Here is a 144,179-nt window from a genome sequence, read left to right on the forward strand (position 1 = left end):
ACAATAACAAATCTTAGGTACATGGCTCAAAGAATTTTTATAAATAGAACCTATCCATGTAATCATCAGCAGTGTTTGATAGGTTCAATCATTTAGCATTCTTGTCAACACTTGAGATTGTTAATCATTTTGATTGAGCCATTTTGATAGGTATGTAATTGTATAGAACTGTGGTTTTAATGGGCATTTATCTAGTAACTAATTATTTTGAATATCTTTTCACTTGCTTATTAGCCATGTGAATAAACTATTTTGTGAAGTACCCTTTCATGTCTTTTGCCCATTTCTCCATTTCTGTAACTTTCTTATTTATTTCTAGGTTTTCTTAATACATTCAGGATAGGAATCTCTTGTCATATAAATATATTGCAGATATCTTTTCCTATTCTGTTTTGACTTTTGATATGTGGTGTCTTTTTATAAAAAGTTCTTAATTCAATGATTTTTTTTCATAAAAGTGATCCTTTTCTTCATGATTAATGCTTTCTGTATTCTGTTTAAGAAATTTTGCCCATGCCAAGGTCATAAGGTATTCTCCTATGTTTTATTATTTTACCTTTTCTGTTTAGTTAACATATTAATAAGGTCAGGTGTGGGGGCTCACACCTGTAATCCCAGCAGTTTGGGAGGCCAAGACAGGAGGACTGCTTGAGACCAGGAGTTCAAGAACAACTTGGGCAACATAGCAATATGATGTTTCTACAGAAAGTAATTAAAAATTAGCCGGGCATGGTGGTGCATGCCTGTAGTCCCAGCTACTCAAGAGGCTGAGACAGGAGGATCCCTTGAGTTTAGGAGTTCAAGAGATCTGATTGCGCCACTGCAGTGGCGCATACACATATGTGTGTATATATGTATTATATAATACATGTTTATATAAATAAGTTTGAATAATTTAAATTACTAAATATAAATTCTAATTTTAAAATTTATTACTATTTAAATAATAAACATTATCTATCTATATATAAACTATTTCCTCTAAACTTTCATTTTGGAATTCCTAATTTACACTGGAATTGATCTTCATTTAGATTATGAGGTAGGGGTCCAGGTTCATTTTCCCCCTAACTATTCAGTTGATGAAGTTCTTTTCCACACTTCATTGCAATGCTATTTTTGTTGTAAACCAAAATTTATATGCCTATGAATATATTTCTGGACTCTCTATTGTATTCCATTAGCCCATTTCTAATCTAAGAACCTTGATCCCAGTTTGCTTCCACAGTCTACAACTTGACCTTTTGTGATTGGTTGTATCCACTGAAGTTATGAATTATTTATATTTTAGGTAATTGAGTATACAATTTCTTTTAGGAGGTAGGTAGATATGTCTCCTAGGTAGCAAACATTTTTCCATTTGACAGTCTGTTGTGTAACATTATGGACTAGTGTTTTTTTTTCTTTTAATTTTAATTTTTCATTCTGGGGTATGTGTGCAGGATGTGCAGGTTTGTTACATAGGTAAATGTGTGCCATGGCGGTTTGCTGCACTTATGAACCCATCACCTAGGTATTAAACCCAGTATGCATTAACTATTTTTCCTAATGCTCTCTATTCCTCCAACCTACCCCCCAACAGGCCCCAGTGAGTGTTGCTCCCCTTCCTGTGTCCACGTGTTCTCATTGTTCAGCTCCCACTTGTGTGTGAGAACATGCGGTGTTTGGTTTTCTGTTCCTACATTAGTTTGCTGAGGATAATGACTTCTAGCTTCATGCATGTCCCTGCAAAGGACATGATCTCATTCTTCTTTATGGATCCATAGTATTCCATTGTTCATATGTGCCACATTTTCTTCGTCTAGCCTATCATTTATGAGCATTTGGGTTGATTCCATGTCTTTGCTATTGAGAATAGTGCTGCAATGAGCATATGCATACATATATCTTTGGTTTTTAAAGACTCAGTTTGCTCCAGTTGAGCATACTGTTTTATGTATATATTTTTATTTTAATTAATTTTTTTGAGACAGTCTTACTCTGTGGAGTGCAGTGATGTTATCTTGGCTCACTACAACCTCTGCTTCCTGGGTTCAAGCGAGTCTCCTGCTTTAGCCTCCCATGTAAAAGTAGGTGAGAGTACAAGCACATGCCACCACACCTGGCTACTTTTTATATTTTTGGTAGAGATAGGGTTTTGCCATGTTGGCCACGATAGTCTCAAACTCCTGGCCTCAAGTGGTCCACCCACCTCGGTCTCCCAAAGTGCTGGAATTACAGGCATGAACCACTGACCCCGGCCTGAGTATACATTTTTTTTTAATTCAAATATGCAATCCAACAAAACCTGGAAATGGGAATTCCTTTAAAATGGCTTATTTGTTCTTTTTAACACCAATAGAAGTTATATTTGGTAGTTTCTTTCATATATGGGGATAAAATTCTCCAACCATATCTTGAATTTTCACACTCCACCTGTGGAATTTGGTCCTCTCCAAAAAGATGTCCATTCTTTACATTGCAATTAATTTAAATGATCAAAATATGAACACTGGGTAAAAATGTTATTTAACATTAAGATCAAGGGAGAACAGCTAGCAAATTGAATGGCAAAGTAGAAACATTAGGACTTTTATTAAATGCAGTGTTTCAATATCAAAGATATGGCATCAACCTAGGTACCCATTAATGGCAAACTGGATAAAGAAAATGTGGTATATTATACCATGAAATACCATGTAACCATTAAAAAAAGATATCAGGTTCTTTGCAGCATACATGGATGTAGTTGGAGGCCATTACTCTAGGCAAATTAACTAAAGAACAGAAAACCAAATACCACATGTTCTCACTTAAAAGAGGGAGCTAAATAAACGTTGAATACACATAGATATGAAGATGGGAACAATAGACACTGACAACTAGACAGGGGAGGGAGGGAGGAAGGTGTGGACTGAAAAACACCTATTGGATACTATGCTTACTAGGGGGTGATCATTAGTGCCCCAAATCTCAGTGTCACACAATATACCCATATAGCAAACCTGCACATGTACCCTTTAATCGATAATAAAAGTTGAAATTATAAACATAAAAATAAATGCAGTGTTTTTCTTTAGTTCTAAATTTACTTTTATTTTTTCCTTGTTCTAACATTAGTGTTATAAAATCATTTTTCTCTTCCTGTTTGAGCAACAAGCTTTGCCTTTATATCATGCATAACATTTTTATTAGCTTTATCATATCATAGAATGCTATATATTACCTACCAAATCATATGTTTAAGTTCAAATACAATCAAGAGTTTTTAAAAATGCAACTACTTACAGAAAAGTTGTAAGAATAAGACAAATAATTCTGATATTAGATTTCATCCAGACACCTTAAGTTTGCCCATTGTCTCAATAATTGGCTATATAGCTGAAGGATCCACTGTAACATGAGTTACATCCAGTTGTCTTACTTTTATCCAGTTTTTTTCTTTCATGGCTTTTTGTTTCTAGTCTTTGTCAACTTGGAACAGTTATTTGGTATTTTTTTGACCACCATGTTTTTGACATTTTTGAAGATTAAACATCAGGTATTTTAACTGCTCCTCAATTTGGATAGGTTCAAATTGATTAAACCCAGGTTAAGTATTTTGAGCCTGAATAACACAGAAGTGATGCTTTGGTTTTCTTATTGTATTGTATCTGGTGGCACATGTCAGTTTGCCCCATTACCGTAAGGTTTTATGTTGATCATTTAATTAAAGTGGAGTCAAGAGATTGAGTACATTAATGTATATTGAAAAAAATAAGATAATATTCTGAGGATAGTAGGAACCAGTTTTCTTATAGTTGGAGAAACAAAGTAAAAATATGGAAGAAAGGAAAGTTAGAAAAAACTCTTAGGTGTTAAATTGGATCTAGAGTCATTTCTGTGAACTCTTAGTTTTCAGTTAGTTAATTACAAATATTAAGATGCACATATGTGTTTACATATGTATATGTGAATATATTTAAATATACCCACAAATATATTTTAACTTTGTCCACTGAGAGGGAGAGGCCCTGGGAGCACTAACACCTTAAGCAGTGAAGAAACTTGATTTTGAAATACCACTGGCCACTAAAAGGAACCAAGATTTCTTGGGAAAATAGCTAATTTTAAAGCTAGGGCAGAAAAGAGTAAGATGAGTTTGAAATATCTTGATCAACCAGAAAGTGTGGAGATTCTGAAAACATGAGGATTTTTCAAAAGGACACAAGAGGAAGCCTTAAAAAACTCCTACATGCCAAATCTGAAATATTTGGAGCATGAAAATAAACAATTATAGAAAGAATGTAACTTCTTGGATAAAATAGAAATCTTTGAGTTACCGTGTGATATGGTTAGGCTTTGTGTCTCCACCCAAATCTCATCTTGAATTGTAATTCCCATAATCCTTAATTGTCAAGGGAGAGATCAGGTGGAGGTAATTGAATCATGAGGGTGGTTCCTCCCCCCCCCCCCCCCCCCCCGCCGCCCGCTGTTCTCGTTATAGTGAGTGAGTTCTCACGAGATCTGATAGTTTTATAAGGCTCTTTCCCCCGCCTCGCTTGGCACTTCCCCTTCCTGCCACCTTGTGAACGAGGTGTCTGCTTCCCCTTCACTTTCTGCCATGATTATGTCTCCTGAGGCCTCCCAAGCCATGCTGAACTGTGAGTTAATTAAACCTCTTTCATTTATAAGTTACCCAGGCTCAGATATTTCTTTATAGCAGCATGAGAACAGACTAATACAGTAAATTGGTACCAGGAGTGGGACTGTACCCTGCAAAGCCACAGGGGCAGAGCTGCTAAAGACCACGGAAGCCCACCTCTTGCATCAGCATGACCTGGATGTGAGACATGGGGTCAAAGGAGATTATTTTGGAGCTTTAAGATTTGACTGCCCCATTGGATTTCAGACTTGCATGGGGTGTGCAGCCTCTTCATTTTGGCCAATTTCTTCCGTTTGGAATGGGTGTATTTACCCAATGCCTATATCCCCATTGTATCTAGGGAGTAACTAACTTGCTTTTGATTTTACAGGCTCATAGGTGGAAGGGACTTGCCTTGTTTCAGATGCGACTTTGCACTTAGACTTTTAGGTTAATGCTGGAATAAATTAAGGTTTTGGGGGACTGTTGTGAAGGCACGATTGGCTCTGAAATGTGAAAGGGACATGAGATTTGGGAGCGGCCAGGGGAGGAATAATATTGTTAGGCTTTGTGTCTCCACCCAAACATCATCTTGAATTGTAATCACCATAATCCCCATGTTTCAAGGGAGAGACCAGGTGGAGTTAATTGAATCATGGGGACACTTTTCCCTCTGCTGTTCTTGGGATAATGAGTGAGTTCTCATGAGATCCAATGTTTTTTTAAGGGGTTCTTCCCCCTTTGCTGGGCACTACTTCCTGCTGCCTTGTGAAAAAAGTGCCTTGCTTCCCTTTTTCCTTCTGCCAAGATCGTAAGCTTCCTGAGGCCTCCTCAGCCATGCTGAACTGTGAGTCAATTAAACCTCTTTACTTTATAAATTACCTAGTCTCAGCCATGCTGAACTGTGAGTCAATTAAACCTCTTTACTTTATAAATTACCTAGTCTCAGCTATGCTGAACTGTGAGTCAATTAAACCTCTTTCCTTTGTAAATTACCTAGCCTCAGGTATTACTTTATAGCAGCATGAGAACAGACTAATGCACCGCTGGTAAAATTTAATAAACAAATCAAGAAAGGAAAAAGAGTTTCTTACAGTAGACTGTTAACTAACTAATAGATATGGAAGGTGTTGTAGGATTAGAAAGTCACCATTTGGCAGCCATCATTATAATAAGTAGTTCAGGCAAGAAACATAAAGAGAGGCTAAAACCAATGGGAGCAAATAGAATGAGGAATGGAATTTTACATAGTCTCAAAGTACCTATTCACAAAATAATTATAAGGGAAAACAGTTTCTTTGAAATATGGAAAGCTTGCTCTCATTATGCTCAAAATATTTTCTTTTGCTAAATCCACATGAATGTGGTCCATCTCCTACTCCAACCAGGACCCCAAGGGGTTGGATGGCCACCAGAACTTCTTTCCATCTCATTTAGACATCCTTCTTATGCGGATATTGACTGCCATTGGGTTGTCTTGTCCCTCTTTGATGCCTCTTTTTTATATTTGTAAATATATAAAAACCACCCTTTATTAAGGTGGGTCCAGTTCTCTATTTCTTTGTTCAAACATACCAGGATCATAGCCTCAAATCAAGAGACTAAAGTATCATATAAAAGGAAAAATATTTTTCAACACCTTTAATATTTAAAGGTCTTTGTTCTGTCTATCTCATTTGAGCATATCCATTATCTGTGGATCAGTAAAGACATATTTTCTGAAATAAACCATACCTGAACTTCAGTAACTTAAACTACAATCGTATTTATAATAGCATTTCAGTTTGTTTTATAGGCATTTTGATTTATAATATATAGAAACTTCAAATAATTCTTAGAATTGTTAAAACACGTAGCATTTAAGTTATTTTAACACTTGAGCCTAAAAAGCCAAACACATTTTACCAGGTCCAGCACATTTATTTTTTAAATAAAAGTTTTTTTTTTAAAAAACGGAATTTATTTTTGTATCTTTATCAAACACATAAACAAACTGTGGTATATTCATACAATATAATATTACTTACCAAGAAGAAATGGACTATTGGCCGGGCAGAGTGTTTCATGCTTGTAATCCCAGCAGTTTGGTAGGCCAAGGTGAGTGGATTACCTGAGGTCGGGAGTTCGAGACCAGCCTGGCCAACCTGGCAAAACCCCGTCTCTACTAAAAATACAAAATTTAGACAGGCGTGGTGGTGGGCACCTGTAATCTCAGCTACTTGGGAGGCTGAGGCAGGAGAATTGCTTGAACCCAGGAGGCAGAGGTTGCCGTGAGCCAAGATGGTACCACTGCACTGCAGCCTGGGCGACAAGAGCAAAACTCCATCTCAAAAAAGAAAGAAAAAAAAGGCTATTGAGTCATTTTTAAAAGATATGAAAGTACCTTAAATAAATATTACTAAGCCGGTATTAAATAAAATGCAAAGTATGTAAATAAATATACAAAGCCAATATGAAAAGGCTACATATCTTAAATGATTCCAATTATGTGATATTCTAGAAAAGACAAAACCATAGAAACAGAACTGATCAGTGATCAGAACTGATTCAGAGATTTGATGAAAATAGGAATGGTTGAATGGGTGAAAAGGGATTTTTTTATGGCAGTAAAATTAATCTGTATGATATGAAATGGTAGATACAAGGCATTACACATTTGTCAAAACTAATGGAACTGCAGAACAAAGAATGAATTTGGATGCAGCAAATTAAAAAAAAACAACATTTAGGAGGTTGGGAGATCAAGGTATAGAATGCAGAAAGTGTCTAAAGAATCTAACTGTATTACAAATGTATGACACATCCTTACTGAAAGGGATTGGGAGTAAGGTGTTGACCTGAGTATTTATAGAAATAAGTGGAGTCTACAAGACTAAAGGAAAGAGACTGAACTTAAGCACTACACTCTGGTAAATAGAATTACTTCTTTTGAGGGTCTGGATTAACAATTTTGATTTTGCTATGCAGGTATACTGGAATGGAGCAATTAAGTAAATGGATGGCAGATGGTGCAAGAACTGGTTTCTTTCTGTTAGGGTGGGAATCTGCAGATAAGCAAGAGGAGGAAGCTAGAATAACCTATGGGGTAATGGATTAGAATTGAAGACATTAGCATAAACTCATATCTAATATAGCTTCATAAAGATATAAATGGTTACATTAAAAAATTTATAGCTATATTTGTATACACAGATTAATACAGACACATGTTTCTTGCTCTGTCAGCTGAGAAGGTTTATAGGAAACCACATACCAGTATCACTGAGTATGCCTAGAGCCCAGGTCTTGGTTTCTAGTGTCATTCTCCAACAAAAGTAATGAAGGCTTTTTGGAGAAATGTCTTTCATTCTAAAACCAGGTTAGGAAATACACAAGAGGAGCCTGGAGTATCTTGCCTTCCTTTCTCTTCCTTTCTCTTCCTTCCCTGCATTGTTTTTTAAATGTTTAAACACATAAAATATTTGTTATATAATGAGAAAAGAACAAAGTTACAATAACAGCAATTTCAAGTTAGATACTTAGGTTTCACTTTTAGATTTCAAACTTACCACTTCCTTGTCTAGGTCTCTGAAACTTTTGGATCTACCTTCAACAAGCCACTGAGAACCATAACATTGAGAATCACAACATTGTATGTTTTCACTGGAGAATTAAATATGGAATTACTGGTACTCCAATCCTGATCATGAGTCTACATAAGATAAATTATATTTACAGAAGACTGTATGAGGAATATGTAGATCATCCCATGCTCTAGTCAGTCATGACAAATATATAACACTTGTGCTACTATTTTCCCTGTCCTGTCCTGTGATTGTGACAGACATGAATAATTGAGTACAGCTCTTTTTCTAGGGTAAGAAAGTGATCAGAGTTGGCCCTGGAGATGAAACCTCATTACCATTCCTTTTCTAGCAACTGAGTTATTTTCTTGAGTCAAGCTACACCATCAGAAAGCTGTCTTATATTAATACTTATCCAAACTGGTATCTTACCCTTTTTAGTGCCTCAAACTAGATTCTGATCAGGCATGTTATAATAAGTTCATATAAGTTTTAGTGCAAAAAAAAAAATTGAAATCCATGCATAGTTTTTTCATAATATGTATTTCCCATAAACTTTTTGAAGTACTCTTGTATACATATGTATATACACACACACAAATACCCCATATTTTCTTTATCTTTTAAAATTTATGGACATAGATCGATTCAATAGCTTGACTATGGTGTATAATGCAGCAATAAACATGGGAGTACAGATATATCTTTGACATGCTGACTTTATCCCATTGGGATATATACCCAGACATGGGATTGATGAATCGTGTGGTAGTTCTATTTCTAATGTTTTGAGGAAACTTCATTTTGCTTTCCATAATGGCTGTATCAATTTACATTCTCACCAACAGTTTACAAGGGTTCCCTTTTCTCCACATTCTTACCAAAGTTTATTATCTTTCTGCTTTTTGATAATAGCTATCCTAAGAGATGTGAAGTGATACCTCATTGTGATTTTGATTTGCATTTCCCTGATTATCAGTGATGCTGAGGAGCTTTGCATATATCTTTTGGCCATTTGTATGTCTTTTGAGACATGTCTTATTTAGGTCTTTTGCTCACTTTGTAATTGGGTTATTTATTTACTTGCTACTATAGTGTCCTTGTCCAATCTTGCTATCAGGGTAATGCTGGCCTCATAAAATGAGTTTGGAAGTGTTCCTTCCTCTTCAGTTGTTTGGGAGAGTTTGGGAAAGATGAGTATTTGTCATTCTTTAAATGTTAGGTAAAATTGATCAGTAAAGCTATCAGGTCCTGGGCTTTTTTTGAGAAAGGAGAAAGTTTTTGATTAATGATTCAGTCACCTCACTCATTATTGGTTTGTTCAGATTTTCTATTCTTTAATGATTCTGTCTAGGCAGTGTATTTATGGGAATTTATTTCTTCTAGGTTATTCAGTTTGCTGACATATAATTGTTCAGAGTAGTCTTTTATGATCATTTGTATTTCTGTGGTATCAGTTGTAATGTCTTTTTATTCACTCATCCATTTAGCCACTCTATCTTTTAATTGAAAAAATCTAATTACACATAAATGTAACAATGATAATAAACCAATTTAAGAATAAAAAAATAATGAAAATCAATGAAAGCAAAACGTGTTCTTTAAAAAGGTCAATCATATCATCTAAATTCTATGCAGATTAACCAAGAAACAAAGAGAAGCAACTAAATTTAATATAAGTAAGGAAAGAAAGAACATCACTACAGCCACCATAAATATTAAAATGATGCTAAGAGAATCCTGAAAGTAAAAATGATGGCAGTGACAGGCCTTCTGAAGTGGCTGCTGCCAGCACGCCAGCTGCAACAGGGAGGAGTGGGGTGCAGGTGGCAGGAACGGCTGTGTGAGCAGCAGCAGAGACGGGTCCCCTCTGCCCCCTGGTCCCTGAGGCAGCTGACTGCGCTACCCCCACCCTCCCACAGCTGGGCAGGACCCAATCCCAGGCCTGGAACCTCTGCCACAGCCTCCATCTCACTCCCCACCGCATCCCAGGAACCCACAAGCACCTGCCCGAAGGTGCCAAGTTCCTGTGCCTCGGGAAGAGGCTCTGTGTGGTGTCTCTGGAGAATGTGTCCCCAGGATCTGCCCTGCATCGAGGTGATCGTCGAGTCTGACACTCCTGACAGCTGGGCCCAGGGTCCGTGATCCACTCCCAGAGGCATCCACCCCTGGGCAATGCCATATGCAGGGTGACAGGGAGCCCTGGGCCTCCCCTGAGCACTGGGCACTGGGGCCACAGGAAGAACTCATGGCGATGTCACCCCTGCCCTGGATGCCGGCCCTGGGCCTAGCCAAGGACCTGGAGCCCCTGCCCCAGGCTGCGAGTAGATGAACAAGGAAGCTCTCCGGGACCACCATGACAAGGACCCCCAGAGTTTCCACAACCTGGGGAAGGGCAGCTCCATACAGGACTGTGGGTCTTGGGGACAGTGGCCCAGGGAGCTCCTCCAGGGAGGACAAAGCAGGTGTGGACATAACTTGGACAGCACATCAATGGCTTCATCATCCATGGAGCAGGAGAGCAGCAGTGGGGCTTGGTGACACTGCTGGAGTAAGCTTGGATGTCCTCAGCCTCTGATGGCCAGTGGGGCAGCCTGGGAGGTTGCTCCCTAATAAGCCCAGCTGCCAGTCAAGCAGGGCTTCATCATGGTTGCACCTAACTGCACGCAGCCACCAATAATGGCAGACAGTAGCTCTGCCCTCCCGGGTACAACTGCAACCACCGAAGCCATGGCTGTGGACCTGGGCATCTCTGCACTTTTGGGGACCTGGGAACCCCCTCCACCCCTGCAGGCCTGAAAGTGCCTGCTCGAGTTGTCTGGCCTCTCCCCATTCCCGGCACCTGCTCCGAGTGTGGAGCAAAGTTGAGGCCAAGCCCGGGTGCTGTTGCAATCTGGCGTGGGTGTACACATGCTCTGGGCAGCACTGACATGCCAGCCCCTTGCAACCTCAGCCCCCTCCAGCAAGCACTGGGAGGAGGCTGAGAGCAGCTTGGCAGCTGGTCTGTAGGTACCCCTTTGCGTGAACAGCCTAGGTACCATGAACAGCAGCAATAGGCAGACAAGCTCCTAGATGGAAAGGGGTGGGTCCCCAGTGAAGACCCACCCTAAAGCCTGGGAAGGCCTGAAGCCCAGGGACCAGGCTGCAAGTCCCATGGACCAGAATGGGAACCTGTGGTGCTTTTTCTGGGCCCACCTATGGCCACCCACAGACCAATCAGCATGCATTTCCTCTCCTCTGAGGCCCACTAAAGCCCAGGACTCAGCTAGACTTAAGGAGACAATGGGACAACCAGCCTCAGAGACAAGCTAGCACCCCAGGGTCTCCTCTCTGCTGAGAGCTGAACACTTGTCAGGTCACCCTGTCTTTAGATAGGAGCTGCCCCTGTCAGTTTCCTCTTGAGCTGTTCCATTGCTCAATAAATTTCCCCTTTGTCTTGCTCACCCTCTACTTGTCTGCACACCTCATTCTTCTTGGATGCAGGACAGGGACTTGGGAATGGTGAGGCTAAAAAAGCTGTAACACAAACAGAGCTGAAACATGCCCCTTGCTCGCCACATTGAGGGTGACAAGAAGGAGAGGCGAGAGATGGAGAGAGGAGCTGCTGCCCTTTGGGGAGCCCAGACCTAGGACCTCCCCTAGGCAGGAGTGTGACACTCTTTTTAGTGCTCTGTGGTTCTGGGCACCACCGCATTTCCCGCTGTCAGACATGGAAGCTACTTATGGTATACCTGGTCCAGCTGCAGTTTTGCAGGGAGCCAGAGCCTATTCCAGTGCCTGAAGCTGCCCGCCCCACTGCAGCTGGCATGCCTGGCTGTGCGCAGTGGCCAGACCACATACTCACTCACACACCAACTGGCTCGTCCTTTGCAGGTGTGGGATCCAGGCCAGTAGCATGAACCGAGTGCAGCCTACTAGGCTGAGTCAGTGGAATGAGCCCAGCAGGCCAGGCAAAGCGTGGGCAAAGGCGCCACTGACCACAGAGGTTTCCAGCTGGCAAAGCGACACCCCAGGGATTCTGTGAGAAAAATATATACTAATAAATTGATATAATTAAGTGAAACAAATTAGTTTCTTGAAGGATACAACCTACCAACATTTATTCAAGAGGAAACAGAATATCTGAATAGTTTTTTAAATCTATTAAGGAAATTAAACTTGTAGTAAAAATTTTCTTACAAGAAAAACTTTAGGTCTTGATGATTTCAGTTAAATTCCATCAAATATTTAAGGAATAAATAATATCAGTTTTTCTCAATTCCTTCCAGAAGAGTTTTGCATCTTCTTTAAATGTTCTATTTGATATAAAATAATTGTACATATTTTTGGGGTATGTAGTGATATTTTGGTACATATCTAGTGATCAGATTGGGGTAATTAGATATTCATCATCTCAAATATTTATCATTTCTTTACGTTGGGATTCCATTCTAAGTATATTTAACATACTTGATAGCTAGAGGGACTTACTATTGCTATTTTATTAAAATTTTCTTACTGTTTTTAGCTTCTTTTCCTCTGTTGCTATCTTCTTTGTGTTTTGATTGTTTTTTGCAGTGATATGCTTTGATTCATTTCCCTTTACCTTTTGTATATCTACTAAAGGATTTTTTGTTTTTGTTTTTTTGGTTAGCACGAGGTTTTAATAAAACATCTCATAGTTATAACAGTGTGTTTTAATTTTATAACTTATCTTTGGTTGCACAGAAAAACTATACACTTTTATTTCTCTTTTCATGTTATTGATATCACAATTTACATAGTTTCATATTATATATTTATTTACAAATTATTATACCTATAATTATTCTTAATACTTGCATCTTTTAATTTTATACTGGAGATAAAAGTGATATGTGTACTATCTTTAAAGTATTATAGGATTCCAAATTTAAGTAAATTCTTACCTTTATAGTGAGTTATAAGCTTGTATACATTTTCATCATGCTAGTTAGTATCCTTTCATTTCAACTTGAACTTTTAAAAAATCCTTTTGGTATGGAAGGTCTAGTGGTGATGAACTCCCTTAGCTTTTGTTTGTCTAAGAAACTCTATCTCTCATTTCTGAAGGATAGCTGTGTGGGGTATAGTATTCTTGGGTGCCATTTTTTTTTAAGTACTTTGAATATATAATCCCATTGTCTCCTAACTGCAAAGTTTCTACTGAGAAATATGTATATGTATAATGAGATTCCCTTCTATGTGACAAGTTGTTTTTCTCTGCTACTTTTAGAATGCTTTATTTTTGACTATTGATAATTTAATTATAGTGTGTTTCAGTGAAGATACCTTTATGTTTAATCTATTTGTTGTTCTTTGGGCTGCATAGATCTGAATATTCATTTCCCTCAGCAGATTTGGGAAATTTTCTTTTCTTTTCTTTCTTTCTTTTTCTTTTTCTTTTTTTCTTTTCTTTTCTTTTCCTTTTTCTATTCTTTTTTCTTTTCTTTTCTATCATTTTTTGAGATGGAGTTTTGCTCTTGTTGCCCAGGCTGGAGCACAATGGCATGATCTTGGCTCACCGCAACCTCCATCTCCCAGGTTCAAGCAATTCTCCTGCCTCAACCTCCTGAGTAGCTGGGATTACAGGCATGCACCACCATGCCCGGCTAATTTAGTAATTTTAGTAGAGATGGGGTTTCTCCATGTTGGTCAGGCTGGTCTTGAACCCCTGACCTCCTATGTTTTTGTCCTTTTCTCTGTTTCTGCTCCTGTTATGATGTCCATAAAGCATATATTAGTTTGCTAGATGATGTCCATATGTCTCATTGACTTTACCTCTTTTTTCACTTTGTTCCTCTGACTGGGTAATTTCAAGTGACCTGTCTTCGAAGTTAGTCTTTTTTTTTTTTCTTCTGCTTGATCAAGTCTTCTGTTCCCTTGGTAATGTCATGTTTCTTTGATTATTTGAGATTATTGTGACTTTGTATTGACGTCTTTGGATTTGAAGAAGTAGGCACCTTTTTTAGATTTTACACAGTGGTTTAGGCAGGAAAGCTCTTCACTAGAAAACTCTCCAAAGATTACAGGTAGGACGGCTGGCAGGAACCATGGGTGGGCTTGCTGCTAGATTTCTTAGGTAGACTGGCCTGGTGACTTGGCCAGCAGGGGGGCAAGCATGGTTCTTGGGTCACCAAGAGCCAGCCCTCACACCTGAACACATGAGTGTGCCTGGAGCCTGGGTCTACTTGAGCAGGCCTGGAGCTTACAGACATAGAATCTGGGACTGTAGGAACTGACCTCATCCTAGGATACTCACTGTGTCTGAGTCCTCAGAGGCCAGGCTGAAGCCATGGGGACCAGCCTGGAGCTTGGTGCTACAGGTATGGACTTTGAGACTGGAATCAGGGTGGCTGGTCTGGCACTGGGGTGAGTCTGGAGCCTGTGCTCGAGAGGCCAGCCTGGAGTATGGGCCCATAGGGGTTGGCCTGGTGTAAGGACTCACTGGATTAGGCCCGGTTCAGGGGTCAAAAGCAAAGTTGAGTGCTCACTTTACTTTTCCCTTACTCTATGTGAAGGGTATCTCTTTCCATGCTGTACAGGTCTGGGGAGGGGTGATCTGGATAATGTGAAACCCTCTTTCTACCCTCTTCGATGTATCTTTTCTTGTTTCTGTGCTCTAACCAGGTACTGTAATCTGTCACCTGAATTTCCTAGCTCTTGTAGAGATATTTTTGTGCATGGATAGTCATTCAAATTAAAGTTTCTGTGAGAGAATGAGCATTGGAACCCCCTATTCTATTATCTTGCTGAGGTCACTCTGCCAATAATATTTCTCTTTTAACCTTGAATTCCAGTGAGCTCTGAGACAAATTTTAATTTCAACTTTTTCAGTTGTGTTTTCCTTATTTGTTTCTTTAGTTTTACCTCTCATTGTTTCATAAAATATGAGACATCCATGGTTTGAATTTCATACTATTATTTTTTCTAGTTTTCTACTAATATTTTTCATGATTATACCTTTTCTAATTTTATTTTATTGCTGTTTAATATTTATGAAATAAGTAGTGTGTAAATATTTTTTTCATAAAACATCTGAATTACATATTTTCATTCCTTATTAAAAATTTCAAATATATATAATTACTTGGATTTGACTTAAAAATTGGATACCTTGTTGTTTAGATATTTCTTGGGCACACTTTTAGTAAGCTGATATTTATGATGTAGTTGAAAGAGTATTTGACAAGGATTTAGAAGATTTCTACTTTTTTATTGTTATGTTTAACCTGAGATTATTGATTTCGTGTCTCTAGGACTCATTTTTTTGTCAGAGTAAGGGAAAATATATAACCTCTCTGCTATAAAAATTTATTGTTTTAGATATTTGCTTTTATTTTTAGCAAATTGCCTTTAGTGAATTTCAAAAAATGTAAGCAAAATTAATCACCAACTAAAGAATAAAATGCAAATATCTCCATGTTAAAAATTCATTTTATAATTTGTTGGGAAAGAAAATTCTTAGAGAAGGTCTTGCCAGAAAAAAGAAACACCAAATTTCATTTGGGTATTTGGCTAACATTTTATTTTAATACTTTTTGAGGGATACGTCATAATAGTTGAAATTTCCATGACTTCATATGCTACTAGCCATCACTAAAGTTATTAGAAGCTTGAATCCAAAGATGTTTCCAGTGGAACTTTTTCTACTAGAATTGTAACCAGACTGAGAATTTAAAGTGAAAGACAGTAATATGTATAGTCAGAGTCTTAAAAGACTCTATTCTGACTTTTCCTTTCCTCTTCCCCATTTGGAGCTCCCAATGACCTATAAGTAAAGGCTGATTTACAAGATTAAAACAGTATAAGCAGATTTTATTCCAATTTGCCAAAGTGTTTGTGCCAAGTAGATGATAGCAGTCTACCCCTAAAATTTTCAATGTGATCTTTGAATAAACTATTATGTTGGTAAATTTTACTGCTTATTTATTGCCATACAATATATACAAATGACTTTTCTACTTTAACAGGCCTTAACTTCTATGAGTAATCAGAAACATGACAATAAAAACTAGAAATATTCAGCATTTTTAATTACTCTTCTCATACATTCAAATAACTACTATATTATACAAGTAAACCATTGATAATACCTACTAGGAAGGGCAGGAATATAATTGGAAGTTATGGTGGCTGAAAATGAAGATCTGTCTTATTTTAAGTTATGAGTTTTAAAATCATAATTTGATTCCAAATGTTTGGTTCTTTGCAAATGGCCTGAGACTTCAATGGGGTTGTATATAACATTCATTGTATGAATGAACACATTATCAAGATAGCCATTGATATTGTTTTCTTGCTTATTCATTAAGAAGTTTACCACAATAAATACTTCCAAGACCGGTTTTTTTTTTTTTTTTTTTTTCCCACATAAAATGCACTGGAATGACTTTCTTCTGGGCTAATTGTTATATAATATTACATGGGACAGACTGAATTCCAGGAAAACTGTTAGTTTTTATTATATGAATTTTTCTTCTAGACATCTACAGTGCAAGGGGCATTTTGACTAATAATTGAAGAATGTAGAAATCGAATTGAACTTTAAAGTGTTTGTTTTTTAATGGGCTAATCCTTGACTAGATGCAGCCGGCTTTCTATTTTTCCATAGACATAAGCTATATGTTTATTTGGACTCCAAACATCTTTCAAAGTATAGGTCTTTCAAAGTTAACACTTGATAACTTCCATGCCAATAAATCACAACCATAAGGTGCACGTTTCCAGATTTCACTCTACATGTGGTTAGACACAAATATAAATGCATTCTAATTTAAAATGCCTGTGTGGAAATGCATTTCTCAATATTGAAAAGGCAAAGATAAGCATCTTTTCCAAAAAAAAATCAAAACCCAAAAAACCTGGCTTTAAACTTACTTAAAATGTATATATGAGCACAGAAAATATTTCTAATACACTTACATTTTTTTTCATTTTGAAATCATAGATTAACAGGAGATTGAAAAGAAAATGTACAGGAATATACTGTGTACACTTCACCCAGTCTTCCTCAATGGTAACATCTTATATGTATATATGTACATGCATGTATCTGTATATGTTAATATGGTTTGGCTGTGTACCTACCCAAATCTCATCTTGGCTTGTAGTTCCCATTAATTCCTACGTGTCATGGGAGGGACCCAGTGGGAGGTAATTGAATCATGGGGAGGGGGTCTTTCCCATGCTGTTCTCATGATAGTGAATAAGTCTCATGAGATCTGATGGTTTTATGAAGGGGAGTTCCCCTACACAAACGCTCTCTTGCCTGCCACTGTGTAGGACGTGATATTTGCTCCTCTTTCACCTTGTGTCACGGTTGTGAGGCCTCCCCAGCCACGTGAAACTGTAAGTCTATTAAACCTCTTTCCTTTATAAATTCTCCAGTCTCAAGTATGTCTTTATTAGCAGTGTGAGAACAGACTAATATAGTAAATTGTTAGCAGTAGAGTGGTGTGCTGCTGTAAAGATACCTGAAAATGTGGAAATGGCATTGGAAGTAAGTGACAGGTAGAGGTTGGAAGAGTTTGGAGGGCTCAGAAGAAGACAGGCAAATGTGGGAAAGTGGAACTTCCTAGAGACTTGTTGAATGACTTTGACCAAAGTGCTGATAGTGATATGGACAATAAGTTCCAGGTTGAGATGGTCTCAGATGGAGAGGAAAAAGTTTTTAGAAACTGGTGTAAAGGTCACTCTTGATATACAAAGAGACTGGTGGCATTTTGCCCCTGCCCTAGAGATCTGCGGAATTTTGAATTTGAGAGAGATGATTTCGGGCATTTGGTGGAAGAAATTTCTAAACAAAGTGTTCAAGAGGAAGCAGAGCATAAAAGTTTGGAAAATTTGCATCCTGGCAATGCAATAGAAAAGAAAAACCCATATTTGAGGAGAACTTCAAGCCTGCTGCAGAAATTTGCAAGGTAACCAGGAGCCCAATGTTAATCACCAAGACAATGGGGAAAATGTCTACAAGGCATGTGAGAATCCTTCAGAGCAGCCCCTCCCATCATAGGCCCAAAGGCCTAGGAAGAAAAAATGGTTTCATGCACTGGGTCCAGTCTCCCCCTGCTCTGTGAAGCCTGGGGACTTGGTGCCCTGCGTCCCAGCCACCCTAGCCATGGCTAAAAGGGACCATGGTACAGCTCAGGCCATGACTTCAGGTTGTACGAGCCCCGAGCCTTGGCAGCTTCCATGTGGTGTTGAGCCTGTGCGTGCACAGAAGTCAAGAATTGAGGTTTGGGAGCACCTTCCTAGATTTTAGAGGATGTAAGGAAATGCCTAGATGTCCAGGCAGAAGTTTCCTGCAGGGGCAGGGCCCTCATGGAGAACCTCTGCTAGGATAGTGTGGAAGGGAAATAGAGTGTGTGAGTCCCCACTGGAGCACTTCTAGTGGAACCGTGAGAAGAGGGTCACTGTCCTCCAGACACCAGAATAGTAGATCCACCTACAGCTTGTACAGTGTACCTGGAAAAACCACAGACACTCAATGCTAGCCCATGAAAGTAGCCAGGAATGGAGCTATACCCTGTAAAGCCACAGGTGCAGAGCTGCCCGAGACCATGGGAACCCTCCTCTTGCAACGTGACCTGGATGTGAGACATGGAGTCAAAGAAGATCATTTTGGAGCTTTAAGATTTGACTGCCCTGCTGGATTTCAGACTTGTAGGGGCCTGTAGCCCTTTCATCTTGGCCAATTTATCTCATTTGGAACTTGTATATTTACTCAATACCTGAACCCCCATTGTATGTAGGAAGTAACTAACATGCTTTTGACTTTACAGGCTCATAGGTAGAAGGGACTTGCCTTGTCTCAGATGATACTTTGGACTGAGAACTTTTACTGTGGAAATGAGTTAAGACATTGGGAGACTGTTGGGAAGGCATGACTGGTTTTGAAATGTGAGGACATGAGATTTGGGAGGGGCCAGGGCTGAATGATATGGTTTGGCTGTGTCCTCACCCAAATCTCATCTTGAATTGTAGCTCCCATTAATTCCCACATGTGGTGGGACGGACCTGGTGGGAGGTAATTAAATCACAGGGGCAGGTCTTTCCTGTGCCGTTCTTGTGATAGTGAATAAATATCATAAGATCTGATGGTTTTATAAAGGGAGTTCCCCTAAACAAACTCTCTCTTGCCTGCTGCCATGTAGGATGTAACTTTGCTCCTCCTTCACCTTCCACCATGATTGTGAGGCCTCCTTAGCCATGTGAAACTGTGAGTCAGTTAAACCTCTTTCCTTTAAAAATTATCCAGTTTCGACTATGTCTTTATTAGCAGAGTGAGAACAGACTGATGTATATGTATACATCAATATATCAATATATTATGTTGTATCATAGAATTGCCAATATTCAAATATAGTTTTGACCTATAAGCTGGCAATTTCTTCTGAGTAAACATATCATCTCTTATGTATATCAAAGTATGTTTAAATCATATTAGCATGCTAAGTGTTTGAACCATTTAGAAAACTGGGAAAGTGTTGAAAGTATAAGTAAAAATTAAAGGAAGTATTGGGAATGATTTGATAACAGCCCAAAAGAGTGAATGATTCAAGAGATCTGACAATAAATATAATATCGGGCAGAACTTTTATCTGATCATCAGTGTCTGTGAAATTCCAGGTTTTATTTTTAAAGGAGGCATTCTTATGTGAGTCTCTATTTTTGAAATTTCTTGTTATTCCTCAATCAGAAGCTACTTATCTGTGCAAGTTCCCTAAAAGAATATTTACTGACTCTTTCTTTTACTTTCCTAAGGTCTACAGAGTATATTCACAAAACTAAACATTTCAACAAACACATTAGATAATAGTTTATTAGTATTGATTACTGTAGGCAGAGAAAAATAGTTCCTTTGCAATATCTTAGAAAAGACAAAGAATCTAAAATATTCAACACAACAGTGCAATTAGCGCCTTACTTGGTCTCCTATGATTTGTAGCTGCTTTAACAGTTAAATCCTCAAAGGTCACATCTGGTTACAGGAAGAAGAGTCTATGTTTCAGAGTATCAGGTTCTCATCAGGGTTTCATTACATGGGATGTAGGCACAGCTCCCCCCAGTGCAAGTAGAGATGTTTGTTCTTTAGAATTTAAAATTGGAAAAGGATATTCCAACTTGGCTGCATCCTAGAATAAAGGAATTATTAAGACAAAACCAGCTAATGGCATCCAGAAAAAAGAATGAACAGACATTGGGAGCATTGAAAGAGATGGGGATTTTGAGGAGTGTCTGTATGTATAGAGTAGGAACACCACAGATTTTCTATTGAAATTAGTCAAATGTTTCCAATTTAATTTACTTTTATGATTTCCAACCCCTCTGCCCCACCCCACCAACCAGATAGGGCTTGAGCTGGATATAGAGATGATTCACAATTTCAAGTCTTACTAACCCAAAGAATGACTTTAATAACTCTGAAGGCTGGGAAGGATGGGAACTCTGGCTTCCATCTGCTCTACTGACAGTTCATTGGGCTTGTCCATGGAACATTGATCTCAGTATCTCTGGGGAAGGCTGAGAAACACAGTTTCCTATTTACAGTTATGTCCATGGCTGGTCATCTGGCGTGGCAGAACCATCCGGCTGCCTGTCCTCTGGGACTCAGCACAACACTGATCTATTCTCACCCATAGTTTATGTTGCTTGCCTGTTCAGCTTGTGCCAACCCAAGCAAGACCTAGTGTTTCTCAGTGACCTTGGTAGCCAAACTGAACAATCACACCAGGCAGGTAAGTTTGCTCTAAATGTCCACTAATATAACAGTTATTTATCTTTTCACTTTTCTGGAGATTTCTAGTGATACTTGGAAAAACTTGAGAAGCAAGAGATTGGTTAGAGAGTGGAGAAAACAAGTGATTTGTAAGTAGCATAAACACTGATAAAACACTGATATTCAGTGCTCAGCCAGGGATTTTTGGGTTTTTTACATCTTCCCTTTTCCCACCGAAAGCTATTTGAATGCCTGCGTATTTGAGATAGATTATTTAAAAAGAATGCCATTCTGCTCTCCTCGTTTCATTATTCAAGGAAGTCATTACGAGAGAAAATAACGTAATACAAACTTAGTATTTAATTTCACTGGGACAGTCAACATGATAATAATTCTGATGCTAGAGATTTCCTAATAAGAACATGGTAGATTGGTTTTAGACTTGATAATTAAAGATGAGTTTAGAAAACAGACTAGCAGTGATTGACCACAAGCAGTGATTATGGCTATTGTGGAATGACCTTGAGCTGACCATGAGTCACACAGTATACCAGTTCTGATTAAAGCATATGCTTCTCTTCTTCATGCTCACATTGGAAGATCTCCTTCCCTAACATATGGTGATGTTGATGACCTTCTTTATAAAATTCATGACACTCTTTTGGTTTGTCTCTTCTATGTTATGGCTCCTTTTCATTATTCAGCTGTTCCTTCTCTGCTGGACCCTCTGGTATACAGGCTTCATTCAGGTGCTTATCTCACTCTGATTTTGGCAGTCTCCCTGAGACATTTCAGGTTCAAATTATTTTCATAATTAATATGAATCTTGACCAATCTTGCTAGCTCTAAATCTGCATCTCTAGAGGATCTCTATTTTTTTCTTTTCTTTCCTAGTGACTTGTCCCAGACCTTAATAATTTTGACTAGGAGTCTTAGACTGATCCACACATAAAACATTCTTATTCTCTCTATGGCCATCTGTCTTGGAGATAAGGAGAAGAAGCAGGTAGCAAACTCTGAATGAGAACTCTATACAAATAATGTTGATTATTTCTTTTTTCCAGGAGATAACGAAGTGAACTCTGAAGGATTTGATTTATAATACGTTATTTTTTTTAACACATGAATTAGAGTTAATTGATTAATAAGACCTAGGTAAATGATTTGTGGAACTTTGTCTTCCAGAGTTGTATAAAGCAAATAACCAACTTTTGCAAGTAGAATTTTAGGGAAAGGAGACAATCAATGATTCTGATATTAGCTGCCTTGGGGTAATGATGAGAAACATGCCTCAAAAAAAAGTCACCTACGTTGCATTTACTATAAGCATATACATCCTGAGTATTAGAAAGACGACTGAGAATTCTTCCCAAAGACTGGGAGTGAAAGAACAGGGTACTGGTAATTGATGTGTTTTAAAAATGCATCCAGTTCCTGTAAATTCTAATATATTTCTACATATAGATGTGTTACCTTGCTGAAATATGGGATCATTCCCCTCAAAAGCTTTGGCCTTCCTTGGAATATAAATAACAGAAAAAATTTAATCAGTGCTCTCTACAATTGTCCTTTCCCATTTTTCTATCATTTTCTGGGGCACCTTCTCTTCACTTGTCAGTTACATATTCTAAATAGCAGCAATTTTGTCTCTCTGTTGTTTCTTCACTACTCTGTATACTCATTTGTCTTTGGGTTTTTGCTCCAATTATTTTCTCACTTGGAATACCCTTCTTCCCACTTTGAAAGCATAGATAAAGATCTACCTCTACTCAAAACTTTTCAATAAAAAAAATTTCACTTCTTTATATTTTCATAATATGTTGTTTTTAATCATTGTTATATCACAAATTATGATACTCCTTATGTTAACATTTTTGTTTCTGAATCTTATTATAGTAATATTCCCTGTCATGCAGTCACTCAACAAATGTTTCTAAATAAAATTGAACTCATTTAAGTTATATTAAGCTAGATCTCATCATTAGGTCTTGGTGAGTGAACCATCATCAAAATCATAATCTTTATATTAACTACTATAGAATTAAAGCCCAAGATTTTAAAATGGAATATCAAGATCAACTTTCTTGAGTGGCTTCTATCAGGAATTATTTAAGTCATAAATTTTATTAAGTTGGGATCTATGCCAAGGATGTTAATATTGTGCTAGTTGAATAAGAAATGATCTATACTCTCCAGGAGCTCTATAAGGAAATAGACACCTAAGTAAGACATTAAAATTAAAGGTGATATGGATAATGTGAACAGGGTCAAAGGACTCAGGACCAACTATGCGTGGCGGATCAGGAAAGACTTCAGAGAGCTTTTGAAAGGTCAGTAGGAGCTTTCCAGTTTGAGACAGATCATAGAGTATTAATATAATCTCAAATTTCAATTTAAAATTTGTCTAATTATGGAACTGCTGTGCTGGTGATCGTTCTAGGGATTTATTTGAATGAATTTTTAATGTATGTGTGTGTGAGAGAAAGTGTGTATGTGTGTCTGTGTGCGCATGCACGCATGTGTGAAGCTCAAAAGGAAGGGAATCTCGAGTACTGTGAGGAAGTGCCAAATATAGAGATGAGGGGAAATGGTAATCTGTCTCATCTTAAACTTCTGCACTAATTTAAAGTCTGGAGGGAGAAGAGTTAACCAGAACCTTCATTTCCTTATATGTGGGAAAAAAATAGAACCAGAATCTAGAGGCATGGTGTTCATGAGGGAAGTTTCGAGATTCTAGGAATAAATCTGTTAACTTAAAGATGAGATTACAAGGCATAAACAGAGTGGAGAAGAGAATCATTTTCTCCTAACCCCTGAACCATTAACTTCATTTCACACTAAAATATATTCCTGGCATCATGGTGACATTTACTGACTGCTAACTGAGGGTGGAAAGTGACTTTACCTAAAACATGAATGGGAGGTGGCGTAACCCTAACTCTGAGCACCTATGAGAGTGAGAATGCCAAGAAAGATTTAGGTTAGTCTTGGAGGGAACTGGAAAGTGCCTCTGATAAGCCACTGATATTAAACCATTTCTGTACTTTTAGCATCATTTGTACCCCAAACATGAGGAGACCCAGAAAAATTCTGATTGTCACACGAGGTGCTTGAGAGGGAGAAGAGAGTGAAAAGAGTATCTTCTAGAAATTTCCATCTGAGGTAATCTTTTACTTCCTCAGAGTGTGAATGAAGTCATGCTGTATACCTAGAAATACTGCAATCTATATGCATTAGAAATGTCTTAGTAGGAACAGAAGATGTTTTTTCTATGAGTTCTCCAGAATAGCAGGAGGATTTAGGAGACTGGTCTTGTGAACTGGGAAGCGAGACAATTACTGGTTGTGTGGCTTTGGGCAAATTGCTTAAATTCTGGGTCTAAGTTTCTTCATTTGTAAAATAGAATACTGAACTTGCACAGTTATTGTGAAGATCAGGTATATTTAAAGTACCTGACAAAGTAGGCACTGGTTATATGACAGTGTTCAATCAATAGATAATTGTGCTATTACCCTTAATATGTATTATTTAAATTTGCGTTTTAGCCGTCTCCTTTGTCATTCAATTCAGTGAGTGCTAGAGTTATATTCCATAGGATAGATTTAAGCTATGGAAAATTTTATCTTTTTAATAGATATGGATTTAAATAAGTTATTTCTTATTGATAGTATGTATCTCATTAGGAATAACATTTTTGTAGCATTGTGCTTTACACATAGCACTTTTAGCTTCATATGGCATAATCTTTGATAAACAGCATTTTACTTTATGTGCTAACTGTAAGCATATCTTGCTGAGAAATTCTACACTTTTTTTTTGTTGTTTTTTCCTCCTCCCTGTACTTTTTTTTTTTTTTTTTTTTTGCCTAATACGAACTTCTTCGGATAAGGGGTCTGAATGCAATTTGGCTATTACTGCAATTTGACTATTACTGCAGTAACAGATATTAGAGTGTCACAGATGTGTTGCTACTAATGAATTCTGATTTATGTCAAAATCAGAGCACTCCAGGAAAAGAATGATGGCTCAATTTATGTCTATAATGATAGAAATCAAGCAGTGTTTCCTACTTGCTAGTGTATGTGTGTAACCATTGATTCAATATGGAAAATCTTAGACTTGTAAAATTAAGAAGACATAGCTTGTTTTGAATATCCTGATAAACTCAACAAATCCCTTTCCTTTAAAAACCTCTACATGAATAAGTGAGTGATATCTTACAGTCTTAAGTATGTCCATTCAAAATTTCCTCTAGGTGGTGATACTAAGGATATTAATATTTGGTTTCCATCCAGTGAGAAGATTAAAATTGATAAAATCATTGTAAAGGCATATGTTTTACAGAGACCATAAAATTAAAGTTGATGTGGAGTTTGAGTCAAAGGAAAAAAATGCACTTGTGATGCAAGCATGAGAGTTGGTCAAAAATAAGGAAAAAAGTATTGCCCTTAAAACTTTTGTGAAAAATATACAATTCCAAATAATATATGGAGCTGTTGATGTCACGTGCCTTTTGTATGTCTTCTCCAGTGTTCTATTTTACAGAGCTCACAAGTTATCTTAACTTTAATAAATTATACTTGAAAGATCAAGTATGAGAAAGAACTGAGTCAACAAAATATAGCAATAGTATTGCTTCCTGTATCTTGGCAATGAGATAAGTCCTGAAGTGACTGCCTGTGAGAATGTATTGTTTTTTGTTTGTTTGTTTAAAAAAAAAACATACAGATGGTCTTACCATATTCAGAAATGTTGGTAGCATTAAGTTTTAGTTTTAGACACTCATTGCTGAGAATAATTATCCCTTTGGGTAAATATTTTCTATCCTTAAATAGTTGATCTTCATTTCAAATCCAGGTAAACTAACATACCTATTGGATTTGATTCAGATCTATAATTCGTTTCTGTCCTTCCCATCCATAAGAGTGAGTAGATTAAATTAATATTGTTCCCCATCCCAAACAGCATTAGGGCACTGATTTGTAAATATCATCAGAGTGAGATTTTATGATTTGCAAGAAATGTCAAAATAGGATTTTCAAAGACCCCTAGTGTCAGGTAGGACAAGAGCAAGACAAAATTATTGTTGAAAATTTGTTTCTACCTTGTGTTATATCGTATACCAAAATAATTCATAAAAAGTTGAAAATGATGTTTGGTTATCCTGAATTGACGGCATGATGCAGAATTTACTTCCTGATTCCTCAAAATAATTTTTAAATGTTTTACTTTAAAAAAAGTTTGACTTACAGAAAAGTTGCAACAACAGTATATAATTCCTGTACATCATTCAGTTTTTCCTAATGTAACATCTTGAATAGTCTGATGATCAAAATTAAGAAATTAACATTGGCGTACTATTACTGACTAAAACTACAGACTTTATTCAGATTTTGTCAGTTTTCTCAAAACATTATGATTCTTTTTCCTTTCTTCTAGTATCCAATTCAGGATTACATCCATGGCAGGTCACATAGGCAGGTGACTTTCTTGGTCCCCTGCAATATATGACAGTTTCTCAGCCTTTTCTTGCCTTGTGTGACTTTGACACTTTTGAAAAGTACTGGTCAGCTCTTTAGTAGAATAACCCTTGATTTATATTGTCTGATTTCTTTCTCATAATTAAGGTTATGCATGTTTCACAAGGATACCACAGAAATGATGCACCCTTCTCATTTATAACATCAGGAGATACGTGATATTGATATATCTTATCAGAGTGCTCTTAGGGTGGTGTCTGCTGGATTTTCCACTATAGAGTTATTGCTTTCCTCTTTGTAATAAATAGGTATCCCAGGGGAGATTATTGGAGGCTATGTAAATATTCTATTTCTCCTCAAACTTTATGCACAAATTTTAGTATCTATTGGTGGATCGGGTTTGCGACAGTTATTATTGTGATTGTCTAATGGTGATTTTTCTATTTCCTGCATTCTTTCTCTGCTTATAACTTGAAGTTATTTTTATAAAAAGAACTTCCCCTTCTTCCTTATTTATTTTTAATTCACCTACGTGTGAGCTCATAAATATTAATTTCCTTGTATAAGCTATAAAGCAATACCATCAATATTCATTTTATTACTCATTTTGTCCTCACTTTGGCCATGTGGAACTCTTTCACAGTAGTGCTTGTGCCCTCCAACATGCTTCATCTTTTTTGAGCACTTCCTTACATTGTGACACTGCAAAATGCTCCAAACCAGGAGCTTTGGCTTCCCTTGGCCACACTGAAAGAAGAAAAGTTGCCTTGGTCCACACACAGAATACACTAAAGATAGCTGAAGAGCTTAAAAAAAAAATGCAAAAAACCTCAATGGTTTAAGAAAGTTTACAAATTTGTGTTGGGCCATATTCAAAGCTGCCCTGGGCCATGTCTGGCCTGCTGGCCACAGGCTGGACAAGTTTGCTCTAAATTCATTTTAATTTTCTCTATCTCAGACCTCTCAAAACCACTTTACCAAGAAGTCATGGTTTCTTTTGTTGAAAAATAACATTTAGAAACTAAGTTCTGGGTCTAGGTGTGCTCACTGCTACTGGGTGCCATTACTTCTTGACCCTTTCAATAAACAGAGCTAGAAAATATGTGTATAATGACTTGTACATATACATACATATATTTTATTTCTGTATTTATCTGCATACATATATTTAAAAATGAGTTCATACTGATACTTTGAATTCCAGTTTATTACAGTAAGTTTCAGGATTGCCTTTTCTTCATTATTTGTAACTTCTTTCTCTAACATTGAGAAATCTGGCTCTTCTTTTTTATGTTATATTTACCTATTTGATCAACTTTAGTACACACATAAATTAGTTCCAGATTGCCTGACCCATTAATGTGTAATAAACAATTTTTCTAACTAGATTATAGTGTTTGAGTAGAGTACTTTTTATCATTAGCCTCATAATATTCAGCCAAAATACATTTTTCCAAAGTAACTTAGGTTAATTTTTCCTTTCAAATTCCTTATGATTGTGTTATTCATTTGTAATATAGTTGGCTTATTCATGTAGCTTTTTTCCATTTTGGGGTTCCCCTGCATTCTAATTGACTTTTAAAAATTTATATACTAATTCTTTGTGATATGTACAAGGCTTTGAAAGGGTTTGAAAAATGTATAGAGCCATTTATCCACCATTATAGTCATGATAAGTTTTGTTATCTTCAAAATGCCCTCATGCTCCCTCATTGTAAAATATTCTTTCTACTAACTTGTATCCTTGACACTGATTTTTACTCTTATAATTTTGCCCTTTATGACATCATATAAATGAAATAATACAATATGTACACTTTCAGGTATGTCTTCTTTCACTTAGTAAAACATATTTAAGATTCATATATGTGTGAGTCAATAGTTTGTTTCTCTTTATTGTTGAGCGGTGTCCTATGTATGAATGTACCATGATTTGATTATCAATTCATGTGAAGAACATCTGGGTTGTTTCTGGAATTTGGCAATTATGAATAAATTTTCTGTGAAGATTCACAGATAGGGATTTTGTGAACATTAGTTTTTGTTTGTTGGGGGGAAAATATCTAGCAGTGTTATCATTGGATCATATGGTAAGTACATGTTTAACTTAAGAAACTGCCAAACTGTTTTCCCATGCAAAGGTTGATATCACTTTGCATTTCCACAAGTAATATATGTTCTATGCCTTCACTAGTACTTAGGAGCACCATCATCCTCATTACAGACAAGGGACTGGAAATTAGATTTATTAAAAATCTTGCCCGAGATCACAAATACAGTGTCAGGACTGAAACTGAACTCAAGCCCAGTGGGTTCTAAATTCAGTTATTTTTCCACTTCATCTTTTCATAAGAACAATTCTTGTTCACTTTTATTTATAGACATCAGGTTCTTTAAGTTTATTTTCCAAAGAATATTTGTTTTTGTTATTTCAGCCAATCATTGTGAATGACTCTTGAGAGGTAGGTAGGATTGTTATTAATAATTGTTTTTCCGTATGAGAAAGATGAGTTCTGAAGGAGTCAGTCAAGAAATATTCTATGCGTTTTAGTGACGGCTAGAACTAACAGTGGCCATTTTCTTCTAGGGCACAAACCACATAGAAGACAAAATATTCTGGCTTTTTATAAACAAAATAAAAATGTTAGATGCTTTTTCTTCTTCTTGGAAAAGGTAGCTATCTTTTCCTCTGAAAAATAGAAAGTCCATAAAAATGAATATCTCTGAAGTATTAATAGAAGTAGTGGCGGTGCGGAAGGTTGGGAAAATACAATGAGAGTCAACAATAATCTAAGAATCTTATGTGCACATTCTTAGAGCTCCTGCTCTAGGAACTTTAGACAAAACTGGAAGAAGTTCAAATGGTTTGGCCTGCCTCCCCCCACCTCTTTTTTAAAATTCCTTTTTCTGGGATACTCTGGCCAAAGACTAACAAGCAGTGAAATGGCAAAAGGCAGGCAGCAGGCAGAAAAAGTAGAAGCAAATGGCTGGGGTAAAACACAAACTGTATGATTAGGCTCTGAATAATCAGGAATTGGATTGGAGCTTGTTATACATATTTCATGGTCATAATTTGATATTTGCAACAAAAAGAGAAAGAATCATCTTTACAAAAGCCAAAAAACAAAAAACAAAAGCTAGGTTGACTTGGGGATGTCTCTCTCTCTTTCTCACTCAAAATATTAACAATTTACCTTGCTGATCCTCTCCATGTGATCTAGTTAGTTGCACTTAGCACATTGGAGGGAAATAAAGAGTGATTCACATTATCATTTTAATGGTGCATGGATTCTTTCATTATGTAGTTGGTTCACATACATCAACATTTTAAATTTTGGACATTCTAAAATACATTTGGCAAACTGTTAAGGAGAAAACCGTCTGTGAGCCTGTAGGAACTAAAACCTGGTACATGTCTGAACAAATGCAGAAGCCCCATTTTTTCTGTTCAGTTTTATAAGTTATGTAGCTTTGTGTGACCTTTTTAAAAATATTCAAGTGGTTTTGAAATATCATTAAAAAATGATCAGTGGTAATTGTCTTAACAATAGTGGTCACATGAAAAAAAGATACTGTTAAGTGGAACTCTTTCTTAACCCCGATGTGATTTTTAAAGGCCCTTTGAAAAAAAACAAGACACTTGAAAGTTACTTATTAAAGACCAAATGAAAACACAACTTGCAAAGAGGCTTTTAATTTCATAATGATTCAGATTTTCGAGCATAAAATAAGACCTAAGACCAGCTCTTAATTATTATAGATTGATTCTGCAGTTTCTGTGTAATTCAGTCTCCTTACTTTGGCTAGGAGGGCAGGAATAGGTGGAGAAACTGAAATAAATCAGCTTTCTTATATTTTATCATCAGCAGTAAGAAGTCTGGTGTGATATAAAGTTTTGGAATTATCTATACCATTTGACCTGTTACTATGGATAATTAAAGACACACCATGATTGAAAAGGGGGGTAAAAACCCTAATGTATTAAATAACAACTGTGCCAGATATTATGTGAGGCCCTTTATATATATTACATCCTTAGTCTCCAAAGCAATCCTGTATATTATTTATGATTATCTTCTTTTGCATAGGTTGAAACTAATGGTCAGATAGTTGAAATCACTTACCAAGTCAGATGGGTAGCAAGTAGGAAGGCTAAGATTCAAATGGGTCTGGCTCTCCTTACAATCCATACTCTTTCCATGGAATTGGTTACTTGTACCATGACTGTTCTGTGATGTAATCTATAAAAATTAAAATGATTAAATGATTTTGCAGAGAAAAGGTAAGAGTTGGCTCTAGGCTAATTTGGATTCTACACAGTGAGAAGCAATGGCTACCTTCTTTAAGGATCCTTATATTAAGATGCATCAGAAAATGCATTCCATACCAAAAACCTTGCTGTTTTACAATTTGTATGGAAAAACTACGGAGATTCTATGGTATTGCAAGTCAGTACACATTTTCTGTACAACAATCTGGAAAAAAATGTTTATACCCCTTAGACCCAGTAAATGTAGGTGGTAATTTTTAAGGATCGTCAAAAATTAAAGTACAAGGATATTCATTTCAGTACTATTTATAATAGTGTAAAATTGTAAACCATGCAAATGCTCCGTAGTTAAAAAAGTAAAGAAATTATAAAATCACACATATTTTGATGTATTATGCAGTCATTAAAAATAAGTTTCAAAGAGTATTTAGTAACAAGGACAAAATTCTAACAATGTGATGTTTAGATGCCCTATAAATATGTATTGAATAAATAAATAAAATACTGAATTCAAAATAATGTATAAAGAATTAACATTTTCCAAATAAGAGATCATGAAGAAATATTATGTTTTACTTTTCCTAAAGGTAAACTTTTTTTAAAGTAGAGCATATACAGTGTACAAATCATTAGTAATTCTGAATTCTTACAGCTAAATGAATTTTTACAAAGGGAACACCCTGTGTGACCACATATTTAAGAAACGGAACTCCATCTGCAGCCCCAGAAGCCACCTATTCCACACCCTGTCATTATTCCTCACTCCCAAATGTAGCCATTGTGTGACTTCTAACATTCTAGATTATGGCTATGATACTCTATATTATTGTTAGATTTTTCTAAACCACTGGATTATGCTTGTATTTGAATTTTATATAAATGATTCATTTATTAGGTATTCTTTTATGTCTAGCCAATTTTGCTCAAATTTTGTCTATGAAATTCATACATATATAGCAGTATTTTGTTAATTATTGAAGCTGCTTTACTATTATCTTGTATAGTTTTCTAAACATACTCTTGATAGATATTTATCTATTTCTTGTTTTTGGCAAATAGGCAATTAATGCTGTACTACATGCCTTTTTAGTGAACATATATATGCATTTCTAACATACCTGTGAATGAGCCTGTTGGGTTATGTGATGTGCATATATCTGACTTTAGTAGATGCTACCAGTTTTCCAAAGTAGTTGTACCCATAGACGGTGCCATCTGCAGAGTTTGAGAGCTCCACTTGTTTCACATCTTTATCATCACTTTGAATTATCATGGTTTTCTAATTCCAGCCATTCAAAGGGTGTATAGTGGTATTTTATAATAACAAAGTTGTTTTCATATGTTTCTTGGTCATCTTGATCTTTTGATTTGTGAAGTGTCTGTTGAAACTACTTGCCTATTTTTCTATTTTTTTTCCTCTTTTTTATTTTCATATAGGAGTTACTTATACATCCTGAATTGAGTTCCTTTGTTAGGTATGTGTATTTCAGATTTCTTCTAGAGTATAGCTTGCATTTTTATTCTTTTAATGACATTTTTGATACAAAGATGTTCTTAATTTTGATGCAGTTTTATTTATCCATCTTTTCCAACTGTAACTTGGGCTTTTTGTATCCTATGTAGAAAGAAACATTAAACTGTATTACCTTATAGAGGCTTTCTTGTTTATCTTTCACAGTAGGTATATACATCAAGGTTCGTGTTTTATACATTTTCACTTTTGACCTAGTACCAATAATTGAAAGATCATCCCTTTTTGCTATACTGTTGTATATAAGCTATATGATCTTTTCCATTAATCAAGTAATTGTATGTGTATGGGATATTTATAGACTTGTTCTGATATCTGTATTTTCTTTTACTAGTCCACACATATGTTCTTACTGAATGTCTATAATCAATCTTGCTCACAGGAAGTATCAAGCTTTTATATTTGTTCTTCTACATTGCCTTATCATTTATGGTCCTTTATATTTCTACCAAAACATTATATCACAAACTGATTTTAAGTCTTCTAAAAAATTCTTTCATCAATGTTTTGTGGAATAATTAATATGTATTAGGTAGGTTTTGGTGCAATTTTAATTTATAGCATTTTAAAACTTCCATTTTTAAACTGATATTTCCAGTATATTAAACATAGATTTTGTGTATCCTATATTCAGCTCCCTTGCTGAATTGCTGATTTTTAAAGTAATAGTTTTAAAATTAATACTGAGACTGATTAATACTGATAATCATTAATGACTTATGAACAATTGATATATTAGTTTACTGCTAAATAAATTTAAATTAGTTTTTTTATTTTTATATATAACCATGTTTTTAATGAATAATAGCAGTTTTATGATATTTTCCCCAATTTTATATGTTTATATGTTTTTACCTTATTACCATGATTAGAAAGTACAGAATACATTGCTGTTAACTCTATCACCATGCTGTACTTATTCATCCTGTCTAACTGAAACTTTGTACCTTTTGGCCAACACCCCTTAGTCTCTGGCAATTACAATTCTACTCTGTAAATCTGTGAGTTCAACTTTTTTCAGAGTTCACATATAAGTAAGGATCATGCAGTATTTCTTCCTGTGGTTGACTCAGTTCACTTAGTGTTATGTTTTTGAGTTTCATCCATATTATTGCAAATGACAGGATTTTCTTCTTTTTTAAAAGCTGAATAATTCTATTGCATACATAAATACCACATTTTCTTCATTCATCTGTTGGACATAGGTTGATTCTATATCTTGGCTATAGCGATAATGCAGCAATAAACATGGTAGTTCACGTATCTTTTCACGATACTAATTTTAATTCCTTTGGATATACATTCAGAAGTGTGGTAGTCCTATTTTAATTTTTTATTATACTTTAAGTTCTGGAGTAGATGTGCAGAATGTGCACGTTTGTTACATAGGTATACATGTGCCATGGTGGTTTGCTGCACACATCAACCCATCATCTACATTAGGTATTTCTCCTAATGCTATTCCTCCCCTACCCTGCAAACCCCTGACAGGCCCTGGTGTGTGATGTTCCCCTTCCTGTGTCCATGTGTTCTTATTGTTCAACTCCCACTTATGAGTAAGAACATGTGGTATTTGGTTTTCTGTTCTTGTGTTAGTTACTGAAAATGATGGTTTCCAGATCCATCCATGTCCCTGCAAAGGACATTAACTCGTCATTTTTTATGACTGCATAGTATTCCATGGTGTATATGTGCCACATTTTCTGAATCCAGTCTCTCATTGATGGGCATTTGGGTTGGTTCTAAGTCTTTGCTATTGTGTACATGCTGCAATAAACATACATGTGCATGTGTCCTTATAGTAGAATGATTTATAAACCTTTGGGTATATACCCAGTAATGGGATTGCTGGGTCAAATGGTATTTCTGGTTCTAGATCCTTGAGGAATTGCTACGCTGTCTTCCACAATGGTTCAACTAATTTATACTCCTACCAACAGTGTAAAAGCATTCCAGTTTCTCCACAGTCTCTCCAGCATCTGTTGTTTCCTGACTTTTTAATGATTGCCATTCTGACTGGTGTGAGATGGTACCTGATTATGGTTTTGACCAGTGATAGTGAGCATTTTTTCATGGCTGTTGGCTGCATAAATGTCGTCTTTTGAAAAGTTCCTGTTCATATCCTTTGCCCACTTTTTGATGGGGTTGTTTTTTTTTCTTGTAAATTTGTTTAAGTTCTTTGTAGATCTGGATATTAGCCCTTTGTCAGATGGATAGATTGCAATAATTTTCTCCCATTCTGTAGGTTGCCTGTTCACTCTGATGATAGTTTCTTTTGCTGTGCAGAAGCTGTTTAGTTTAATTAGATCCCATTTGTTAATTTTGGCTTTTGTTGCCATTGCTTTTAGTGTTTTAGTCATGAAGTCTTTGCCCATGCCTATGTCCTGAATGGTATTGCCTAGGTTTTCTTCTAGGGTTTTAATGGTTTTAGGTGTTACATTTAAGTCTTTAACCTATCTTGAGTTAATTTTTGTATAAGGTGTAAGGAAGGGGACCAATTTCAGTTTTCTGCATATGGCTAGCCAGTTTTCCCAACACCATTTATTAAATAGGGAATCCTTTCCCCATTGCTTGTTTTGGTCAGGTTTGTCAAAGATCAGATGCTTGTAGATGTGTGGCATTATTTCTGAGGCCTCTGTTCTGTTCATGGTCTATATATCTGTTTTGGTACTAGCACCATGCTGTTTTGGTTACTGTAGCTTTGTAGTATAGTTTGAAGTCAGGTAGCATGATGCCTCCAGCTTTGTTCTTTTTGCTTAGGATTGTCTTGGCTATGCAGGCTCATTTTTGGTTCCATATGAAATTTAAAGAAGTTTTTTTCTAATTCTGTGAAGAAAATCAATGGTAGTTTGATGGGGATAGCATTGAATCTATAAATTACTTTGGGCAGTATGGCCATTTTCATGATATTGATTCTTCCTATCCATGAGCATGGAATGATTCTCCATTTGTTTGTGTCCTCTCTTATTTCCTTGAGCAGTAGTTTGTAGTTCTCCTTGAAGAGGTACTTCACATCCCTTGTAAGTTGTATTCCTAGGTATTTTATTCTCTTTATAGCAATTGTGAATGGGAGTTCACTCATGATTTGGTTCTGTTTGTCTATTATTGGTGTATAGGAATGCTTGTTATTTTTGCACATTGATTTTGTTTCCTGAGACTTTGCTGAAGTTGCTTATCCACCTAAGGAGATTTTTGGCTGAGACAATGGGGTTTTCTAAATATAGAATCATGTCATCTGCAAACAGAGACAATTTGACTTCCTCTCTTCCTATTTGAATACTCTTTCTTTCTCTTGCCTGATTGCCCTGGCCAGAACTTCCAATACTATGTTGAATAGGAGTGGTGAGAGAGGGCATCTTTGTTTTTGTGACGGTTTTCAAAGGGAATGCTTCCAGTTTTTGCCCATTCAGTATAATATTGGCTGTGGGTTTGTCATAAATAGCTCTTATTATTTTGAGGTACGTTGCATCAATACCTAGTTTATTGAGACTTTAGCATGACGCTGTGTTGAATTTTGTTGAAGGCCTTTTCTACATCTATTGAGATAATTGTGTGATTTTTGTCATTGGTTCTGTTTGTGATGGATTACATTTATTGATTTGCATATGTTGAACCAGACTTACATCCCAGGGATGAAGCCGACTGAAATGTGGATAAGCTTTTTGATGTGCTGCTGAATTTGGTTTGCCAGTATTTTATTGAGAATTTTTGCATTGATGTTAATCAGGAATATTGGCCTGATATTCTTTTGTTGTTGTCTCTGCCAGGTTTTGGTATCAGGATGATGCTGGCCTCATAAAATGACTTGGGGGGATTCCCTCTTTTTCTATTGTTTGAAATAGTTTCAGAAAAAATGGTACCAACTCCTCTTTGTCCCTCTGGTAGAATTTGGCTGTGAATCCTTCTTGTCCTGCGCTTTTTTTGGTTAGTAGGCTATTAATTACTGCCTCAGTTTCAGAACTTGTTATTGTACTATTCTATTCAAGGATTCCACTTCTTCCTGGTTTAGACTTGGGAGAATGTATGTGTCCAGGAATTCATCCATGTCTTCTAGATTTTCTAGTTTATTTGTGTAGAGGTGTTTATATTATTCTTTGATGGTACTTTGTATTTCTGTGGGATCAGTAGTGATAGCCCCTTTATCATTTTTTATTGCATTTATTTGATTCTTCTCTCTTTATTAGTCTAGATAGTGGTCTATCTATTTTGTTGATCTTTTCAAAAAACCAGCTTCTGGATTCATTGGTTTTTTTTATTTTTGAAGGGATTTTTTATGTCTATATCTCCTTCAGTTCTGCTCTGATCTTAGTTATTTCTTGTTTTCTGCTAACTTTTTAATTTGTTTGCTCTTGCTTCTCTAGTTCTTTTAATTGTGATGTTACAGTATTGATTATAGGATCTTTCCTGCTTTCTCTTGTGGGCATTTAGTGCTATAAATTTTCCACTAAACACTGCTTTAGCTTTGTCCCAGAGATTCTGGTACGTTGTGTCTTTGTTCTCATTGGTTTCAAAGAACTTAATTATTTTTGCCTTAATTTTGTTATTTACCCAGTAGTCATTCAGGAGCAGGTTGTTCAGTTTCCATGTAGTTGTGAGGTTTTGCATGAGTGTCTTAATCCTGAGTTCTAATTTGATGGCACTGTGGTCTGAGAGACTGTTAGGATTTCCGTCCTTTTGCATTTTCTAAGGAGTGTTTTACTTCTAATTATGTGGTCAATTTTAGAATAAGTGCGATGTGGTGCTAAGAAGAATGTATATTCTGTTGATTTGGGGTGGAGAGTCGTGTAGATGTCTATTAGGTCTGCTTGGTTCAGAGCTGAATTCATGCCCTGAATACCCTTGTTAATTTTCTGTCTTGCTGATCTGCCTAATATTGAAAGTGGGATGTTAAAGTCTCCTACTATTATTGTGTGGGAGTCTAAGTCTCCTTGTAGGTCTCTTAAGAACTTGCTTTATGAATCTTTGTGCTCCTGTATTGGGTGCATGTATATTTAGGATAGTTAGTTCTTCTTCTTGCATCAATCCCTTTACTATTATGTAATGCCCTTCTTTGTCTCTTTTGATCTTTGTTGATTTAAAGTCTATTTCATCAGAGACTAAGATTGCAACCCCTGCTTTTTATTTTTGGCTTTCCATTTTCTTGGAAAATATTCCTCCATCCCTTTATTTTGAGCCTACGTGTGTCTTTGCATGTTAGATGGGTCTCCTGAATACAGCACATTGATGCATCTTGACTCTTTATCCAATTTGCCACTCTGTGTCTTTTAATTGGGGCATTTAGCCCATTTACATTTAAGTTTAATATTGTCATGTGTGAATTTGATCCTGTCATTATGATGCTAGCTGGTTATTTTACCCATTAGTTGATGCAGTTTCTTCAGAGTGTCAATGGTCTTTATGATTTGTTACAGTTTTGCAGTGGCTGGTACCGGTTGTTCCTTTCCAAGTTCAGTGCTTCCTTCAGGAGCTCCTGTAATGCAGGTCTGGTGGTGACAAAATCTCTCAGCATTTGTTGTCTGTAAAGGATTTTATTTCTCCTTTGCTTATGAAGCTTAGTTTGGCTGGATATAAAATTTTGGTTTGAAAATTCTTTAAGAATGTTGAATATTGGCCCCCACTCTCTTCTGGCTTGTAGGCTTTCTGCAGAGAGATCTGCTGTTAGTCTGATGGGCTTCCCTTTGTGGATAACCCAACCTTTCTCTCTGTCTGCCCTTAATATTTTTTCCTTTATTTCAACCTTGGTGAATCTGATGATTATGTATCTTGGGGTTGCTCTTCTTGAGGAGTATCTTTGTGGTGTTCTCTGTATCTTCTGAATTTGAATGTTGGCCTGCCTTGCTAGGTTGGAGAAATTCTCCTTGATAATATCCTGAAGAGTGTTTTCCAACTTGGTTCCATTCTCCCCATCACTTTCAGGTACACCAATCAAACACAGGTTTGGTCTTTTTACGTAGTCTTTTCCTTGGAGGCTTTGTTTGTTTCTTTTCATTCTTTTTTTCCCTCTAATTTAGTCTTCACACTTTATTTCTTTAAGTTGATCTCCAATCCCTGATATCCTTTCTATCCTATCTATCAATAGCTTGATAGATTCAGCTGTTGATATTTGTGTATGCTTCACGAAGTTCTCATGTTGTGTTTTTCAGCTCCATCAGGTCGTTTATGTTCTTCTCTAAACTGGTTATTCTAGTTAGCAATTCCTGGAACCTTTTTTCAAGGTTCTTAGTTTCCTTGCATTGGGTTAGAACATGCTCTTTTAGCTCGGATGAGTTTGTTATTATCCACCTTCTGAAGCCTACTTCTATCAGTTCATCAGTCTCATTGTCCATCCAGTTTTGTTCCCTTGCTTACAAGGAGTTGTGATCCTTTGGAGAAGAAGAGGCATTCTGGTTTTTGGAATTTTCAGCCTTTTTCCACTGTTTTTTCCCCATCTTCATGGATTTATCTACCTTTGATGTTGGTGACCTTCCGATGGGGTTTTTGTGTCTGGATGTCTTTTTTGTTGATGTTGCTATTCCTTTCTGTTTGTTCATTTTCCTTCTAACAGGCCCCTCTGCTGCAGGTCTGCAAGAGTTTACTGGAGGTCCACTCCAGACCCTGTTTGCCCGGGTATCACCAGTGGAGGCTGCATAACAGCAAAGATTGCTCCCTGTTCCTTCCTCTGGAAGCTTTGTCCCAGAGGGGCACCCGCCAGGTGCCAGCCAGAGCTCTCCTGTATGAGGTGTCTCCCAGTCAAGAGACATGGGGGTCAGGGACCTACTTGAGGAGGCAGTCTGACCATTAGCAGAGTTCGAACGCTGTGCTGAGAGATCTACTGCTCTCTTCAGATCTGTCAAGCAGGGATGTGTAAGTCTGCTGAAGCTGCACCCACAGCCACCCCTTCCTCCAGGTGCTCTGTCCCAGAGAGATGGAGATTTTATCTATAAGCCCCTGACTGGGGCTGCTGCCTGTTTTTCAGAGATGGCCTGCACAGATAGGAGGAATCTAGAAAGGCAGTCTGGCTACAGCAGCTTTGCTGAGCTGCAGAGGGCTCCGCCCGGTTGGAACTTCCTGGCAGCTTTGTTTAAACTGTGAGGGGAAAAACTGCCTACTGAATCCTCAGTGATGGTGGATGCCCCATCCCCACCAAGCTTGAGCATCCCAGGTTGACTTCAGACCACTGTGCTGGCAGCGAGAATTTCAAGCCAGTGGATCTTAACTTGCTGGGCTCCATGTGGGTAGGATCCGCTGAGCTAGGTCACTTGCTCCCTGGCTTCAGCCCCCTTTCCAGGGGAGTGAACAGGTCTGTCTTGCTGTGTTCCAGGCACCCCTGGGGTATGAGAAAAAGAAAAACTCCTGCAACTAGCTCAGTGTCTGCCCAAATGGTAGCCCAGTTTTGTGCTTGAAACCCAGGGTCTTGGTGGCATAGGCACCAGAGGGAATCTCCTGGTCTGTGAATTGCAAAGACTGTGGGAAAAGCATAGAATCTGGGCTGTAGTGCACTGTTCCTCACAGCAGAATCCCTCACGGCTTCCCTTGGCTAGGGGAGGGATTTCCCTGACCCCTTGCACTTACTGAGTGAGGCGACGCCCCACCCTGCTTTGGCTCACCCTTTGTGGGCTGTTCCCACTGTCTAACCAGTCCTAATGAGATGAGCCAGGTACCTCAGTTGGAAATGCAGTAATAAATTGCCTTTTGTGTTGATCTTGTTGGGAGCTGCAGACCAGAGCTGTTCCTGTTCAGCCATCTTGCGAGCCTCCAAAAACCTTATTTTAATTTTTTGAGGAACTTTCATACTATTTTCCTTAATAGCTGTATCAGTTTACTTTCTTATCAACAGTGTACAAGGTTTCCCTTTACTCCACATCTTTGCCACCACTTATATTTTATATTTTTGATAACAGCTATTCTAACAAGTGTGAGGTGACATCTCATTGTGGTTTTGATTTGAATTTCCCCAATGATTAGTGATGCTAAGTATTTTTTTACATGGCTATTGGCCGTTTGCATGACTTCTTTTGAAAAATGTCTATTCAAGTCCTTTGCCCATTTTTAGATCAGGTTACCTGTTTGTTTGCTATTGAGTTGTTTGAATTCTTTATATATTTTGTATATTAACCTCTTATGATATGGAAGGTTTGCAATTATTTTTTCCCATTCCATAGGTTGTCTTTTTACTCCATTATTTCCTCTGCTTTGCAGAAGCCTTTTAGTTTGGTGTAATGCCATTTGTCTATTTGTGCTTTTGTTGTGTATGCTTCGGGGATCCAAAAAGTAATTTTGCAGATCAACGTCAAGAAGTCTTTATCTTTTGTTTTCTTCTAGTAGTTTTATTTTTTCAAACCTTATGTTTAAATCTTTATTTTGAGTTGATTTTTGTATGTGGTTTAAGGGTGCAATTTTTTTTTCTACTATATGTAGATACCCAGTTTTCTTAGCATTATTTGTTGAAGAGACTGTCCTTTTTTCATTGTATGATCTTGACACCTCTATTGAAATCAATTGATATAAATGCATGGGATTTGTTTCTGGGTTCTCTATTATTTTCAATCATTTGTTTTTATGGCATTACCATATAGTGTTGATTACTATAGCTTTGTAATATGGTTTGAAATCAGAAAGTGTGGTTCCTTCAACTTTGTACTTTTTGCTCAAGATTGCATTGACTATTCAGTGTATTTTGTGGTTCTATCTGTATTTTAGTATTTTTTTTTTCTATTTCTGTAAAAAATGCCATTGGAATTTTGGTAGGAATTACATTAAATCTGCAGATTGCTTTGAATAGTATGGGCATTTTTAACACTATAAACTTGTTTGAGTCTTCCAATCCCTAAACAATAGTATATCTTTCTATTTATTTGTGTTTTATTAAATTTCTGTTGTCAATGTTTTATAATTTATATGTCCACTATATAGGTTTTTCACTTCCTAGGTTAAGTTTATTCCTACATATTTTACTTTTTGATGCTATTATAAATGAGATGTTTGTCTGGATTCTTTTTTGGATAATTTGTTTTTAGTTTTTGGAAATACTACTAATTTTTGTATGTTGATTTTGTATCTTTCAGTTTTACTTACATTATTAGTAGTAATGGTTTTTTCGTGGTCTTTAAAGTTTTCTGTATAAATATATATATGTATATCCATATTTAAAAAAATCATCAATAAACACAGGTAATTTAACTTCTTTTATGACTTGGATGCCTTTAATTTCTTTTTTCTTGCTTAATTGTTTTGGCTAGGACTTCCACTACTATGTTGTATAGAAATGGCAAGAGTAGTCATTCTTATTTTGTTCCTGATCTTAGGGTAAAAGCTTCAACTTTTCACTGTTAAGTATGATGTTAGCTGTGGGCTCATAATACACAGCCTTCATTGTGTTAAGGTACAGTCCTTCTATACTTAATTGGAGGAGTTTTTTTTTTTTAAATCATAAAATGATGTTAAATTTTGTCAAATGTTTTTTCTTCATTCATGGAGAGGATAATATGTTTTTTGTCCTTCCTTCTGGTAATTTGGTATACTGTATTTATTGATTTGCATATGTTTGAAGCTTCTTGCATCCCAGGGGTGAATTTCAGTTGATTATGGTATATAATCCTTTTAATGTGCTCTTGAATTCAGTTTTCTGATTTTTTGTTGAGGATTTTTACATCTATGTTAATCAGAAACATTGGCCTGTCATTTCTTTTTCTTACAGTGTCCTTGTCTAGTTTTGATATTGGGGTAATGCTAGCCTCATAAAATAAGTTTGGAAGTATTCTCTCTTTAATTTTTTCGGAGGAATTTAAGAAGGATTGGTGTTCTTTAAATGTTTGGTAAATTTCTATTATGAAGACAACAGGTTCTGAGATGTTCTTTGACAGGAGAAGTTTTATTACTGATTAGGCTCCTTGCTTGTTATTGGTTTGTTCATATATTCTGTTTCTTCAGGATTCATTCTGAGTAGATTTGATCTGTTTAGGAATTTGTTCTTCTAAGTTATCCCAATTGTTGGCATATAATTGTTCATAGTAGTTTCTTATGATCCTTTGTAATTCTGTGGCATTAGTTACAATGTCTCCTCTTTTACTTTTGATTCTATTTATTTTAGTCTTCTCTCTTTTTTAATTAATCTAGCTAAAGGTTTGCCAATTTTGATTATCTTTTTTTAAAAAAGGCAAGTCTTGATTAACTCTATTGTTTTATTGCTATTTCACACGTGTGCTCTAATCTTTGTTATTTTTGTTATCCTTCTCTCTATTAACTTTGTTCTTATTTTATCCTTCTTTTTCTAGTTCCTTGAGGTGTAATGTTAGGTCACTTATTTGAGATTTCTTCTTTTTTTAATGTAACCATTTATTGCTATAAACTTTCTTCTTAGAACTGCTTTTACTGCATCCCATAAGTTTTGATATGTTGTGTTTCCATTTGCATATGTCTAAAGAGTTTTTTTCATTTCCCTTTTGATGTCTGTGACCCACTGGTTCTTCAGGAGCACATTGTTTAATTTCCACATATTTGTAAATTTTCCGATTTTACTTCTATCAATTTCTAGTTTTATTTCTTGGTTGTCAGAAAAGGTGCTTGATATGATTGCAATCTTCTTAAATTTCTTATGACTTGTTTTGTGGCCTAAAATATCTATCCTGGAGAATGTCCCATGTGCACTTGAGAAAAATACATATTCTGTTGTATTTGGACAAAATGTTCTGTATATTTATTATATGTTGATTTGCTCTAAAGTGCGGTTCAAGTCCAGTGTTTCCTTATTGACTAGGTATTCTATTTATTGTTAAAAGTAGGATATTAAAGTCCTCTATCATTATATTGCTGTCTATTTCTCCCTTCAGATCTGTTGATATTTACTTTAAGTAGTCTGATGTTGGATGCATGTATATATGTATACACACACATGCACACAGACACATAATTGTTATATTCTCTTAACGAATTGGCACTTTTATCATTATATAATAATTACCTTTTTGTCCCTTCTGATGGTTTTCTAATTAAAGTCTATTTTGTTTGATATATCCCTACTCTCTTTTGTTAATTATTAATAAGGAATATTTTTCTCATACCTTCACTTTCAGTCTATATGCATTTTTAAAGATAAAGTGAATATCTTGTTGGCAGCATATAGTTGAATCCTGTTTTTTAAAATCCATTAAGCCATTTACATTTAAAGTTATTGATAGGTAAAAATTTACTATTGCCATTTTATTTTCTGGCTGTTTTGTAATTTTTAGTAGTCTTATTTTTAACTTTTTGTTAATAATTTTCATTGAGATATAAATATGATTTTTTATCTTTATATTGTTAAAAGGGTGAATTAGACAGGTAGATTGTTTTAAATGGGCTTTATTTTTTCAGACTATTTTTAGGTTCACAGCAAAATTAAGCAGAAGATACAGAAACTTTCTCTACACACTTAGCCTTACCACACCCACATCCTCCCTCCTTATCAAAATCTCCTGCCAGAATGGTACATTTATTATACTTGATGAACCTCTATTGACAAAACATTATCACCCAGAGTTCATAATTTATATTAGTTTTCACTCTTGATGTTATATATTCTTTGGGTTTGAGTAAATATATAATGGGATGTATCTGTCATTATAATATTATGCAGTGTGGTTTCACTGCCTTAAAAGTCCTCTGTGCTCTTTCTATCCCTCTCTCAAACCCTTGGCAACCACTGATATTTTACATTTCCCTACTTTTGCCTTTTTCACTATGTCATATAATTGAAATCATACAATAGGTGGCCTTTTTATGTTTGCTTCTTTCACTTAATAATATGAATTAAGATTCCTTTTTATCTTTTCATGGTATAATAGCTCATTTTTTAACAGTAAATAATATTTTATTGTGTTGTTTACTACAGTTCATTTATTCATTTATTTCCCGAAGGACATCTTAGTTGCTTCCAAATTTTGGCAATTATGAGTAAAGCTGCTATAAATATGTGTGTTTAAGTTTTTGTGTAGACGTGAGTTTTCAGTTCCTTTGGATAAATACCAAAGATCATAATTGTTGGATTGTATGGTAATATTATGTTTAGTTTTGTAAGAAAGCACCAAATTGTCTTCCAAAGTGATTATACATTTTGAAATCTTACTAGCAATGAATAAGTTTTTGCTTTTCTACATCTTCATCAGCAGTTGGTGCTGTCAGTATTTTCACCATGCTAATAGGTACATAGGGTGCTCTCATTTTCATTTGATTTTGAATTTCCCTGATTAAATATGATATGGAACATTTTGGTTTGCCATCTCTATATCTTCTTTAGTGAGATGTCTGTTAAAGTCTTTGGCCCATTTTTAAATTAAGCTAATTGTGATCTTATTATTAAATTTTAAAAAGTATTTGTATATATTTACAACAGTCCTTTAATATATTAATATCCTTTAATCCTTTAATGTGATATTTAATCCTTTAAGATGATATTTTCTTATAATAAGAAAATACTTGCCTTTTGCAGATATTTTCTTCCAATCTGTGGCTTGTCTTTTCATTCTCTAGACAGTGTCTTTCACAAAATAGGACTTTTTAATTGTAATGAAATTCAGCTTATCAATTTATTTTCCCAGATTGTGCCTTTGGTATTGCAAGTAAAAAGTTATGACCAAATCCATGGTCATCTAGATTTTCTTCTATGTTATTTTCTAAGATCTTTTATAGTTTTTCATTTTATGTTTAGTTCTGTGAGTCATTTTTGGTTAATTTTTGTACAGGTGTAAAGTTTGTGTCTAAATTTATGTATTTTGCATGTTGATGTGTGTGTAAGCACCATTCGTTGTTTTAGCATTGTTTGTTGAAAATATATTTTCTTCATTGCGTTGCCTTTGCTCCTTTGTCAAAAATCAATTGACTATATTTACGTGGGCCTATTTCTGGGCTCTCTTTTGTTTTAGCCTATTTATCTCCTTTTTTTTTTACTAATACCACACTGTCTTGATAGTATATTAAGTCAAGTAGTGTCAGTTTTCCAATTTTGCTCTTCCCTTTCACTATTCTTTAATTACTGTGGGTCTTTTGCCTTTCCATAGAAACTTCAGAGTAAGTTAGTTGATAGTCACAAAATAACTTGCCAGTATTTTGACTGGGATTGCATTGCATCTGTTGACCAAGTTAGTAGAACTGACATTTTGACAGTGTTGAGTCTTCCTATCCATGAACATGGAATATCTCTCCATTTATTTTGGTTCTTTTTAATTTCTTTTTATCAGAGTTTAGTCATTTCTCTCATATAAATCTTGTCCATATTTTGTTGGATTTATACCTAGATATTTCATTTCTGGGGGTGCTAATATAAATAAATGGTACTGTATTTTAATTTCAAATTTCACTTGTTAATTTCTAGTACCAAGAAAGGCAGTTGACTTTTGTATATTAACCATACATCCTGCAACCCTCTTATTAATGTTTATTATTTCCAGGACATATTTTTGTCAATTTTTTTCAAATTTTCTACACAGAAGATCATATCACCTTCAAATAAAGGCAGTTTGCTTTCTTTCAATTTGCATACCTTTCACTTCCTTTTCTTATTGCTATAGCGAGGACTTCCCAGTACGATGTTGAAAAGTGGTAAGAAGGTACGTCTTTGCCTTTATCCTGATATTAGAGGAAAGCTTCATATTTCTTACCATGTTTGCTGTAGGGGTATTTGTTTTTGTATAGATATTCTTTCCCTAGCTGAGTAAATTTCCCTTTATTTCTAATTTACTGAGAGGTTTTTTTTTTTTTTTTCATTTAAGTAATGAATAGGTTTCCATTTTGTCAAATGCTTTCTCTGCATCTATTGTTATAATCATGTTTTTTTCTTATTCAGTTGATATGATAGATACATTGCTGTGTTTTGAATGTATCCTAAAAGTGCATGCATTAAAACTTTAGTCCCTAAATTCATGTGTTGATTGGAGGTGGGGACCTTGGGGAGCAATTAGGATTAGATAAGTTAATCAGGGTGGAGTTCTCATGATAGGATTGGTGGCTTTATAAAAAGAGGAAGAGAGACCTAAGCCAACATGCATAATCTTGCCCTCTTGCCATGTGATGGCCTTCACTATGTAATGACACAGCAAGAAGGCCTTCACTAGGTGCCAGCACCATGCTCTTAAGACTTCCCAGCCTCTAGAACTATCAGCTAAATTAATTTCTTTTACTTATTAGTTATCCAGCTTGTGGTATTCTGTTATAGCAGTGCAGAAAAACTAAGACATAGCAATTGATTTCCAAATGTTGAACCAGTCTTGCATACATGGGATAAATGACACTTGGTCATACTGTGTAATTATTTTTATACATTTTTCCAATTCAATTTACTTTTTTGGGCAGATTTTTGCTTCTGTGTTCATGAGAGATTTTGGTCCGTCGTTTCCTTTCCTTGTAGTTTTTTGGTCTAGTTTCAATTTGGGGAATTCTAGCCTTATAAAATGAGTTAGGAAGTACTCCCTGTGCTTCTATATTTTGAAAGAGATTGTAGAGAACTGGTATAAGTTCTTCCTGAAATGTTTGGTAGAATTCAACTGTGAACTTTTATGGAGCTAGTGCTTCACTGTTTTTTTTTTTTGTTTTTTTTTTTTTCTTTTTTTTTTGAGACAGGGTCTCACTCTGTCACCTAGGCCGGAGTGCAGTGACATGATCTGAGCTCACTCCAACCTCTGCCTCCTGGGCTCAGGCAATCCTCCCACCTCAGCCCCTCACAGTAACTGTGACTACAGGTGTGCATCACAAATGCCTGGCTAATTTTCGTATTTTTTTGTAGAGATGGGGTTTCGCCATGTTGCCACGCCTGGTCTTGAATTCCTGAGCTCAAACCATCTGCCCTCTTTGGCCTCCTAAAGTTCACTGGTGGATTTTTAAAGTTAAATTAACTGTACATTCCTGCGGGGGAGATGTCTTTGTGATATATTATACCTTTTAATGTATAGCTAAATTTTATTTGATGGTATTTTGTTTAAAGTTGCTCTCAATATTTATGATAGTTAGGCTTTAACTATCCTTTCTATACTTGATTCTAGAGAAAAGGCCAAGAAGTGACTACTTTTCCTTTTTTATAATAGTTTCATCATGTTTTGGTTTCAGAATTAAGCTATGCTCAAACTGGAGCTCAAGCTCCAGTACAAATTTTCCTTTGTACTGGAAGGCTTGGTGTAAGACTGATATTGTTTCTTTCTTAGTAATTTAAAAGACTTAAGTGATGAAGCAATCCATGATGACTTATTTGTGGGGAGGGTTTTAAAAACATATTCAAATTCCTTAATAGATTTAGGAATAGAGAAATTTGCTGTTTCTTCTTGTGTGCATTTTTAAGATTTGTTTTTTGTGTGTGCCATTTTGCCTTTCACCTAAAATTTCAAATGTATTAGAAAATTGTGATCATAATCCCCTATATATTTTTAATGTATATAAAATCAATGTAATGATATATTTTATTTGTTCCCAATATTTAAAAAAATACCTTAGGTTTGCCATAATATATATTTTTTTAAGTCAGACTTTGGCTTTTGTATTTATTCTTATTCCTGTGCTACATGTTACTACAAACATGTTGGCTTAAAACAGCACACATTTATTTTCCTACAGTTCTGTAAGCCAAAAATCCAAAACCAGTTTCACTGGGCTGAAAATTATGGTATCGGCAGGATCATATTCCCTCCGGTGGTTATGTGGAATAATAAATTTTCTTGCCTATTCCAACATCCAGAATTATGTTCCTTGATTTTGTTGGCTTGTGGTCCCTTCCTCTGTCTTCTCAGTCAAAAGCATGGTACCTTGCTTCCTTTGTCATATTGTCTTCTGTCTCTGTAGTCCGTATTTTTTTACTTCAATCTTATAAGACACTTGTGATTATATTTAGGGCCCACCAGATAATCTAGTATATTCTTCCATTCCCCAAATACTTAATTTAGTCATATATGTAAAATTCCTTTTGCCATATATCATTCAAACTACAAGAATTACAGTATCTTGGGAGCCATTATCCAGCCTACCACAACCTTGATTTTTTTCACCGTGTATTTGTTGTACAAGTTATTAATTTCTGCAGTTATTTTTTAATTTTTATATTCTTTGATTTTGCTCTTTGTGTTACTTTTTATAGATAAATAATTGATTTTTAGGCTTTTTGTTTTCTAATATGTGCATGCATGCATGGTTTTAAGGTTCATCTGGTACAGTTTTAGCTGTATCCCACAAAATTTATTAGATGGCATATTCATTATATCTAAAATGTATTTTACACTTATATGAAGTAAAATAAATAAAATATATTTAATTTTGGTAATTTTAAAAATCATTATTTAGAAGAGTTTTCATAGTTTCCAAATATCTGGGAATATTTCTAGTTATCTTTTTGCTATTGATTTGCACGTAATTATCCTTAAGTGAAAATATAACTTTAATCCTTGATTAGCTAGCTTTTATAAAGCAGTTTAATGAGCCATTATATTAATATTATCAAATATTTCATTGGCACTTGAAAATAACTTATCTTTTGGTATATCTATTGTATATGTTCATATTGCCGGAAAATCATCATATGATTTAGTTCTATCAGTTACTGAGAAAAGTGTAGTAAAGTCTCCTACAATGACTCTAGATTTTTGCACTTGTTATTTTTGCCCTGTCTATTTTTGCTTTATATATTTTGAAACTATGTTATTGGCTAGATACAAATTTAGTATTGTTATAAATTCTTGATGTAGTAACATTTTTCATTGTAAAATGTCCTTTATCAATGCTTATGTTTTAAACTCTATTTTCATAATATAGATCTACCAGCTTTATTTTAATAAGTATTCACAGGGACATCTTTTTATATCTTCTTATATCACTGCTATGTCTTCATTACCCTCAACTTTTCATATTTAAAGAAATTTATGGTTTGCCTCTTGTAAACATCTTATAATTAGTTTTTTTTTTTAATCCACTGTGAAAATCTTTCATAAGAAAAAGGGGACGCTTTTTCCCCCTTCCTTGGAATAATTTATGTAGTGTTGTCATTCTTTCTAAATGGTTAATTAGATTCTTAGGTAAAAAAAATCCAGACTTTGATTTGTTTGGTAAAAAGCTGTTTAATTACTTATTTAATTTATTTAAAGATCATTATGACTTCTAAGGTTTCCTCTCTTTTCATAGGTAAGTTTTAGTAGTGATGATTTTACAGACATAGGTTCGTAGGACATGGACCTGTAGGGCTTATGGTTATTTAGAATTATGTTTAATTTCTAAACATTTAGATGTTGAGTTCTAACTTAATTCCACAATGGTCAAAGATAATATACTTTATTATTTCAGTTTTTCGAAGTGTGTTGAAACTTTCTTTATGGCCCAGGATATGTTTTCTGTATTAGAAGATCTCTCATACATTTGAAAAAATGAATATTCTGTAGTAATTGCATACAATTTTCTATGTGTATTCAGATAATTCAGCAACCATGTTGCTCAAATATTCCACATCTGTTCTTCCTTCTGGGATCATTTGCCTCCAGTTTGATGAAATTCCTTTTGTCTTTCTTGTAGAGTGGGTGCACTGACCATAAATTTTGCTGATGATATCTTTATTTCATTTTCATTTTTAAAAGATACATTTGCTGGGTATAGAAATTTATGTTGGCGTTTCATTTTCCAAGTCACTTCATTGTCTTCTGACTTTTATGACTAATGATGAGAAGTCAACTCTTATTTTTATTGTTAACTCCTAAACAACAACAGTTGGCCCTTACTCATACTCTGGCTGCTTTTAGAGTTAATTTTGGCTTTGAGCAGCTTGAGTATGATATGTCTTGGTGTCATTTTCCTTCTGTTTATTCTATTTGTGGTTCACTGAGGTTCTTGAATATGTAAGTTGATGTCGTTAACTACATCTTTAATCATATGAAGAAAATTCTGATTTTTAACCATTATTTCTTAAGTATTATCACATTACCTCCTATTTATCTGGGACTTCAAAAGATGTGCATGTCTACAATGTCTCATATCCCTCTTACATTTCTGCTTTGGTTTCTTTTTTTCTTTATATATTCAACTTAAATAAGGTTTTCAATAACCAGTCTTCTAGTTTACTTATCCTATTTTATGATATACCTAGTCTTCTGTTAAATATATCCACTGAGTTCTTAATTTGTAATATTATATTTTGTATTTCTACCATGTAAATTCCATTTTTATAGATTGTAATGCTCTAATAAAACATACCATTATCTATCTTTTCCTCAATTTACTGTCATATTAGTTATAATTACTTTCAAAACCTTGTTTGCTAACTTCAATAACTGAAGCATCTCAGGATAAGCACCTCATTTATTTTTTATTATCAATTATTTACTCCTGTTTCCTTGCATGTGTAGCAATTTTTAATTGTATTTTTGATAATGTGAACGATATTTTGTATAGAATCTCAAGGATTTTATCACTCACTGATGAGAGTTCAGTTTTGTTCTAGGCAATAATTGCATTTCAGGTGGATAATCTAGATTATCATGTGGAGGCTTGATTTTAGGCTTTAATAGGGTGTGTCTATTTTGATATTGCCCTTAATCCTGTGGTATGGGCCTTACTCCTAGGGCATGGTGTTTCTAGGATCTCAAAAAAATTTCCTAGGTATTCACCAAAGATATTTTTCTTAGGCTGGGGTTGATCTCCAACATCAATCCCATTTTGTGCAATATATGAAATTCCTGTTTCAATCTAAGCCCCTCAATAACAATTTCTGCTAGAATTCCTGAAATCTTGTCCTATGTATGTGCAGGTTCATACTTACCCAAAGGCTTTAATGATACCACTACATTAATATTTTTCGCTCCTCGTCTGATGCTTTCTTCTGTCTAATTTCCTGATTTCCAAATCTCAGCCTCCTTAACAGCTCTGTTTCCTCTGCCTCGTGGACTTGTACTTCCATTTAGAGCAGAGTAGAAAATATGCCCAGGAAGAAAACAAGGGTAAATGTGAGGCTTAATTTGGCACTTCCCTTTTCTCAAGGATTGTAGTCATGTGATCTCTGCTGCCAGTGCCTCAAAATGTTTTTTGTTGTTGTTGTTGTTGTTTTTAAATTTTATCATTGTCTGTGGCAAAAGCTTATTTGTTTCAAATGTCCTTTGGGTCTTTGGTAAGATTCATCTTTTCATTCCCCCTTAATATTACTTTATTATACATTATCTCTTTTTCCTGATCATTTATAACAGAAGACTATCAATTTCTTATTCAAATAAAGAAGTTTGCCTTTGTTAATCTTTTCACTATTTAGTATTATCTTCACTATTTTCTTCCTTCAGCTCTTTGTTTTGTTTCTCCTTCTCTTCTTGGTATGGATGATAATCTTAATTTTAGCTTTTTAATTTTACTAATATGCACATCAAAAAATATAAATATTCCTCGAGGTTTTGCTTTAGCTACATCACTCAAATTTTTCTAGGTAGTGTTTTTTAATAGTCAGTTGAAAATATTATCTATTCTTAGAAGTACTTTAGATGTAAATATTTCTTAATTTAGAAATACATGTAATATTCTGCCTTGTTGATTTCTAGTGCAATTACAATTGATTTAGAGACAAAGTACTCTATGATAATAAACATTTCAAATTTTTCTGATTTGTCAGTACATATGAGTATATGGTCAAATTTATAAGTCTTTGTGTCCTCAAAAAGAATGTGTAGTCTCTAATTCTATCTGTGTCCAATAAGTCAAATTTACTAATTGTGTTCTTTAAATTCTAGGTTGACAATTGCTTTATATTAGCATTTTAAATACATAATTTTATTATCTTTTAGCTTCCATTTTTAATATTAAGAAAACTTTTGTTAGTCTTATTCTCTGACTTTAAAGAAGCTTCCTTTTGAATCTCCAATTAGCTATGTATGTATACATATATTGTACCTTTCCAGGGTTCTTCTAAATATTTGCTTTCTATTATGTTTTCTTTTTCCTTGTCTTTTAATGCTTCATTATGGGTAGTTTCTTCTGATTTTTGTTTCATTTCTAATTTCTTTAGGTGCATGTAATTGGTTCCTAAGTCTGTCTATTAAGTTCTTAATTTGGTCCTTAAATTTTGTCTTTCTAATTTTCTAGAAATTTTGCTTGACTCTTTATCAGACCTGATATTATGTAATATATTTACCACTTCATTTCTGAATTTTTCAAATGTAGCTTTTGTCTTCTTTAACAAAATGAGTTCTACAGTGTTAATTTTTATAGTGTCTAATAATCACAGCACCTGGATTTTCTGTAGGTCTGTAAATATTGCCTGTCTTATTTTTTCTGTGAGTTTTTTTCTTTTAGTCTTAACCTTTACATTTGGTATATTGGATATGTATTTAAAACATTACTTTAAAAAATATTTTAAGGCTTAGGATAGTGCTATTTTAGTTTATCTAGAACTTTTGTTTCCTTTTGCCTGGCACCTGGGGAAAGACAGCAATCTCTGATTTTCCTTATCCATATTCATTGTTTGAAAATTCCTGGGCCAATCAGAAGACTAAAAGTTAGGCTGCAGCTTCTGTGAAAACCAGTTTACTTCTGGTTCACTTTACTCAAAAAATGCAGCTCCTTACAATCTCAACCCAAAATAGCATTGGTGTATCTGGGTTTCCACCTTAGCTGGGTTCAGGACTCGCAACTTCTAAGACAAACCAAATCTTATTTAGTTTTACCTCTCACCACTTTTTTCAAGTAGACAAATGACTTTATGGCTAAAAGCTATTCTCTCTGGATAGGTGATAGTTTTTAAACCCAGCTTGGTAATGCCTTATTCTTTTGTTAGCTATCTAAAACTTTTAAGAAGATTGAAAGTATTTTAACTCATTGTAACTCATTATATTGTACTTTATATGATTGCTTCAAAGGATTTACTCTGCCACTAATAGAAACAAAAGTTCATCCACTTTAGTTCCCTGTAGATATCCATTTGACCCAATATAACTTTTTGAAAGGACCAGCTTCTGCCTGCTGATCTGCAGTAACACTCTTCTCATAAATCGAGCATCTACACATTGAATGTTTCTGGACCCTCTAACCTGTTTCATTGGACTATTCTGTCTTACACCAATGCCACAATGTTAATAATTCTGTACTTATAATAATAAATTCCTAGCAAAGCCCTCTTTGTTTATTCATTGTTTTTCAATATACATCTTAGGATTGTCTTACTTTCATAAAAATGCTGCTGGGTAGCTGGTTGGATTATTGAATCTATATATTTGAGAACCAACTTTTTAAAATGTTGAATACAATCAATGAACTTGTTATATCCTTCCATATATTTGTGCACTCCAATTTTCCTTCATAACATTTCTTATTTGGCAATGCAGAAGATCTGCAAGGCTTTTATTAGTTTAATTCTGGATATTTAAAGATTTTTATACTACTGCACATATTTTTTTTAAAAACTTCGTTTTTCAAATTTTTGTTGCTTTTACATAGGTATGTAACTGATGTTTTAAAAAATATTGACCATGAAGCCACCAAGCTTGTATACGTGGTTAGTTAATTAATTAACTAGAGTTGAGGTTTGTTCTGTCACCCAGGCTAGAGTGCAGCAGAATGATCATAGTTAACTGCATCCTTGAACTCTTGGGTTCAAGTGATCCTCCCACCTCAGCCTCCTGACTAACTAGAACTACAGGGCTACCACTCCTGGCTAATATTTATTCATTTATTTATTTTCAAAGACAAGGTCTCACTATTTTGCCCTGGCTAGTCTTGAATTCCTGACCTCTTAGGCAGTCCTCCCACCTCAGCTTTCCAAAGAGCTGGGATTACAGAAGTGAACCACCATGCCTGGCCAACTTATTTATTAATTCAATTAAAGTACCCGTGAATTCTTTTGAATTTTCTTCATATGCAATCATCATCTGAAAATATGAAAGTTTATTTCTTCCTGAACAGTCTTTAAGCCTTTCATTTATTTTTTCTTGTCTTCTTATAATGGGTACGTTGTTGGATAGAAGTGGTAACAGCATGCATTTTTATTTCATTCCCAATAACAGGAATACTTGTGGTATTTCACCATTAAGTATAATGTTTACTGGAGATGTGCTACAGCCTTTATCAGAATAAGGAGGTCTCCTTCTCTTGCAAATGTGCTAGGACTATTTATTATGATTGAATTTTCTCAGATATTTCTCTATATCTCTATAGATGATAATACATATTATTTGGATTATGTTTGAATATTATAAACTTTTCCCCCAGAATAAACCAACTTTGTTGTAATACATTATCTTATGTACACATTGCTTATTTTTTTGTTTCAAATTATTACATCTATGTTCATGAGTGAGATTGATACATAATTTTTCTTTCTGCTAATGCCCTTGTCAGGTTATTGCCTTAATGTTTTTATAAAAATATTTGAGAAATTGTTATTTTTCTTTTCTCTTGATGCATTTTCTCTAACAGTAGATTTTAAGCATCTGTTTTCTTTTTGTGGTTTATTAGCAAGTTTTATTTCTCTAGAAATTTTTAATTTAATCCAAATATGTATAATATTTAAATAAATATTTTAATCTAAATATTTAAATTTATTTGTAAATGTCTGCAAACTTGTTCTTTTTTTTTTTTGAGATGCTGTCTCGCTCTGTTGCCTAGGCGGAGTGCAGTGTGAGATCTTGGCTCACCTCAGCCTCCACCTCCCGGGTTCTCCTACCTCAGTCTCTCGAGTAGCTGGGACCACAGGCACATGCCACTATGCCCGGCTAATTTTTGTATTTTTAGTAGAGTTGGGGTTTCACTATTTTGGCCAGGCTGGTCTTGAACTCCTGGTCTCAAAGTGCTGGGATTACAGGCATGAGCCACCATGCCCAGCCTCAAACATTTTGTATATATGGCCAGGATAGTTAAAAGAATTTAGGCTTTGTGGTTACACAGTCCTTCTCATATCTATTCATGAATGAAGGTATGGATAATATGTGAATGAAGGGTGCCTGTGTTCCAATAAAACATAATTTATAGACATTGAAATTTAAATTTCAAATAATTTTCACATAACATATTATTTTTACTTTTTTCAACCATTAAAAATATGTAAACCATTCTTAGCTCATGGATATATAAAAACAAACAGTGGATATGGACAGCAGACCATAGTTTAATAACCTGTGGCATACAATTGTTCAATACTCTCTTGTGATTTTTCTGAGGTATACAGAATCATTAAGAATGTTCACATATTTATTAATATTGGCTATTTTCTTTTTAAAACTAATTAAGAAAATTAGTCTTGCCAGAGTCTTGCCAATTTTAAACTGTTTTTAAAGAACCAAATTTTGACTTTGTTCTCCTGAATTTTTTTTTCCTAGTTCACTAATTTGTTCTTAGTTATTTTCTCTAGATTTAATTTGCTGTTCTTTCACTTTTTTTTAGAAGTATGCTTGAACATTGATTTCAGCTTTTCTTCTAATTTTTCATTTAAGGTTACAAGTTATTTCTCTAATAATTCTACCTTTAGTATTATTTTCATTATTGTTAAAAATATATTCTAATTTTCATTTGATTTCAAATTCGATACATGAATTATTTAGCACTGTATTTATTAATTTATATTCACTTGTGTACCTATACAGATAGATTTTCTTTTTATCTTTTTAGTATTAATAGGTTAATTCCATTTTAGTTAGATCACATATTCTATATGATTAAATTCTTTGAATTTGGTTGCATTTTTATTTACAGTTGGGAATATTTCCAGTTTTAACAATCATCTTATGCAGTCTTCTACAATATGTCGATTTGCTCAAATTTATTAATTTTGTTATTCAGATCTATTTTTTTAAGGATTTTCATTTCAACTTGATTAATCATTGATTAAGTTGTATTTCTTGGATTCTCCCATTTTTGTTGTGAGCTTCTTTGTTTCCTTTTTGGAAATGTCAGTTTTCCCTTTATATATTGTAAGTCTATATTTTAGATAAATAAATAAATTTTAAATCGAACCTTTCATTGTTATGAAAGGACTTTCTTAATCTCTATTACTGCCTCTGGTCTTAAAATGTATTTTAATTGATGTTAATATACCTACACTAGGTTTCCTTATTGTTTACATGAGATATGTTTCCTATTCTTTTACTTCAAAATATATATTCTATATTTGTAGTATTACTCTTAATAGAAAGCAAATATATTGAATTTTACTTTTTGTATTTAATGTGACAATATGTTTATATTTCATGTAATATGGGATTTCTTGAGTTTAAATTAACTAGTTGTTTTTATTTTTTCTGCATTATGTTTCCTATGTTTCTTTCCCTGTCTTCTTCCCTTCTTTTCTGTTTGTTGTTTGTTATTTTTTAAAAATTCCCCTCTATTAGCTTCTTAGCGTCATCTTTTACTAACTGCACTATAGAACAACATATGATTTTTCTTCTGAATTCACAATTGTATTTAATTGTACATATAGTTTTAACTTAACTATATATTACTATTCCATTCAGACAATATTCAGTTGGAATTATATTTGCCCTATCAATTGCTCTGAACGCATTATTGATTATCTGGGTCTCACTTGTTATCTTTTTTTCCTTGACTGTAGAAATCCTTTAAAATTTTCTTAAGTATGAATTCACTGTTAAATTCTTTGAATTTTTTAAAAACTAAAACCCTATAGTTTGCTTATATTTTAAATGGATATAGAATCCTAGGTTGGTAGTTGTTTTCCATCAGCATTCTCAAGGTGCCATATTATTTGATTTTTCTTGCTTACATACTTTTTATTTAATAGCTGTCAGACTTATTGCTGCTTCCTTGCATGTAATTTGCCTTTTTTCTTCAGCTACTTTTAAATATATTTCTTGTTTTGGTTTTCATAAGTTCTAAAATAAATGTACAAAGGTGTTTTACCTATATTTATTCTTATTGGAATGTAGTGTTTTACCCATATCTGTTTCTTGTAATATTGTATCAATTTTTGAAGAATTTCAGTCATTTTCTCATGAAATACTTATTCTGACACTCTCTTTTTCTGGAACTCAGACACTTTCTTCATGTCTAATTATCTCATGTTCTTTTTTTGTGTTTTCTATCCTTCTATGTCTTTATAATTTAGTTTTAATATTATCTTCTAATTTATCTTTCAGTTTAGAGTCCTTTCAGCTTTATCTAAATTGTTAAGTCTGTTTGAGTTCTTGTTTTCAAGTTGTGCTTTTTGATTCTCGAATTTTCAGTTGGTTCTTTTTTATACTTATAGATTACCAATTTTCTGCTAACATTATCAATACTGTTTTTTACTTCTTAGGATGTATTAATTACAGTTTTTTGGTTTTTTTTTAATTCAACATCTCTTAGGTCCACTACATAGATCTTCTTTAGGACTCTTGTATGGTTTGTTTATTCTCTAAGGTTTTTTTTGTTTGTTTTGAGACAGAGTCTCACCCTGTCACCCACGCTGGTGATCTTGGTTCACTGCATCCTCTGCCTCCTGAGTTCAAGCTATTCTCCTGCCTCAGCCTCCCAAGTAGCTGGGACCACAGGCATGCACCACCACGCCTGACTAATTTTTTGTATTTTTAGTGGAGACAGGGATGTACCATGTTGGCCAGGCTGGTCTTGAACTCCTGACCTTAAGTGATCACCCACACTGGACTCTCAGAGTGCTGGGATTATGGGCATAAGCCACTATACTCAGCTTATTCTCCAAGTTTTTCATTGTTTTTTTCCATGCCTGGTTATTTTAATTGTTGCTAAACATTGTGCATGACTGTAAACATATCTAAAGTCTCTGGATGACCTTCTCATTCTCCAGAATGCATTTACCTTTGCTTCTGACAGGCCAGGCATTTAAAGTAGAGACATTAATAATATACAGTCACCTCAACCCTATAAGAAATTGAAGTGATTTGAAACTGAGCTTTGGTACTTGTGAGAACTGGTTTATTTTCAATTTTAACTTACTCTTAGAATGTAAACTTTTGAAATCCAAACTGAAAACCTGAAGTATATATGAGGCCATCTCTTCTTGAACTCTAATTTTTGTTTTTTCAACTTAGCACATCTGTTAAAATATCTGCTCAGTTTCTCAATCCCTGCAAAATCCCTGCATGAAATTTGCCATCACCCTGCAGTCTCAGTTACAGGGCTCACCTTGCTAGGCTTTTCTTTTCTTCTTAGAACCTTGGTATCTCTCCAATTTCTTCAAAAGGATTTCATATATACATTTATATATAATTTTTATATGTATATATACACTTGAAAATATCAGTATGGAATAGGGAAATATATATTTCCTCTTCCTAAATAATATATATATATATAATTTGGACATACATATATATAATTTTTGTTCAAATTTTATATATATAATTTGGACAATATATTTAGGAGATAGGAAAAATACATATAAATATGTTTATAAAATATATTGTCCAAATTTTGCAATTGTTTTCACTGAGAGTGTTGGTCTGAAATAATGTCATCTGCTATTGATGGCAGGAGAGCTCCCACTCATTGTATTTTACATTTGTATAGTTTTCTATTTCTTACTGATATTTTCAAGTGTATCTTTCATTTCTTTAAACATAGTGTCGTTGCTTTATGAACTGTATCTGGTAATTTCAATATCTGATGCACATCTCTGTCTACTGTCTGCTGTTTCTGTTGGTTCTGGCTTACATGAATACCCTATTTCTCTTTTGTACTTTGTTACTTTTGCCTGTGTACTGCAATTGCCCTTGAAAAAGTATATTTTTTGAGGCCCCAAATGAAGGTACATTCTGCCAGACTTACATTTGCTTCTAACTAGTGCATGCATTTGTGATGAATAGAAAGTACTCTTAACCCAACATAAACTTGACATTCTTGGGAACCTCTAGAAAGCAAATCTACTGGAAGTTTTGCCAGAGACAACATTTATTCAAATAACTTTTTTTTTTTTCTTTTCTTTCTTTTCTCTCAATTGTTCTTGTAGTACTTACAAGGCATTGCTTATGGATAACTTTCATATTAGATACACAACTCTTTGTGTTCCAAATTAATGTGAGGGAAAGTCTCCTCTCAGACTCTGCTACAGGAAAGCCCTATGATTTGACTTCCTTTATCCTCTGCCTGTAGCACATTTTGCTAAACTTAGCACATGCCTTCTGGGTAAAAGCAGTTTGGTGCTTGGCTTGGTCTTTCTGTGCTGCAATAACGAAATACGATGGACTGGGTAATTTATAAAGAATAGAAATTTATTATCTCACATTGCTGAAGACTGAGAAGCTCAAGATTAAGGTGCTGACATATTTGGTGTCTAGTGAGGGCTGTTCTCTGTTTTCAAGATGGCATCTTGTTGCTGCATCCTCTGGTGGGGATGAACACTGTCTCCTCACGTGGTGCAAGAGACAGAAGAACAAAAAGGGCCAGAGTTAGCTCCCTCTAGCCCTTTTATAAGGCACTAATCCATTAATGAGCACAGATCCTTCATACCTTTTTTACTTTACAAAAGGCTCCTTCTCTTAATACAATCAGAATGGGGATTCAATCTCAGTATGAATTTTGGAGTAGACATTCAAATTATAGCAGTACTCATGTATACAATTTATATATTCATGTTTTCTTCCTCCTATCCTCAAGTTTGTGCCTGTAGTTCTCACCAGTTGTTAGCTCTGAAATTGTATTAAATTTAAATATTTAAATCTCTTTAAATATTTTAAAGGAATTTTCAAATATTTTATCCAGTATTTTAATTCATATAACTGGTAGATTTAGTTTAAATAAAATAATTCATTGTAATTTTAAATAGAATTTTTCTTTTTGTTTTTAATGTATTAGGAAAAGAAAATATGGCCTTATGAAGTGTGTTGTTGAGAAGTTATTGAATTTATTTTTGATGCGGTAATAAAACATGGTCAAAAATATCTCCTGGGTGTTTAAGGCAAATTGTTCTTTTATTCTTTATTGGGCTCAATGTTGTTTATATATATAATTTTAGTTATATATGTATCTATTATGGCAAATCAATAAGCTTTAGTGTTTGTACATATGTGTACATAACATTTACTATTCTTTCAAATATATATTCACTTATTTGTGTATTTTAAGTATCAATTTCCAATACATGTACATTAATATGTTTGCTATGATAAATATTTTTAGTTTTTTAAAAAATTTCAAACAGTTTTAAATTTATGCTCACGAAGAAGTAAGAAGGTTGATAATGAAAAGAGAAAATATCTGAATAGTTATGAGGCTAAACCTAGAATCAGCATTGGGATAGCCGGTAGCTAGGATATGATGAACAGGCTGGAGGGTTAGAAACACATACATATTAGGATTCTGTGTCTTATGTCATGCAAAGATTTAAACAATAAACTGGATAATAGGTCCTAACATGCATCTTTAATTTTGTTTCTTTCATCTGGTTTTCTTGATGAAAAATGATTACTGAGTTGAGTTTCTTTAACTCTTGGAAAAGCTTTAAAATATGTGTAACTGTCATTTTAAAAAAATGACTTCATGGGAAAATGTATTGTTGTATGCAGATTTCCAATGGAAACCTGCAGATGCTCACATAAGAAACATTCTTGCCCACTCTTTTGAATAAACATGTTGCAAGCCCAGTATATTTGCATACCCAAGAGAATAATTGTCTCAAAGATATGAGCTGTGAACACATGTGGTTGTCTACCAGATTATGAACACCAGGCTTGAGACATATATTTTTCAGGTGTACAGCTTGAGGAAATTATTGAATACTCAGCACAAATGCCATGTCTTGGGGAATATTTGGAGAAATGTAGGTGCTACTGTATTTTGAATAATCAGTCCCTCTAGCTCTCATTGTGACTGATGGAAAATTTATTTTATTTTCCCTTGACAAAGGGAAACAAAATTGTAGCTCTCTTAATGCATAGTTTGTTAAGCAATTTCCATTTTGTAGTTGCATCTCACAGATGTTCTAAAATGGTTAAGCCAAAAAAGCATGCTTTAAGTCACAAGTAACTTAGAACAAAATACACTCCTATAAGTTTGTTTATATAATATATATATTTGTGTGTGTGTGTGTGTATGTGTATATGTGTGTGTATATATATATAGTCTCATTGATAACTCACAAAAAGAAGCATTTTTATAGGGCCGGTATAATCCTTTCTTACTTTTTGGGTAAGAAGTTATAAAGTTATGTACTATGCCTGAATGTTTGACTTTTTATGTATATTTTGCAATTTAATGCAGTGGAGCTGGAAGATGTGAAAAATGTTTAGATACACATGCAGCGTAGCAACTCCTATAGATCTGAACAAGCGCAAGTCCTCAACCTATTAGCTTCAGAATTTGTTATAACATATGCCTATTAAATTGGACCAGATCTGATTTTTAGAGTATCCCCCAGATAACTAATTTTTCGAGATATGTCCAGTGCTAGCAACAGCTTCTTGTGGAAAGCAGCTGTTTCAAATCATCCTGGTATAAACAGGGCAACTATAGAGCCTGGTTTGCACAGGCCCCTGTACCTTAGACCTTTTGTCTGGGAGTAACTATTACTATTACTTATGCTCTCAAATGGTACACTTTTAAATGATAGATTATGCAGCCACACCAGATTTAGGAGGCTAAGATTCAGTAACATTCTGAAGGAGGAATAATGGCCTAATATTAGAGTCATCCCATACTTCCTCCCATTAAAGTATGCCATTTACTTCAAGCATCCCCTGACTCCCACTCTTTGGCTTAAGTATATAATTCCTTTATATTTTAGTTAAAGGTATGCTCAAGGGTTTTTAGCTTGGTGATTGTGGAAAATATTACCACTATCTATAATTTAACTAATAAATTCAGTACAGACTTCTGTCAGGTTTCTCCTGCAGTAGAGTAAGAAAAGTTCTCTATATTAATGTATTTTAGTGGTTTATTCTTCCACATTATCATTGTTAATGAGGACATTAACAAGTCCTCAAATATAAGCAACTTATAGAAAATAATATTTTTGATGTGCCTACTAAATATATTTAAGTGAGGATAAGTTATTCCTGTGGAACGTTAACTGTCGAAAGTTTCCCAGGAACTAACCAAGGGATTTATGTTAATTTCCATATGTCTTCTGTCACATTGGATTCTTGCTTTAGAGAAAGGTATGCTCTTCTTTGGTCAGAGTTACAGATAACTAAGGCTATTTTTGCATTGATTTCCTGTTTCATTTTAAAAATTTTGACCCCTACCTTTCAATTCCAGAAATTGGGTGATCAGGAAGCTAATTAGGCTTCTGACCAGATGGCATGTAGGAACCTGATTCTTACAGGAATACTGTGTGGTAATTTTTCTTAATCTTTCTCAGAGCTTGCTTTTGTATATATTTGAACAAACCAAAACTCACATCAAATTTTAAACTTAAGGCTAAACAAATGGCAAGAACCACAAAGATTCATGAAAAAACATGTTTTATGAAATGAGATACATTCAGTGTAGTCTTCTATTCATCTACATGTGGAGTAATTTTCTATAATCATAATCATATTGATGATCTGGTGGGCTTAGGATCTCAACATGTTCAGAAATGCTATAGGTAATGGGAACAGCTGTATTCTTAAAATATTTTAAAAGAGGAAACTAAGCTATCAAAAATAGTTCTCGTTTAAACTTTAAAGCGAGCTAATCATCTCTGTGTGAAGCCACTCCAGATAATTATAGTTTTACCTTCATTTTGTATTTTTGTTATTAAAAAGTGAGAGAAATAACATCTTTTTTATTCTAGTAATGTGAAAGGTCAGTAGCCACCTGTAGGATGGGTATCTTCTACTATCATGATAACAAGCTTGGTCAGAGCTCACCATGAAAGAGGTGCTACGTTTTTTCAGTTTTAGAATTTTACTGTATCTCTTAACAATGTTAAGGGTGGAGAAGGAGGAGGATTATTGTCTTTTAACAGGCTTCATTTTTCCTATTTCTCATACAACATTATTCAGTTTTGGAATGTGTGTCAGGTGATATTCAGGCTTATAATAGAGTAAGACATTGTAACTTGAAGTTTCTTCTAATATAAGAAGTGAGAAACAGAGACTACACTCACTTTTTCATCGCTGGTTTTTCTTCTCAGTGGAAGACCCTTGATTGCTAACTTTCTCAATGCCAAGTAACAAACTATTGACATATCCTGGGTAACAATAAACAAATATTACTTTCTTTGTTCCTGCTCATGGTCATTAGTGACTTCCAGATAATTTATCAATTATTATCTTCTATAATACATAGCATTAAACACCTGAACATAGATGCTTGTATTTGATAAAGTTATCTGGCATCATTTATGAACATGAACGTGCACAATTGACAAGCCTTTATAGATCCATGGCAAGTATAAGCCATCACTGGTGAATGATCTCACAATTTGTAACAGCTCACATGGTTCTGAGACCTTAAACCTTAAGCATCTTCTTTGCATCCTCTGTCACCCACCATGTTCAACACCACCTTCCTGGTGGCTATTTACCAAACCGGGAATAGCCTCCCCAAGATTATCTTGCTTTAAATACCCAGGAGAATCTGAGTTTGCATGGCATTGTTATTGATTAATCATATCTACAATGTTTTTTACTTTTTTCTGGTTGATTTGGAAATGAGAGATAGCAATCAGGAAACTATCAACACATTGAAAATAAAGGCACTTTTAAGATAGGAAATAAAGAAGGCAGGGAATATTCCCTATTGAGTAGGGAGGCAAATTCTGAAAATTTTCAGATACTTTTTATTCCTGACATAGAACCTTGCCCAGGTGTGATGAATATGGGTTTTAAATTGAGCTCTGCCCCATACCTTCAGGCAAATGAGTCCCCACAAAGGAAGGTAATCATAACTCCCAAAACAAGTAGGTGTATTACAAAGAAACAATAAGATATGAACATACCATTTAATCATTTAATTGGAATGGATGTTTTTCCTAGCACCTAATAGATTATCTCAAAAAGAATAAAATTCACATATATTAAATTTTTGATTAAGCCCTACATATTGAGCTTTCTTCTCATTCTTTGCGTTTAAGATAGAAATAATGTTATTTTAAAGGTTAAATGTTTTTTAGAAAACCATTTCACTTTTACATAAATTTAAACTTTCTGAATATTTAAGAATTATATAAATATAAACTATTGTTTCCTTTCAAAATTTGTTTCACAAGAGCAGACAATAGATCTCCACTTTCAGCTGCACATTTAGATGTTTCTTTTATTTTTGAGTGTACTTTCTCCTCAATCTTTCCACAGAATTTAAAATTTTGTTCCTCTCATGTTTTATTGAAAAGGCTCGCTGCCATTATATCATTTCGTTTTCCGGTTTTATCCTTTTGTCTGAAGGCACATGCAGCATCCCTGGTTTAAGGACTCTAGACAGCGAGAGAAATGGATAGCCACGAGAGTATCTCTAGTCAAGGTTGAAAGAGAGCGCATAGCTTTCTAAAACGAACGCCGTGAATGGGGGACATTTAGGTTATTGCCATGACAATTCTAATTGTTGGAACTTTATTCTTATTATGGTCTTTATTCAGTTGGATTCACCCTAACAGCACACATAGACGAGTCACTTTAATTTCTGGGCTGGTTTTGGAGAACATGTAGCCAAGAATCATCATCTTTTTGTTGCGATAACAAAACACACGGTCAAGGGGGTCTAAATGGAATTGCATTATATAGGCATGCAGAGATCGGTATGAAGTAAGACATGCTCTCTTTGACCTCTGGAAGCTCTCTCTAACAAATGATGGGGCTACATTTTAAATTACAGGAGATTCCAATTACTGTGAAATTATGGGGCTATATGAGCTCCCTCTATGGGCTAATTTAACGTCTGCAAATTATATTTCTTGTTCTTTTTTTTTTTTTTTTTTTCCTTCTTCCCATTTTTTTCCCCAACAAAGCCTCTGTGTGGCCTCTGGGATGGGGTGGCCGCCTAAGGGCCCTGAGGTTGTGCTCCTTGGAGCGTGTGCAAGATGGCTGCCCCAAGGCTGTTTGAAGCTGGCGCGTTTGAAGCTGCCGCGCGTGTTTGAAGCTGCGGCATTTGAAGCTGTCGGGCTTGAAGCTGGCGCCTGTGTTTGAAGCTGCGGCATTTGATGTTGCTGAGGACGTTTGTAAATTTGAGACAGACTTTAATATTGTTAGACGGTAGGGGAGTCCTTTTCAACCCCCTTTTCATTTTTTTTTTACTTGAACTTTTTAAAAAGTTTTATTTAACTTTTTTTTTCAACTATTTTAACTACTTATGTCAGCCGAGGAATGCTGTGATTCACAGTCATTATTGTAAGGAGGCTGTTATGTATTTTTAGTGCTGCTGGGACCATAGGAATTCTTGAGTGGCTTTGACTGGATACAACAATGTGGAGAATAATCCCAACTGTGAAAAGTGCTACTGTGGCCACAGAACAGTACAGAATAATTTTTGAAAAAGGGCAATCTTCTTGTTGCTTTTAGAAGAAGGCCGAGTATGCTCGCTGTTGCATTAGCAAGATTGATGATTGTAGAGGTAGAACAAATGTATGTGAGTAGAAGAAGTTGGGGATTCATAGGTGTAGGAATTAAGTTTGCAGTTGTGGAGCAAAGCATTTTCTATTTTTCTTCCTATTATTTTCCCTTCCAAATTCTATAAAAAAGTAGGGAGAAAGGTGGGTGTAATTATAAAACAATGCTGTCAACCCTTTGGACAATACTATGAAAATGAGTGGTGTCTGATATGAAGAGCATCTCTTCTGCAGTGTGAGAGAGAAGAGAATGAATATTGCTGCTGTTGGTAAAGGAAAGAAAACAGATGGTTATCTTATAGTCTGTAGATTATGGTTTTATAAATATCTTGTTTGGAGGAACCCTAGATGTAGAGGTGAAAAGCTGGCAAAATTGGGAAAGAGCCATGAGTTGTAAAACCCAAAATAGGATGGATGAGAAACATTCTGGTTTTGGTGCAAATCGTTTTTCACTTAATTCTCAGCCTGGATCAACAGCATGCACTTGAATGCAGAGCTGATGAAATACGACATTTGTATGTTATCCATGGTTCCCGGCTGATGGATGGTTTAGGTTAGAAGGCTACTTTGGTGGCTTTGCCATGAGTTTTTCTCTTTGGAAGTAGAGTGTTTCATTCGGCTAATGATTATTTTTTTTTAAAGTTAAGTAATGCTTTCTTGACATTGGCTATTTGTCAGAGCTTAAACATGTTTACTTACATGTCCACCATTAAGTTTTTTCACTGTGCAGAGCACAGATTTCCATAGAATATACTTCTGTTATTCAGTCATAAATTTGGGTTGTATTTCTACAACCCAAAAGGATTAGCATGTTTGGTTCAGTATTTCAGTCATCTGTAGCAAGGATCCACTATTCCTTCAGTTCCAGAAAAAGCTATCTATTAATTTCATATAATTAAAATTGGGTTATTGCCTTAAAATCTAGATGGAACTAGGTTTTATTCCAATAAATAAATATGTGCTTTACCTATTTAAGAGTAAAATGTGTCTTGCATACCTTTTGAATAGTGAAAACATTTATTTCCCATTACTTCATAAAGCAGATGATCTTGGAACCTGTTTTCTTAAGAATAATTGTTTTTAAGTATTCTCCATCATTAGTTCATCATTTCTGATTTGGGTAGGTATAGAAATTGGGTATTTTTCTTTGTCCTATATAGATTCATTTCTATTTCAACGCATCTTGTCATTATGAGCTTCTTCAATTGTATTCCTTTGAATTGGTGTGTATTTTCTGATCTGTTAGCTAATCGTTTATTTTAATGTTAATGTTCATGTATTTTGAACTTTACATGAACAGTATTGACATCATTTTTTGAGAATTGAGTAAGTTCCTACAGACTATCAATGTAATATACTAATATTTAATCTATTATGACAAATCATTTAGTAAATTCTAAGACATTAAAATCTAAATGATACAGGAAATTCATAAAACTGACTCTGAACATTTTGGTTTATATACTGTTTTCAGAATTAAAATCATTTCCTAATTTAAGGAAACAGGACATTTTGCACATCTACACACACACACGGGTGCACAGGTGTATATGTCTTTGTGTGTATGTGTATTGTTTATGTATAAAGTCTTCCTCATCAATTCCATTTATTTCTTACTCATCAACCTCTGTAATATTCGATCCATGTTACTGCTTTTTTAAGCTTAGAGAGATTTCTTTGATTTTCCTACTCCTTGCCATAATGTGGTCTATGTAGTCTAGTAATCTACATTTGATAACAAAAGAGTTGCTTGAGAGTAATTGAACACACATGCTTCGGTGATAAATAAATGCACTGCATGCATTTTATTATATATTTGCTTAAACATAAATAATTAAATGAAAAGGATAAAAGTTGAAAACTGGTGTCTCTTACACAGTAAGAAGCTTGTGGGCAAGCTTAGTCAGTCTGGTTGCATGTCCCATATTACCCTTGTTCCTTGCTGGTTTAGGCTAAGAAATTGCTTCTTATTTTTCAGAACATTTACTGTATATTTTTAAAACATGCATTTAAAAAATTTTCCTCTTTTCATTTTATTTCATTAAAATTAATTCCAGGTAACTTTTCCTTTAATGAATTTCCACGCATATGTACTTCTTTCAATGACTTCCCAAAATACAGGCTGTAAACTGATTAATGATTTCTCTTTCTTCACTGTGTAGCTCTTTCTGTCTCTTACCTGAGTGTTCTGTCCTCCATCTATTTTTTTCTGCCTCTACCAGAATTCTCTGCCATCCAATCATGATGTTTATAATTTTCTTCCTGTGATAGAGAAATAACAAGGTAACTTGATGAATGGGATCCAAGCTGAAAACAGCTTTTTCCATTACACGACATTGTGACCTTATTTTTCTTAAAACTCTTAATAACAATATCTTTGTTATAACACTGCATAGATTTATTGATTCTATTTATTAACACTTATGCGATTTGTTATTACCTCATTTTTTCTTTTAATAAGTTTATCACATTTGTTTCCTTCTTTAAATGTTTCATTATCTTATTTTTAAAGCAGAAAAGATTAGAAATTCTATATACAAACTTTCTATTTTTTGTATACTTTAAAAAATAAGCCTTATTGAGATATTGTTAACATACCATAAAATTTCCCAATATTGAATACATAATTCAATGATATTTGAAAAATGTGTACAGCCCTATAACTATCAGTGCAGTCATCAAACATTTGCATCAGCCTGAAAATGTCTCCCATATCTCCTTTGACGTCAATTTCCTACATATACCCATTGACCCTGGCAACCACTGATCTTTCTTTCACTATAGTTCTGCCTTTTGTAGAATTTCATGTCAGTGAAATCATACAGTATGTACCATTTTGTGTCTAGCTTCTTTCACTTAGCATAATACTTTTGAATTTCACTTATGCTGTGGCATGTGTCACTGTATTTTTTCTTGCCATTGCTGAATAGTATTCTGCTGTATGGATACACCACAATTTATTCATTTAGCATTTGGTGACCTTTTTAGTTGTTTCAGTTTTTGGTGATTATGAATAAAGCTGCTGTAAGCATTTGCCTGCTGAGTTGTTGTGTGAACATAAGTTTTAATTTCTCTTGAGTAAATATCTGGGCATGGAGTTGCTGGTACACATATGTTGAAATGTTAGACTGTTCTCCAGAGTGGCTGTAATATTTCACATTCTCACCAGCAGTGTATGGCGGTTCCAGTAATTTTACATCCTCACCAACACTTGATGTTGTTAGTCTTTTTAATTTTAGTCACAGAAGTGAGTGAGTATATATTTTTTTCAACATGTTTTTTCAATTGCAATTATTCACTTCTGTTTTTACCAAGTTTATAATTATTACTACATCTACTGGATAACATCATGGTTTTATTTTTTCATATGTTACATGTTGTATAACATTTTTCTTTAGAAGGTTGAAGTCTATAAATACATTATCATTTCTTGGTTTCTTTTAGTGCCTGATAATGTAAGGTAACTAAAATCCAAATGTGAACAAATAAGTAGATCAGAGTGGGTCTGGCATGAGCATGCTAATAAATGATTTTTGCCATTGCTTTCTGAGAGCTAGAAATATAATATTTGAAAGAGATTATATCTGACTTAGGATACTGGGTTTTACTGGTGTCCATCAACTATCATAGAACTTAAAATAGAATTGCTTATTTCAAAAATAGTAGCAACCTGATAAATTGCAGGAACTAATTTTTTCCAATACATTTCTATATATTTTCAACAACTGAAGGATCACTATACAACTCAGCCCTGTCATTTCCTAAAATGGCTCTGTTTTTATTCTTTCTCTCATTATACAGCTTAGAGAACAGTGTACCATTGTCCATTAAAGAAGCTACTTTTATTTAATCCAATACCTACTTACATTTGTCAGAATTGGTGAGTTTTTAACCTTTTTTTATAGCACTAACTGTTCTCAGATCTCTGGCTTTGTTCCCTGGATGTTAAAAAAGACACATAGTCACTTTGTTGAAGTCCTTCTTTAAAAATCCAGTGTAAATGAGAATCATCATCATCATCTCTATCGCTCTATTCTTTTCTATCTGAGAATATTTCATTTCAATATATACTGGAGCTCTGATTTTTCTCACTAAGGCTCAGTTACTACTTCTGAATAATTACTTGGTTAAGTCATATTTTTTCATGAAAGAGTTAATACAGAAATCAAAAGTAAATAATACTGAGTTGTGTAGCCATAAACTCTCTTTTCTCAAATAACTATACCTTGCAAGTCAACCCTTACTTCAGAAAAATGGTTGTAAAATGTTCTTTAAACTAGGTAATATATATTCATTTTTTCATGAATTACTTTGTCAAGTTCTATGTGTAAAGACAAATCAGAGTTTCATACAAACTTTTAGCTTTGTCAGATTTTATAAGTAAACAATATGATACTACTATGAAGTGAAGTATAGTTGTTATTAAAATGAGTTGATTCAACTTCTAGGCACATTCACACTTAATTCATGAAAAGGTTTTATGTTGAATGGAAGGCAGTTTTTCATGTTACATTTTCTCATAAAAACAAATTTTGTATATTTGATTTTTAAGTCTGATATTAGTGAACAAAGACATTGGGAGTATTTGCACATAATAGATTGAATGATGAAGCTAGAGAATGAATATTTGGAAATTACTTCATTTTATTTCTATGTTCAGTTAATAATATTAACCCAGATTGTTAAATTTTATTTCAATTTAGAGTACTGTTAAAGCATGAGCAACTGGAATCTTTTTTGATATGTGGAAGAAAAAATTGAATGATAAAACAAACCTATATCAGAAAGAATTCAAAATTAAAGTTTTACAACATTTGCTCTAGTTATTAAATACTTTCTCAAACCTGAGACATTTATTCCTTTACATCCTTCTGTATTTTGGTTCAGGATTGATTGAGATTATTCCAAATAACCTGTACTTAGGTCATCAATAAGTATATTTAACAAATGACCAAATGTACACATCTTTATGCTAGATTTCTGTTTTGATTTCTGAAAAGCCAGGCTGTTTTGTAGGAAATACATACCATGGATTTTTCTGAGGTCAAAATTGCAGCAACCATGGGTAATTCTGCATATTTGCTTACTCACAAGTCCCCAAAGAATTATTGTATCTGACTCTTCTGTAATGAATGTCTTCTTAGTCCAGCCTAAATCCTCCCTGGCAATTTGCATCATAGGAAGCCCCGCATCTGTTATATAGTAGGGTTGAATTCCAGAGAATTAAGCTCTCCCCTTAGGAGATAGTGCTCTCATTCATGCTACACAGAGGGAGGGCATTCCTGCCTTCCCCCTAACTACCCCATTCCCTGGCCAGGAGAGTTATTCCTAATAGTGTGTGATCCAGAAAATTGATTATTTTAATACACTGTTCTTAATAAATTTGATTATTACAAACTAGAACATTATGGCTTACCATACAATTTGAAGTCTAAATTTTTCTCGGGGAATTTTAATATGTGTGCTGTCTGATGATTTTTGATAAAATAGATTTTGAATTTCACTTGGATTATCTCATTTTAAGGAGAGGAAAACTATGAGAAAATTTAATTTACCTCTTTTACTGAATGCATATGTTTGTCACACAATACTTTTCTTTATTTGGTTATTTCCATTGTCTGCTCTCTATTACTCATTGTACTTGTGAAAAGTTTATAGTTTGTTTATTGCTTATGAATTTTGTGTCAGAATTGATTTTAAAATAGGTTTCTTAGAACAAATTTATTTGGCTGAGTTGCTTTCATGCTTTCTAACTTAGACAAATATATAACAAAATTCCTGTTTGAGATACAATGAAAATGCAAAATACCTTGCTATAACATTAGGAAGAAAAACCATGTGGGTACTGTGTAATGAAAATGATAAGTTTGCTGAGACCTGAGACAATTTTTATCAAGTGAATACTAAATATACTCAAAGATGGCTGTTCTTAACATATTAATTCACAGAATTGATATAATTAAACTTTTAAAAAGTGATTTAAAAAAATTGGTACAGTAAATCTAAATCTAATGTTTACTTCTCAGAAGGAACAGGGGGAAATAGCTAATATAAGCATTTGGTAAGTTGTAAAACTACTGATGGTATTCAAGACTTGCTATCCCAAAATATGGCACCTTGGCATTTGAGAAAACAGCAGAAGCCAGAAGATCTCTCTGACCATCCCTTGCACTTCTCTACTGAAGCAGGCCATAAAGAATTTTGTGATCTTCCCTTGAAGTAGGCTTTAAGACGTTCATTTGAGAGGTACTCTCCCTATACCAGGAGGAAAGGAATGTCCTTATCTCTGAAGACAAAGGACGCAGAGAAGAATCTGAACAAACAGGCCTTGCTGAGTTCCCTTCCAGTTTATTATTATTAGCTCATATTCTTTATCCAATCATACTTCTCCATTACTTACCACTTGTGATCAAACCTAAGCATAAGAATAAACACGTTTACCTGTGTTTTTTGGTTCTCCATTTCTGAAGGCTTCTGTCACATAACTTACATAAATATGTATGCTTTTCCCTATTAATCTGTCTTTTGTTGTAGGGGCCTTAGTCATGAGTCATGACTCCAGTGATGGGAAAGAAAGACAATTTCCCCTATACTACAATAATTAAGGCAGTGTCATTTTGACAAAAGGGAAATGGAAAAGAAGGAAAATCAAGATAGCTTCAAATATGTAAAATTTTGAGTTGGTATTATAGTTCAGTGGAGGAACGATGGACTATTAAGTAGCCCAGGGACAATTGGTTAACAAGTGTGGAAACATTTAAATTAGGTTTGTTCTAGTTTTACTGCATATCATATACTGATATAAATTCCAGATATTTAAAGATATAAAAGTACAAGATCTCTGAAAACTATAAAAAATAGAATTGACTGTCTGATTTAGTAACAATAAATAACTTTAAGCATAAAGTTAAAAAAATCAATCAGAGGGAGGAGGCAGAGCAAGATGGCAGAATAGGAGGTCCCACCCATCACTGATCGCCACCTCCTACCCCTGCAAGGACACCAAGTTAACAACTATCTACATAGAAGTAAACAACTTCATAGGAACTGAAAATCAGGTGAGCACTCACAGTACCTGGTTTTAACTTCATATTGCTGAAAAGGGCACTGAAGAGATTAGAAAAACAGCCCTGAATCGCCACAGACACCATTCCACTTCCACCCCTCCCCAACGCCTGGCAGCGATGGTGTGGTTTGGAGAGTGTCTATGGGCACTGAAGGAGGTAGAAAACAGCAATTATGAGGCATTGAACTCAGTGCTGTCCTGTTAGAGCAGAAAGAAAGTCTGAACCAAACTCAGCTGATTCCCACTCACAGAAAATTTAAACTTGAAAGGCAGTTTAGGCCATAAAAACTGCGACTCCTGGGAGGGTCCTAGTGCTGAACTAGGCCCAGCGACAGTGGACTGGGTGGGGCTTGTGACATACTAAGACACCAGCTGGCACAGCCAAGGGAATGCTGGCATCACCCTTCCTTTAAACCCAGGATGTACAGCTCAAGGCTCCAAAAAGAGACCCCTTCCATCTACCTGAAGAGAGGAAAGGGTGGGGAGGACTTTGTCTTGATCTTGGATGTCAGCCCAGCAACATCAGGATCAGGCCCCAGTCAGAGTCATGAGGCCTCTGTTACAGCTCCCAGATGACATTTCTAGACACACCCTGGGCCAGAACGGAATCTACTGCCTTGAAGGAAAGGACCCAAACCTGGCAGCTTTCATCACCTGCTAACTGAAGAGTTCTTGGGACCTGAATAACTAGCAGTGATACCCAGGCACTACAGTGAGGGCCTTGGTGAACTTCTGAGACTTCCTGGTTTCAGGTACCAACACCGCCACAGTGGGGTAGAGCACCAGGCAGGTTCTTGGGGTCCCTGATTCCAAGAACTCAAATTCCTCATCCAAGGACTTGACTCTTGGATGGCATTTCTGAACCCCCTCTGGACCAGAGGGGAGCCCACTGCACTTAAGAGAGCATCTCAGGCCAGGCAGCTTTTACCACAAGCTGACTTAAGAGACATTGGGCCTTAAGGGAACATTGGAAATAGTCTGGCAGTGCTCTTAATGTCTAAGAGTGTCAGTAGCTATGGGTTGAGGCTCCACTGCCTTTGGAAAAAGGAGGGAAGGGTGGGAAGAGCCATGTGTTGTGGTTTGCCAGCTCAGCCACGATACAATAGAACACAAGATAAACTTCTAAGGCTTTTGACTCTAGTCTCTGACTCCCAGAAGGTACTTCTGAACCCACCTGAGGTCTTGGAACTTTCTATCCTGAAAGAGAGAACACAGGCCTGGCTGTCTTTGCACATGCTGATTGAAGAGCCCCAGGGCCTTGAGTGAACATAGGCAGTAGCCAGGAAGTGGTGTCAGCAGGCCATGTGTGAGACCCAACACTGTGCTGTCTTCAGGTCTGAACTATTGCAGTCATAGTAGTGGTGGCCACAAGGGTACTTGTTCACTCCACTCCCAGTTTTAGGTGACTCAAAACAGAGAGAGACTCTGTATGTGTGGGGGAATGTAAGGGGAGAGAACAAGAGTCTTTACCTGGTAATCCAGAGGATTCTCCTAGATCTTGTCCAAGACTGTCCTCTCCACATGGTACCTCTGTGAGTCTGCAAGAACACAGTGTGACTGGGCTTTGGGTGCCCCCTAATGCAGAAATAGCTTAGATCACAACACTCAAGTCATTTCAAATATCTGTAAAGCTTTCCCAAGAAGAACGGATACATATAAGCCCAGACAGTGAAGACTATAATGAATATCTACCTCTTCAATGCTCAGACAGTGAAGAACATCTACTAGCGCCAACATTATCCAGGAAAACATGACCTCACCAAATGAACTAAATAAGGCACCAGGGACCAATCCTGGAGAAACAGATGTGTGACCTTTCAGACAGAGAATTTAAAACAGCCGTGTTGGGGAAACTCAAATTCAAGATAACAAAGAATTCAGAATTCTATCAGATAAATTTAACAAAGAGATTGAAATAATTGAAAAGAATCCAGCAGTAATTCTGGACCTGAAAAATGGAATTGGCATACTGAAGAATGCATCAGAGTTCTTTAATACTGGAATAGATCAAGCAGAAGAAAGGATTAGTGAGCTTTCAAATTAGCATTTGAAAATACATAGAGGAGACAAAAGAAAAAGCAACAAAGCATGCCTACGCGATCTAGAAAATAGACTCAAAAGGGCAAATCTAAGAGATATTGACCTTAGAGAAGAGATAAAGAAAGAGATAGTGTTAGAAAGTTTATTCAAGAGATAGGGATAATAACAGAACTTCTCAAACCTAGAGAAAGATATAAATATCCAAGTATAGGAAGGTTATAGAACACCAAGCAGGTTTAACCCAAAGAAAACTAAGTGAAGGCATTGGATAGTTAAACTCCGAAAGGTCAAGGATAAAGAAAGGATTGTAAAAGAAGCAAGAGAAAAGAAACAAATAACATACAATGGAGCTCCAGTACAACTCACAGCAGATTCTTCAGTGGAAACCTTACAGGCCATGAGAGAGTGGCATGCCATATTTAAAGTGCTGAAGAAAAGAAAACATTTACTTTCTTTCAGACATCAAGGAGAAATAGACTTTTTCAGACAGTGAAAAGCTGAGGGATTTCATCAATGCCAGACCCATCCTTCAAGAAATGCTAAAGGGGAAATGCTTTTCTTTCAATCAGAAAGAAAAGAACATTAATGAACAATAAATCACCTGAAGGTGTAAGACTTACTGGTAATAATAAGTACACAGAAAATCATAGAATATTATAACACTGTAATGTGATGTATAAACAACTCTTATTCTAAGTAGAAAGACTAAATGATCTAATAAAAAATAATTTTTCAAGACATAGTAAAATAAGATGTAAATAGAAATAACAAAAAGTTAAAAAGCCGGAAAATGAAGTTAGAGTGAGTTTTTATTTTCTTTTTGCTTGTTTGTTCATGCAAATAGTGTTAAGTTGCTATCAGGTTAAAATAATAGGTTATAAGAGAGTATAAGCCTCATGAAAACCTCAAATCAAAAAACATAAAATGGATACACAAAAAATAAAAAAGCGAGAAATGAAATATCACTGGGGGAAGATGAGAATGAAAGAAGAGGAGATCACAAAACAACTAGAAGACAAATAACAAAATGGCAGGAGTAAGTTCTTATCAATAATAACATTGAATGAAAATGGACAAAACTCTCCAATCAAAAGACACAGACTGGATGAATGGGTGAAAAACCAGACTCATTGTTTGCTACAAGAAACACTCTTCACCATAAAGACACATGTAGACTAAAGATAAAGATAATAAAGATATTCCATGCCAATTGAAACCAAAAAAAACCCAGGAATCACTATGTCAGACAAAATAGATTTCCAGAGCAAAAGTATAAGAAGAGACAAGGTCACTATGTAATGTGATACAGGTGTCAATTTAGCAACAGGATATAACAATTTTAAATATGTATGTACCCAGCCCTGGAGCACCCAGATATATCAAGAAAATATTAAAGCTAAAGAGAGATGTAGATCCCACTACAATAACAGATGGAGACTTCAACACCCCACTTTCAGCATTAGACAGATCTTCCAAAAAGAAAATCAACAAAGAAACATCAGCCTTATCCTGCACTGTAAACTAAATAGACCTAAGAAGATATTTACAGAACATTCTTTTATCTAAGAGCTGCAGAATACATGAATGCACATTCTTTTCCTTAGCACATGGATTATTCTCAAGGATAGACCATATGTTAAGTCACAAAACAAGTCTTAAACATTCAAAAGTATTGAAATAATATTAAGCACCTTCTGTGACCACAATGAAATAAGACCAGGAATTCATAACAAGAAGAATTTTGGAAACTATACAACTACATGAAAATTAAACAGTATGCTCCTGAACAACCATTGAGTCAATTAAGAAATTAAGAGTGCAATTGAAAAAATTCTAGAAACGAATGATAATGGAAACAGTATACCAAAACCTATGAGATGCAGGAAAAGCAGTACTAAGAGAGAAGTTGATAGCTATGAGTGCCTACATCAAAAAAGAGAAAAATCTTCAAATAAAAAAATCTAATGATGCATCTTACAGAACCAGAAAAGCAAGAGCAAATCAAATTTAAAATTAATAGAAAAGATAAATATCAAACACAAATAAATGAAATAAGAAATGAGAACAATTACACAAAATGTTGGTATTTTGCAATGTTAAACAAAATTGACAAATCTTTAGCCAGACTAAGAAAAAAAAATCAAATAAATACAATTAGAAATGTAAAAGAAGACATTACAGCTGATACTGCAGAAATTCAAAGGATCATTAGCGACTACTATGAACAACTATTCACCAATAAATTGGAAATCTGAAAGAAGTGGGCATACTTATATATAAAACCTGCGAAGATTGAACCAGGAAGAAACCCAAAGCCTGAACAGAGAAGTAACAAGTAATGAGATCAAAGCCATAATAAAAACTCCCGCACTAAAGAAAAGCCTGATGGCTTTACTGCGGAATTCCACCAAACATTTAAATAATTAATACCTATTCTACTCAAACTATTCTGAAAAAAAATAGAGGAGGAGAGAATCCTTCCAAACTCATTTTACAAGGCCAGTATTACCCTGATACCAAAACCAGGCAAAGACACATCAAACAAAGAAAACTGCAGACCAGTATCTTTGAATGTTGATGCAAAAATGTCCCACAAAATACTAGCAAGCCAAATTCAACAATACATTAGAAAGATCATTTATCATCACCAAGTGGAATTTATCCCTGAAATACATGGATGATTTAACTTATTCAAATCAATCAGTGTGATACATTGCATCAACATGCAAGATAAAAATCACATGATCATTTCAATTGATGCTGAAAATGGATTTGATAAAATCAATCCATTCATGATAAAAACCCTAAAAAAACTGGGGATAAAAGGAACATACCTCAACATAGGAGAGTCATACAACAGACCCACAGCTTGTATCATACTGGGGAAACATTGAAAGCTTTTCTTCTAAGACCTGGAACATGATGAAGATACCCACTATCACCATTGTTATTTAACACAGTACTGGAAGTCCTAGTTAGAGCAGTTAGGCAAGAGAATGATACAAAGGGTATCCAAATTGAAAAGAAAGAAGTCAAATTATGCTTGTTTGCAGATGATAAAAGTCTTGTATTTGGAAACTTTTAGAACCAATAAATTCAGTAAAGTTGTAGTATACAAAATTAACATACAAAAATGAGCAGCGTTTTTTTACATGCTAACAGTGAGCAATCTGAAAGAGAAATAAAGTAATTCCGTGTACATAGCCACACATAAAATTACTTAAGAATTAACCAAAGAAGTTAAAGATCTCTATAATAAATACTATAAAATACTAATGAAAACAATGGAAAAGAACATCAAAAAAATGGAAAAATATCCCATGTTCATGGATTGGAAAAATCAGTATTGTTAAAATGTTCATACTACTCAAAGCAATCTACAGATTCATGTAGTCTCTATCAAGATACCAATGACATTCTTCACAGGAATAGAAAAAAAAATTCTAAAATTTATATGAAACCAAAAAAGACTCAGAATAGGCAAAACTATTCTAAGCAAAAAGAACACAACTGGAAGAATAACATAACTTAATTCCAATTATACTACAGAGTTAAGTAACCAAAACCGGATGGTACTGGCATAAAAACACACATAGACTAATAGAACAGAATGGAAAACCCAGAAACAAATCCAGACACCTACAGTGAACTCGTTTTTGACAAAGGTGCTAAGAACATATACTGGGGAAAGGAAAAGACAGTCTCTTCAATAAATGGTGCTGGAAAAACTGGATGTCCATATATAGAAGAATGAAACTAGATCCCTACTCTCTCTTGCCATATACAAAAATCAAATCAAAATGAATTAAAGTCTTAAGTTTAAGACCTCAAACCATGAAACTACTATGAGAAAACATGGGGGGGAAATTCCAGGACATTGGTGTGGGCAAAGATTTATTGAACAGTACCCTACAAGCACAGGCAACCAAAGCAAAAGGGGACAAATGGGATTACATCAAGTTCAAAAGTCTCTGCACAGCAAAAGATACAATCAACAAAGTGAAGATACAACTCACAGAATGGGAGAAAATGTTTGCAAACTACCCCCTGACAATATATAACCAGAACATATAAGGAGCTCAAACAATTATATCCAAAAAAAATCTAATAATCCGATCAAAAGATGGGCAAAATAGTTCAATAGACATATCTCAAAAGAAGACATGCAAATGACAAACAGGCATATGAAAGGTGCTCAACATCACTGATCATCAGAGAAATGTAAATCAAAACTATAATGAGATATCATCTCACCCCAGTTAAAATGGCTTATATCCAAAAGACAGGCAATAACAAATGCTGGCGAGGACATGGAGAAAAGGGAACCTTGTACACTGTTAGCAGGAATGTAAGTTAGTACAACCACTATGGTGAACAGTTTAGAAGTTCCTCAAAAAACTAAAAATTAAGCTACTATACCATCTAGAAATTCTTCTACTGCATATATACCTCAAAGAAAAGCAATCTGTATATTGAAGAGATATCTGCACTCCTATGTTTGTTGCAGCATTGTTTATAATAGCTAAGATTTGGGAGCAACCTAAGTGTCCATCAACTGATGAATGGATAAAGTAAATGGGGTACTTACACACAATGGAGTACTATTTAGACATAAAAAAGAATGAGATCCAGTCATTTACCACAACATGAGTGGAACTGAAGGTCATTATGTTAAGCGAAATAAGACAGGCACAGAAAGACAAATATCACACATTTTCACTTGGTGGGATCTAAGAATAAAAAACCATTGAATTTGTGGACATAGAGAGTAGAAGGGTGTTTACCAGAGGCTGTGAAGGGTAGCGGGAAATTAGTGGGGAGGTTAGGGTGGTTAATGGATACAAAAAAAAAAAAAAGAAAATAGAATACGACCTACTATTTGCTAGCACAGCAGGATAACTACAGTTAATAATAACTGAACATTTTTAAATAACTTAGAGTGTAATTGGATTGTTTGTAACTTAATGGATAAATGCTTGAGGGGATGGATACCCCATTCTTCATGGTGTGCTTATTTCACATTGCATGCTTATATCAAAACATCTCATATACCTTATAAATATGTATAACTATACCCACATAAATTAAAAATAAAATAATTAAAAGAGAAAGCCATAGGTTTGACTACATAAAAATTTAATAATTTTTGAATGGAAAAAAAATCCTTGGAGAAAATAACCTAGAAAAAACTATTAGCAGCAACTATTTCAGAGACATTGCATCTTCATGGTCAAAGAATTCATGTAAGTTGATACCTAGAATGCTGAAATCCTAATAGAAAAGTGGACCAAGTACAGATTAGAAGACTCAAAAGATAATTTTTTAACATATTAAAAAGTTCAATTTAACTAGGAATCACAGATATGTATCCATGAACACACCAATCATTTAAATAAAGTTGTTGAGATTTTGTTGAATATCCTTCCAGTCTGTTATCTATCCTATCTATACCTATTGCTTGATATATCCATCTATATAGTTTCTTTGTATGTTACTCTTCATCCATTTAGCTATCCATCTATTTACATATTTTTTTGAAAAGTGATCATAATGTATACTTTTTATTTTTTCTGTTTAACATATTTTGAACTTCTTTTCATATCATTGTACATTCTTATGTTCAATCTTTGCATCTTGTTACACTGTATGGATGTACTGTAGCTTATTGAAATGAGCTGTCTTACTTGGCACTTACGTTGCTTACAGTTTTCTAATAGTTACATATTGAGCATCATCACACTGATCAGATTATTTTCTAAAGGTAAATTTGGAAAGGTTGGATTTGCTTTTTCAAAAAGTATGCACATGTTTCAGACTTCTGCTGCCTGTTGCTAAATTGTTCACCTTTCTACCAGTAATGCATCAGAGTAAGCATTCTCAAATTCTTCTAAACACTGGCTAATATAGTCAGAATTTTATGTCAGTCAAAATGATTGGCAATATCTTATTCTTTTACTTTGCTTTTTTTGATTATTAAAGTGACAAACATATTATTTTGTGGTTTTTGGTAATTTTTTGATGAAATTCCTAATCATATCCTTTCCCCCAATTTTTCCTTTGATATAATAGTCTTTTCATTATTTATAAAGGTTACATTCATATTTAGGTAAATATGCCTTTGAATTATGTAGATTTTTTAATAGAAATTTTTAAAAATCTTTAATTAACCTACTAGCTTTGTGCTTCATGGTTTCTACTTTCAGTGTTATAATTATAAACCCCTACTGGAAACCAAGATTATATTAAGTAGAATGAGAATATTTTGATTCATCTGTTCCATTTTCCTTCAGGTTTATAGTTGGATCTTTCATTATAGAATGTATGATCAATGGGATTTTTTAACATAGAGCCTTAGAGGAAAACTCAGGACCACCTGGTTTTTAATTAAAATGAATTCTTTCAGAAGATTATATTGTGAATGTAGCTTCCCAGTGACTTCCTTCTTAGTGTTCAAATTGGCCTCACTGGAAGGACTGAACTGTATTAAGATCTTATGGATGTTAGCATAATTATTTTTAATGTTAATGTTTTTATATACAGTGACTGAGTTATTCTCTATTTGAGTAACAATATAATACTTTAGTAACTCATCTGAGTTTTGTGAGGAAATTTTATTACTCAACATTCATATCTTAGAAGGTCAAATTATTCTAGAAGATACTGCTTTGATTTTAGAGGAACAGGTTTATTGATCTGGTGAGAAAATCACTGGGGAGTGAATCCCAAGCATTCACTAAATTAGTAAATAAATTTAAACATGATAACTCCTATGGATTGAAACGTGATCCTTGTTTTGAAGGAACTGAAAGGTAAAGTAATCAATAGGTTTATGAGAAGATATATCAAGATGCCTGGCTTGGCTTTTTCTAAACTACATAACTCTTCCTACTCTATTCTACTGGTATTGAGTACATTATTAGTCCCATGTGTTTGCACTGGAAAGAGAGTGAGTATCAATGCTCTATCACCAAGGACAGTATGTTTTAATCACTTGGATCTTCTTAATAAAAAATACAGATTTTGAATTTGTAGGCTTTGACTGGACTTGAGATTCTTCATTCCTATTAAGTCTCCAGAAAAAAAACCACTGTGCTGGTTCATAGACTCCTCTTTGAGTAGAAAGTGTGGAGAACTCTTGTATTGACATTTCTAGTTCTCTATAAATAAAGTAATAGGTAAAACACATGAAATAGTAAAATTGCAATACAGTAAAAACATTAAACATCTTATAAGTATCAAGTAAATTAAATACTTTTCTCCTGTTAATGTTTCTTTAGTTACAGAGAGACCCAAGCTGAGAACCTAGAAGGGTAGAAAGAAAATATATTTTTCCTCTTTTATTATGAAAGGTAGGATCCTTTAATAATTGGAAGTTAATGGTGTATAGGATACCTGTGTAGGTGTCTGAATCTAGAGAAACAAGGATAGTGCCTCTCATCTTTGTGTTTCATCTTCTGCCATAGGCATTGCCAGGAGTTATATTTGGAGAGAAGCAGAAAACACTATTTGGATTAGTGTTTAGCAGCTAGTTCAGACTTCAACAAAAAAGGCTGATCTCATTTCTGCCCAGTTTGGGGGCACACACACACACGCGTGTGTATATATATATATTTGATATAAAATGTTGAACTATTTTGAAATATAGTTGAGTACTACTGTATTATAATAGTGGTTATTTTTTCTTCAAACTAGTAAATGTCAAATTTCAACGTAGAAGTTGATCAACATGTCTAAAAAGAACAGCTATCCATAGTCAATATTTTAAGCATTTATTCTTTTAGACTATCAGCTGGGAAGGTAACATCCTTCTGGATATTTTTGTCATATTTGGGTATTTTTGGCTCTCCATGAAGATGAATAGTTTCTATTTTTAATGGTCTTTGATAGTAGAGTAAAACTCTATTATAAATTTTGGATATTTCCTTATGTTTTATAAGTTATAACTAAAATTTCTGAAAGGCCCAAGCAAGGTTAATGACCAAACTAATAAAGCATGCTCCATGGGATGCCTCCCCTCTTATAAAGATACTTAGTGCTAAATTTATAAAGTTCTAATTTGTGGAGTACCAACAAGAGTCATTTTCAAGTGAGTAAGCTTTTTAATCTCAATTTTGCCATCTGAGAATCACTTAAGAATTGCCCAGTTCAAGGGTATACATTATAGCCAATCCCAAGTAATTTCTACTCATTTTCCAATACACAGTGTTATGTTCTTTGAAAAATGTAATACAATCTGTATGATACCATGTGAGTTTCAGTGTAAACTTTATCACTAATGAGATATTATTGAAGGGTTTCTTGGATTGTGAGCCCTTGAGAGGCAGCTGGAGAGATGGATATATCCTCTCACTTTCTGTGTTTTCCTAGAAATTGATGTACAGTGTAGAGAGTCAGTATGTCTGTGTATTTCAGAGACATTCTCATAATGCTTATTTTATTTCCCAAGACATTATTCTTATGATTAGAGTTTTGTTGTTTCTGTTGTTCGTGTAGCAGTGGGAGTTCATCATTACTTATTTAGACAATGTATAGATTGATTTTTTTCTCTTTATTTTTTGGGCGCCTAAACATTTCATATGTCTCACCAGTTGCATGTATTCATAAAATGTCTTCATCATATTGTGATTCTGTTCATCACTTAAATGGATCCAGTAAAAAAAAAAATTATGATGGTATAGAGAGAGCATGGGTTGGCAAACTGAAGTCCATAGGCCAAATCTGACTCACTGCCTTTTTTTCATAAATAAAATATTTCTACCTGTTTTTTTGGAACACAGCTATGCACATTCATTTAAGTATCTTATGTGGCTGCTTTTGAATTACAAAGGCAGAGTTGAATAGCTGGGATAGAGACCATGCGAATTGTAAAACTTAAAATATTTGCCATCTAGCCCTTAAACCCATGATGTTAAGGGATGATATAGAGAAGCTGATTATTGGGTCATCTACTTCTTCGCACAAAATTCATTCTATATTCATCCAGCAATATCAGGTAAACCAATGGGGGATTTATAAGATAAAACAATGGAAAGGAAAAATAATCTTGACTTCCCTTCGGATAATATGCAGAATAGATACCCTGAACCACACTCCCGTAAAAATGATTAAAGATAAAATAAAACTTTAAAATTGCATAGCAGAGTTAGCAAGAAATTTTGGCTTCCTCCTACTCCAGCAATAAACTGAAGATGGGAATAGGTGAAAATAAGCTAGTACTCAAGTTGGCTTTTGCCTAGGAGGCTTTTGCCTGACTACAGTGAAGTTGATCTTTGATTTTGATGTCTCGGCGGGGTACACAAGACTTGAAACAAATCTACTGCTTACATAAGATGTAAGATCTTTTGGGAGACTGTTACATGACTCTGGTACCCCAAAAGGCTACACTTTTAGCTTAAGAATGAACTAGAAATAAACTTCCATAAACAGGATAAATTTCTTATACAAAACTTTGGTGGTAGGTAGAAAGGGGTGGGAAACATCTTTGAAATTTTATAATACAAGCTGGCTTTGTTTGGACCCAAATTAAAACATCTCTGTGGAAACAAAAACCAAACAAATAGAAAAATGTCATGTAAAGAATTTATTTTAAAATGGTATCTCATCTGTAATGGTCTGGAAGTAAATAGAAATCCACTTTATAAGAAATTACTTTCAATTCAGGCTTCATAGAATTCCTAAAGATAAAGTTACAAGGGAAGAGAGTGCATAATCAAAAAAATAAAACTTCCACATACAAACAAGGAGATAAATCACCATGAATGAGAACAAGCAAAAGTAATAGCAATAATAACCAGTAGAAATTTAACAAAATAAATGTATGCAATCATAAAATGAGACTAATATGTCAAAAGAATTTAAAGGTTGGTAGAAAAATATAAATAAGCACTATCAAATAATCGGATTTGAAAAATCTAAATTTAACAATAAAATCACTATTTAAAAATAAAGAATTTGTTAAGTAGCAAACAATACAGAGGCTAAGAGTATGAGGGAACTGGAATATCTGAAGAAATAATTCAGAAGGACAAAAGGATAGAAAATATAGATGAAGACAAGTGGATAGACATGTAATAATGGAAAAAACCTCACATATTTCTAACTGGACCCTCAGAAGGCAAGGTTAGAATGTCAAAAAGTCACTATTTAGAGAAATAATGGGGAAGGATTTGCAAAATTGATGGAAATTTTTTAACTTTTAGTTAAGATACAGAAGTCTCAAAGGATACATAAAAATAAACCCAAATCTTGAAGCTTCGTAATGAATCTGCAGAAGACAAAAATACAGAAAAGATCTAAAAAGCTACTCAGTGAATAAACATTACACACAGAGAAATGATGATTACACTTACAGATGACATTTCAATAATAGTAATAGAAGGTAGAGGAAAGTGTGGAATTGTATCTGCATATTGAAAATATTTGTCTTCTTGGAATTATACATCCAGAAAACTGTCCACTCAGAATGAAGTAATATGAAGAAAATTTATGACAAACATGTGCTGAGAGAATTAACTACCCAAACACTCTTACAAAAAAGAATTTTAAAAGGAGTGCTTCAGGAGGAAGAGCAATCCCATTTTGAAAGTCTAAGATTTAAAAAAATGTTAAGTGTGTAGAATTCTAATTTGAGGGAATAATTAACCAATATACTGCCCCAAAATAATATTTGGAGGAAGCAATTAGAGTTGAAGGGTTCCAAGTTTCTTGTAAAGTTTGGAAAAATTTTTAAAAGATTGGTTATCTTCAGGTTTTAATTTAAGTATGTTTATTAAAATTTCTTTTCTTTTTTTTTGAGACAGGGTCTCCCTCTGCCACCTAGGCTGCAGTGCAGTGGCCTGATCACAGATAATTGCAGCCTCCACCTCACAGGCTCAAGCGATCCTCCCACCTCAGCGTCCCAAATAACTGGGACTGCAGGCACACACCATCACACTGGGCTAATTTCTGTACTTTTTGTACAGATGTGGTTTTGCCATGTTGCGCAGCCTAGTCTCAAACTCTTGGGCTCAAGTGATCCTCCCACGTTGGCCTCCCAAAGTGTTGGATTTACAAACATGAGCCACTGTGCCTGGCCTTTGCTTATTAAAATGTCTAAAGAACTACTAAAAGATAAAATGTGTATCTAGCTCTCAGGTTATTAGAAGGAAAATTGTGGTGAGGAAAAACATCAGTATCAAAGTCATTGAAGTAGGTAATAAAAGAATGGGAAAAAATGATAATGTGATAAATAGAAAGTACAACTAATTAAATGAATTAAAGTTTTCACTTAAAATACGAAATGGCTTAAACTTTCTGTTTAGAAGCTAGGATACATTTAAAAAAAAAAATTCAACCTAAAAGAAACGAACGCAGCTGGGCACGGTGGCTCACGCCTGTAATCCCAGCACTTGGGGAGGCAGAGGCGGATGGATCACGAGGTCAGGAGATCGAGACCATCCTGGCTAACACAGTGAAACTCCGTCTCTACTAAAAATACAAAAAATTCGCCAGGCGTCGTGACAGGCGCCTGTAGTCCCAGCTACTCAGGAGGCTGTGGCAGGAGAATGGCGTGAACCTGGGAGGCGGAGCTTGCAGTGAGCTGAGATCCCGCCACTGCACTTCAGCCTGGGGGACAGAGAGCCTGCCTCAAAAGAAAAAAAAAAAACAAAAAAACAAAAACAAAAAAACAAAAACAAAAACAAAAAAACACACAGGAATTCATAGAATGCATAAATAGAATGCATAAAAACTTAAGTAGTAAAAAAACGTACCAGGCAAACATTAACCAACAAAATCTGGGATAGGTATATTTTGTACAAGATAAGATAGATCTTAAGGCAGTGTAAAAATAATTTTATTTTTTTGAGACAGAGTCTCACTCTGTTGCCCAGGCTGGAGTACAGTGGTGCAATCTCAACTCACTGCAACCTCTGCCTCCCGGGTTCAAGCTATTCTCTTGCCTCAGCCCCCGAGTAGCTGGGACTATAGGTGTGCACAACCACGCCCCACTAATTTTTTGTATTTTTAGTAGAGATGGGGTTTCACCATGTTGGCCAGGTTGGTCTCGAACTCCTGACCTTGGGTAATCCACCCACCTTGGCCTCTCAAAGCGCTGGAATTACAGGCATGAGCCACCAAGCCCGGCCAAAAAAAGATACTTTAGATATAAAGTGGCCCAAAACATAGGAAAATTTCAATTAATCAAGATATAAAAGTTCTAAACTTTATGTACTTAAAACTACAGCTTCAAAATATGTAAAGCCCAAATTGATAAAACTACAAAAAAAAAAAATGGCAGGTGTAATAGATCTGAATGTATGTCTCTAAGAATTTACAGATCAGGAGGAATTGAACAACATAATGTAGGCAAATTTTCTGGAAGAGATGTATAGGGAATACTATCCCCAATGACCATAAGAGATACAGAAAATTAGCCAAATTTGATCAAATCTTAATTAGAAAAAGAGAATAAGTTCAAAGATAATAGGAGAAAGGAAATAACACACATAAACGTCTAATTAATACAATAATACTAAAAGAAGAAAATGAGTGTTAAAAAAAGATCAAAGCTGATTCATTAAAAAGACTGGCAAGAGAGTTCAAAAACCCAAAAGAAGACAAAATAAATAGTATTAAGAATGATCAAAAATGAAAAGGTTCAGCAGGGTTTAAAGTGATTTGAAAAGGGCATTATGAACACCTTTATGCTGCCAAAGTTGAAACCATGTGAAATGTCAAATTCCTAACATAAATTACCAAAACAGAGTTAAAAGAAACAGAACAATTCAATGTCCATATCCATTAAATATTTGAATCAGTAATCTTCTCTTCCAATATCACCACTGCCACACAATTTTGTTGCGATCTTTTACTAAAACTTTAAGGAACTGAAAATTCCAATCTTATAAAATTATTTTGGAAGAGAGAAAAATGAAGTCTACCTTCTAACTTATTTTTTGAGACAGTGTAATAAATAATTATAGCCTGATTTCTTAGATTTAAAAAGTTAAAGTATTAACAGAATAAATCTGGGAATGTATAAACATCGTATCAAAACTATGTAGCTTAAAAAAATGGGAATATAAGGTGGCACAGCATTAGAAAACAATTATTTTGTAGATCCAGAAAAATTAATTGATAAAATTCAATAATAATAATTAAAATTTTAGCAAAGCAGGTAGAAAAAAATTCTTAACCAGGTAAGTGTTCTAAAACAAATAGTATGATAATAAATGGTGAAATATTGAAAGTTTTATCTTTTTCAATGTGGACTTGGATAATGTGGTTTTAAAATGTATATGGAAAAGCAAGAAAAGCCAAGACACTCCTGCACATGGAGTAAGGATGGAGGACATGCCCTACCAAATATAAATTCTTACTATAAAGTTAGAATGGTTAAGATTTACATTGTTCGGGTTTAGACAAATAGGCCAGTGGGAACAGAAGAGAAAGCCCAGAAACAGACCAACACTTTTGTTAAGATCCCATGACATGTCAGTTAGAGAAAGTATTGAGTACAAATAAGGTGTGCTGAGACAGGTCCATGTCAATATGCGGAAAAAAAATAACCTAACTTTCCTCACTCTTTATGTCACAACATATACAAAAATCAGTTCCATGTATTAAAAACCTATTAAAATGTGAAGTTTCTAAAATTTTGGAAAACAATATAGGAGAATATATTTTTGTCTTGAGGTTAAAAAGTTTTAAATAAAAACAATTAGACAACAAAGGCAAATTTGACTTCACAAAAATGTATCTGTTTCAATAGATATCATAAAGTGAAAATAGACCACAAATGGGAAGAACATGTTAGCTATATATATGTGAATGTGCATGCAAATATATACATACACACATGCATTGACAAAGTATTAGAATCTATAATGTACAAAGATATTGTACAAATTTATATGTAAAAGACAAACTTTGCATTTCACATTAAAAGATGCATGATTACGAAGTGAACAAAAAATGTTTGGCTGCATTATTAGCTGTAATAAAATACAAATTGAAATTATAATAAAATACCATTTACAGTTAACAGACTGGTAGAAGTTAAAAGTCTCTAATATCTTGTGCTGGTAGAAATGTAGAAGAATAGGAACTCTCATACAATGTATTTAGAAATGAAAATAGAACCCCTTTAGAAACCATTCTGTATCATATAATCAAGTGGAACATATAGATGCCCTACAATCCAGCAGAATTTATCCAATAAAAATGCTTTACAAGTGTACTTGTAGATATGAAAAATAACATGTATAAATGTTTTGTTTATAGTAGCAAGAGAAGTGGAAAATATCCCAAATGTCCATTGTCAGCAGAATGAATAAGTGAATTTTGAGGTATTCATGAAATGCAATATTATAACACAATATGAATGGACTTGCTACAACTATATATATTATGAAGTCTAAACAGCATAATGAGTGAGCAAACCAAGGCATAGATTATGTTCAATATGATTCCATTTATAAAAAAAAAACCATGCAAAATCAAACAAAATATTACTAAGATAATAAGGCATAACATGGACTAAACTCAGGATCACGGTTACCTCTAAGTGTGGGGTGCTGATGAGGATGTGATCAGAGAGGTGGCTTCAAAAGTAGCAAAAATGTTATTTAAAAAACTGGATGGGGACTGTGTGGCTATTTGTTTTATTGCTATTTTTGTTCACATATTATTCATATGTTATAAATATTCCTCAGTGTATGTTTATTTAAAAAATATCCACGTAGTTGATGTGAGAAGATTCTTTCAGTAATTCCAGTTATAGTCTATCCTGCTTTATGTGTGCCTCTATAATGTTAATTAGCTCTTATACCATTGTAAATATGGGAATGATACCTGTTTAGATGGAAATCATGTGGGTTCATATTGCAATTCATATTTTGTAATCGCATTTAGACTCAAAGTAAAGCCAACACAGCAGAACATGCAAAACACAGAGAAATAGCCTATTGACTGCAAGTTATTTTACCGGTTCAATTTAACCATATCCTCTGTTTTGGATGATCTAATTGAGCAGTTTTCCCAGTGTGTGTTTTGTTCTTTTTTATGTAATTCAGCAGCTTCAGCTTTTCCTACACCCTCTTCCATCAAACCACTTTTACTCATTATTTAAAAGTAAAGTCTCATATTGACTATAGTATTTCTTTACTTATTAGTCACTTAACATGTCTTTTAAACTGTGAAAATATTTAAAATTACAATGATTTTATTGTGAGCTCAACTTATAAGTTTCATAGATTATAATTAGTGCCCCCAATACTTTTTTCCTTAAAATCTTAAAATTCTCCCTTAAAATTAATTTTTATTTTTATTATCTAATTTTGTAGAACTTGAGGGTTTTTTCAGAATGCATATATTACATTTTTACAGAAATTCCTGTGTCTTCATCAGTTTTGATTAGATTTAGCCTTATATATAAAATTACTAAAAAATGTACCACTTGCCTACCAAATGTACAAGCCAGTGATCCAATACTAGGTACTAAGGGAAATGCACACGGACAACTAATATAATTGTGATCATAAGTGATATAAAGCCTGCCTATAAAATAAAGATTAAATTATTAACAATCAAGTCCTGCAGAGTCTTGACCTAATCTAACTTTCCAGTCTGTCCTTCCTGTGTTTGTCTTCCAGTTGCTCTCCCCTTCAGCCATGTGGACTTATTATCTGTTCTTCACACACACACTGTGAGCCTTGGAGGAGATAAGCAAATTGAAGAGCTTTTACCTTGCCAATCCTTCCTTCATTGTGCTGACAGTGTTAATTTCCTGCAGTATTAATCATATCACACAAAATTCACATCTCCCATTTAAAACCTTTAATGGTTCCACACAGCCTACAAAATTAAGTACATATTCATTGCATAGTTCCCATAGATCCTTTAGTATACAGTCCTGTCATTTAATGTTTTCTCCTCACTGACCCTATGCTTTAGTAACCCTCAATAGTCATAATTCCTTAGGTGTATCAGATACTTTCATGGGTTCACACCTTGTCTTGGTTTGTAATGCTATAACTGTGCATTGCCTCTTTTTGTTCACTTCTGTATTCATTTGAGTATTTACTCAATCATCATGGTGCAGATAGAAGGCCACATATTACATGTGGCTGCTTACTAGACAGAGTAAACATTTGTAGAATAAATGAGCTTTGTTCACATGCCTCCTTATCATATAATCTTGTGCATGTGTGTTTATTGTTAGTATTTATTTGTGTGGTTTGCCCAGCACATCTGAAATTTTCAGTTCTAGATTTTCTACTCGTTTCATATTTTTGGGAAAGTAGCTTATTTTCTTTGAGCCACAGTTTCTTCCTCTATAAAACAGTGACAAAAATTTCACCTAAATCACAGAGATTTGGGGACAAAGCCAGTACTTTATTAATTACTAAGTGCTATCCACGTGTTAGATTAACTGTAATAGTTTAAAAAGTTCTCAAAATGTTGAAGTTGAAATTGTTGAAACATTTCAGTTCAGACACCAACTCCCTGACTTCTATAAAGAACTTAAATATGAAATGCTCCTCGTTTTTTACTGTGTCATCAGTTTTAGCTCTTATTTTATGTAATTAGTCTGTAAGCTCCATGAGGACAGTTTTATTCATTGCTGTTATCTTCTGGAATTGTCAAATGTGTGAATGAACAGATAACCATTAGTATCAAATATAGCAACTTGAACAGGGGTTGGCAAGAGGCTAGATATATTGAATAAACTTATTAAATGGATGGCCCTTATGTTAAAAAAAAAAAAGCCAAGAAAGAATTTTAAAAGCCATCTTGCACCTGAGCATTTAATGGGGGAAGCCCTTTCTGTATCAACCTTCCTATCATTAACAATGACTGTGAAATCTCACTGGGCTCCTGGATGTATTTTATGTACTTACAAACAGTAAAGCATTATCAATAATTACATTAGCCACTGTTATTTAAATAACTATTAGTCATAAATATATACCTATTGAACATATGCTGACCTATACTTACTTATAAAATGGATAAATAACTCCCTCTTCTCATATGATATTTATGTTGCTGAAATCCAGAGTCCAAAACACCAAAAATCAGAGGCAGGGAAGTCAGGACAGGGGAGTCAGAATCCTTGAGTTCAATTCCCATCAATCCTGCATTCTACTTTTTTATCCTTCTTTGGCTTAGTCCTCAACTACAAAAGGAGGCTAAAATAGATACTAGCTCATTGGACTGTTTGAGGATTAATGATTCAATAAATGTCAGCCTTTGTCAAAGTTCCTGCCTCAGAGCAAGTGCCCATATACTGTTAGGTGATACTGTTGTTTGTGATTGCTCCTTTTATTATAATCATCTTCATGTGCCTTCTGAGGCCTTAAAGAAACACTAAATTATATATAATCATACATATGTGATATACATATGTAAAGGAGATTTTCTAAGATTCAGTACATGAAGCCCTGCTTTGACATCTCCCTCTCAAGCAGTAACCTATGAAGACATTCATCTATTGAAAACCGGGTGGCTTTATCACCTCCAGAGCTTCAGCAGTAGTTGGAGATGTGGGGCCAGACACATAGAGAAAGGGGATAGCAGAAAAGAATAGAGGAAGCTGCTTTTCTACCAGGTGATCTATCAAAGAAGTGCTAGTTGGGTGAGACTGGATCCTGCATTAGAAGATGAGGGCAAGATGCATCAAATTACAGACTGCAACAATATCTCAACTGCTTGGCTTTATCAAAATGTCTTTCTTACCTGAGTGTAATCAACTTAATTGATGAGAAGAGAGATTTTATTCTTTATAAATCATAACTTTCATTTAGTAGCTCAAGCTGTTTTTTTTTTTTTTTTTTTTTTTTGGTCTTAGGATTTTTAAAAATGGGCGTTACTGATGATACACATTTATGGAATTCAGGAATCTCCAACAACAGTTCTCTCTATATTTTTTAGGGGGGATCTCTTCTAGAAAACTGATTGGCTAAGAATTAATGATTGTTATTTTCTTAATACCAGAATTTGTTCTATTAACTAGCATAGCTGCAGACTTTCATGACGTGAGACCCTACATGTGATACTAATTATATTCCTTAATTTCAATCCTTCTGATTTCTCATGTTAGACTTAAACAGCTAGGTATATATTTTACTGAGTGTTTTCAGAGGATTTTTCAAAAATAACAATTTATTCTAATTTTAATATTCCCTAGATAATATTGAAATAAACCAGCTCTGTATAATTTAGCCTGAGATAAAAGCATCAGTATATTTGGAACACAAACTTAATTCTATCTTTTGTTGAACTACCCAATTTAGTAAAAGCATTTCAATGGTACTTCTTAAATGTAGTATGACTTAGAATACGGGAAGCTGCCCAGAATGTAAAAAGAGGAGAATAATTTATATTTAATTGGTCTAAACCTACTTTACCTAGGTCAATAAGAACAGAAACCAGCAACATTAATCAAGATAAAATTATCAGCTGATTAATCAGTGTTCTAATTACTGCATAGTTCTTTACCTTTTCCATTTTAATTACTAAACCTCATTGTCTTTTCCATATGGCTAACATGTATTCATGGTGTATTTTTCTCCTAGTGAAATAAGATAAAATTATATATTCTAGATATTAAAATATCAAATGTAGAAAATTACTAGTGTCTCTTAAGAATTTCCCCAAAAAGTATAAAAAAGCTACTAGATTATACAAGAAAGGAATGATAACTTCATGGATTTTTAAGTGAATGCTCTTTGTGGTCAATACAACTATGGTTATGGAACTAAGCTTTGTGAAACAGTAGATTTTAATGCAATTGGTATTAAATATAAATTCAGAAGATATATTGGAGACTTTCAAGATGATTTGTTTTAGAGAAGGCCTGAATATTTTTTGGTAAATGTCTTTATTAGGAATATGGTGATCCTACTGCAGGGTTTCTTCACCTTGGCACTATTAAAATTTGGGCCTGATCATTCTTTGTTGCAGTGGGGCTGTCCTGTGCATTGTAGAATGTTTAGCAGCATCCCTGACCTCTACCTACAAGATGCCAGTAGTCTCCCCAGCCCCTCTATCCCTACCCTCTACCGCTATACAAATGTCTGCAAACATTAACAATTATCCCCTGGGGGTCAAACTTGTCCCCTTACTGAGAATCACTGATCTCACTGGCCGTCATTTGAAAAATTTACTTTAAAACAGATATATTGTATAATAAGACATCCTTGCCAGGGGAGTGGAAGTTTTTTACAGGTTAATTATTTTTATGGGAAAATCTTTTGATATATAAATTCCCAGATACTTTTGATGACATAATGATGATGATCATTGAGATGACAGCAATAATGAATATTCACTAAGTTTATCTATGTCATCACTGTATGAAGGTATAGCAGTTCTGTGAGGTAGGCCCTGTTGTTACTCTCTCAGGAGTTTAGAAAGTTTAAATAATGCCCACATTTATATAAAGGCCTAGTTAAGCCTTCCTGACTCCATTTGATAGAACTTTAAATAAAATAACCCTCCTTGAAGATTTTGTATTTCTAAGAAGGTGAAAAATTTGTGTGTTTTTGTTTTTTTTTTTTTTTTTTTTTTGAGGTGGAGTCTTGCTCTGTATCCAGGCTGGAGTGCAATGGTGCAGTCTCAGCTCATTGCAACCTCTGCCTCCTGGATTCAAGCTATTCTCCTGTCTCAGCTTCCCTAGTAGCTGGGACTACAGGCGAGCACCACCATACCCAGCTAATTTTTTGTATTTTTAGTAGAGACAGGGTTTCACCATGTTGGCCAGGATGGTCTCGATCTCTTGACCTCATGATCTGCAATAGTTTTGAATGTTGATTACATTTTAAATTGTGTCAATTTGTGGTCTATTGAGGAAATTAATGTAAAATATTTGGGTTTTACTTAAACACTACACAAGAATTATCTTAAAATTCAAATGTGAACTTATTTGGCATTTAACTGAAAAGACAGTTATGGAACTGATTATAGTAAAATAGGCATTGTGATTATTATAATGGAAAAATGAATTTCTCTGAAATGAAAAGTATTTTCTCGGCAAGTTTTCCTTCCTTATTCTCTCCCCTTTTTCTTTTGGTAGTCCCTTTTTTTCCCTTCTCTCCCACTTCTCTTTCCATTCTTCATTACGAACTGTACTATTTCAATTACATATTATATATGCTTGAAATTGGAAAACTGTTGAGTTTAGCTACCGCTTATAACTAAATGACTTGAGCAATAATTAATTCCATTTGCATGATCTTAATGCACAAATGTGAATACTCATGTGGCAGATATCTAATTGTGTTTGTTAGCTATTTGATTCAATTATAAATATTATGTTTCCCCCACTGATGTAGGCTCTACATTCTACCTCTCCTACAAATATTACTTATAAAATTTTATATTTGGACTTAGATTATATAAAGCATATGTCAGTTATAGACTTTCAATTATTTGTAACTCCTTTTTAGAGAAATGTATTCAGAAAATTGGACTGAATATGCATGACTGCATCTATAAGCATTTATTCCAGCATAAAGCCTATTCTAAGGCACATGGTATGTTTAGGTACAGGACTCTTAAATGACAAAAGTCAGCCTATATATCAATAATATTTTTTACTGTGATAGCTTCCTTATTACCTTTTAATTGCTTCGTAATAAAAATTGCAATTTTTTTTCTTTGTGGAAAAAAGAATATTCACAAAACCTAGAGATAAATGAATCTATAATTTTTATATGGGAATATAACAACTTTTTATGGCCACAGTATTCAGTATTTCTGAATCATAATACCATTAGAAAATTAATGGGCTTAATGTTTAAATTATAAGAGCAAAACGAATCCTTTGCTGAGTGTAATGGTAGACTAGCCCGGGTGCCTCAGTCCCTCTTTGTAGCATATTAAAGTTCTTTTCCTAATAGTATGAAAGTTATGTTCAGCATGTTTTGCAGATGTTTGCTTTGCCATTTTCAACCAGAATCTTGGATAAAATGTTAGGCTGGGCAAACATAGCATACAGAGTACTTGAATGTTACAGGTATGTGTTTGTATATCACAATCGATCTCACTCATAAGGGATAGTTTTCAGAACACTTAACTAAATATTGTAAGGGAACCAAGAAAAAGAAAAGAAAAAGAAAGACACCTAACAGAAAAATGATCAAAGAACAAGGGTGCCGATTCACAAAAGAAATAAAATTTAAATTTAAAGAAAGTATGTTTAACCCTATTCGTAGCAATGTATTTGAAAATGAACCACAATGAATTTATTCTTGGCAATGAACAAACATTAAAACAATACTAATGGCCAACATTGAGATGATGGTTAGTGTAACTTCCTAAGAGGATAGTTGGACAATATGTATAGTAATGTAAATTTCCAAATGTTGATTTACTTTGATTCAGATACTTGTTAGGGTTTTAAAAAAAAACATATATATAGATGTGCCCAGATATTCAGCTATAATGTTTTAGTTATGTAGTGTTATTTATATTAGCAAAACTGTTATATCACCGTTGTACAATGCTGATAAATTAATGGATCTAGGCATGGATCATCAATGGCTGCTAACATCAGAAAAAAGTAAACAATCCGATATTATGTACCACCTGAGGGTAGGATACCATACTACCTATGAAATATTCTTGCCAAAACATAGATTCTAAATTTGAACAAAATTCTAGATCTAAGATTCTATTTCTAGGAAATACAGTTGATAGAGGAGCATGGTAAATGACACTGATCCAAAACATGGGAAATACTATAGATTCATTGGCCTATTTTTGTTTGTTTTTCTTTGTGTTTTTCCTGACAAATAAATTTCTAGGGGAAAAACACAGAAAGGAACCTCTTAACTATTTGCAGTGTATGGATCTTATATGGATCTTACTTGGATGTTCCTGGTGAAGGAAAGGGAAGAAGGTTTAGAAAGGAGGAGTGTAAAGATGAAGGATTTTTAACACTACCTAATTTAAAGGCACACAGTGAAATATGTGTAGATGAAATAACGAGTGGATTTGTTTCAAAGTAATCTGAGGGTCGTATGGGGAATACATAAGGGTACAGATAAAACAAGACTGGCCGTGAGTTGATAATTGTTGAAGCTGCGTCATGGCAGTTAATTGTAGCAGTATTGCTTAAAAACAATGGCCATAGCAACAACCTCAAATGTCCAATGATATGGCTTTGATTAAATAATTTATGGTATAACCACAAGATAAAATAATATGCAGCCATTAAAATGATATTTATATTATATAGAATGTTTGAAAATAATTAAACATTCAGAATATTCATAGAACATTAATAAGTATAAAAAGGTTACAAAACAGGATGTAGCAGATAATCCCATTCAAATGCATAGAAAGGAAATCAAGATTAGTAATAATTGTTTCTGAGTTAGGGAATTAATTATCTTCATTTTTTTCTTTGTGCTTTATTGTATATTCAAATTTCTGCAATAAGTATGCATACATTTTATCAGAGTTATAATATCATTAAAAATTAGGGAAAGAAAAAATGTAGTTTAGAAAGCTTTTCTCCCCAAATGATGAAAACAAAAATTTTATGTGTTCTATACAAGTAAAGTTTCAACATGTGAACATAGCGTATACTATTTTATGGTTATATATTATAAATAATATATTACTATAGCTTCGCTGGAAAAGCCAAGGGAAATTAGTTTTGTTATTTGTATCTTGTTTAAGAAGAAAGTGAAGTATACTCTGTGTGTGTGTGTGTGTGTTGAATGAGACAGGGTCAAGGAAAAGGAGTCTAACATTTGTAGGATATCTGGATTAAGCTAAATACATTACCCTTAGAATTCTCAGTACAGACTTTTGAGGTTGACTTGTATGTCTGCTTTAGGGGTAATGAAACAGACACAGTTTGCAGATTGTAACAGCTGGAGCTGAAAATCAAGCCAAGGGCATTTGGGCTTCTGGTAGACCTCCTGGTACCTTGTAGCAATCTGACCCTTGTACTAGGGTGTTTATTTGCTCAGAGTAAAGTATACTGCTAAAACATTTTGCTATTACCATACTGTAAAACTAAAAATTATATAATCTATTATTTTGATACGTGTTATCCAGTTTCCAAAATATTTTCATTAAAATAAAGTTTGAAACATAAAAATTATTTTACTTAGACAGGAATTGGTAAGAGATAGCTAAACTTGCTACATGGCCTGCTACAGTGATGGCATCACTTTTCTCTTGACTCTCTCTGCTAGGTGCGGTTTTTAGCATAGTGGAGCACAAGAGATGACATCTGGGGTGGCTAAGGGTCACCTGGCTCTTTGTTGTTATTCCAGATGGACTCCACAGATCCTTTGATACCACCATTTGGGTTACTTTGTCAGCTAGTTGTTTTTTTGTTTTTTACTTCAAGGACTATTTATTAACAAACATGTAGTAAAGTCTAGAGTGGAATTCACCAACTGATAAGAAAGAAGGGAGGGTCCAAGAAAGGAAGAATGCAACCTAAATAGGTGAGCATTTCAATGAAGAGGTTACTCTTTGGGGTTGGCATGTTCATTTCCTTGCTTTTGTTGAGCACCTATTATGTGCCAGGATATCAGCTTGGGAAACAGTCTCAAAATAGATCCTTTAATTTTTAAAAAATAAGATGGACCTTAAAATATTTTATATGGATATAGATATAATGGTAAGTTCAGCCCAGATTAGTATTGGTGTGTTGCACCCTTCCACTCTTAAACTTTAGTGCTTAATCATCTATGAAGTGAAAGAGTAAGAACTGAAAACACAGGCACAAAGTAAGTTATTTGGGAAAACAAGGCATAGCCTGTACTCCCTACTTCCTGAGGGACACACACACATACTCACATGCACACACACATATTATATATAATCTTTAAAATATATATTTTAATTTGGACTGTTTAAGAATACATTAAATATTGAAATATTGGCAGTTCTACCAACGTACTTCAGAAAGAATCATGATATTCACATAAGAGTGCAATAGCATACTGACAGTCCTGTTTGTTTTGTTTCCCAAAGATATTAACTGAGATATTATTTTGATTGTCATGACCCTTAACATAGACTTCCCATTATAGTCTTTATTCCAATATAAGGGATGCAATCTTTTGACCAATTTTACTTATCTCTATTCTAATAATTCTATAAAAATGTGAAAACAGCATCTGTTCACTTCGTGGATTTCATTCTCAGCAAACTATCGCAAGAACAGAAAACCAAACACCGCATGTTCTCACTCATAGGTGGGAATTGAACAATGAGATCACTTGGACACAGGAAGGGGAACATCACACACCGGGGCCTATTGTGGGGAGGGGAGAGGAGGAGAGATAGCATTAGGAGATATACGTAATGTAAATGACGAGTTAATGGGTGCAGCACACCAACATGGCACATGTATACATCTGTAACAAACCTGCATGTTGTGCACATGTACCCTAGAACTTAAAGTATAATAATAAAAAAAAATCATGAGTAATCATTCTCAATAATTGGAGGAATTTCTTGTAATTCAAAATTTCAAGAAGTCTCCATTTGAGAAATCCGAGTGGTAAATCTATTGTATGTGTTTGTAGTTTTTGAAAATTGACCAGCCTGGCCAACATGGTGAAACCCTATCTCTACTAAAAATACAAAAACTAGCTGGTGTGGTGGCACACGCCTGTAGTCCCAGCTACTTGGGAGGCTGAGGCAGCAGAATTGCTTGAACCCAGGTGGCGGAGGTTGCAGTGAGCCGAGATCACGCCACTGCACTCCAACCTGGGTAAGAGAGCAAGACACTGTCTAAAAATAAGAAGAAGAAGAAGGAGAAGGAGAAGGAGAAAAAGAAGATTGTTCTGTGGCCACCCTTAAGTTACTTTACCTTTTTCTTTCTAATTATATCCATTATTAGAATTTTCCAAATGCCAAAGAGACTGAGTTTTTCTATACTTATATATAAGATTAATGGGCAATGAGAGTGGCAGCTGTCTGTCTTTTCCTATATAAAAATGCACTTTTGGCAACCCTCTTACCTTCATGTTTTATTTCCAAAGCAGTTTAAATCTTAGATCTAAGAAGTAACTTCTTTCTGAATTTACACCAAAAAGAGGGAATCTATTTAGACTAGTTCGAGAATGTTGTAAAACGTTTTGAGCTTTGATGAAACATGTAAGAGTTTCTGCTGTTTTTGCATTGATAAGAACCATGTGCATTGTACAAGCCTTCCTTTAGTATTTTGATACAAACTTTCCTCATGCATTCATTAATTATCAACATACAGCTTTTACACACTGGCGAAATAATAGAGCTGATGCTTAGCTTGGTGCTTCATTTTTTTTTCTGAACTGAATTGAATTTTGATCTCATTTGATTTAATATTACAGTCCATTTTTTTCTGGAATGTACTAAATGTGTAGTGTTCTGTTTATTGTAATTGAGGACCTTGTTCTGTGGTCATCTTTTTGAGCACTTAAGAAAGAACATGAGTAGGTATAAGTACTGTAAACACACTGGCCATTGAACATACCAATGAGTGAAAGGTGAGGGGTTGCTGATAAATGAGAAAGAAGTACCTTTGTTTTAGTATTTATTGAGGATTGTTTTTAATGAAGTGTTTTGTCTAAAGTGAAAATACTGCTCTTTTTATCCCTCTTCAAAATCTCTTTAGTAGGTCAAATTCCTGTCTGTGGCTGTATCTTCATTGTTTAGAGATCTTGGAAAAGGGTGAAGGCCTAAGCTTAGTTATTAATTAAGTATTACATTGGTGTTGGTTTATTACGATAGGACAGAGTAAAATCCATTAATATGAAAGAGGAAGAGGAATGTCAATCCATTGTACTACTTTGTGGGTTTGTGAAACTTTAATATTTCTGATAAAAATATGGAGAACATATTTGCAATGGGGTTTGGATAATGCAATTTTGGTATCATATACCATGATTTCCATATTGCAGAAATGAAAACTGGTTGAAGCACGCCAGAGCTACAAATGCTTTCCTTTTCCCTGTTGGAAAAAAAAATCTTACTGTGTGGGATCAGTTTGGGGCACGATGAGTCTCAGAATAGCCACACCTAGCCTGAGCAGGCTTAAATTTGCCATCCTAGTTCTGCAGATTATGCTAACTTAATAAAATAAAAATAACCTAACACACACCTAACAGCACATCACTGAAAACATTGTTTTAATAGTAACTGCATTTTCATTATTCCAAATTTGAATCCACTTTTCAAAGTGGTTTCACATCATTATCTTTTTTGTTTTTTCTAGTTTTGGCAGCATTTTCATTTTTTCTTACACAATGATGTGTTGCTGGGGCCTCATGTTCTCACATAACAGGAGAAAACCAAAGTCTGTTGTCATGTCTTAAAGAATTGAGAATTGTGTACAAAAAACGCTCACATAAATTTAAAGGATGAATAAATTTACAGGTGTAAATGCAAACTGCTTCCAACTCAAGGCAAGTAACAGTCCATGGTGTTCTGTCAGGAGAACATCAGGTAAGAAAGGAAGCAGGATCCTACAGCTTGGACTTTTCCATCCCTGAGAGACCGGCAAGATAGAAATTACAACTGGTTCAGGAGCCCTTGCCAGCCTCTAGAGAAATCCCATGACACTCAGCCATGACACTTTAATACCCTGTGCAGATCCCAGAGACTACTGGCTACTCAGGCTCACCAAGCCATGGACTTGTCTCTGACAAGCATGTTCTTTCCTCAGCCACTAAGTGACCCAGCCACATGTACTAAAGGTTGAAATCAAAGGTATGTACAGGGTCTTAAACAAATGACTAGGGAAGAGTTAACTTGAATACAAGGTTAAAATCAACAAGTTCTACAATCCAGTCTTGCTATCAGATACAAGCTTCAAGGACAAATTTCTTTTCAAAGGCTTATTACCGTTTCATGAGGTGTATACATGTGCCAGGGGCAAATTTATACTTCTGAATTAACCCATGCAGCAAATGCTACAAGTAACTGCCTGCAGTCCATTTAGAAGCATTTGTGGTGGATGATGGAGGGGCCTGACTCGTGGTACTCCTGCTTCCTAATCCACATCTACTGGAAAGTGGACAGCGAGGTTAGGATGGAGCCACAGATGCACACCGAGTATTTGCACTCAGCGTGGAGGTGATTTTGATCTTCTTGATGCTGGGTATCAGGGTGGCGATCTCCTTACGCAACCTGCCCATGATGCCTGGGTACGTGGTGGTGCCATTGGACAGCACCATGTTGGCATACACGTCCTTGTGGATGTCCACATCATACTTCATGGTGGAGCTGAAGGTGGTCTCATGGATGCCTCAAGATTTCACGTCCAGGAAAGAGGGCTGGAACAGTGCCTCCAGACATCAGAACCACTCATTGCTGATGGTGATCATCTGGCCGTTGGACAGCTGGTAGATCTTCTTCAGGAGAAGGAAGATGCAGCAGTGGCCATCTCCTGCTCAAAGTCCAGGGTAACATACCATAGCTTCTCTTGATGTCACGCACGATCTCCCTCTCAACTGTGTTGGTGAAGCTGTAGCTGTGCTCCGTGAGGATCTTCATGAAGTTGTTGGACAGGTCCCGGCCAGCCAGGTCCAGACACAAGATGGCTGGGGGAGGGTGTAGCCCTCATAGATGGGCACTGTGACCCCATCTCCAGCATCCATGACAATACCAGTGGTGCACCCAGAGGCATAGAGGGACATTACTGCTTGGAAGCCCACAGGCCTGGCCAGGGTATTGAAGGTCTCAAACACGATCTGAGTCATCTTCTTTCTATTGGCCTTGGGGTTCAGGGAGGCCTCAGCAGCACTGGGTGCTCCTCCAGGGCCATGTGCAGCTTATTGTAGAAGGTATGGTACTAGATCTTCTCCATGTTGCCCCAGTTTGTGTCCATGCAGTGCTGAATGGCGTACTTCAGGGTCAGCATCTGGCTTGCTCTGGATCTCGTCACCCATGTATGAGTCCTTCTGGCTCATGCCCATTTTCACACCGTGGTGCCAGGGGCACCTGATGATGGAGAGAAACATGGCTCAGGGAGCATCCTCCCCAGCAAAGGCAGCTTTGCACATGCTGGATTCACTGTCAGTGATGAGCCAGCAATCTTTTCTTTCGTTGAGATTGTTGGAGGAGCAGGGAGGTGGAAGGTAGACCATTTGCAGTGAGTGAGCCACATCATTATCTTATGCTTTCCTTCCAACAACTTTTAGATAGATAACCAGGGCCCCACTGCTGGACTTGTTTTAGAGGCATAGAGAAAGGCTCAGCTCTTGTTCTTGATTTCCTTCTCTTACATTCTTGACTATTCCTTCTTTATCCTGTCCCTTCATCCTCTTCCTCTATGAAGGCTTTTCATATCTGTAACATAAAAAGGCTTAACTCACTCTTGTTTTAAACAAGGGAACAAAAACATCATCCTATTCTTCAATAGCATTCTTCTTTTTTCCCCCCAATATTCCCAATACAACCAGCCCTGTGCCTCCATTACCCTTTACAGCCAAGTGTCAGGAGAGGGGGCCTCAGTCACTGTGTGAAGATCTCCCTTGCATTCCCTCCTTGAATTTCTCAGTCCCATTGTGAATTCTCTTCAGTGCTGGCACTGAGATCCATCCCTTGCTTCTTCCAGCTCTCTCTTCCATCTTGGGCAGCTACTCTCACCTTTTCAGGGAGCTCCTGCTCAATCTAATTTGAGGGTTCTTCCTCCAAAATTGTATTTCTGTCCCAGCCTCTCTTATACAAAATCATACAGAACTTACACACACATACACACACACCAATTTCTAATATATTCAAGTCAGCTTCCTTGTAAAAATGGATTACCCACTTTCCTTAATGATATGATGATCAACCTTGTTGCTCAGGCCAGATTTCTGGGTCAAGTCTGGGAATCTCATCAGCTTTCACCATGTTTATTCTTCAACAACACATGTTTTGTTAATCTTATCCACTCAAATCCTGTCAATGACAATTTTTTAAAAAATTCAAATGTATTTCCTCGTTTCATCCTCACAGCCACTATGTTATTATAAAGTCGTACCTTGCTTGCATTACTGCAACAATGTTCTAACTGGTATCTTTGCTTCTAATTTCACTTCTTTCCAAATATCTATACTCCTGCCAGAGTGGTAGTGATGTTTCTAACACTTACCTGCTTAAAACCCACTATTTTTTTCTTACCACCTTTCAGTGGAAAATCCATAGTCTTTAATACCTAACAAGAGCTACTTTTTGATTTGTTTTAGCCTCCTTCCAACGCTATCTTTCTCATTTCCCTTGCATATTACCCTGTAACTGCAAAGAACCACCTGAAGTTCTTATAATATTCTGTCATCTGGTATCCTTGCTTGAAATGTCCCTAAACTGGGTTAATAAGCGTCTTTCCAGAATTCATGTATATTAGGCACCTCCGAATGTTACTTCATTAGGAAATAGGTCTTGTTTAAATTGCATATGTTTAAGGTGTGCGACAGGATATTTTGATACACATAGTGAAATGATTATCACAGTCAAGCAAATGAACACATCCATCACCTCAAATAATTCCTTTGTTGTGTAAGGCAAAGTACCTAAAATCTCTCTCAGCAAGTTTACAGCACACAATACAACATTATTAACTCTAGTCCTCATCCTATCCATTAGATCTCTAGACTTACCCTACATCATTGCAACATTGTACCCTTTGAGCTACTTCTTCCAATTTCCTCTCTCTCTCTGCTTCTGGTAACCACCCTTTCTGTTTTTCTGTTTCTATGTACTCAAAAAAAAAAAAAAAAAAAAAAAAAAAAAATCCGCATGTGAGATCATGTAGTATTTGTCTTTCTGTGTTTGAATTATTTCACTTAGCATAATGTCCTCCAGGTTCACTGATGTTATTGCAAATGGCATCTTTTTCTTTTTAAAGGCTAAATAATATTCCATTGGGTATATGCCTGTGTGTGTTTACATCCATACATATATAGGTATCACAGTTTATCCATTCATTCATTGATGGACACTTTGCAGATATAATCAGTTAAGGGGAAATCATGCTGGATTAGGGTGGGCCCTAAATGCAGTATCACTGGTGACTTATAAGGAAAGGAAAAGAGACACAGAGACCCTGTGTGTCAGGGAAAAGGCCAAGTGAAGGCAGATGCAGAGACTGGAGTGAGGTATGCACAAGCCAAGGAATGCCAAGGATCACCAGCAACCACCAGAAGCTAGGAGAGACACATGCAGTAGATTCTCTCAGAGGAGAGCCTGTAGAAAGAGCCAACTCTGCCAATGCTTTGATTTGAGATGTATAACCTCCAGAACTGGGAAATAATAAATTGTTTTTGTTTAAAGCCAACCAGTACATGGTGATTTTTAAAGGCAGCCCTAGGGCACTAAGTTACCCTCCCCCAATTTTCTCCCAATTGAAAGAGCCTTCAGGGGCAGGGCGTGGTGGCTCACGCCTGTAATCCCAGCACTTTGGGAGGCCAAGTCGGGTGGACTGCCTGAGTTCAGGAGTTCGCGACCAACCTGGATAACATGGTGGAACCCCGTTTCTACTAAAACACAAAAAATTAGCCAGGTGTGGTGGCACGTGCCTGTAGTCCCAGCTACTCGGGAGGCTGAGGCAGGAGAGTTTCTTGAACCTGGGAGGTGGAGGTTGCAGTGATCCGAGATCATGCCACTGCACTCTAGCCTGAGGGACAGAGTGAGACTCCATCTCAAAAAAAAAAAACAAAAAAAAACACAAGCCTTCAGGACCGACCTCCCACAGGTCAGGGTGGGGATCAACTTCTGGGCACCATGTGCTTCTCTGTTCTATTGCCATGTGAAAGCCACCAGCCAGTGAGCTACTTGAGGGCAACACATGACCCTTAGCGCCCTGCCTGCAGTGTCCAGTGCAGTCCCTGGCATGTAATGGAACAGTTTTTTGTCAGTTAATTGTATCTGTGAAAATGTCTTGTAAATCCTAGTATTTGTTTTGCTGCATTTTGTCTTTAATGGCAGACGTAACTGAGGTATCCAGTGTGTCCTTAATTTTAACTTTCCTTTTGAGAGGCCCTAATGAATAGCTGGCTGTTTTTAGGGATGAAGTGCTTCAGTCAGTTGAAAATCCAGAGTGGCGGTTGGTTACTATTTCAGCAGAGATGAGTTTGTCCGGTTCGATAGCTGGCTTTGTGGCAGGGGCATGGAAGAGGTGTAAATGTGGAGAGTGGACTGGGCCCCTTGGTGAGGAAGGGGTAGTGGGAGCTAGAACTTGTGGACATATAGGAGCTTTCTGTTCTGAGTGAGTGAGTGAGAATAGTGGCCACTTTAACGCAAAAGACATTTCTTTTCATGGCTGAGACTCCTACACCAAAAGATTGATTAATGAGATACAAGCATACAAATTTGCTTAATATAAGTTTTGTGTGACATGGGACCCTTCATAAGGAAAATGCCCAGAGAAACAGGTAAACTTGTAAATTTGTGTGCTTAGGTTTGATGTAGAGTGAACAGTTGTGAGGAAGTATGCATAGACAAAGGAAATATGACCTAGTGGTAATAAACTGGGGGGAGCTTAGCAAGGCGTGTTTGTTCTAGTCCTTCTCTGTGTCCCTCTGTCTCCAGGAATAAGAATGTTCCTTTCCTCCAGGTCAAGGGAGGATACTTTTGGAATTAGGGTCTTATATTCTGTTTCAGATGAGAAGTGTGGGAGAAGGTTAGAGAGTGAGCTTCCTAGGTTTTATGACCTGCTCTAAGGGAGAAAGGTGAGAGGAAAGTACAGGCGATTGTCCTGCTTCTCAAATGCCAAGGTGCCATATTTGGGAGAAGCATATCCTGCACCCATCACAGGTACACGATTACCTGTAATAAGTTCTTGGGAGTTGGATACCTTCCTTCTTTCAGTGGTTTCATGTCTATGGCCACCTTCCACTCCCCAAACACTCCCTTCCCCTCCTCCTTTTCCCCCCATACACATACAGAACATTGATCTACTTCTTCTGAAAGTTCCTCAAATATGCTAATTTTTTTTTTTTTTTTTTTTTTTTTTTTTTTTTTTTTACCATAACTGACCAACCTTTGCGGAGTGTCATTTCATTCTTCTCTTATGTATGACTGTAAGTAAAAGATAAGAGATGAACATTTTATTTTCTGTTACAAAGTCCATTCCCTTTTGATTCATCACAAGACAAAATGAATCTCAAAAATCTTAATGAAGTTGGTAGTTCCAGTGCACATTAAGAGAAAATTATCTTACAGAAAAAAATACACATCAACTATTTGGTGAACTGATGAGAAACTAACGGCCAAGTTTGGAAATTGTTCAAGTTTTCTATGAATATTCATAAATAATTAACTTGCATCTCAATTTAGAACCTAACAACAGTTCATTTCAATTTTTAAAAAATATCCGAGTTAATTATATGCTGAGGTCTCCTTGCTGGGTCCTCTCTCCTAGTGGCAATTGAATAACTTCAGTTGGTGACAATAACCCTGTGTTTCTGTGGCGTTCACCACATTGCTGTGTAGCTGGAGGAAGATACATAATGACACTCTTTGAAGGACAGCTGGCTTCCTAAGGGGTGCTCTCTCCCTTTCCCTACTCCCAATCTTTTCCTTTGGGGGTAAATTCCTTTTGTTCACACTTTTTACTGAAAGTGAAAAAAAAAAAGTGTGCAAAATATGAGGCAAGAAAAAAAGAACCTGCCCTAAAGTAAATACATGGTGAAAAAATAGATAGGTTCATCCTCTTAGAATTTTCCATGCCTTGAGAAGCACATGCTTAGTCCTGTGAGGGATGCAGAGATTGCAAGCCTCCCAGGGTTAAAAAAAAAAAAAAAAAAAAAAAAAAAAAGGAAAGAAAAGAAAAAGAAGAAAAAGAAAAAAAATTCAGGAAGAACTCAGCCTAACCAGACGAAGGGACCCCTGTACTTTGTGAAAGAAGGCTGCATAGAAGAATCAGAGCCCTGGGCTGTCAGAGGGAGGCCATTCGGGGACTGCCCCTTTTGTCTCCTCGCCTTGTATGGGCTGGAGGATGGAAAAATTGTGGACAAAAGGCCCGAGGAGGGCGGAGGGTCGGGTCTGAACTCTGGAGGCGCAGCTCTCAGCGTTATTCACCGTGCCACGTTTCCACCAAATGCGCCTGTCCAGTTCCCAGCCCGGGCCGGGTGCTGACGGCGGGGTAACACTGCCATCTAGTGGCCATCTCTCCCCTGCCAGCCGGCTCTCAGTGCCCTCTTGCTGGCTCGGTCGTTCCCTCTCTTCCCCCTCTCTCCCTTCCTCTCTTGCTCTCTCTCCTACGCCCCTCTCTCTCTTTCTAAAAAAGGTTTTTTTATCCCGTCAAGGAAAAAAAAAAAGAAAGAAAAAAACCTGGCTCTTGGAAAACAACCAACTCTGTTGGAACTCAGAGATAATAATCAGTTTCTCTGGGCTTGTGAAATTGGCTCATTAAGCGTGCTTTTTAACAGAAAATATTGGAAGCGATTAAGTCTGCTTTACTGAGTGGGCATGAAATGGCCAACCTTCGGCCACCCACAGCTCCTAGGTGCCTGGCGCCGTTTTATGCATGCAGCGTAATGTCTTTACTTGAAGTGCTGTTTATTCATCACCTGCTTATTTATCTCTTTGCATTTGGCAGGCACATCGATCAATGTTAAACTGTCACACAAGGTTATTTTTCTTTTACATAACAGTATAGGCCTAAGGTAGTGGCATATTAAAAGTAATAACTTTCTAACTTGTAGCTCAAGATGACAGCCCCATTTTTACCCGAATATATTACAGCAAGGAATTCCGCATTCCGTTCTCCCTCCCGCTCCCTCTACTTCTCTAGTATTCAGCTCTTCCAAGGTCAAAGGCTTCATTCTGTCAAGCCTCCCTCCCACTTTGCATACCACTCAGCTTCCCCTTCACCTCCAGTTATCTCCACCTTTTAGGCTGATCCGCCCACAGAGAACATTCTGTGCACCTGGTGTACACATCTTGCTTGTCCCTCTTTACGATGACATTTACCCCTTTGCATAAAGATGTGGGGGCCAGCTGATCTCTGGAAAAGAAGAGAAAAACGACTTCATATGATGGTGAGAATTGTGATAGTCTCATTTCCGTCTCCACAGACATCTCACTAAATGTAATAGTACATTTTGCTTTAGAGTTATAATAAGCAACAACAACCACAGACCTATGAAAAGAATCGAAGGAGAAACATCTGAAAGCAACAGTATTGCTTTGAAGCAACTGGTGTGGTTTGAGGCTGTTGAGTCCGCTTGCTTTCTTGCTCCTCTCTTTGGTTTTAGGTTAATTTGTACCCAGTTTGTGATACTTCCTTTCTTGGCAATAGGCCAAGAAAATTTTCTTAGTACAAACAGGTTTTCTTTTACTTTCTTTTTTTTCCCCTCTCCAGTCCAGCCTAAAAATGCCTACAAATGGGATATCAAATCTTTTTAGTATCACATTTCAAAGTGGCCCTTAGAATTTCTTCCTGTCCTTGATCTCTCCTTTTGAATTTCAAGTCAGACTTAGATTCTGTTGCTAAATATGTTTTGGACAGTAGTTCTCTGATACAATGCTTTGATAATCTTGTGTACACAGGAATTAAGTGTCTTAGCATAGTAGACATTGTTGTGGTACAACTATTCTTGTGACCTAAGGTACCACATCCATTCTGATAGTCTGTCTCTGTGTGCACCAAAATAACTCATCTAGAAAGCATGAGGAGGGAAGTGTAAGTGGTTAAACAAATGTGGTCCAGTAGACTACTGAAGTACCTGCTTAGGAGGCTCATAAGCTTGGCATGGAATCTGGCCCACGTTTTGAATTTGCTTATGCATTCCTATGCATAGAAAGATGGTAGAATACTGATCTATGGTGATGTATTTTATCATGGGTAGCACAGCCCCAGAAAAAAAGCATGTCCATTAAAAAAATGCAGCCCGGCCTGTGTCTATGCTCCTACGATCAATATTTGCATTAAAATGGTTTAAATGTATGTGGCGCGGAGGCTGTCCATTCTTTCAACCTGACCTGCTGCATTGATTAGGGCCAGTGATAGAGGGGGAAAGAGCAAATCAGGCGAGGAAAAGAATGAAAAGGAAAAACAGAAGAAAATGAAAGCTGTCGCTATGAGTCCTATAGGAGATATGGCATCCATGATTGGCTTAAAGTATATTTACTCAGCAGCCCACTCGGCAGGAGAATGCACCCTCTCCATATCTCTCACAGGGCTATTTTGTCTTTTAAAAACCAACAAAAGGATTTCTGGTTGTCCCTAAGACTGGGCAACTCAGCAGCTTGTGATTAAGAGCCCAATGTTTCCAGGTAGCTCTCTGGATTTAGCTACTTTTCTTACGTGTGTGTGTGTGTGTGTGTGTGTGTGTGTATGTATGTGTGTATGTGTGCTTCAGCAGTCCATATGTGTGAGCTATACTTTGTTGGGCTAAAATTTCTTTAATAAGAATTATAACCACCACTTATTAATTGATTATTTTGTACCACATAATGCTAATTGCTTTGCAGGGATTGATTGATTGATGGTAGCTATGTGGTAGCGATATACTGATTCTTTAAAGCTGCCTTATATATAAACTGGTCATTCTGATCTCATGTTTATTTGGCATCCAAGGATAGATTTGTAACTAGTCCTAAATCAAACCATCAGTAAAGGGCAGTAGCTCTTCAAATCTGGATCTCTGATGCCACAGCCCAGACTCTTAACCAACATGCTTGGTAATGTTCATTGTGGATATGTTATCAAAGTAAACATCACACTTAACACTGTTTATGAAGAGATATAGTGCTCACTTTATAATATTGGAACCCATTGTCGTATCACCATAGACACTTTCAATTATTTGGTGCACAAAATATTTTCAATGGAAATATGGATAGAAATTGATCTCTGAGAAAAGGCCAACAAATAATAAGAGCAGAGCTACAAGGTGTTAGTACTTAGTTTACCTTCTGTTGTGGCAAAGAAATAACCCATATATATCTTTCTTGTTGAGGTGAAGTGATCTCCAGAAATATGGAAGTTTCTGAAGGGAACCGTTTCAGGGAGCTCATTCGGGGGTTAACTGGACCGGAGTATGAGGACTATAATATATGTGTCTAGACACGTAATAATAAGCACTAAATGAATACTTGTTCATATAATATTCAAGACATATATGTTAAGTAATTGCTATTGAAACCAGTGCTGGATAAACTGTTTCATAATATCTAAGAACTGATTCTATAGTTAAGGATAAAAGCAGACATTTGAAATACATTCCTTCACAAGACAGTATGTGTTCTTAAATTTGATCTTAAATTTCCATAAAGAGCCTTATAGAAAATAAATTTTTGAGGAATGTAGAAAATGGAGAGTGTTGGGAGGCAGAGTGTTTGAAGAAAGCCTTGTAGAGTAGGACTTGAAGATGAATGGATAGAATGCACATAGGAAGACAGAGGATATTCAGAATAGAGAAATAGGTAAGTACAGTTCGGAATTTTGGAATGAGTATCCCTGCTGAAGCTAATGTTTACTTGTCATAGGCTATTGGATTAGGTTGAGCCAGACCACAAAGACCCTGAAGGTCAAGATTGGACAGCTGAATGCTTTTGAATTAAGTATCTTCTTTTATTGTCTTGGGGAATCAGGCAAATTTGTCTGCTGAAATTACAGCTTGGAAATTTGACCTACTTAGGGCATTGCTTTGGAGCATTGGAGTTTCAAACAAGCCCTTCACTCTAAAGCAAGAATCTCTTGATACTTTCATTTTCTCAAGGATGAAAAGAAATTAAAAGTAACACATGTGAAAATTTTACTTATGAGGCTAACTTGAAGTAGGAGAATTACCTCAAGAGAGAAACAAAAAGGTAAAAGCAATTTTCCGAATCTAAAATTGTTAGAGCAATGTGTTGACAAGTTTGCTTTTTACCAAAACTGGTACATAAAAATACAGCTTATCAGAGAGAAAAATTTGTGTGCAATAGTCATTCACATTAGAAAAAGATTTTCTGTATATTTCCTTTAAATAGAAGTCCCTTTGTACATTTTAAATATGGTTCGATGTACTAAACTAAGTACAGCCAGAAAAACAAACAACAAACAAAAACAGTGAAAACAATCCCACAAACAGTTTTTTAAGGAAGTCATTGCTTATCAACTTGTTCATAGAGCAAGGTATATATACTTAAAAGTTGATACCACAACTCAGATTGAGTTGGATGATAATGCCAATGCATTACAAAGTCACGAGTGAATTTCTGATTTTAGGAAGGCTCTACATGCTTAGAAAAATGGGTTCCAGGGGAGTTTAGATATCCATGTAAGAAGTTGGGTTTGAAATAACAATGAGAATAGTATCTCACCACTGGACACTTTAGGATGAGCCTTTGTTTAATAGGGTCATATAGAATCTAACGTTGTCTTACCTTGTCTCATTTTGAGTGAGTCCCTTTGTTTGCCTCTCAGTTTTTCTGAATCTTAATTAAAGAATGCAGTTTTGTATCCTACTAGAAGGTTCCCAAAGAGCAGTTCCTGGAAAAGTAGCATCAGCATTACATGAGCATCTGGTAGAAATGCAAATTCTTGGCCCTCACCCCTGAACTACTGAATCAGAAATTTGGGGCGGAGCTCAGCATTCTGTGTTTCAACAAGTCCTCCAGGTGATTCTGATCCATGCTGAAGTTAAGAATCACTTTCTTAACTTCCTAAAGTTCATCTTCTTATGCTCTAATATTCAAAGTGTTATAAACATGTTTGATTTAAATCAATGGACAGTTCATTTCTACACAAATAATGCTAAAGGTCTTTGCTTTTATAGCTTTGCCTGATTTGCATAGTTTTTTGTCTTTTCCTGCTGATGGCACCTGCAGTGTCTCCCAGTTCTGAGGTTTTACCTACTGGCTTTATTTCCCAGCCAGCTGTATGGGGGGGCCTCAGGTTACCTGAGCAGAACAAGATTGTAAGCCTGCCTTCCTTTTTCCTTCCTTCCTTCCTTCCTTCCTTCCTTCCTTCCTTCCTTCCTTCCTTCCTTTGATGGCAATTTGCCATTTAGAGATTTAAAAAAAAAAAGTGAATTTCTATATTTGAAGTAGTATTCTAGGTAAGTCAGATTGCTTGAAGTTTCATCATCAGATAATACGTTAAATGATATTTATATATCACTTGAAATAAAAATTCTTTTTAGTTAGATAAAGACTGGGAGGTCTCAAAATCATCTTTCTTAGGGATCATTTAATTTCAGTTGGCTTAAAATGCTATTTATATTAAGTTAACAGGGTGCTAATTTAACATAGGTTTATAGTCATTTGAAGCCATTTTCATCCATTAGGAAAAATCTCTCTCTAGATTAGATTATCATAAGCGTTTGAATAGCAATAGGGATTCTTCTGTCCAGGCCTGAGGATTTTCTAGATGAATGCACACTCTTTTGTCATACTGTTGAGAAGTGAAGTTTTGTTTAACTATAGAGCAGGGCACTGACAGTGGTACCCAGCTTTGCCTTGGGCAGAGAAAAGAAAGAAATAAAACACCTCCACACATATTCTGCATTGTATTCATATATCGGCTCTATAATATTTTATGATTTATATAATTCTGGCACATATAATTTCTACATCCTGATTTATAATTTTCAAAACATTTTGGATATTCAATGTCAAAATTCTTTTTCACTTTGAATTTTTTAAAAATATTAAATCTAGTGAAATGTTTGCAGCCTGACTACATGCAACACCAAAAAATACATGAAAAAGAAAAATAATGTACGTGTATCCCTATTTAGTTTTCCAAAAGGCATGAATTGCAAAAGGTCTCAGAATATTATTTAGTTTCTTTTGAGGAAGAAGAAAAAGGTTTTCCGTTTAGAGTATAGAACATGCCCCAACTGTTTCATGCACTCTCTAAACCAGGCTGCCATGCCAGTAGTCACTTACAAGCAGTTGGAGACTTGTACATTTACTTCGTCTATCCTAGGTTTTTCCTCTCCCACGTCCAAGTCTTCTAGCTTCCTTTGTTTCTCTGGCTTTGACTTTCAGGGCCATCTAAACAACTGGAGAAAAGTGACCCTCTGGCCACTTGAAATTCACTCATCCAAGTTTTGGCCTTAGAAGGCTGTACCCTTAGCCACTTGGACAATACTCTTCATAAACCCCTATTTAAAGTGGTTTTCATTAGTTCAACTTTCAGAACAAATGAGGAAAATGAGAATGTGATGATGAGTCAGTACTAACTGGACATGAAGGACCTTCCTGCACATGTAGGCCCTCCTACTCTAGCAAAATATTTGTAAATCTTTTAAAGGAATATATTCTTTTGCATATTATAATATTTAATATAATATATGATATGCAATATTGTAATATATTTAATGTTATATACAATATTGATATAGTATAAATATCTAACATAATCATATTTGTATAATTTTTACTTTTTGTGATAGAAGATATATCTGTGATTAATTACAGAACTTTAACTGTATAATACGTTTGGCCACAGGTTTACTTAAGCTGAATTAGTTTCAAATAATCTTTTTTGCTTTACGTTTGAAAGTAAATGAACTCCCAACCATTAATCAGAAATGGTTGAATTGGCTGGACTCCGTAAGCACCTCTTTCTGGGTCTGGTGGTGCTCAAGCAGAGAAGATTCTTGACTTATCAGAGAGGTCAGGCGGTAGAAGTGACAGAGTTAGATCTGCATGTGGACGTTGTATTACTCTACTTTTCCTTCTGACATCCTAGGTTTTATATTATATAAATCTATTTCTAAAATTCAGCAACGTGTCATTAATATATGATGCTTTCAGCAACCTTTCTGAAGGTTGAAGACACAACAGTACATTCCCTTAAGGAAATGAAAGTTTCTCTGAGTGGGTTTCTAACTCTCATAGAAATGTGAATTGAAAGTTTCGGGAGAATGCAGGGCCAAAATAATAGGTAAGATTACTCTGAATTGGAGATTATGAAATCCATGCAAATAATACAAATGTAATCCATGCAAATTAGGTTCAAAATTTAACTTTTCTGCAAATCTTGATTTTATTAGCTTAATACTCAGAGTACCAATTTAATTCCTACCTAGGTTTTACTTACTGAATAATGCGGACTGTGAGAAAAAAAAAATCCACCATTTTCTAGTAGAACAGCAGTTAACTTACCTCTTTAACTTCTAAAGCTATTTTGAACAGAAAAATCTTGAGAGATAAAGTAAGGCATTGCCTTCGTTTCTAACAGAAACAACAATAGTTAAGAGAATATATTCTGGCAAAACTGGGTTCAAATTTATATTTTCTAACAGTGTAATTGGGATTGGATTAAATTGAATTTAAGTATATGTCTTATTTTTAATTTAATATACTCATACAACAGGATCTGGCCAACTTTGACTCATGGACCAAATTCAGTTTGTTTCCTGTTTTTGTAAATAAAGTTTGTTGGAATTCAGTTATGTTTACTTGCGCACATATTGTATATGATTGCTGTCACCCTACCAAGGCAGAACTGAGTAGCTGTAAGAGACCACATGGTCCACAAAGCTTAAAATATTTGTTCTCTCATTGGCCCTTCAGAAAAAGTTTGCCAACCCCTATCAAAGGTTGTCTTTTATTGATCTTAGGATCCCACTCTCCACTTTTCTTGAATGCGGTTGGTTACTGAAAATTGGAAAATAATGTAGTCTCCTATCATAGGGGGAAAATACCTTGGTAGTCGGAACTTGAATTCTCTTTGCATTCCTATCACTTCTCTCTTCCAACTTAAGAAAGTTATGTTACTGCTGTATAATTGGAGAAAGTTGGTTTGTATGATTTCTAAGGTCATTCCCTTCCTCTCTCCCTACTTTCCTTTCTTATTTGCCTATCATTCAATTTGTTCCTCATTTTTTATATTCACTGAACACAGCCTTCCCTTACCACTCTTGCCCAAATTACCTCCTCCTTCCTCTGAATTCCATAGCATTGGAATGTAATCATAGATAATATGCTGGTGCTTGTTTTGTATATGTGATACTATTATTTGTTCTTCTTTATTATTTTTAATTCTAGGTCCCTGAGAGTAAAAGCTCTATTTTTCCTTTTCATATCTGAACACAGTTGTGTTTGAAATTGCACCAAGTAATTATCTTTGTTTGTATTTATTATTATGGAACTTGTAGGACTTATAAACAATTGTCCCACATGTCCCGAAAGGACCTGAACCCAATATTATTTGCATTTATGTAAAAGCAGTTATGCTTTATTAGGAAAAGCCACTGTAGTTGACAGATTTACATGGACACAGACAGGAAGTGGACTGACATAAACATTAGTCCTAAGAAGATAAATTAGAGGATGCAGTGAATGGGTTATCTTACTTGAGTAGGAAGAAATTGCAGAAACATCCATGGAGATGATAGATTCATATTAGAAATCTAACATGTATATGCTTAAGTCAGACCAAAATGTTTAATTCTTATTATATTAGAGAGAAAATACAAGGTAATGCTTTGTACAACACTGTGTACAAAGAAAACCCATTGACTTATGATGGAATTGTCAGCTGATGTTAATATTTATTGATTTCCTCCAATATACTTCAAGGTTGATTAGAAAAATACAAAATATATAGGTCTTTCTTTTACCCCATTTGATGGAGCCAGAATGGACCACTCTCTCGTTCACTTTCCTTCCTGGTTATTTCATTTTTAGCGATTTAACCATTGGAAGAAAGTGTGAATGAGGTTTATTTATGCAGTTATTGTTACTACCTTTTTCTCATTGATATTTAAAATGAGGAAGATCATTTTATTGCTCTTGTGGTACCTTTGTTATCTGATTTAGAGATCATGGCTGTTTATTAGGGTGTTAGAAATAAGTATAACTTATTAGCCAAATGACTAGCTAAAGCATTGGCATGCAGGAGTGGCAGTTATTTGAACTACATACAACATCAAGAGATAGACTCATTAAATGGGAAGATTTGAAAATACAGAATACTACACTAATACCTTTTATTAATTTCAAGAATATCAAGGATTGACAGCAATTTGTATACCTCTGTTTCACAAATGATAAAATGTTTTAAGAAGAAAAGGAATTTTCACATGCTCACGCAGAAGTTGCTTTTTTGACCCAGCAATGACCTGAAATACCTACCAATAAATAATAAAAATGTACATTTAACTTCATTTTTAATTCCAGTTATCTGTGAACAACACAGATTTGAACTTTTCAGGTCCGCTTGTTCGTGGACTTTTTCCCCTTTGGCCATTCGTGAGAAGGCAAGACCAACCTGAAGACCTTTATGATGATCCATTTCCATTTAATGAATAGCAAACACATTTTCTCTCATGATTTTCTTAATAACATTTTCTTTTATCTAGCTTAGTTTATTGTAGAATACAGCATATAATACATATAACATTCAAAATATGTGTTAATGTACTGTTGATGTTATTGGTGAGGCTTCTGGTCAGCAGTACGCTGTTAGTTGTTAAGTTCTGGGGATACAAAATTTATAAGTTGGATTTTTGACTGCATGGGGAGTTGGTACCTTTAACCTCTACATTGCTCAAGGGTGAACTGCACTTGTTGGGTTCACACAAGTTTCCACATATGGTCCAGAGCACATAGAAGAAATTACCCAGATCCCAGGAAGCTGAATGTATCCCTTAGTCTGTGAAAATAACACTCCATAAGATATACCCACAAGACCCTTCTCTATACCTACACATTCTTGCCCAATCTGGGTATCATTCAAAAGATGGGGCTGTGCATGGTGTGTGTATATGTGTTTATTATAGCAATACATCTTAAGTTTTTCAATTAAATTACCTCTTTATAGTGAAGGAATTTCTGACTGAGTCTTTAAAACATTTCCTGGATGTCCTATATGATTTTCTGTCTACAAGTGTTGTAGGTATTAAAGAATGATAGAGCTTTTTTTGTTTTGTTATAAAATGTTTAGGTTAAGTGCAACGTGTCATTTCTTTTGGCTTAGAAAATTGAAGACCATACGGAATGAAATAAACTTGTTTTATTTACATACTGGATAAAAAATCTTTGTCTAAAATTTAAGGATGCTAGGGTAATTGTCTAGAATTTAGGTAAGCTAGGGGTAATTGAATTAATTGAACATTCAATTAAAAATCTCATGCCAGTTAGAAAATGTCTTAGCAATTATTCAAATAAGAATCCAAGCCAGTTAATATGACATGACTGTGGTTGAATAGGACAAAGAAAAGTATGGAAGAAACAACATCTTATGACATAATGGTTACACATACACCAACATGCTGAATTAATTTTCCATTTGACTTATGAATATAAGAATGGCAATTAGAGTAGCAAAGTAAATAAATGAATAAATGTATCATTTGTGAATAGGAGGATTGAGATAGTGTTTAGGAATTCTTGAGTAACATTTCATGATATAGACAGAATGAAACTCTGCCTTTGAGCTGAGATGTGAAAAAATGTAGTGAACTCTCCTCATCTGAATCAGATTGATGATTATTCATCATAGGATCAGAAACCAAACTCGAGGCCATGAAAGGCCAGATCAGAAGGACACACTTCTTTGCCTTTTCCTTTTCTCACTTCCACTCTGATCTTCTCTTCATCTTTCCTATCACTTCAACACCCATGGAGACCGGGAGAATCTTGGAGCTTGGAGCCTTGTTCTCCCATCCTGCTCCATCCAGTCACGGCCACTCTAGATAGGATGAACAATGACATGACTGTGTATTTTCCAACCTTTAGGGGAACTGCCTGGGCCATGTCTCTCATGCCAGTGAAATACAGTTTTCCACCAACCATTCTTCAGTTGATGGAAGAACAAAATCATTGAGTCATAAAACTCATCTGGATTTCAAATCCGTCTTTGAGAAAATGTAAACTGTTGTTCTTGGATGCGCCCCAGGGACCACTGCTTAATTTCTCAGATCATTTTCCCCTCTTAGGTTGTATATATATACTAGTCCCTCTATAGTTCCCTTATGAAACTGTGCATTTTTTTAATACCATAAAAGCAGAAAAAATCACTTTTTTGGTAAATATTCTTTCAGTAGAATTGCAATCAATGTAGTCAGAGCTAACAAGCAGATGGATGTATTTGAATGCCATTATCTTGTGTACAATGATATTATCTGTTTCATGAAAAATTCAGTAGTTTGGGCTGCTTTAGTGAAGGGAAGATGGAAGTAAAAAAATAGCAAGAAAAACATGATCAGACTCAGAATCCCTGAGGGGGTCCCATTGCATCATTTAGCAGGAGAATGAGCAATGCAGGAGGAGCAGTGATGGTGGAGTTGCTGTCTGTGCTCCTTATGGCATTCTTGGCTTCAGGTCCCACTCAAGCCCCACAGCTGTAGGTGGGAGCTCCTGGGCCTGCTAAAGCATCACACCGTGACATTTTTATCATCCGTCTAAGAGAAGAAAATAAATTTGCTAACAGAATAGAGCTGGCAGGCTCATACTACCTTGTCATATTCCAGACATCTCCTGGTCTGGCCTGAGCCAGAGGAAAGTAAAGTGTGGGCCAGAATGTGTATGATGGACACGGAGTAGACTTAAATAGTCGAGAGAAGAATGTGGATTTTCTGAGAAAGGAATATGAGTGTCTTTTATTGGAGATTTGAGAGATGAAAAAACTTGAGCTGCAGGGAGACTGTGACCTCAGTTTTGTTCTCTATAGGCAAGGATATATTGACAAAAACAAAATGGAATTGAATACTGTGCTGATTTATTTTTGTTGTTGTATAATGTATGTTGTGAGGAAAAAAAAAATTCCATTGCCTGATTATTGAAATACAAACTCCTTGTAGACCTTTTTAAAGGTGACATCTACCTAGTTCTCCAAATAGGCTTATCTTTTTTCTTTGAATATATTATATACATTAACCCATGCCTTTAAGAAATTTGGCTTGAAAAATCCTGTCCCAATATCACAGTATCTGGGCCCTTTGATATCCTGTCCTATAAAAACATATTGCAAGTTTCATTATTTCAGTGAATGTTTCCTGGGTGATTATTTTTCTTTCTGAATGTCTATTACATACGGTTTATGTTGTCCATTTCTTACAGAGCAGGCACCATCTCGTATTGCTCATGACATTTTGCATGTCCCACATCAGGCTACCAGTCACTTGAGGTTAATCTTAGTGACTCCAGTATATAATAAAATGCCTCAAACACATAAAACACGCAGAAAGTACAATTTATTGATAATATAGATGAAGAATGGCATAATTCATGTTTCTGTAATTAAATTCTGTGAATGATGACATGGATATTTGTAGGGAATGCAAAGTATTAAAATCACAAGATTTCTTATAAATATGTCCTCTTTATCTTAATATGAAGAACTTTAAAAAAACTTGCTTTTGTTTTTCTCCCTGGGATACTGTGATTAAGAAAGATTATTATGTGCATTAGGTTTTTCTAGGAAAAATAATACATGACTAACAGTTCAATGCAGGTACCCTCAGGAAATTTTGAGAAGCACAGAGCATAAATATATGCCATACACAGATAAACACATACATAGCATAAATATAACATAGACTATAAGTAATAATACATATTTCTATTACAGTGATACTAGGCACATTGTATGAATATTTGCTCTGGAGGAAAATTACTGTACTGATTGTTGAAGCCCTATTCAAGTATGAGCATGGGCAGGAGGAAAATTCATGATCTTTTCCAGCGGGCAGATACTTTCAATACCTGGATTCCACAGTCTTAATCTTCTCCTTGACCCTTTCTATGTACACCTTTTCTTGTGTCTTTTCTTTTACCATTCCAATCTTGAGATTTTTCTTACCTTAATCCGTCTCATTCTAACTTCCATCTTTTCTTCAATTTCTGTTCCTCTCTTATCTCTTAAAGAGTAGTGACTGTAAAATTTTATTGGACATAATTATTTAATAGTTTTATTAAAATAATAAGTAATTTAAAAACCATCCTGCTGATACTATATCCTTTTCTTTTTATCTGCTACATTAAAATGACAGTGTCTTTATGTCTCTACATATTTCATTAGCAATGAAATTAATATGAATTTCATTCTAATATTAATAGCTTGAGTAAAGTATGTTTTAATTTTTTAACCTCTAAATGATGCATCAGGAGAAGTGATGAAACAAAAGATTTTTCTTTATTATAAAAAATGTGGTCATTTTTATTAAATAAAATCTCTCTCAGCTATGTAGTAAAAATGAGACTGGAAGTTAGATATTTTATAGCTATGTCTTTTACAATTTGTAGGTAAATGAGTGTACTGTATTTAAACTCATGTAAAAATTGAGTAGAAATGATCTGAAAAGCACAATAACTAAAAGCAGAGTTTTTGTTTTGTAGGATGCCAACTGTGTATGGTACTTATGTAAAATTCTAGCAAATGGAAAGAACCAGAAAATAAATATTAATAAATCACTTTAAACTATGTAAGTCAGTGGATTCTTTTATAAAGAAAGCACATTTGTTACACTTATTGATTACAGATAACTGGAATATAGTAACAGAGATATATGTGAGCAGATCTGACAAATAAGGTATTTAATATTCCTTTTCTGATTTACTGATTTGTAAATATGTTAAAAATTGTGTCTTTAAATATGACCTGGCACGTTAGATAGCATATAAAATGCAAACTTCTTAAAATGTTCTTGACCAAAGATGAAAAAATTTCCAGATTTAATGAGATTTTTGTTAAGGACACTGGCCAGTTGTTGCAATGACAATAGATGACACCTGAGTATAAGGTCAACAAAAACAACATGTCATCATATTTTTTGAGGCAAATTTTAAAGAAATATGCTCTTGTGGTTCGTATGACTGTTGGTGGGACTAAGACTGTCATTGTTCTGGCTGAGTAGGCAAAGTCTGTGTTATGTGCTTTGTTGTATCCAAGGTTCCCAATACAGTGGAGGGCTTTGCTAAATAGCCTTTTCAGGGGATGTGGACTTTAAATATAAAGGTGAACTGTTTGCTCCTTTCTTGTGAAATATCAGCTGCACTCTAAAATAATGTAGAGTATCTTTAGACCTTGAACCAAGCACATTATGTATGTTATTTTAAAATTCTCTTTCACTATATTATACATTGAGGATCCTATACTGACACTAACTTGCCGTTCATTTAGCTCTAAAAAATGACAGCTTTCACTCCAAAGACTTGTAAGCAGTGTTATTCTGCCCGTCCCATCATTACAAACAAATTAAAATTCAAGATCGAAATATTGTTATCAGTTGAGAAAGCTGCCAGCTCTTTAAGAAGAGCCTGTCTTTCATGGTAGGGACAGACTTGTCCCCTTTGGAGCAAAAAACTGCAGCTATACATTCCTAATTTTGTATGATTTCACTGTTTTCCAGAGGCTCCAGGAAGGTTAGAAAGGAAGTTATGGGACTAAAAAAAATATTTAATCTAAGTTGTAAAGGAGCTTGGAACCATAACACAAGCATCATAATTAACTTTAATAATTATAAATGTAAATGCAGACAAGCCACAAGGTTTTAATGGTGTGCCACATGCTTCTGCTAATTATTTTAGAGTTTGGACACATTCAGTGCCAGCTAATTATAAACCCTGCTATGGAAATCATCTGTTTATATTAGACTTATTGATCTCTAGTGTTTAAGCAATATGAAAAGGGAAATCTACAATGCTGGACCATCTGCTTTGTATTCCTAATTGCTTTTAAGGAATCAAATATATAAATAGTCAGCTTTTTATATATTGGGCTTCTAACTCTTTCAAGAGACATATAGTACAAACCCAAGTGAATTTTAAAAGCCTATTTGAAATGTTGCTTCCCTGGCTCCTCTAAAATACCCTTCACCCCTTGCCCACATCATATTCTCCTCTGACCTTTCTGCAGATCTCCAGAGCACCTTCTTTTCCCCCAGATCTCATAAACTGGTCAAAGTAACTGAGACTTGAGATGTTTACCATGTTTTAATTACACCTTTTCTTTTACTTTCTATGAACAAGCCCTCTTCCCATCCCCCATCCCGTAATAACCATGAATATTACATTATGAGTACAGAAGAGGATGGCAAGGAAAAAATGTCCAGGTGAATGTTTTCCTCTAGTGGGAAATATTTCACTTTAGGACAAATTAAATTTCCTGGTGTGTAGAGTGGACGCATGGTGGGACCAGAGCAGTGTTACTTCTCAACCCTAACAGGCCTGGCAGGAAAGTCTATTCTTACGGTACATCCTGTGATTCTACATGGAGGTTGAGATTAAATGAATAAAGAGTTGACTTAGAATGAAGTTGTTCACTTCATCTATCACTGCCCACATAGCTATTATTTCGTTGGCTGAAAATATCCACCCTGGAAAAGGTTTCTTTCTTTCTTTCTTTCTTTCTTTCTTTCTTTCTTTCTTTCTTTCTTTCTTTCTTTCTTTCTTTCTTTCTTTCCTTCTTTCCTTCTTTCCTTCTTTCCTTCTTTCCTTCTTTCCTTCTTTCCTTCTTTCCTTCTTTCCTTCTTTCCTTCTTTCTTTCTTTCTTCTTTCTTTCTTTCTTTCTTTCTTTCTTTTTTTCTTCTTTTTATGGAGTCTCACCCTGTCACCCAGGTTGGAGTGCAGTGGTGAGATCTTGGCTCACTGCAACCTCTGCCTCCTGGGTTTCAAGCCATTCTTCTGCCTCAGCCTCCCGAGTAACTGGGATTACAGGTGCACACCACCATGCCTAGCTAATTTTTGTATTTTTAGTAGAGACGGGGTTTCACCATTTTTGCCAGGCTGATGTGAACTCCTGAGCTCAAGTGATCCACCCACCTCGGCCTCCCAAAGTGCTGGGATTACAGGCGTGGGGCACTGTTCCCGGCCAGAAAGGTTTCTTTCTAAAGTCCGTATTTATTCCTTTGAGACTTTCATATTGAATCACAAAATTACTGGCCTAAGATAACTCCTCCTAATATTCTGTCACTCACATGGTCATACTAACAGCAATTATTATATGTATCTCATATGTATGAAATATATGTAATATTTATGAAAATATATATGAGATATAATATTGATTACTATATAGTCTCCCTGGGGTTAGAGTCTTTTATTAGCTTTTGTAGGTAAAGTTAGGATGAGTTTGTAATTTTAGATAAACATTATATGATATAAAGATGTAATTTTAGTTTTTAAGCAAATATTTTCTTTTTTTTTTTTTTCTTTTTCTTTTTTTTTTTTTTTGACGCGGAGTCTTGCTCTGTGCCCCAGGCTGGAGTGCAGTGGCGCGATCTCGGCTCACTGCAAGCTCCGCTCCCCTGGGTTCACGCCATTCTCCTGCCTCAGCCTCCCGAGTAGCTGGGACTACAGGCGCCCGCCACCTCGCCCGGCTAATTTTCTTGTATTTTTAGTAGAGACGGGGTTTCACCGTGTTAGCCAGGATGGTCTCTATCTCCTGACCTCATGATCCGCCCGTCTCGGCCTCCCAAAGTGCTGGGATTACAGGCTTGAGCCACCGCGCCCGGCTAAGCAAATATTTTCTTTTAGTGATGTAAAAGTTTTAAATTTTGTGCTAAAAGATGAACAGAGGAAAAATTATAAATCTGCCATTTTTCCATATTACACACTTAAATGCCAACACAGAAGGCTTAGGAAAGGTTGCAGTTTAATGACTGACTCCAATAATTGAAGGAAAGAATACAATCACTCTACTTGTAAGAATCCAAAACAAAGAACAATGAGTGCCTCTACTTGCTTCTGGGAAAAGTTAATGGGATGTTACATAATGCTCTAAATAAAAGAAGATTTAATTTAAAATGTATCTGCTACCATCAGTAATACACAGTCATATGTCTTGGGCAATACTTAGGTGGGAAACTCCTCACCCTAATATTAAAATAGCTAGTTATGTTAGAATGGTTGTGACTTTTCTGCAAAGAATTATCTGTTAGAAATTTGCTCCTCTGAAATATTTTATCTACTCCTCCATAAAGGCTATACTCATTCTGCTTTTTTCTAAAGTTTCGAATGAAAGTTCTATTACCTACCACTTAGCCTGTTACTGTTGACTACAAGATCTCTGAGTTTTAATCTTGGTACATGTATAATTGTAAGGCAGGCCTTCTGTATATTCTAAGTTCATTTTAAGCAGAGTTACAGGTTCTATTCAGTTCCTCAGTGAAAAAGAGAATATTCAAAGTCAGAAAGGAATTAGGAGCTTTTTTAAAAGGTGCTTTAAACAGCTCATGTTCCCCAAGCCCTCAAAGAAAGTTACAAATCAAGAGAGCACAATTGGCAGCTACATTATCAAAGACCTTCTGATAATGCTACCATTAAAATTGAATAATATTGTTTAATGGGCTTTTTAAAAGCAGCCATCCTTTGGATCTGACACTTCAGCATGATTATCTTCCATTCCCATTTAAGACTACAACAATCCAGTGATAATTATAACATCCGTTTCCATCTGGAGTTCAGGGGACTCATACATGTGAATATCGAGAGACAGTTGAGCATCTTCGGTTTAGAAAGTGGACATTAATTTGAAATTTGTGACAACTGCCATTTTTATTTTAGTTTAAATAGCTTATCTGAAATATCCTCTCACCAGGTCTTTTTTGCCACTAGCAGGTTGTGGCAGTGTTCTATATAAATTGGCCTCATGATTGTGCTTTTATGGACACTAAAAATATAAAAGTAGAAAAATCATTATCACTCACATTTTCTTTCCTGTAAACTGAGATAATTTCAATGACACCATTTGCTCATTTCCTATTAATTGTCATTTAACAAAAATCCAAACAGCATTAAATTCGTTCATTTCCTAATCTCTCTCAGTTTGTTTCTAAGAAGCAAGCATTCTCATTACTAGTTGCATTTTTTACAAAAGCAAAAACAGAAACAAAAACAAAACAGTACCAAAGACAATGCTTGATGCATAGTAGGGCTTCAGATGTTTTCAAGTGTTGTTGAATGGATGGTTTTACAAATAGTTAAACACTCCATTAGGATTTTTATTTAAGTGAAGTTTTTATGAAGTTTTTATTAGGTGAAGAATTACTAGGTTAAGCCATATAAAACTGCATTTTTGTAGGTAAAGAACTCAAGCATCAACAATTTTGTATGTTCAACTTAATACATTTGAAGACAATAGCCTTCTCCCTGATGTATCTTCTTGGTAAATAAGAATGTTTTTGTTTTTTAAAAATTGAATTAAATCATTTTTCTACCTTAACTATAGTAATGCAATGAAGAAAGCCAAAAATGGTGGGATCGGTCTAACTGAAGTAAAATATGACTTTTATTGATTAATTGTGTCTATTTTATCGGCTACAAAAGTGGAAAATTTACTTGCGCTAAAACAAGTTTTTTGTTTTGACAATTATTCATCTAATTACAGACTCTATTACATACTTTAGATGAGGATTTGATATCAAAGTCAGGTTTCTTTCTGGAAAGACCTTTCACAGACTTGCATGGGATTTTCTTCCACTGGTAAACCCCATCTCAAGAGTTGGGTTGAATTGTGTCTGTTCAGCCAGTCAAATCTAAATCCTATAGAATTGTCTACCTGTATATCTTTGATATTTCTGGCAGTCTTCCTCTTAAGTTTGTAGAAAAATTAGCATATTAATGGTGAGATCTAAAACCTTTGCTCGATACCAGAAATTTAGACTGAAGGGATATACTGTGATGAAGTGATCTGCAGTAATGGTTTAAAGTTCTTGTGTGTTGTTTCGGAATGTTATAGCTAGCAGTGGGTACACTGATTCCTATAAGGCATTTTGGAAATGTACTTTCAGTTGTGTCAATACTTTCTACGTTGACTTCAAGATGGACTGGTCGTGCTTAGGAATTCTTGGGAATTTATATTTTTTAGCTTAATAGGATATACTATCCCATGAACCCACACTTTCAAACTAGTATGGCTACCACTTTCTCACACATTCTTCATTTTGAATAAAAACCTGAATACTAGTCACCTGAAGGAGGCTAAATATTATCAGAATAGTACATTTGAAATTCATTTCGTGCTCTTATGTTTTTTCTTTATAAATCACATATACTGATTGTCTTTTATTTTTCATTTATATAGCTAAATATTTTAAACTTCTAACTCTGATTAGCATTAATAATGTTACTAATTTCATTTTTTATAATGAAAACCATTGGGGGAAAATGGAAACTCAGTAAATTTCCTTCAATGAGGGCTGACTCTCCTTAGTGTGAGAATGAGAATCCAATCAGCCCTTTGTGAGGCTGTGATGTCCTCTAAATATACAAAACATAGGATGAGATAATTGAATTTGGTCTCTGGGGTTCCAAGAATAGCACAACCTGGGAATGCTGGTGTCCTCAAAAGAGCAGGACAAAATTGCCACTCATATAATTCATATAATCCTCATTTTCAAACTCGATTCAAACTTTTGCACTAGAATCCCACAAGCAGCATTCTTTAGGTAGTGAGAACACGTACGCTTCCCTCCTTTTTTTTTTTTTTTTTAAGTAGGTACAGTAAAGAAGGGACGGTTGTGCCATTTTACATTATTTCTTTAATATTACAATGGGAGCTCCCAAACTAAATTTTAAGTTTCAGGCAAACACATTGTGAAATAGCCAAGATATTAAACTCCTCTAGGTTAAGAGGATCTTGGAGTGACCTCCAACTGTAGCATGGCTTCTGAGGAGCTATAATTAGGGTTCATGAGATGAAATCATGCAATTCTGGTTAGCATCTGACTCATCGCAGAAGTCTTATTGGGGGGAACAAATGGGAATATTTTAGAGTCGTAAAGTGAATGATAGAAACTAAACTTTTATCTTCTTTGATTACATGGTAGAAAGGGTTAAAATTCTCTATGTAGATCACTGAAGTTTTATTATATAAGATGACCTTAGGAACTGTCATCTCCCTTGAATTTATACAAAGAATTCAAAGTAAAGGTTTTCTAGGTTACACTTCTTTTTTCAACCCTTTGTCCTGTCAGCTCAGTCCTTGATATCTTCATCTGCCGACATGCCCAGATGTGCAGTGAATGTTGATTTGAGCTGGCCCCTCAACCCCTCCCTGCTGGTGTCATTAAAACCAGGGAGGCAGCGGCTCCCCTGGCATCTTTGGCACGGCTTGGCTTTACACTGCGGACTAAATTATTGATGAAGAGCACTTCTGTCGCAGTGTGTTTTACCCACCTTTAAATGAAACAGTGCGGATTGAGCTGTCACTGCCTCCTCACTCCCTGCAACTTCTACATGACATTTATGATGTGGTTCAGATTGCACCGAAGCAATTAATTTCCAGTAGAGTCTGCACTCAGAATGAAGATCCCTGACAATTACTGAGGGCTGGTTTCTCAATGAGCACATGACACACTCATCAATACCGTACACAAAAGGAAAACATCAAAATATATGTAAAGACGTCTCTGGGATTTGTGATCCTTTTCTCCTCTTCAAATCTACTTCTGGATTCTAAGACTTCGTGTCTATATTGTGCATTTGATTCCCCTCTGTCTTTTTCTGAAAAGATGGGTGGACTTACCTTCTCAGCATATATTTTACATATGTCTGCCAAAATTGTTTAAAAATTTTGTTGCCTTCTGTGTACGGTTATTCTATTTGAAGCTTTTGTCTGTTTGTTTTTGCTAATAAAGTATTCTTTGATATTTGCATTTAGTTTCTCAAGTGATTCTGTGACCCTCACTTATTTTTCAGTTCATCCAGTGAATGAAATAAGCAGCATATATATGCATATGTGTCTCTGGGTAGATGTATACTTGAGTATGTGTATGTATGCATGTGTATATACATAAACATATTCTTAAAAGAACACAATAAACATTTCCAAATATGTGAAATTTAATATTTGATCAATTATTACAATATTATTACAATAATTTTTTGCTTGTTTCTTTTTAAAAATTGTAAAATATTCAGATTAACTTGGAGAAGAGTGATCTTCACTATATAACAGTTTAAAAGACGCAAATTTTAGTATTTTCAGAATGAGATAATGTCAACCTAGGCTATTCAGATCATTTTAAAAGTTCTTCAAAAGATTTTGTTGAATTGATTTAAAAATATTTGTAATCAGCCTATCTATTCTTCCGAAGGCTTGAATATAAAGTATCTTAAATATTTCCCTGGCTTCCTGTTTGTCATTGTAATTTCTTCAGTCAACTTTTCTTTCATAGGTAGTCTTCTGTTTTGTGCATACTGCCTCATACTCAGCAAAAGTGTATTCTAAATTAACGAGTTTTTAATTTTCAGTTTTCTCATTTAAATGCCTTGTTCCAGAGCCAATGGTTAAAATGCACATGTAACTTGGTGTCATTCTGTGCTGAGGTGCCTCTGGAAAGCAGCAGCATCATTGTCTTTATTTTTTATTTTATTTTATTTTTTTTTTTTTGAGACGGAGTCTCGCTCTGTCGCCCAGGCTGGAGTGCAGTGGCGCGATCTCGGCTCACTGCAAGCTCCGCCTCCCGGGTTCACGCCATTCTCCTGCCTCAGCCTCCCGAGTAGCTGGGACTACAGGCGCCCACAACCGCGCCCGGCTAATTTTTTGTATTTTTAGTAGAGACGGGGTTTCACCGTGGTCTCGATCTCCTGACCTTGTGATCCGCCCGCCTCGGCCTCCCAAAGTGCTGGGATTACAGGCGTGAGCCACCGCGCCCGGCCATCATTGTCTTTATTACAAAGGCACTACACAGCTAGGCATTAAGGAGTGGAGACTTCTAGCAGACTTCAAAACAGGATCCAGGAAATAATTTGTGTACCAGGAGATGGCAGTTTGATTAGATATAATATATCAATCAATTAATGGAGGAATGTGGATAATCCTAAGAAACATCACCACAACCTTATGAAAATCTAACAGTGGGTTAGGAGGCACTTTGTATGGCAGTGTACTTTCTCTTATGCCTCCTGTCCTCAGTACAGCTACACTTCTAACATTTGGTGGCCAAAGGATGGGAGAATGCTTGGTGTATTTTCCTATCTCAAATTTGATATTTTTCCAGCCCTGTTGAAATCAAGAAAGATAGATGAAATGTCTCTCCTTAGTATTCAGAATTTAACCTCGTTCTTTTTATCTTTAAGGCTGTTTATTGTAATAAATCATTTTTTTGGTACTTCAAGAGATGATGGTTCAGAAAGATAGATTTCAGGGAAAAAAAATCCCATCTTAGTATTACCTACTCTTGCCTCAAATAATCTCTGTATTTCAGAGAGAGAAGGATACAGTCTATTTTGGGGTAAGTTACAAAACAATAGCAACAAGCCCCAAATGAAAATAATCCACACTAGTTTTGATCAAGATATTTTGGGCATACTTGCATGTATACTCATGCACACACGTATACAAATAAGTCGATTATGGTAATAATATTTGGGGATATCTTTGAGTAAATTATATCCTTATTGACCTAAGAAGTCTATGAGAAGACTCCAAAATTAGAAAAAATTCTAATTATGATATATCTAGAAAATGATAATCATGATACCTTTTTGAGTACTTATCTCACTACCACCAAGCTTTATCTCTTTAATTACTCACAATGACTTTAAAAACAATTTTTGAATTAAAAAAAATTTTTTTAGAGAGATGAGGTCTTGTTATGTTGTCCAGGCTGGACTCAAACTTCTGTGCTCAAGAATCTTTCCACCTAAGCCTACTAAGTAGCTGGGACTATAGATGCATGCCACCATGCCCAGCTCACAGTAACTTTTTGAGACGCTTTAATCAAACTCATTTAACAGGTGAGGAAAGCAAGGCTAAGAGAGGTTACGTGATTTGCCCAAGGCCATAGAGTCACTAGTGGGAAAGTCAGTATTCTAGGTCTTCCTGATAACAAAATCTACCTTTTACTGGTTTACTATACTAGATTCTTTGCATTTCTTTTAAGATTCACTTAAATACCTAATTATGGCGGGTATACCTTACTCTGTTTTATATGGTTCTTCATTTCTAGAGTTACTGATTTTTACTTATGCAGAATAAAAATGGTTAAGCTAGTCTAGTCATTAGTTCAATTTTTGACTTTGTAGTTTGAATCCAGGGCCCATTCTTCACCTTTCTCTCTCTCATGTAATACAGATAGTGGAGACTGGCTGCCTACTACCAATGGATACATAAAACCATGACCAATTGACTATTCTAAAACTGCACAATTCATGCTTCAAAGTGTTTGTTTATATAGAGAAAGTAAAAGCAAAAAATTCTAAGCTTCCAAGCTTAGACTATATATCTAATTATACAAATAGTTTACACTAAAATATCACTATTAATATTCGGACAAAGTCTTTTCCTTTTAGTCTCCATATAGTACCTACATTCCCAGTAAATCATGGATCTTAAGACTTTCATTTCTTCCTGTCATTTGAATTCCTTCCACTCATGTTGTATCTCTGTAATTGGCTTCTTTTGGGCCACTGAGTCAGATAACTGGAAGCCTTCTAAAAAGAATTTGACAGACTTTGGGTAACCCAGCAAATCATCTCCAAACTGTCGTGTTTCTTATTGCCCCATGGCCATTAAGTTGTGAATAAAATGTTTTCTCATTAGATTGGAGTTGTTAATAAAAAGAATAAGTAAATAAGTTTACTTGTTACAGGCTGAAAATCTAACTATATATTTTAAGAAATTTAACCTTGTGGGGAGGGGGACAGGTGGGAAATCTCTCAGATAATGCGATACACCATAGTAGAGATATAATCTGAGTTCAGAGACCTGAAGTCCACATCAAAGGTGTTCTATTTACTTGTTCTATAATCCTAAGCAAGTCAATTAACATCTGAAACTGCTTCAACATCTATAAAATGAGGATAGTTTTGTCTTTTGAGGTTATTAGAATTTTGAAAGGAGGTAATATATGTGGGAAATATTTTCAGTGGTAAATTGCTAGGTAGATATTAGACTATTTAAAATGATCAAGGCAAAACAGAATTTACATATTTACTTTGATATGTAAGAAGAACAGAGGTGGCAGCATAGGGTAGATACAGTGTCTCTATGCTCTGTCCAGGGACTCAGTCTCCTTCTGACTTTCTGCTCTGACATTTTTAGCTCATGGTTTCGATCCTCAGTGTCATCTTATAGCCTAAAATTGACTGTTAGAGGTCTAGTCATTACATATGCCTTTCAGGCAGATAGTAGGAAGGAAAGGGGAAATGACCAAAAGAGCCAAAAAGGACTAGGGGAAAAATAATTTTCCTAGAACACAATCCTATAATTGCTGCCTGTAATTTGTTGTGAGGCTGGAGAATGTTTTCTTTTAGCTGGGTACATTACTGGAGTTCTCTTAGTAAATGAGAAGATTATGGATATTGTGTAGACAACCAGTGCCCTATGTCTTGGGATTACGTGTGATTTAGATTTTCTCTACAGTAGACTATGTGGACATACATTCTCTACAGTAGACTATGTGGACTATATTTATTTGATACAATGGTGGTGATGAAAACAAACTGGTCTATAATTTTATCCTATTAAATCATGTTACCCTAAAGATTTCCAAATTGGATGTTTTTTTCAGTTACCATTTGTAAATTTACTAGGAATGCTGTGATGGTTAACACTGAGTGTCAACTTGATTGGACTGAAGGATACGAAACATTGTTCCTGGGTGTGTCTGTGAGGGTGTTGCCAAAGGAAATTAACGTTTGAGTCAGTGAACTGGGAGATGCAGGCCTCATTCTGGGTGGGCACCATCTAATCAGCTGCTAGAATAAAAGCAGGCAGAGGAACGTGGAAAGACTAGACTGGCTTAGTCTGTGGCCTCCATCTTTCTCCCATGCTAGATGCTTCCTGCCCTTGAGCATCTGACTCCAAGTTCTTCAGCTTTGAGACTCTTGGACCTTTGACCGCAGACTGAAGGTTGCACTGTCGGCTTCCCTACTTTTGAGGTTTTGGGACTCAGACTGGCTTCCTTGCTCCTCAGCTTGCAGATGGCCTGTTGTGGGACCTTACCTTGTGATCATGTGAGTCAATACTCCTTAATAAATTCCCCTTTATATATACATCTATCCTATTAGTTCTGTCCCTCTATAGAACCCCAACTAATATAAATGCTTTATTTATAAAGATTGCATATCTATAGTATTATTTTGATCACATTACAATCATCTTTGAGTTAGGGCAACAAACATGCACCATGAAATAAGAATCACTTCTTTTACAGAAAATGATGCAAATTTTAAAGAATAAATTTTAGCATGGGATATTGGGCAGTTCGAGATTCTTCTAGCATTTAGTGAGGCTTAATGATGCTAGTAACTTTACTTGAAGTTTAAATGACTTATTTTTCCAGGTGATTTCAGAAACCCCTAGAAGCTCTACTAAATAAAATGAGTCAATAGAGTTAAATGAGTTAGTTAATACATGTGAAACACTTAGAACAATGTTAAGGATAAAATTAACTTCTCCATAGCTGTAGCTTTGTGCTGCACTAGTATTGTGTTAAAATGGCTTTCATTAATAAATATAGTAATGCTTTTTAAAGGCAGAGGGTTAACAGTGATGAAGAAAATACTATCCTTCTTCCACATCTTCTATAATAGAAAATATTAATTGGTCTATACCTTATATAATAAAGTTTCAAAAAGATAATGTTCAATACATTCCCCTCTGTCTCATTAATTTTAAAAATTAATATGCTTACTACACAGACATAATTATGACATGTGAAGTGTAACGCTCCTTGTAGCACGTGCAATGGATATTCATCATGGTTTTTGCTTGTACAGCATGTGAAGCCTGGATAGGGTGAATGTCTCCTTTGCCTGCGTCTTGGCAGACAACACTTTTCACTAAATACAATGTTAGGTTAAGTGCCCCCCAATTCTCAGTGAGTGAAGCTGTAGACATCTGAAGTACTATCATTGGATACTTCAACCTGGGATTTTGAATCTAGGTGATGACACAAAGATGCTGGGCCTGTTGAGGGACTAATCATGGAGTTGAAGTAGAGTGAAGATGGGGCTATCCCAATGGTGTGATATGGTGGTGGTCACTGTTGCCTCCCACACATACTTTGTATGTTCCTACGTACTTTCCTGGCTGTTTGTCCTGTAGGTCCATCAGTTTTGTGAGCCTCCACATATCCTTCCAATAAATCCATTTTCTGTTTTAAGTTAGACAAACCCGGCTTCTGTTACTTGTAATAAGAACTTTGATTAGCTCAATGTGAACCAAAAAATTGAGAAAAAGAAATATTAGAAATATATGAAACATGAGAAATGAGAACCACTTCTTGGGTAGGCATTCATTTAGTGAAATTGTAATTCATTTCATTATAATTCAAAGAAATGTTAGAAGTCATAACACTATGCGTACTTTATTTTTTATTGTTACATTTTTAGCAAAAATGGAACCCACAGTTTGGAAATCACTTTGCATTAAATTCCTTGGCATATTGAATGTGGCCACTTTTCTTGAGTATTCAAGCAAACCCAAGGAATCTATGCTTATTTGTTTTATGAATACTAGTGAAAAAAGTGACAAACATTTCCTCTTGGTTATAATGGTAATATGGCTAATGTTCATAACATGGTTATCTGTTTTTCAATGAGAAAGAGAAATGAGCTTTGGATCTGAATGTTAAACCTTCTTCTAATGACAGTTTTCTGGTCAAGGCAAGTGCTCCCTTTGAAATCCAGCTCCCTTTGTAATTGCTTTTGCTGGCTTTCCATAAGATATTAGGGAGATTGCTATGGAACTGATATGGTTTGGCTGTGTCCCCGCCCAAATCTCATCTTGAATTGTAGCTCCCATAATTTCCACGTGTTGTGGGAGGGGACCAATGGGAGGTAATAGAATCATGGGGTCAGTTTCTCCTATACTGTGCTCATGGTAGTGAATAAGTCTCATGAGATCTGATGGTTTTAGAAGGCATTTCCCTTCTTGCTTGGCTCTCACTCTCTCGTTTTGCCTGCCGTTTAAGACATACCTTTGTTCTTCCCTCACCTTCTACCATGTTTATGAGACCTCCCCAGTCGCATGGAATTGTGAGTCCATTAAACCTCTTTTTCTTTATAAATTACCCAGTCTTGGGTATGTCTTTATCATCAGTGAGAATGAACTATTACAGGAACTCAATAATGTCTGACAGACAGATTGAACCAAATACTCAAAGAAATCAGGATTGTTCATTTGCTCCTAGAAAGTATAAGCAATGTTTGGAAGCATGTAGGTAACACTACTATACTAACAAATGTTTAGGGAAAATTTCTTTCTTATTTGATCCAAATTAGTCTATTTAGGACAAGTTGTGTTATACTACCCTTCCAGACTGTACCTTTTGATGTGTAGAAAGATTTAAAAAGCTGTATGTGAAATACGACCTGTGAAGGAAGCCATGTGTTTCCATAGACCTCTATTGTCTCTGAGTAAGCAACCACTAGGGAGAAATAAGGGTCATGTGTCATATATGCAAAGCCAAAGTACAGAAGATTTATGACTTAGTGAATATGTAGATATTGTAGTGTTCTTGACCAAGCTGGCAAGCTGTCCTTGAGTACATCTGAGGTATCATATTAAAAACAAAACAACAATAACAACAACAACAAAACTTCAAAAAGAGAAAGAGACAAACATATACATGCTATCTCTGAACACAGGGATAGTCTCTGAATTCACAAAAATAATGACTGTTCATCCTGTTCTATTGGGAGAGTGGGGTGGGAATTTCCATATTTTGCTTTAGAGGCACTTTCAGAGCCATTTACTGCCATAATTCTTACATCGTTGGATTAAGAGTCATATAACTCTAGTATCAGTAAGAGCCTGTGTAGTAGATTTGCTGATTTAAGGAAAAGAAAAAGAAAGAACTTAGGGCCTCATTTGAGACAAGTCTTTGTACTTCAAAGTGCAGAATGACAGGACAGAGCATCTATTTGCTGCATCTTTTACCGAGGAAAGAAATAATATATCTCACACTGATTGGCTGACTTGTGCTTGTTATAATTTTAACTTTATGCCTTTATGCTGTTCTCAGGTTCTCTCTGATAAGGAGCATTTTAAAGATGTTTTGGCATTTCTTGTGGAGATGATTGATCCTGAAGAGTTAATAGCTGATAGCCAGAGGAATGTTTTGTTGAGGAATGGATACTGCAAAATGTCCTGGCAAGAGTTACTCATTTTCTTTACAAAAGCTGACCACACTTAGCCATTGGTACCTACTATGCAGCAGTTTTATTTCCCAGCACTGGCATTCTACTAGTTATGCTGTCTGTAGTGTAATACTTCTATAGCAATATTTTCCCGCTCTTGCTTCTCATGATCTTTGGACAAAGCTCATGTTCCAAAAAGTTCTGTTGATTATATCTTTTGGAGATTTTTGAACCTCGTAGCTCGTGACACCCACTTAGGCCATTATATAGCTATAGGGTTAAAAGAGGGAATTTTCTGAAGTATTCATTCACTTCCAAAACACTGCATTATCCTTATGTTGCATTTCTTGGAGACTGTCCGTTTTTCAAACTATAAGAATTTTTGGCAGCATAGGTAACAAAGCTACATACCTATGGAGTGATTCCCAGCTCTCCCTCATCACCGTCACATCAAAGTTATTTGCTTTATCCTTTTGATTTTACCTTCTAATGCCTCACACATCCCACCAATGCTTTCCATTTGGACATTGTTTCCACTTATAGTTCCATTACTGGTCTGGAGTACCACAATAGGCTCCTAACTGTGTTCTCTGTTTTTTTTCTTACGGATTCTAAAGCATATTACTGCTAGATTAAGCATCTCAAAACATAGATCTGAATTTATTGACTCATTGATTAAAACTTCATTTGTTACTATCCCAGATGTTTCAGGAGTATTCCTAACTCTTGCCTCATGCCCCTCCCCTTTAGTTTAATTAAGATATTTGCTTTTCTCTGAACAATTCCCACAATCTCTTGACTCTATGCCTTTATTCATGTCATTGTCTCAAAACTAGAGTGTTCTTTATCTTTATTGTTTCTCTTAAAAGTCCTGTCCAACTGCCAATTCCATGTAAATTGTAAGCTCTTTCATGAAGACATCTTGAGGACCATACCTGAATGCCACTTCTTCCTTCTTGTTTGAATCCCCTTGGATTTGTTAGTAATGATCCTATGCCATCTACTCTGTCATAGAGAAATTTGTGTACTTGTCACTCTGCTTTCTCTATTGTGAGTTCTTCAAAGGCAGGAACTCTTTGTTCTTGTATGTTTCTCCTATATTTTCTAACCATGCATTTAATATTGTAGTAGCTTATTCATTATATAGAATTTTTGACAATCTAGGGTAAAAAAGAACATCCTTTTAAAGTCAGCTGACCCAATATTAACACAAAACTCTGACTGCTTTATTTTATGAGAATAAGTTTTCCATAAAGTCCATAAAGCAAAGGTATACAAAATGAAAAAATATTTTAAACAACGGAGACTATGGGGATTCAGTTTATTTAACCCTGCACATACCTACCTATATTTTAGCTTCTATTTATTTGTGACCCACAAAGAAGCACATGTCATCGGCCGTATAATAATTTTTATCATTTTGATTTCAGAGGCTTTGTTATGGAACTTTGTAAAGTGAGAAACATTTTCTCACATATTACCTACATTTTCCTCCTGTCTTATGGAAGAAGAATTGTTCCTGTGTCTTTCCATAATTAATGCCACCATCTCTACATTTTCTTAAAAACTATTTTTTTCTGTCTTTTCTGAGATTTAGTTCCATAAAGTCTTCTCTCATGTCTTTAAATTCTTTTCCTTACTGCTTCCTTGTAGCCTAAAAATGTGCTCAAGTCTTTACATACTTTAACCACAGTTTTCTCTAGCTACTATAATATTTTTCTTTTTTTTTTCCAGCACCAGCAAACTTTTTGAAAACAAAGGCTATCCTGAATGCCTCAATTTCTCCCCTCCCCATTCATTCAATGTAGTTGGATTCTAAGTTATAACTCTCCACGGACACTGCTTTTAGAAAAATATCTCACTTTTAAAAAAAAGATCTAGGCACCTCTTTTCAGTTCCAACTCAAATACTTTGTGTTATTTTGAGAAAGTCAGCAATATCAATCTTGAAACTCTTTTCTGCAATATTACTTTTGTGTGATTCTTCTCTTTCCTTCTTTTTCTTTCCAACTAGTACTTATACAATATTGCGTAAATACTCTATGTTTGACATAATGAAGATAAAAAGGTATATACTATCCTTGTGTTAAAACTTAGTCTCAATGGAAAGAAAAAACATATACTATGCATAAAAAGTTATATAATGAAATTTCAGAGTTCAAATAATCCCCATTTCAAATGAATTTCATATTTGGGATACTATATAAGCATTTTAACTGGTATTACTTTATTACTTACCTCAGCTTTCATACTTTTTATAAATTGTTTAAAATTTAAGTTTGAGATACATGTACAGGTTTGTTATATAGGTAAACTTTTATCATGTGGGTTCATTGTATAGATTATTTCATCTCCCAGGTATTAAGCCTATTATCCGTTAGTTATTCCTTACAGATCCTCTCCCTCCTCCCGCCCTCCACTGTCCAATCAGCCTCATTGTGTGTTGTTCCCCTCTATGTGTCCATGTGTTCTCATCATTTAACTGCCACTTATAAGAATATGTGGTATTTGGTTTTCTGTTCCCACATTAGTTTGCTAAGGATAATGGCTTTCAGCTCCATTTGTTTTCCTGCAAAGGACATGATCTTGTTAGTTTTTATGGCAGCATAGTATTCTGTAGTGTATATGTACCACATTTTCTTTATCCAATCTACTGTTGATGGACATTTAGGTCGATTCTATGTCTTTGCTATTATGAATAGTGTTGGAATGAATATATGTGTGCATGTGTCTAATAGAATGATTTATATTCCTTTGGATATATACCCAGTAACGAGATTGCTGGGTTGAATGGTATTTCTGTTTTTAGTTCTTTGAGGAATCACTTTGCTGCCATTGTTCACAGAACTAGAAAAAGCTATTTTTAAAATTCATATGGAACCAAAAGAGAGCCTGAATAGCTAATACACTCCTAAATAAAAAGAACAAAGCTGGAGGCATCACACTACCCAACTTCAAACTATGCTACAGGGTTGTAGTAACCAAAACAGCATAGCACTAGTACAGAGACAGACATATAGACCAATGGGACATAATAGAGAACCCAGAAATGAGGCTGCACACCTACAACTATTTTTGACGAACCTGACAAAGCCAAGCCATGGAGAAAGGATTCCCTACTTAATAAATGGTGTTCAAATAACTGGCTAACCATATGCAGAAGACTGAAACTGGATCCTTTCCTTACAGCTGTACAAAACTAACTCAAGAAGGATTGAAGACTTAAAACACAAAATTATAAAAACCCTGGAAGACAACATAGGTAATACTATTCAGGACATAGGAATGGGCAAAGATTTCATGACAAAGACACCAAAAGCAACTGCAACAAAACAAAAATTGACAAATGGGATCTAATTAAACTTAAGAGCTTCTAAACAGCAAATGAAACTATCAATAAACAGACAACCTACAAAATAAGAGAAAAGTTTTTTAAACTATGTATGTGACAATGATCTAACATCTGGCATCCGTAAGGAACTTAAACAAATTCACAAGTAAAATCCAAACAATTCTATTAAAAAGTGGGCAAAGGACATGAACAGATGCTTTTCAAAAGAAGATATGCATGTGGCCAGAAATCATATGAAGAAAAGGTCAGTATCACTGATCATTAGAGCAATGCAAATCAAAACCCCAATGAGATACCACCTCACACCAATCAGAATGGCTATTATTAAAAAGTTAAAACATAACAGATGTTGGCAAGGTTGCAAAGGAAAAGGAACACCTATATACTGTTGTTGGGAGTATAAATTCAACCACTATGAAAGTTCATACTTTTTAATAAGAGTTATGTTTTTCTAAAACATTCACTGAATGTGGTTTTCATCTATATCTATATCTATATATCTATATCTGTATCTATATCTATATCTATATCTATATCTATATCTACAGATAGAGAGATGGAGTCTTGCTCTGTCACCCAGGCTGGAGTGCTGTGGCATGACCTCAGCTCACTGCAACCTCTGCCTCCTGGGTTCAAGCAATTCTTCTGTCTCAGCCTCCCGAGTAGCTGGGATTACAGGCGCGCACCACCACACCTGGATAATTTTTGTATTTTTAGTAGAGATGGGGTTTCATCATGTTGGCCAGGCTGGTCTCAAACTCCTGATATCAGGTGATCTGCCCACCTCGGCTTCCCAAAGTGCTGGGATTACAGGCGTGAGCCACTGTGTCTGGCCTCATGTAAATATTTTCAACAGTACTCCAGCAACTCCATACAATTAACTCTTTGGTAATATCAGAGCTCTCCCTCTTTGGGTGACATGTCTAGCCAACTCGGACAGCTTATCACTCCCAAATGCCCATGAAACATTTTCCCACTTGTCTTTTGATCATATCATCATTACAGTGGAAGGCAGTCTCTAAGAAGGCCCCAGATGATCTCTACCTCCTGATATTCACATCTATGTATAATAAATAGAATATTGCAGAAATTATGTACTGCCAATTCTGAGATTAGGTCTTTTTGCCTTGAGTATTCCCTCTCTCTCCCTCACCCAGAGGAAGCCAGCTGCTTCGTCATAAGGCATGCCTACAGAAAGGCCCACATGACAAGGGATTGAGGTTGGCCAACATGTGAGTTATCCTAGAAGTGGAAGCTTTCAGATGAGACTGTAGCCCCAACCAATAGCGTGATTGCAATCCCATGAGAGACCTTGAGTCAGATTCCTGATCTACAGAAATTATGACATAATAAATAAAATGTTTGTTGCTTTAAGCTACTAAATTATTGGATAATGTGTTACACAACAAGAAGTAACTAATGTATCTGCTTAAAATAGTCTTACTTTTTTTTTTTGAGACCGAGTCTCAGTGTGTCATCCAGGCTGGAGTGCAGTGGCACGATATCGGCTCACTGCAACCCCCATCTCCTGGGTTCAAATGATTCTCCTGCCTCAGCCTCCTGAGTAGCTGGGACTACAGGCGTGTGCCATCACGCCTGGCTAATTTTTTGTATTTTTAGTAGAGACGGGGTTTCACCATGTTAGCCAGGATGGTCTCGATCTCCTGACCTCATGGTCCACCCACCTCGGCCTCTCAGAGTGCCGGGATTACAAGTGTGAGCCGCTGCGCCCAGCCAGCCTTACAGTCTTGTTTATCTATCAGTAACATACCAGTTCTAACACTAACTACTCTCTACCTACTTACTACTTGCTGAAAATGTTTCCTTCTTCATCTATATTCCTATAATATTTAGTTGGTACCCTTCATTGTCATGTGTCACCTGCTTCCTTGTTTATGTCCCCAAGATGATAAATATCTTTAAATGATAGCAACTGGTTCATATATTCCTGTAGCACCTAGAAAATTCCTGATATTCACACCCATGTGCCTTGAATGTGTGTGGGTTTAATGTCTATTTGTTGTGTAAGTATGACAAAGCTATACTTGGTTAATTATCAAAATAAATGTAAAGAACAATAATTATCATAGGATGAGAAATAATTACCTTAATGTTTATGGTAAAATTGTTTTTTTCAAAAAATGTTATGCAGAGAGGAGTGGCAAGGTCATGTGGAGTGAATATGACTGAAATTGCAGAGAAACTGAAAAGAACAGAGGATGTTGTGGGACCAGTTAACAACTGGTTGGTAGGCACTAAGAATTTGAAGGAATGAGTAGCTAAACAGAAGCCCAAACTAAGTTGTACTGGGTGTTTTAGTTTTAGATACAATGGCTGGTACTCCAGGAGGCCTGCACACATGATAAAATGCAGCTGAACTGCATTTAACATAGCACAGAGTACTTGTTTACTAAATATTTTATTCAACTTGAAAATTCAAGGCAGGGGAGTGGTTTTCAGGGTATTAGCTGGTAAGTGCTGAACTTTATAAGCAACTTGAAGGCCCTAATGTCGTTGAGCAAGCATATAGCAAAGTTTAAGTCATTTAGTTAGAATATTCTGGTGGTGATGTACAAAATTAGATACAGGGACACTGTTAAGTGAGAATAATTAGGTAGCAACTAGTTAAGTCATGAACTTATAATAGACTTATATGTCTTTATATTGGACATTCTATTTCCAAAATCTGAATAATTGTCTTAGTTAATAGACTCTCTTGAAATACACCATTAAAATATACAATTAAAACTTAGTTGATCCTTGTAACTACAACTAAATTCTTTGTATGGGCTTAAGGGAACAGCTGTATTATTTCTCTCCTTTTACTTTTAGAAAGGGAATAAGTTAGTATATGCTTTTATTGCTGGCTATTTAGAAGTTGTACATACAATGGGAAGTATGTGGAACCAGCTAACACCTCACCCATACTTATGCTATGTAAGAAACTTTTAAAAAATTCCAAGCACCTTCAAGACTTCTTGAAAGCTTACAGGTCATCAGAATGTTATAGAGTGGAGGGATTTATTAAAAATAACATTTTGTGGAGATTACACAGGGTTACAAAACAAGGACTATTCCAGATGGCAATAGTCTGTGACTTCAAGACATTTACTATCTTGTAGGAAAGGATTGGGTATGACCAATTTGATTTATCTACTTTCTGGTCTCAATAATGCATAACATAGGAGATAAAATTAAATTAAATCTGTATCAATTCTGGTATTTCACCTATGCTTAAAAAATGAAGACAATGAAAAAGATAAGTCTACAGCTACAAGATTAGTGTTAGGAGTGGATAAAGGAAGACTAGAAAGAAGAAATGAAAGTGAGAAAGAAGTGACTACAGCATGAGAGGTGAGAAGAGCAAACACAAGGTTGAAGGGTAAGAGTGATTGAGGTCAATGTGGAGTCAAGGGCGAGAATCCAAAATGAGCAGGAAATACAAGCAGTGAAAAAATTAGCCAGATGGGAGGAAGAATCAATTGATCTGTGATAAAAGAAGGAAATGAAAGAAGAGAGTGAAAGAAGAAAAGAATACACTTAGTGCTTAAACAGTACTTTTCATTTTCAGAAAGCTTTGTAAATATTAACTAATTAACCCTCATTTCAGCCCTGGGCATAAGCAATATTATCATAGTTATTATTATTAATAAATGAATGTAAAAGGGGTCAGAAAGGGTTAGACACACAAAGCTTTAAATCTTGTACATGTATTTTATTTCTCTGACAAGAAAGCAGTAGCTGGAAGGAAAGTTTTGTTTCAAATTCTTGTAAATCCATTATTATTGGATGAGAACCGCATTTATTTTGCTTCTCCCACCTTAATAACCTTAGGCCACAGGATCTGAAGACACAGTCTGCATCTGACTATGAAGAATTCTTCACCTGCAACTCATCCTTGATGGTAGGACTAAACAGAGCATTAAATTCAGTGTCAGGACTTAGGATTGACAGGATTGTTAGTATTATTTCTAAGAACAATGTGTAACTTCTCCTGATTACTATTCAATTGCAACACGGCAGTAGAAACCAGTTGCACAGTTTATGGTAGCAAATAACACTCATTGTGTTCATTTTGGAGGCTTTCTCTTTTCTTTGTTTCCATTGAGGCAGGATGGGAACTCTCCATTCAGGAACAGTTTAGTTCCAGCTTGCTGAGCACACTCTTGCTTTTCTGGAGGGAAAAATATTGGAAAATGGATTGAATACACCTTTAAATGTATATAGTATAATTCATTTCTTATGCCAGTTAGAACGAGCAAACAGCCACATGCCTGTAATAATGTAAATTTTGCTTTCATTATGACCCTACATCCACAAGCTAATTACACTGCAGATACAAAGGCTGTCGACTTTCCTTCTCTGGAGTGATAAAGGAGCCTGCTGGGTAAAATAGCCACTACTCATGTTATTTCTGGACATATCCAAGCTACTGCAAGATGTTCCTTGCTTTAAAAGTGAATTTTAGCATGAATTCATGGAGTATTTTAAAAAGCAGTGACAGTTATTGTAGGGGGTGCAAATGAAGTGTATGTTGGAGTTGAAGGGAGATTGTTTCACTCCCCTTATTCCAGTTTGCCTTTTTAAATTTTCTTTTTAGCAAAACAAATTTTATACAGGTTGGGTTTCTTTCCCTTTGGTGCACACTACATGCCACTACGTTTCTTAAATAGGATTCCGTAATCCTTACAAAGGGTTTTTCAAAAATGATTATAATGTAAAATTCACATACATGAAATAATTATGTAATTTATGATGTGCAAGTGGCCATCTCTTTTATGTGAAACAAATCAGACAAATATTTACTGAATTTGAAAAGTAAAGATAAACTATTAAGTAATTGACCATGTTGTTTAGGTAAAAATATCTTTGGCTCCTTTCACATATTATTAGGATCTTACATTTCTTTAAGACATGATACACAATTCTTAAATTTCAAAATAAAAAAAACTTTCAATTCCACTTGCATTATTCTTTTAATTTAAAATAATAAAATGAATATGTCAAGGCTAACAAAATAAAACTTTAATTACTTTTTTTTTCCAAATTAACACAACTATTCTAGATCTAGTCATTACTTGACATATATACTGAAGCCTGCAAATTTCACCAAGAAATGTGTGTTCTGTAAAGTGAAAAAATAATTTAGATTGAAGGACTATAGTTTGCAAATAACTTTTCACAATTTCTTGATATTACTGATACCATAACAAAATCACTGTGATTTTAAAAAGTATAGTTAGTATGCAATAAAATTTCCTAAAATAATTTATTT

The sequence above is a fragment of the Macaca mulatta genome, chromosome 13 (assembly GCF_049350105.2).
Source record: "Macaca mulatta isolate MMU2019108-1 chromosome 13, T2T-MMU8v2.0, whole genome shotgun sequence".
In the NCBI taxonomy this organism is placed as follows: Eukaryota; Metazoa; Chordata; class Mammalia; order Primates; family Cercopithecidae; genus Macaca; species Macaca mulatta.